The sequence below is a fragment of the Gossypium hirsutum genome, chromosome A07 (genome assembly GCF_007990345.1).
Source record: "Gossypium hirsutum isolate 1008001.06 chromosome A07, Gossypium_hirsutum_v2.1, whole genome shotgun sequence".
Classification (NCBI taxonomy): domain Eukaryota; kingdom Viridiplantae; phylum Streptophyta; class Magnoliopsida; order Malvales; family Malvaceae; genus Gossypium; species Gossypium hirsutum.
In genome coordinates, this window is record NC_053430.1 from 9553078 (window position 1) to 9697256 (window position 144179).

The 144179-nt window shown below is 32.2% G+C and overlaps 14 protein-coding genes, 4 long non-coding RNA genes and 1 other non-coding gene across 22 annotated transcripts; 10 read left to right on the forward strand and 9 right to left on the reverse strand.

The window, feature by feature from the left end:
* The first annotated feature begins 1915 nt into the window (after positions 1–1915).
* Positions 1916–3325, forward strand: LOC121232091 (uncharacterized). Its single transcript, XR_005930303.1, has 2 exons — positions 1916–2294; positions 2644–3325. It is a non-coding gene; the product is annotated as an uncharacterized lncRNA (long non-coding RNA).
* An 8895-nt stretch (positions 3326–12220) lies between these two features.
* LOC121232092 (protein LONGIFOLIA 1) lies at positions 12221–18260 on the forward strand. The gene is made up of 5 exons (XM_041117520.1): positions 12221–13345; positions 14107–14177; positions 14485–16551; positions 16629–16779; positions 17198–18260. The coding sequence occupies exons 1-5, from the start codon at positions 13201–13203 to the stop codon at positions 18043–18045; spliced, it is 3282 nt and encodes a 1093-aa protein (XP_040973454.1). The 5' UTR covers positions 12221–13200; the 3' UTR covers positions 18046–18260.
* A 1418-nt stretch (positions 18261–19678) lies between these two features.
* Positions 19679–19750, forward strand: TRNAT-CGU (transfer RNA threonine (anticodon CGU)). The gene has a single exon. It is a non-coding gene; the product is annotated as a tRNA-Thr (tRNA).
* Positions 19751–22494: 2744 nt separating this feature from the next.
* LOC121232093 (uncharacterized) lies at positions 22495–24096 on the forward strand. The gene is made up of 2 exons (XR_005930304.1): positions 22495–22597; positions 22679–24096. It is a non-coding gene; the product is annotated as an uncharacterized lncRNA (long non-coding RNA).
* A 1567-nt stretch (positions 24097–25663) lies between these two features.
* On the forward strand, positions 25664–26697 carry LOC121232094 (uncharacterized). The gene is made up of 5 exons (XM_041117521.1): positions 25664–25730; positions 25821–26065; positions 26145–26345; positions 26426–26518; positions 26596–26697. The coding sequence occupies exons 1-4, from the start codon at positions 25694–25696 to the stop codon at positions 26462–26464; spliced, it is 522 nt and encodes a 173-aa protein (XP_040973455.1). The 5' UTR covers positions 25664–25693; the 3' UTR covers positions 26465–26518; positions 26596–26697.
* A 6849-nt stretch (positions 26698–33546) lies between these two features.
* Positions 33547–35368, reverse strand: LOC121232095 (transcription factor TCP5). Its single transcript, XM_041117522.1, has 3 exons — positions 34953–35368; positions 33980–34759; positions 33547–33907 (listed from the first exon to the last, which is right to left on the reverse strand). Exons 2-3 carry the CDS (start codon positions 34731–34733, stop codon positions 33861–33863), a joined length of 801 nt encoding a protein of 266 aa, XP_040973456.1. The 5' UTR covers positions 34734–34759; positions 34953–35368; the 3' UTR covers positions 33547–33860.
* Positions 35369–49380: 14012 nt separating this feature from the next.
* Positions 49381–50931, reverse strand: LOC121232096 (uncharacterized). Its single transcript, XM_041117523.1, has 2 exons — positions 50331–50931; positions 49381–49971 (listed from the first exon to the last, which is right to left on the reverse strand). Exons 1-2 carry the CDS (start codon positions 50508–50510, stop codon positions 49543–49545), a joined length of 609 nt encoding a protein of 202 aa, XP_040973457.1. The 5' UTR covers positions 50511–50931; the 3' UTR covers positions 49381–49542.
* A 3506-nt stretch (positions 50932–54437) lies between these two features.
* LOC107941440 (uncharacterized) lies at positions 54438–56884 on the forward strand. Of its 2 annotated transcripts, none has more exons than XR_001695627.2 (2): positions 54438–54859; positions 55793–56884. It is a non-coding gene; the product is annotated as an uncharacterized lncRNA (long non-coding RNA). The 2 variants fall into 2 exon arrangements; XR_001695626.2 differs by having other exon boundaries at positions 56003–56829.
* A 1807-nt stretch (positions 56885–58691) lies between these two features.
* Positions 58692–62827, forward strand: LOC107941453 (glycerophosphodiester phosphodiesterase GDPD6). The gene is made up of 8 exons (XM_016875019.2): positions 58692–59072; positions 59947–60125; positions 60441–60624; positions 60835–60909; positions 61229–61338; positions 61664–61882; positions 62125–62280; positions 62353–62827. The coding sequence occupies exons 1-8, from the start codon at positions 59060–59062 to the stop codon at positions 62593–62595; spliced, it is 1179 nt and encodes a 392-aa protein (XP_016730508.1). The 5' UTR covers positions 58692–59059; the 3' UTR covers positions 62596–62827.
* A 1901-nt stretch (positions 62828–64728) lies between these two features.
* Positions 64729–68047, forward strand: LOC107941451 (glycine-rich RNA-binding protein 2, mitochondrial). Its single transcript, XM_016875017.2, has 5 exons — positions 64729–64860; positions 65625–65778; positions 65868–65936; positions 66248–66354; positions 67319–68047. Exons 2-5 carry the CDS (start codon positions 65634–65636, stop codon positions 67841–67843), a joined length of 846 nt encoding a protein of 281 aa, XP_016730506.2. The 5' UTR covers positions 64729–64860; positions 65625–65633; the 3' UTR covers positions 67844–68047.
* Positions 68048–73450: 5403 nt separating this feature from the next.
* Positions 73451–74903, forward strand: LOC107941447 (presenilin-like protein At2g29900). The gene has a single exon (XM_016875010.2). The coding sequence runs from the start codon at positions 73630–73632 to the stop codon at positions 74875–74877; it is 1248 nt and encodes a 415-aa protein (XP_016730499.1). The 5' UTR covers positions 73451–73629; the 3' UTR covers positions 74878–74903.
* Positions 74904–75304: 401 nt separating this feature from the next.
* Positions 75305–84138, reverse strand: LOC107941445 (uncharacterized). 2 transcript variants are annotated; one of them, XM_016875008.2, is made up of 4 exons: positions 83897–84138; positions 82343–83474; positions 77009–77439; positions 75305–76056 (listed from the first exon to the last, which is right to left on the reverse strand). In XM_016875008.2, exons 2-4 carry the CDS (start codon positions 83193–83195, stop codon positions 75361–75363), a joined length of 1980 nt encoding a protein of 659 aa, XP_016730497.1. In that variant the 5' UTR covers positions 83196–83474; positions 83897–84138; the 3' UTR covers positions 75305–75360. The 2 variants fall into 2 exon arrangements, with proteins under 2 accessions (XP_016730497.1, XP_016730498.1); XM_016875009.2 differs by having other exon boundaries at positions 82343–83363; positions 83897–84133.
* Positions 84139–92567: 8429 nt separating this feature from the next.
* On the reverse strand, positions 92568–96923 carry LOC107941439 (phosphoserine phosphatase, chloroplastic). Of its 2 annotated transcripts, none has more exons than XM_016875003.2 (8): positions 96862–96923; positions 96137–96380; positions 95772–95904; positions 95581–95688; positions 94605–94698; positions 94037–94186; positions 93909–93962; positions 92568–93052 (listed from the first exon to the last, which is right to left on the reverse strand). In XM_016875003.2, exons 2-8 carry the CDS (start codon positions 96360–96362, stop codon positions 92927–92929), a joined length of 891 nt encoding a protein of 296 aa, XP_016730492.1. In that variant the 5' UTR covers positions 96363–96380; positions 96862–96923; the 3' UTR covers positions 92568–92926. The 2 variants fall into 2 exon arrangements, with proteins under 2 accessions (XP_016730492.1, XP_016730491.2); XM_016875002.2 differs by lacking the exon at positions 96862–96923 and adding an exon at positions 96710–96859.
* Positions 96924–97837: 914 nt separating this feature from the next.
* Positions 97838–104831, reverse strand: LOC107941452 (ATP synthase subunit gamma, mitochondrial). The gene is made up of 9 exons (XM_016875018.2): positions 104442–104831; positions 103949–103992; positions 103674–103826; positions 102832–102945; positions 102613–102740; positions 101786–101908; positions 101567–101686; positions 98325–98446; positions 97838–98204 (listed from the first exon to the last, which is right to left on the reverse strand). Exons 1-9 carry the CDS (start codon positions 104543–104545, stop codon positions 98135–98137), a joined length of 978 nt encoding a protein of 325 aa, XP_016730507.1. The 5' UTR covers positions 104546–104831; the 3' UTR covers positions 97838–98134.
* A 9837-nt stretch (positions 104832–114668) lies between these two features.
* Positions 114669–117953, reverse strand: LOC107941449 (protein CANDIDATE G-PROTEIN COUPLED RECEPTOR 2). Its single transcript, XM_016875014.2, has 7 exons — positions 117851–117953; positions 117422–117726; positions 116666–116857; positions 115795–115957; positions 115594–115696; positions 114955–115036; positions 114669–114864 (listed from the first exon to the last, which is right to left on the reverse strand). The coding sequence occupies exons 2-7, from the start codon at positions 117698–117700 to the stop codon at positions 114787–114789; spliced, it is 897 nt and encodes a 298-aa protein (XP_016730503.1). The 5' UTR covers positions 117701–117726; positions 117851–117953; the 3' UTR covers positions 114669–114786.
* A 1608-nt stretch (positions 117954–119561) lies between these two features.
* Positions 119562–122670, reverse strand: LOC107941450 (renalase). Its single transcript, XM_016875016.2, has 4 exons — positions 122165–122670; positions 121317–121586; positions 120979–121105; positions 119562–120442 (listed from the first exon to the last, which is right to left on the reverse strand). Exons 1-4 carry the CDS (start codon positions 122507–122509, stop codon positions 120420–120422), a joined length of 765 nt encoding a protein of 254 aa, XP_016730505.1. The 5' UTR covers positions 122510–122670; the 3' UTR covers positions 119562–120419.
* Positions 122671–127049: 4379 nt separating this feature from the next.
* On the reverse strand, positions 127050–130897 carry LOC107941442 (chaperone protein ClpB1). The gene is made up of 5 exons (XM_016875006.2): positions 130564–130897; positions 128250–130245; positions 127874–128153; positions 127576–127773; positions 127050–127491 (listed from the first exon to the last, which is right to left on the reverse strand). Exons 2-5 carry the CDS (start codon positions 130202–130204, stop codon positions 127186–127188), a joined length of 2739 nt encoding a protein of 912 aa, XP_016730495.2. The 5' UTR covers positions 130205–130245; positions 130564–130897; the 3' UTR covers positions 127050–127185.
* A 1509-nt stretch (positions 130898–132406) lies between these two features.
* On the forward strand, positions 132407–134041 carry LOC107941443 (18.1 kDa class I heat shock protein). The gene is made up of 2 exons (XM_016875007.2): positions 132407–132886; positions 133500–134041. The coding sequence occupies exon 1, from the start codon at positions 132407–132409 to the stop codon at positions 132881–132883; it is 477 nt and encodes a 158-aa protein (XP_016730496.1). The 3' UTR covers positions 132884–132886; positions 133500–134041.
* On the reverse strand, positions 133232–134267 carry LOC107941444 (uncharacterized). The gene is made up of 2 exons (XR_001695628.2): positions 134035–134267; positions 133232–133457 (listed from the first exon to the last, which is right to left on the reverse strand). It is a non-coding gene; the product is annotated as an uncharacterized lncRNA (long non-coding RNA).
* Positions 134268–144179: the final 9912 nt, after the last annotated feature.

Here is a 144179-nt window from a genome sequence, read left to right on the forward strand (position 1 = left end):
CCCTTTTTAGAAAGGTTTTTGAATAATAACAAAATACGATATTTAAACGGTGCATATTTGATTTTAAAGTATAATAAAGCCGCTAATTATATGTGAGTACGTTGAAACATAATTCACGATGTGATTTGAATGAAATAAAATGTATATAACATGTGACAATACTACGTGAACAACATGTTATGTTAATGAATGTCAACAACATGAATATAATAACAAATGATTTATGGGGCACGCAATGAAAATATTCATATAATACACTATTTTAAAATTGACATCAACAATAAAAAAAACAAAACAAAGTAACATATACAACAATTCGAAATAGATAACATATATAGAGTTAAATTAAATAATGCATGAGAGAAAAAGCAAATAAATAATACGGAAAGGATTCAAAATGCACAAATATATATAAAAATAAATAACTTAGATCTATTTAACATAAATAGTGTATAAAAAACAAGATATCAAAATCGAAAGTAAATAATGTATGTGAAACAATTTAAAACAAAATAAGACATATGAAGGTAAAAAAAAGGGTAAATAAATAATATATGAAGCCATCTAGAATAATTGATATTTAAAACACTTTAAAAAAAACATAAAACAATTTCATAGTAGTAAAAATAAATAAATAAATCAAATAGTTTAAAATAAATAATATATAAAAGGGGTTTAAGATAAAACATGTAAAAGAGAAATTTGAAATATATAATGTATACATAAGTAACTATAAGATAAAGAATTTGAAAGAAAAATCTTAAAATGGATAATAAATGGAATATTTTAAAATAAATAAATAGACTTTTAAAAAAAATATATAAAATAATTTAAAATAAATAGTTTAAAATACATAATATATAAAAAGAAATTCGGAGTAAAACAATGTATATATAAAAAGAGTCTACATACAAATATTATATATATAAAACATTTAAAATAGATAATATAAATATATACATATAAAAGTTTAAAATAATAATATACAAAACAAATTAAAATAAATAATAGAAGATAATTTAAAGTAAATAAAAAGATAATTTTAGATAAATAATATATATATAGAAAAACAGTTTAAAATAGATACTAAAAAAAGCAATTTAAAATAATAGTATAAAACAATTTAGAATTATCAATGTGCAAAACAATGAAATAATACATAGAACAACTAAGATAAATAATTTATAAAGCAATTTAAAACAACATATAAAAAGTTTGGGATAAATAGCACGTGAAAATTAAATTTGAAACAAAAAATATATAAGAAGTTTAATATAAGCAATATAAGAAATCTCAAAATAAATGATAAAAGATTTACAATAAACGATAAAAGGAACTTAAAATAATTAACCTATAAAACAATAAATAACATATAAAATTTAAAATAGACAATATATATGTAATAGTTTAAAATATAATACATATATATATAAATTCAAAATATACATAATGTAAAAGTTTAAAATAAATATTGTATACAAAAACCTAAATTAAATGATATGTAAGATAATTTAAAATAATATATAACAAAACGGTTTAAAGTAAGAGGTCGAGGACTGAATTAAAATCAAAGTAAATCTGCGGGGTGAAAATCGTAAATAATAGAAGCTGCTAGGGACTGAAATAGAGTGCGCGCAAAGATACAGGGACTAAATGAGCAATAGTCCTGTTTCCGCAAAACGACACCGTCCCCATGTCCAATTTTCAGATAGTCAGAGGACCAAATTGAAACAAACAGAAAATTATACGGCAAGATTTAAGAAAAATAAAAGAAACAAGCAAGGGCCAGATCGCACTACGTCACAAAAGCGGAGGGGCCTCGCGCGCAAATAGCCCAATTAGCAGAAACATCCGGATCCTCCCCGGGTCGGGTCAGGTTGACACGCGGACTTTGGGGAAACGACGCCGTTTCAGGCCTTTATAAAAGTCTAAATTTTTTTTAAAACTTCATTTCAACCTTTCTCTTCAAAAAAAAACCCAAAATAAAACTCTCAACTCTCTTCAATGTTCGGCCACCAGACCGACCATCGGCCACCGTATTGGCCGTTGGTCGCCGGTGCCGGCGCTGCCGTACGCGGTGGCCAGAGAGCTCAAAAATCCCTCCTTCGAACCCCCTTTTCGCATAGAAGAAGATTTAAGATTTAAAAATCCGTAAACTAATCCCAAAGCCCTTAAAAACAATAAAAACATCTCGACTTTTGGCTTCCTCTGTCGAAGTTTTAACCAGATCTTTAGGGATCCGTCGGCTTTCAGACCAGAAGAGTGTGTGCCGAGGGTATCAACGCCAAATATAGGTAAAAATTTTCCTTTTTTTATATATTTGTGCGATAGATTCAAAATAAATAAATAAATAAATAATAAAGATAGGAAATGAACAAAAAAATGAAACCTTTGAAAACGTTTCTTTGATTAATCTCTGTATTGATAACCCTTTTCTTTTTCTTTTTTTTTTTGATTTTTCTCTCCTTAAAAGTCCCCCCTCTTACAATTGGTTCTTTGTTGGCTTTATATAGCCGAGGCATTACATGTGATTTTTGTCCTTGCTACTGTTCAATCCCTGCTTTGTATTGTTTCTGCCTCTGTTCTGTATGGTTTTGCTTCTGTTTCGCCTCTGTCTTTTTGCTATTTTGGTCTTCTATGCAGGTTCGTGAGGCGCAGGCGATGGGACGGGGCTAGGGAGTAGTTGAGCCTAGAGCATTGAACGCGCTGACTAGGCACGTGGGGAGCGGCGCATACTGTTGCTGGAGAAGGGAACCCTAGGGTTCTTGAAAATGTTAAGTTTTTGGGATGGGGTTTTGGTTCGGGCCATGTATGGGTTTGGTTTGGTTTAATTGGGTTGATAATTGGACTATTTAATTATTTTTGGGCTTTTATTTGTGGGCCCGGACAAATTTGGGCATTTACACCCCCTCTTTATATCGGTTTGGAAATGGCTCTTATAGCCGAAAGATACAACATTTTTTTATTATTGTTTGCTTCCCCTTTTGCTGCTGTTGCGTGTTCTCTTCCATTTTGCAGGTAGAGTCGGAGCTGGTGGTACAAGCGATAGGACAGGGCGCCTGTCTCGAGCGTTAAACGCGCTGACACCACGTGAGGAGTGGCGTGGCACTGGAGAGGGGAGCCCTAGGGTTCCTCTGAAAGTGTTAAACATTTTGGGCTAGGCTTAGGGTTTTAGTTTTTCTTTTAAAATGGGTTTGGGTTTGATTTTTTCTTGGGCTGTAGATTTTTTTTAATTTGAACTATAATGGACTGTTTATTTATTTTGGATTTTGGTTTTTATTGACTTGGGCTCGGGCCGGGCAAAATAGGTCTGTTACACCTGTCACATGCATATGTCTGTGGAAACCATAATTTTTTAACACAAATACGTGTTTGAAAGTAACACACAATAAATAACGAAATATGATATTTGAAACTAATTAATAATAATACATTAAATATGTACATTATTAAAATGAAAAAAAATAGATTAAATTGTTTATCATTGTGTTCTCATAAATCTTAAGTCGGTGTCGAGTTAATTTCTGATGCCAACTCAATCAAATACATTATTTAGTATATAGAACTAGTGGAGGTTTTATAGTGTGAATAATAAAATTGAAATATATCAAAATATCAAAATATCAAAATAAAATTTTAATTGAGTGATAATTTAAAGGTTTTTTAAATATAATTAGCGTGGGTTTAAATATCACTATATGCATTTTTTTTGGTTTTTTAAGTGAAAAGACTAAAATTCATTCAAATAATATTACTTTTTTTAATTATATAAAGACATTCTAGTAATTTATTAATCGAGCTAGTGTCTGGTTGACTCGCGACACCAACTCAGTCAGATGTTTTATTAATAGTATAGATACAACTGGTGGAGATAATAAATTTTACATATTAAAAAATGTATAAAAAATATCAAAATAAAAATTTGATTGAGTGGTAAATATAAAGTTTTTCTACTTCAATTTTCTTGGGTTCAAATCCCACCATATCCATATTTTTCTTGGTTTTTTGTTAAAATAAAAAGACTAAAATACCCTCGAATAATATAATTTATTTTAATTACAAAAAAGACATTTTCATAATTTCCCTATTTGAATTAGTGTCTACTTAACTCGTGACACCAACTCAGACAGGATTTTTATTAATAATACAGATATATACTATTGATGGAAGTAATAAAGTGTGGATAATAATTTTTAAAATGTATAAAATTACAAAAACAAAGTTTTAGTTGAGAGGTAAATAAATGTTTTGCTTGTGCAATTGGTTTAGGTTTAAATTTTACCGTATGCATATTTTTATTACTTTTTTTAAAGATAAACTCACCAACTCAGTTAGGAGCTTAAATAATAGAAATATAGATATGCAATTGATGAAAGTAATAAAATGTGCATAATAAAATTAAAATTTATAAAATTATCAAAATAAAACTTTAGATAAGTGGTAAATTAAAAATTTTGCTTGTGCAATTAGTTTTTATTAGTTTTTTTAAAAAATGAAAATGCTAAAGTATACTCGAATAATATTAATTTTTTAATTATGAAAATGTATTTTCATAATTCTTGTAATTGAGTTGGTGACCTAGCTTTAGCTGAACAATAAATTAAAGGTCTTACTTATGCAATTGATTTAGGTTATGCATTTTTATTGGTTTTTTTGAAAATGAAAAGACTAAATCTCATCATACACATATTTTTATTAGTTTTTTTGAAAATGAGAAGACTAAAATACCCTCAAATAATATAACTTATTTTAATTACAAAAATGCATTTTCGTAATTTCCATAACCAAGTTGATTACCGATTGAAAGTGACATTAACTCAATTAGGAGCTTACATAATAACTAGGAATCCTGTCACACATGTATGAATGTGGAAACTACAAACTCAGAACACAAATGTGTGTTTAAAAATAACATACAATAAAAAATGAAATATATGATTTAAAACTAATTAACCATAATAACACATGAAATTTGTACCATATTAAAATTAAAAACTAGATTAATTTGTGAGTAAAACGAAATTTAAACACATAAATACATTAGATTAAAAATACTAAACACACTACAATTATTTATCATAGTTTTGTCGACAATTGTGAGTTAGAGTCTAATTGACTTGTGACACAAACTCGATTAACAACATTATTAATAAATAAAACTAATGGAGATAATAGTTCGTGCATATTAAAATAAAAGTGCATAAAATATATTAAAATGAAGTTTTGGTTAAGTTATCAATTGAATGTTTTATGAATCTAATTGATGTGGGTTCAAATCCCACCATATATGTATATTGTTGTGCGGAAGCGTGTAAAAGAGTAAAATTATTGTACTAAAAAATCACACTAAGTTCAATTCCCAGGAAAGAGAGGTGGATCGCAAGGATCGCTTAAGTACCAGGTCTTTCCTAGCCAGAATATCCCTCAATCGTAATTTAATAGCACAATAAATCACTACAATCATACACACAATTCATGCAGAATAATACAATAAAGAACACAAGAATTTAACGAGGTTCAGCAAATTTTGCCTACGTCCTCGGGCACTACCAAATATATTTCACTCCAAAATACAAGTGAGAATTTACAAAGAGAGAGAGAGAAAACAATGCCTTAAGTAGAGAATGGCAAGTTTTGAGATACAGAATGAGAGATGGTTATGCCTATTTATAGTTGAGGTTCAGGGATCAACTTGCAAAGTCACTTTACAATTTAGGGACCATATATTGCAAATATCTCAGATTTTATTATGCCAATATCTCGATACCCATATCTTTGACTTTCCAATATTTGATACCCATATCTTTGACTTTCCATTATTTGATACCCATATCTTTGATTTTTCATAAATATGGATAATTCCCAATAATCTCCACCTTGAAGATTTGATTCGAGTAATCTTATCTTCACACAATTCTCTCTGCCTTTGTCAACAACACTTGATAGTGCCTTCTTCAACTGTTAAACATGCAGAATATTGATCAAGTTCAAACAATGTTCGAACTTGATTGTTGTTACCACCTTGGTCATCATATCTGCGGGATTATCTGCAGTCTTAATCTTCTGAATGTGAATTTTCCCCTCATCAATAATTTCCCGCACAAAGTGGAAACGTACATCGATATGCTTTGTACGTGCATGATAGACTTGATTCTTTGCTAAATGAATAGCACTTTGACTATCACAATACACATTAATATGCTCCTGGACCAATCCCAAGGTTTTAACCATACCTTGTAACCAAATAGCTTCCTTTACAGCCTCTGTTACAGCCATGTATTCAGCTTCTGTGGTTGACAACGCAACTGTAGACTGCAGTGTAGACTTCCAACTTATTGGTCCTCCAACAAGAGTAAACACATAACCAGTGGTTGATCTTCGTTTGTCCAAATCACCGGCATAATCAGAATCAACGTACCCAACAACACCTTTACCAAGTGTAGTATCTTGCTTGAACAGTAATTCAATATCCATGGTCTTATGAATATACCGTAGAATCCATTTCACAGCTTACCAATGTCCTTTTCCAGGATTATGCATATACCTGCTACTATACTAACTGCCTGTGAAATGTCGGGTCTTGTACACACCATTGCATACATCAAGCTACCTACTGCATTAGAATACAGAACTTGCAACATGTATTCTCGTTCCGTATTCGTCGAAGGAGATAGTTGTGCAGAAAGCTTGAAATGAGAAGCCAACGGGGTACTTACAGGTTTTGTCTGCTCGTTCATGCCAAACTGCTGTAGTACCTTTTTCAAATACTGCTTCTGAGACAAGCTAACTCTATCATGAGCTCTATCTCTCCATATTTCCATGCCAAGAATCTTTTTAGCTTCTCCTAGATCTTTCATCTCAAACTTGAGATTGAGTTGAGTCTTCAATCTTTCAATCTCAACTTTGCTCTTAGATGCTATTAGCATATCATCAACATATAATAGCAAGTATATGAAAGTTCCTTCTTGTAGCTTCTGAAAATACACGCAATGATCAAATTTACTTCTTGTGTACCTTTGCCCTTTCATGAACTGATCAAATCGCTTGTACCACTGCCTCGGAGATTGCTTCAATCCATAAAGCGACTTTGTCAGTTTGCAAACCCAATTTTCTTTTCCAGCAACCTTGAATCCATCTGGCTGAGTCATATAGATTTCCTCTTCCAAATCACCGTGTAAAAACGCGGTCTTCACATCAAGCTGAACTAGTTCAAGATCATATTACGCAACCAAGGCTAGTAAAATCCGAATAGACGAATGCTTCACAACTGGAGAAAACACTTCATTGTAGTCTATTCCTTCTTTCTGAGCGTAACCCTTTGCTACTAATCTAGCCTTGTATCGAATTTCATTTTTATCAGGAAATCATTCCTTCTTTGCATATACCCATTTGCATCCAATTGCCTTCTTTCCCTTGGGTAGTGTCACCAACTCCCAAGTCTTATTTTTATGAAGAGACTGTATTTCTTCATTCATTTCTTGCTTCCACTTTACACCATCAGGGTTACTTATTACTTCTGTGTAAGTAGAAGGAACATCATCATCTGTAATTGGAAGTGCATAGGCCACTATATCATCAAAGCGAGCAGGCTTACGAATCTCTCTTCTTGGCCTTCTATATGCAATTGAATCTTGTTGCTGTAGAGATTCTTGGGTAGGAACCTCTTCATCATTTGTCCCTTCAATATTAGCTGGATCATCGTTAACCTTTTCAAGCTCCATCTGCTGCAAAGTACTACTGGTTTTGTCATCCTTTTGTGAATCCTTGTACTTCAACATGGTTGATTCATCAAAAGTCACATCTCTACTGAAAACAATCTTCCTTGTATCAGGACACCAGAGACGATATCCTTTTACTCCATCAGTTATACCCAAGAATAATGCTTTATTTGCTCTTGGGTCTAACTTAGATTCTTTTACATGATAATATGCAGTGGAACCAAATATATGCAAAGAATCATAATCAGTAGCAGATTTACCAGTCCACATCTCCATAGGAGTTTTTCCATTTATTGCAGCTGATGGCAAACGGTTAATTAGATGGTACGTATATGTAACTGCCTCAGCCCAAAATTCTTTGCCCAATCCAGCATTGGACAACATACATCGAACTTTCTCCAGTATAGTTCGATTCATTCGTTCTGCCACCCCATTTTGCTGTGGTGTATCCCGAACAGTGAAGTGTCGCACAATGCCCTCATCTTGGCATACTTGTAGAAATGGATCGTTTTTGTACTCAGTACCATTATCTGATCGAAGTCGTTTGACCTTTCGACCAGTCTGAGTCTCCACCATCTTCTTCCATTTCAGAAATGCATCCAAAACTTCACTTTTTCTTTTCATTAGATACACCCATACTTTTCTTGAATAATCATCAACAAAAGTAACAAAATAGTACATACCTCCCAAAGAAGCTACTTTGGTAGGTCCCCACACATCACTGTGAACGTAGTCCAGAATTCTTTTCGTATTGTGAATTGCTGGACCAAATTTTACCCTCTTCTGCTTGCCCAGAACACAATGTTCACAGAATTCCATTTTGCAAGAATTTGCACCTTTCAATAAGCCTTGCTTCACCAATGTCTGCAAAGCTTTTTCACCAGCATGTTTCAATCGCATATGCCATAACCTGGTAGCCTCTGAATCTGCATCTTTCGTAAAAGCTGTTGATGTTGATCCAATAACTGTACTTCCATTTAAATAGTACAGATTATTCCTTCTTGTGCCTTTCATCACCGTCAATACCCCAGCTACTACTTTTAGTAATCCATCTCTCAAAGTGATTGTGAGCCCTTTAGATTCTAGGGCACCTAATGAGATGAGATTTTTCTTCAGGCTAGGTACGTAGCGAACATCTGTCAAGACTTGGATTGAGCCGTCGTGATTCTTCAATTGGACTGTACCCACTCCCATTATCTTACAAGCACTATCATTTCCCATAAGAACAATTCCACCTTCTAGCTCTTTAAGACTAGAAAACCAGTCCTTATTAGGACACATATGGTAAGTACATCCTGAATCCAAAATCCACTCATCCGTTTGACATGCCATTGCCATGCCAACCAAGCTAAAGTCTGACTCCTCATCATGCTCCGCTACACATGCATTAGAAATAGCCTTGCCCTTTTGTAGCTTAGGACAATTCTTTTTCCAATGCCCTTTTTCACGGCAAAAGGCACATTCATCTTTGGCGGGTCTCCCTTTGGACTTTCCCCTTCTACCAGATTTGCTGCTGTGTGAACGACCTCTTACTGTTAAGACTTCTGCGGTTGTATCTCTGTGATCTCTTTTATCTTTCTTTCGAGTCTCAGATCTATACAACGCACTACAGACTGCATCAAATGTGATCGTGTCCTTCCCATGAAGCAATGTGGTGGTAAGATGATCATATTCATCAGGAAGAGAATTCAACAACAATAATGCCTTATCTTCATCTTCAAATTTCTCATCCAAATTTAGCAAGTCTGCTAAAATTTTATTGAATGAGTTCACATGGTCATTCATCGACATACCGGGTGCATACGTGAATCGATAAAGTTTCTTTTTCATATAAAGCCTATTTTCAAGACTTTTTGTTAGAAACTTTTCTTCCAGTGTATCCCACAACTTCTTCGCTGATGTCTCCCTTATGACAGAGTACTTCTGATATTTGGCCAAACATAGGCGAATTGTTCCACATGCCTGTCTATTGATCTTGGCCCACTCCTTATCATCCATCTTGTCAGGTTTTTCTTCAAGGGTTATATCCAGCTCTTGCTGACATAAGACATCCAGGATCTCACATTGCCACATACCAAAATTATTGGTACCATCAAATTTCTCTACTTCAAATTTCGCATTGGTCACAGTAGTCTTTGACGATGACTTTTCCATTTTTTCTCCTCAATCCCAACTACAGTACGTGAACAGTGCCGTGAACGATCGTATTCCCCAAGTACGAATCTAGCTCTGATACCAATTGTTGTGCGGAAGCGTGTAAAAGAGTAAAATTATTGTACTAAAAAATCACACTAAGTTCAATTCCCAGGAAAGAGAGGTGGATCGCAAAGGTCGCTTAAGTACCATGTCTTTCCTAGCCAGAATATCCCTCAATCGTAATTTAATAGCACAATAAATCACTACAATCACACACACAATTCATGCAGAATAATACAATAAAGAACACAAGAATTTAACGAGGTTCAGCAAATTTTGCCTACGTCCTCGGGCACTACCAAATATATTTCACTCCAAAATACAAGTGAGAATTTACAAAGAGAGAGAGAGAAAACAATGCCTTAAGTAGAGAATGGCAAGTTTTGAGATACAGAATGAGAGATGGTTATGCCTATTTATAGTTGAGGTTCAGGGATCAACTTGCAAAGTCACTTTACAATTTAGGGACCATATATTGCAAATATCTCAGATTTTATTATGCCAATATCTCGATACCCATATCTTTGACTTTCCAATATTTGATACCCATATCTTTGACTTTCCATTATTTGATACCCATATCTTTGATTTTCCATAAATATGGATAATTCCCAATATATATTAAATTTTTTTTTGTTAAAATGAAAAGTTTAAAATACCCTCAAATAGTATAACTTATTTTAATTACGGAAATGTATTTTCATAATTTTTTAACTAAGTTGGTGACTCGGTTGAGGGTGACACCAACTAAGTAAAACACTTAATAAATAGTAAGTATAAATATACAACTAATGAAGATAATAACTTGCGTATATTAAGATAAAAATATATTAAAATGAAACTTTGGTTGGATGATAAGTTTAAGATTATACTAATTTAATTGATGCGGGTTCAAATATCACCGTATACATACTTTAATTTATTAAAATATCTTCAAGTAGTATAACTTATTTTAATTTCCTAACTGAGTTAGTGACTCGAAAGTGAAACCAACTCATTAAATAATATAAATATAGATTAAAAATAATTTAATATTATTATTTTAAAAAAGATAGAATAAAATTTCTCTTAAAAAGCAATCCAACTTCCAAAAATATATTTGGGGTCGAAGTTTTAGGTACCAATACTAATAATGCATCCATTATTGATTAATTTTTCTTTATAAGGTTGTAACTTTTTTGCGATCTTTTGGTAAAAGAAATGTTAACCCACATCTAATAACTAAACATGTCCAAAAGCCAAGCTACGATCAAGCTTTCTAGACTAGGTGATTTTTAATTTAGATTAAATATTAAAGGTATTGTATTTAGAGTGTTTATGCTTGATTTTAGCTTTGAGATTTTGTTTCTTAACTCTAAGAAAAGCTTAAAAGAGTTTACGAAATGTATCTGTATCGAGAGCATGTAGAATTTATCACAACAATGTTTTATCATTTTGGTCTTAGTAAGATTTGAACTCAAACTTTTAAAGGATCATTATATAAAAATATTATTTTATTTAAATGTTTTACAAGTATAATCAAAATATAAATACAAATATATGTCTGAATAATTACAAATATTAAGTAATTACAATTCAGATTGTTCGAGAAATTACGAATTAGAATTAAACCATTCAACACAATTAGACTAAAAACTGATATAATCTAAATTAACTCAGGTATATAATTTCGAATGATGAATTTCAAACATGGATAATTCAACTTCCAGAACCTCTTTTTTTTTTTTAGTTGTAACCTAATTTTTAGATATCTCTGTTAATAACAATGGTAATTGGACCCAGCTGTGGACTAGGTTGAAGTGAGTCTCCACTTGAAAATTTTTTAATTGTCTTCATCCGGTCTGACCTACTGATCTAATTTCATTATTAGTTTAATAATGAATATTAATATATATTATTATAATTAAATTTAAATAAAAATAATTAAATAAATAATAATTGGGGATATCAAATTTTGGTTGTCTAAAAAAACCGCATGAGGCCTACCAACTGCGCAAAAGTCTTTAAAATTTATTTTTTTAAAATTTAAAAATCGTAATTCAATTATTATCATTTTAAATAAATTTTATTAAAATTTATCAATATAAAATATTTATTTTTTGTGAATTATATAAATACATCATAATAAATAGGCCAAAAAAATTAACAAAGTCTATGATTTAAATTAAAAAAATAAAAAATAAAATCTTAAATTTTATCAAAATACAAGGACTAACAACACAATTTAACCCTAGTAGAAAAAAAAGAGTAAAACAAATTCCCGAAATTAAATAATTAAACAATCTTAAGGTAATGAAGAAGAAAGCCACTTGTAGAGTAGTTGATAGGAAAGAGAAAAGGAATGCTTGTTTTGATTGTTTTGTCTGACTCCTGAAAGAATCACATGGCATTGGCATGCAAAGACAGCTATTATCTATACACTCCCCCCTCCTTCATCCATTATCCCACATGGATTTCTCAGATAAGATGAACATCTCTCTTTGAAAAAACACCTCTCACTTCACTATTTTTCTTTTAATTCCCTGTCAGTTCATTGCCCATCACATTAATGCTCTTTATTTACATGTCATTGTAACTTACTTTCTCTTTTCTCTTCTGGGTTTTTTGTCTCTGAGGATGAACACCACCCTCACATTTCTCTTTTTCTTGTTGGATCTTAACAGTTCTGTTTCTTTTTGACAGATGGGTCTTTTAGTTTTGTGAAATGGGGGTATTGGGTCCCTTCCCCTTTTTCCTTTCTTTTTGTTTGTATTATTATTATTATTATGAGATTCAACACTAGGCATTGTTTGCTTTGCCTGTCAGAGTCTCAATAAGAATCCTTTTTTTTTTAAGTAGTGTTCGGGTAAGTTCTTTTTGCCTCTTGTAATTTTGAGCTTTGGAGGGTTTCATTAAATTGTGGGGGGTTTGAAGTTTGATTGTGAAAGACAGACAATTTTGATATTTGTTGGTAGCCAAAGTCACTGAATTTTATGAGGAGTTTTAGAACATGCACAAGGAAGAAATCTGAAAAAAATTGGATGATTCTGTTTAAATCAAGCAGTGTTTGAAGTTAATGTTGGAGCAAGGTGAAACAAGAGACCTAATATTTGTTCTCATTGGTTCTTGAATTAATAGAGTTGATTCTCAATTGAATCCTTGTAGTCCATATTAGCAAAGAAATTGGTTCTGGTATTTATGGTGAAAGAAGAGAAATAGTGGTTGCAATTCAATTGTTTGAAGGAAAAGGTGGACCAAGAAGGGAGGAATTATTAGCCTTTTTAGGTTCAATTATTTGAAGAAAATTATGGCTGCAAAGCTTCTAAATTCATTGGCAGATGAAAATCCAGATTTGCAGAAGCAAATAGGATGCATGGTTGGCGTTTTCCAAATCTTTGATAATCATCATTTGCTTACCACTAAGCGCCTCAGCCATAGGAATCTTCCATCAGGTAGCTCTTTTAGGGATGTTGGCATTTTTTTTTTGATGAAATCTATTTACTTTTTTTTCACAGTTTGATGCAATATTCATATAAAATTTGTGTCAATGTTCTTTTAGTTCATTTTCACTAGCATTGGCCATGTTCTATAGCATTATTATCTATTGGCATCTGTATTTTCACGTTTCCTTTTTTTTTTTTTGTCCAACTTTAATGTTTTGCTGAATGTAATGTCAATACTTTTCAATGATTGATGGCGCAATATTCATATGAAAAATGAGTCAATGTTCTTTAATTTCAGTTTCATAATTCATTGTCACCAACATTGCCCATGTCCTACACCATTCTTATCTATTGGAATCTGTATTGTGTATATGTATGAATATGATTCATGTTGCTCTGCTGTCTGACTCAAAATAAGTGGAAAAACTTGGAAAAATTACACATACCCGTGCTGGACATATGCCTGTGTTCGACATTCATTCTACTCGTAGTTTATGATTAATGTATGTTGAGTATTACTATTACAGTGTGGCCTATGCTCCAACTAATTGTCATGATTTCAACTGCTTTCTATCTGTTTATTGATGTATGGAAGTTGGATTCTTAAATGTTTTGAAGTAATGCTGTTGTATGAATGAATCTAATGGAAGAGTTTAGATTATTTAAGCTGAGTTTTATCGAAGCTGAGTTTCTATTTAGAGCTTGTTTCATTTTCGTTTTCCTTTTTTTAGTATTTTGTGAACTCAAACATTTCTTTCGTGCATTTGCAGGTAATTCCCACTTGAACAATGGGATCCATGAAGGGGATTCAAACAATGGATTCCATCGACAAACAGCAACAGTAAGTCCCCAGAAATTCACTCCACGTTTTCTCGTCCCCTCCCTAATGTCACCACTGTTTTTATGTTGTGCAAGATTGGATGGTTTGTGGTTCATTTCTTCACTAAGTAGTTGCTTCCCTAACATATAAACGATTCTCGCTATTGTGTTGCGATTTTATCTTGATGCCTCAGATTATGTTCATATGAAACTTTCTGATATCTGATTGTGCATGCTGATTACTGAGATTGCTTCTTTAATTCTTGAAAGTTAGTAAGGTGATGCCAGTTTTGTACCAAAATCTGTCCTTACGGTCATTTGGTTTCCAGGAAACGAATATAAACAGAAGTGGGAATGAGAAACAAAGAATTTCGATGGAATCTCCAAGAGCATCTTTTTCATCATCACGCTCATCTTCCTTTTCTTCATTGGATTATAACAAAACAGCTCAGCAAGAGGTCCCTTTCCCTGAAAATCCTGATAGGGACACAGCAATGAATCGACCATGTACTTCTCCACATTTGGGGCCTCAATGTGTTGAACTCCGAGATGTGGTTAAGGATTCAATGTATAGAGACGCAAGAGGACTGTTGGTCAAAACAGCAACTAGAGAGGAAGTATTGGGCAATACGGTGAAGCATAGAGATTCGCCGAGGCCATTTCATGTTCCTAAATCAGTTGATGGGTCTTATGGTGTCAGGATCAATGGAAAGAAAAATGTGCCTGATGATTTAAAGGAGTCTCTTAGAGTTCTTGCAAAACTTCGGGAAGCACCTTGGTACTATAACAATGAAGCTCGGGAACTTCAGAGATCATCACAGGAAGCAAATGGTTCTTGGAAGTCAATTTCACGGGACACCCATGCGCCTCGGTTTTCTTATGATGGAAGAGAGGGCAATCATTCATCTTTTGAATCACGAGACACCTTCAAATCGGCACCAAAGCTTAAAGAGCTGCCGAGACTTTCTTTGGATAGTTGCGAAAGGTCAATGAGGAGTTCAAGTTATCTTACGGAAAGTTTTCGTAATAGTGGCAACTTGGACAGTGGAGTTGCTAATCCACCACAATCACCAGGCGCCCCGAAGCGCCCTCCTAATGTTATAGCCAAGCTGATGGGCTTGGAATCATTGCCGAGTTCTTCCTCAGCTGATGATGGGCAGTTGGGTGTGATTAAAACCTGCTTGACTGAAGATAACAATCCCTTCTCATGGCCGCTAAGAGGAAACGATCCGAACAGGCCAACCGGAACTAGCTCTACGAGAAGCTCATCGAAAGACCCGACATCTACGCGGTGGAAAAATCCTGACTTGATCATGAAACCTATTTCTAGTTCAAGGTTCCCGATTGAGCCAGCACCATGGAGACATGTTGATGGAACTCGAGGTTCTCGGAAACAACCTCTCAAACATGTAAAATTTCCGGCCAAGAATCCAAACACTTTCCCTTCCGTTTATGGTGAGATTGAGAACAGACTGAAAGATCTAGAGTTTAAACAATCCGGAAAGGATCTCAGAGCTCTTAAACAGATAATAGAAGCGATGCAAGCAAAGGGACTCCTTGACACCTGGAAAGAACAAGCTGCAAACTTGGTGAATCAAAGAGGCAATGAACCAAAATGTGCAAGCCTCGATCAGAATCCAAGAGGCCAGCAAAGTCTGCAGAACACTCGCATCAACACTTCCACAGCTAGGGGTTTGGATTCTAATAGAACATATGAATCTCCTATTGTTATCATGAAACCACCAAAACTTGTTGAGAAAGGTGGTATTAAAGCTTCAAAAGTAATTCCAATAGATGACTTTTCCAGCCTTCCCAAGATTCAAAGTGGGGGATCTGTAGATAACAAGAAAGGTTTGACAAATACTCGAGTAGCTCGAGATCATACTGCCAGAAATAGTCATAGCGGTTCTGCTTCCAGCTCTACTGATAAGAAAGCTAGTAGCAGGAGTATTAGGTCCATACAGCCTTCGATGAAAGGTCCAAAAGAAGGTACTGCAACTACAGTAAAGAGTTCGGGATCGGTGAGCCCAAGACCGCAGCAGAAAAAGCTTGAATTGGACGGGCGATCTCGTCCACCTACTCCACCGTCTGATCCAAGCAAACCCAGAAAGCATTCCAACCGGCATTCATCTGAGTTTGGTTCCTCCGGTGATAAACATAGACCAAAATCTCCAGAAATGCAGCAATGTGATGACCAACTGAGTCAGATAAGTACTGAATCACGGGCTTCTAGTCACCAAGGTGATGACATTTCTCCGCAATCAGACAGTAGTATCATCCTGCAGTCCAAGTTAGATGTGGAAGTCACCAGTCATGAACAAACTATTGGGATCATTGATAGTCAAAGCCCATCCATGGCGGCAGTGCCGTGTTCAATTTCCAACTTAATGCCAAAGGTGACGTTTTATTTTGAGTCTACAATTCATTCAATTCTTCTTTTTGGTTACCTTATCTTACCTTACCTTACATGCAGAAATCAACATCAAGAATGGTTGAGGACGAATCAATGGAAGAACCTGCTGTGGTTGCTCCGGAGCATCCAAGTCCAGTTTCTGTTCTTGATACCTTGGTTTATAGAGATGATGAACTATCTCCAGTAAAGCAGATATTGAACGCCTCTGGAGGTAATAGTTCTGTTTTTGGGGATACTTGATTCGGACCTATAAACTGTTATGAATTAGATTAAAATGCAAATGTTTCTTAGTTTACGCATTCAATGCATATTTTATTCTTTGTCAAACATTTTGTTGCATGTCTGTATAAAGTTTTAATGCAATGAATCCTAGCAATGCATACTAGTTATAATCATACTCGACTAATAAGTACGATAGCAAAAGGCAAAGGAAAAATTAAGAAGGAAATCATATCATCATTTCATTGTGCTTGCCACAATTGCTGTTTTTGTAAATATAGTATAAGTCCTAATACTTTTTGAGTATTTGTATGCCCTCCTGACCGCATCATCACGACTGACTGAGAGAAACCAATTGTCTCAAATGGATCTGTGAACTAAAGATCTCACTCAAATATGCATTGTATCAGGTAATGGTGCAGAAGGTTTGAGCGAAGATCACAAGGAAGAGCAATGGAACCCTGCAGACAAGTGCTTGGCTAACAATGTGGGGTCTGGTCTTACATCCGAGATTAATCGCAAGAAACTACAGAACATCGAGCATTTGGTTCAAAAACTGAGAAGACTTAACTCCGGACATGATGAAGCCAGTACGGATTACATTGCATCCCTTTGTGGGAATACAAATCCTGATCACAGATACGTTTCTGAGGTATTATTAGCCTCAGGCCTTCTACTGAAAGATCTTGGTTCTGGCTTGACAACACTTCAGCTCCATCCATCAGGCCATCCCATCAACCCGGAGCTGTTTTTTGTTTTGGAGCAAACCAAAGCAAGCTCTTTGTTATCAAAGGAAGAGAATAACACCTTAAACACCGGATACATTTCCCATTCAAAGTTGAACCATCAGAAATTCCATCGAAAGCTTATATTTGATTCTGTTAATGAGATTCTAGTTGGAAAGTTGGCTCTATTTGGAGCATTTCCGGAGCCTAGGATAAATTCTGGCAAGTTGGCAAAGAAGACCCTCACTGCACAACAGTTTCTAAAAGAATTATGTCTCGAGATTGAGCAGCTTCAAGCAAAGAAACCGAATTGTGACCCGGAGGAAGATGAGGATGGTCTGAAAAACATATTTTGGGAAGATGTAATGAGTCGATCAGAGAGTTGGACGGATTTTAACAGTGAGATTTCGGGGATGGTGCTGGATGTTGAACGGTTGGTCTTTAAGGATTTAGTTAATGAGATTGTGATTGGCGAAGAAGGTAGCTTACGGGCCAAGCAAAGCAGGCGGAGGCGGCAGCTGTTTTCCAAGTAAACTATTTGCAAAATGCCTTCTAAATGTATTTTTATTTTTTATTTTTGGTTTTCATGAAAGTATAATAATTGATGGATAAGAATTAAGAACTGCATGCAATGTTTTGTATCATACTTTCTCAGGTTATGACAGCATTCATATTTTGTATTAAAACTCATTGTATATGAACTCATGTTTTGTTTTATGCTGATCAGCTAATGGTCTATGATGTTTCATGCCTTGTCTTGTGAACCGAAGTACAGTTCAAGTTCATTACAATCAAGTTTGCATGTAATCTCATAATTCGTGTATATGGTGCAGTTGAATCTGTTTATTAACTTTTATCTGCAGTAGTAAAATAGATTTGGATAATGAATTTTTAATGGTTTATATTCATATCTGGATAATAATTGAAATTTTATTGGAAGCTATATATACATATATTCCTAGACAGGATGAGTCATGTAGCTTTATTGACAGATATGTTCAAGTATATCATATGAGCCACGTGTCTCTTTATCGAGCATTTAGAGTTTGTGTGATGTGGCATGGTTTTTATTCTTGATTAAGGCAATGAGCCTTGATAAGATGAACACTTAAATGAGGTTTCTTTCTTTTTTTGTTTTGGCTTGGAATGCACCTATAGCTGTGGAGTGAAGGGATAATGCGCATGCTACAGACAAGTGATGTCTTTTGACTTATTCATAGCACCCTTTGAATTTATGGCTGCGGATGCATGTAGAGTTTTAATTCATCAACAGTAGATATCAAAAATTAATTTAATGAAATCTTATGTATGATTCAACTTAATTTTTAAAATTTGATGAAATCGATATATATATATTTCAATTTTTAATTAAATCCAAGGAAAAAAAATGAAATGTATGTTAAAAAGCTGAAAAAACATAAAAAAAAAAATTTAAGATAGTTATTTGGTAATGAAATTAATTAAAGTAGATGTATGATCAAATCCATAGTGAAAATTTTTAATTTCACTTGATATTTTGTCATGTATTATTAAATTGTATTTAAAAACATTAAAAAAAATAAACAAGACATGTGATAAAATCTTAACTACTTGTGGAATAAAAATTTTTCACAACCTGCATACTAAATTATTACCCCCATATATTATTTATGAATAATTATTTGGTATACTGTGATGAAAAATTTGAACTCCATAAGTGATGTTGAGATTTTACCATGTGTTTTTAAATTATATTTAAAAAATAAAAAATAAACAAATAAAACACTCGTTTTTCCACAACTTGTAATTAAATAATTACTTATTATTTATTTATTTTTAAATTTTTTAAAATACAACTTAAGTACACCTATTAAATTCCCAACTTAACTTCTTGAATTAGAAATTTTCACCTCCAATTTATTAAATAATTATCCTATATATATTTTTTTGTTTAAGTTCTGATCATATCTGTTGTTTTTGATATGCCAATCGAGCTAAGACACAATCCTATATATCCTATATTTTAACTCATAACAAACATGTGAGAAGTAATAAACGTGGCCGAAAGTTTTCAAACCCAACAGTTTGTTATTATTATTATTTTTCTTCGAAAAAGAAACTAGGCTCATCAAAAGTAGAAATATTTAGTGTTAATATATATCTATTTTACTACATAATTAGGCAACTGCCTTCGTAGCATAGTGGTAGTGCGTTCGCTTCGTAAGCGAAAGGTCGCGAGTTCGATCCTCGCCGAGGGCTGCTTTCTCTTTATTATTATTATTATTATTTTCAACATTTTTTTGTTATATGGGCCTTTGTTTTTTGGAAATCTTAACGTGCAGATTCAGCCCATAAGAATATTTTTCATAATCATAAAAAGAATATTTTCCATAAAAATAAAATACGCTTACTTTTCATAATGATAAAAATTATTTTCCATAAAAAAAAAGTAAAATAGGTTCCTTTATATGTGTGAAAAAATCTAAGTATTTTTTTTATTGAAGATATATATATATTATATACATATATATTATTTTATTTTATCTATGCTACCATTTAAATTTTTTGCATAATAACTTATTTGGTCCTCCAAATTTATAGAAAAAATTATTTTAGCCCTCTATTTAATTTTCTCTTTTTTAGCCATTGAGCTTGCATTTTTTTTAAAAACGCCGCTAAAACATTAAGCAGATCCACGTTGTTTTGTTTGAACTTCGATGGCATTAGCGGCGTTTCTCGAAAAACGCCGCTAAAGTTTATAGGGCGGACACATTTTCTTTCTTTAAACAAAGTAAAAAACAACAAAATCATTACATTTTTGAGTTCTTTATTACTTAATATTAGGTGTTTATAGATGCTAAATATAATATTTGTTTAAATATAATATAATATCATATATTTTATATTTGTTTGAATTTATTTTTAGTAGGGTTTAAAATATAAGTTTAACATTTTGTTAAAGCCCACTAATACTTGCAAATGATTAACCTAAGTCTATTTTAAGTCCAATCATATTATATTTTTAATTTTTGTAATAATTATGTCATTTTAATTTAATATTTTAATTTATTTAATTTTTTTATATAGTTATCTTAATATTATTTTAATGTTTATATTAGACTACTATTATACATTTAGTATAAATTTATTTTTTTATAAATTATAAAATTACATAGTATATATATAAAATATTATGAAGTTGGAAACGGATTAGACCAAACTCAGGTATTAAATGTTTCAGTCTAACTTATTTTTTAATGAATTTAAAATTTTCTATTTAAACTGATTTTTAAATTTAATATTTTTATAGGTTTAGGGGTTATGGGTTTAAGGGTTATGATTTAGGGTTGATGATTTATGTTTTATGATTTAGGGTTTAAGGTTTATAATTTAAAAGGTTAGGGGTTTAGGGTTTAAGGGTTAGTGTTTAGTGGTTAGTGGTTAGGATTAAGGGATATATATGGGTTTAAGGTTCATGGGTTAGGTGTTAGGGGTTTATATGGGTTAAGAGGATAGATGATAGGGGTTTAGTGTTTTAAAGTTTATTATTTGGGGTTTAGTGTTTAGGGTCTAAAATCTTAGTGTTTAGCGATATTAAGGTTTAAAAGTTATTTGGATAGGGGTTAGAAGTTTAGGGGTTAAGGGTAAATGGTTTATGAATTATGTTTTGTGGTTTAGGGTTTAAGGGATATAGGTTAGGGTTAGGGTTTATGGTTCATGATTTATACTTTAGGGGTTAATTAGGGTTTATGGTTTAGTGTTTGGGGTTTATGGTTTAGGGTCAGGGTCTTAGCATTGTTTAAGGATTTAGGGGTTTGCTATCATGGTTTAAGGTTAGGGTTTAAGCTAGTAAGCAATAAGATTTTATTTTTAACATTTTAGGGTGTTAGGGTTTAGAGTTTAGGGTTGTTTTTAGTGTTTAAGGGTTTAGGGTTTAGGAGTATACATGTTTAATATTTAAGGGTTATAATGGTTAGGGAGATTTAGGGTTTTAGGGTTTAGACTTTGTGGATTGGGTTTTGTGGTTTATGGTTTGGGGCTTAGGGTTTGGTGTTTGGGATGTGAGGTTTGGGGTTTAGAGTTTGGAGTTTAGGGTTTAGGGTTTAGGGTTTAATTTTGGAATTAAAAACTTAAAAAGTTAAAATTTAATATTTTAGTTACAAAGTTAAATAAAAAAATTTAAAAAAATGATAATCTCAGCAAGAAAATTTGAAATAAAAAAGCATAGAAAAATATATGTTAAAAATGAAAAAAATATTAAAATTGTGCATTAGTGGCGTTTTTGAAAAAATGCCACAAAAATGAGCTATAGTGGCGTTTGTAATAAAAAACGCCACAAAAAGTTGACCTATACCGGCGTTTTAAATGAAAATGCCGCAAATATTTGAGTTTTAATAGGTTAAACGGTGTCGTTTTTTTTCATACTCTTTATCCCCAAGGTAAGCCCCGATACTTAGTATTTTTTCCCAAAACAAAGTTTCCCCTATACCCTCAGTTTCCCCAAATCAAACCCTAAGTTGCTTTCCTCCATATTTCACCGATTCAAGGCCTGAGCTTGGTGTTTCTTCTCAATCAATCTTCCTTTCTTTTTTTAACTCTCTTTCTCTCTTAAATCCTCGATTCCACTTCACTCTCCAGATCTCCACAGGTATTATTCAAACCTTTCTTATGTTTTTTTTTCTATTATTCTTTAAATTTATCATCTTTTCAGTTTGCACTTCTTTCTTGTTTGTATTTCATCTTAAAATTTGAAATTGTTGTAGAAATTCATTATCAATAATATGTCAAAATTTATGACTATTTTAACACAGACCAATCTGATGAGCCTTCATTGTTTATTCCCAAAAAGGGAATAATGAACTTTTAAAATTGTTTCTCCTTATAATGAACTTTTAAATTTGGAAATAATATTTGACTTAATCTGCTAAAATAATGAACTTTTAAAATTGTTTTTCCTTATAAGTACATTACAACCACTTCCTCCTCAACCTTTGCATGATCATTTTCCAAGTTGTCATTCTAATGTCATGCTTGGCTTCTCTTTAGGTGGAAAAGACAACATTGTGAAACTTTGGGATGCTAAGACAGGAGAGAGCTTTGCTCGCTGTGAGTAAATATCTTGGTGAAACTCATAGAAATGCTAACGATTTTAATTATTTTGAGAAGTATAATGTAAGTCTTTTGCAGTCATGACCATAAAAATACAATACTTTGCGTGTCAGTTGGAACCAGAATGGGAATTGGGTGTTGACTGCTGCAAAGGATCAAACCATTAAGGTCACTATCCTTTTTCTCCCTGCATTATTTAATTGATGGTAGTCTATATATATATATATATGGATTATTAAGTTGGTGTGTGACAATTCTAATTATCAGAGGCATTCAAACATTTGAAACATTCGGTCTATAGACCTTAATGAGGTTAAACTCGAAGTTATAATCATTACGGCTGATAATACTATAAATGAACAAGACTTTTTACCCAAGAAAAATTATTATTTTATTGTATATTAATTTTTTTTTCATATTGAAATTCTTTTTATGATGTTCATCTATGAACATGGTCATCCGTTTTAATATATATAATACATGTGCAAGGTTCATTACGCCCTTCCATATCCAAAGCTAATTTATTTCTCTTTTATTTCAAATATTAGTTTTATATTTATTGTTGTTCTTTGGAAGACTAAAGTAACAAAAAGAGTCTTGAACTTTATCACTTTTTTTACTTTAGCCCTTACACATTTATTTGGGTACTATAAAGCATAGAGTCTTGCTTAGAAAAAGTGATGAATTCCATGTAAGGTTTGTGTTTCATTTAATTTCTTCTCTCTTTCCCTTTGTAATTTCTTTTTTCTGTGAATTACTTTTTGGGTATTTTAACACACATTTATTTGGGTACTATAAGGTTTTTGGAATTAATTATGGAATGTTTATTCCTTTGTAGTAGTTATGCTGAATTTATGCCTAATTTAATCTGGATTTCATGTTTTTGCCCAATTATTTTCTCTTTGAGCTGTAATATGCAAGGAGATATTTTTTGCTAGTTTGAACTTGGGAAAAGCAGCAGAAGCTACCATACCTGAATTATTAGTATTTTAAATGATCGCCAACAATTGTTTTATTTGATAAATGTAATTTTGATCCGAATAGGCATTGCTGGTACCTTGCATTTATACATGCAAAGAACGATTCCTGTCATGTTTGATCTCAAATGCGTATAATCGCGTGTCAGATACTAATTTGTGTTCAATATTTTCAAAGCTTTTCCGTATGTTTGAAGGATTTTATCTCAATCCTTTGAATATGTGCAGGGCATATGTGCTACTTTTCAGAAAACGAGAACAGTCCGTGTAACATAGCATTAAGTAGGATTGAAGTACATATTCGGTTGAACTTACAAACATGTAGGAAGTTAGTCTTAAACAAGTAGCATTAAACATTAATCTTACAAGAATAATTCAAATGAACAATTCATGTGTCTGCAACTATTGGTTCAACTGAAGCTGCCATTTAATCTTCGAAGTAATATTTGGTATTGATATTGATCAAGTTTTTATATTTGCTTGAACTGAAATATATTTGGTGCTACTCTTATTATCTTACATCTTTTGTAGGTACTATCGAGCACCTAAATTAATTTATTTCAATTGAAAGGTGCTAATTTATTTCAAAGGCATTCACCTTTATACCTATAGTTACCAGTTTTGATAATGTTGTATATGGTGTTTAGGTTCCTAAGCAAATTGAAGTCTTATTGCCGTAACAAGCGTTATCCGGAAGGATCAATTGCTGAAAGCTACTTGGCAGAGGAGTGTATGACATTCTGTTCTAGATATTTAAAAGATGTTGAAACAAGATTGAATAGACCAAGTAGAAATGCCGGACTCAATGATCCTAGCTTGGCCGAAACTTATGTATTTCAAAGTTATGGAGAACCAATCGGCAAAGTTGAAATTGCAGAATTAGATGACCGATCTTGGATACAAGCACATAGATATGTTCTTTTCCAACACGATGCACTTGAACAATTACGCAAGTAAGTTCTAGAATATGATAAATATTCATCTTTTTTTGATTTGTTTATTTTTTAACGAATTAAACATGTTTTTAACATAGTGAGTACAAACAAATCTTAAGATCTCGTTCACGCTCATGAAGATTACAACATCGCGAGATTAATAAGTTATTCGCAGAATCTTTTCATGAATGGTTAAGCCAAATGGTATGCAACTCAACATTTTATTACAAATAATAATGTTTTCTCATAACATTTACAATTACTCAATTTACTTTTGATTCAATAGGTTTGGAGTGGGAATGTCGTTAATGACGAAGTTAAATGGCTTTCCCAAGGTCCGAATCGAGTAGTAAAAAGATATAATGGCTACATAATGAATGGATTCAGATTTCATACCAAATATCGTGAGAGATTGAGGAGAGCTCAAAATTGTGGAGTAGTTGTTAATTCTTTAATTACAAGTTACGCTAGTGCTAGGGACAGTAATCCTGTCGAGGGAAATGTGGAGTATTTCGGACTTCTAACCGACATTATTGAGTTGGATTACTATGGAAAATGGAAAGTTGTCTTATTTCGATGTGATTGGGCTGATGCTAATACTACTCGTGGAATTAAAAATGATCAGTTTGGTTTTACAATGGTGAATTTCTCTCGATTAATTCACACTGGAGAACATTTGATAGACGAGCCGTATGTATTTTCTTCTCAAGTTAAACAAGTTTTTTACTCGAAAGATCCAATTGATGAGGGTTGGTACGTTGTACTCCGAAACACCCCTAGAGACTTGTTTGACATGGGGAATGGAAGTAGAGATGACATCGTTGAAAGATCAGAAACTTTGCCTTTTCCAGAACAAAACTTAAATGAAAATATCCCTAGTACTAGTACACAATTTCAATGGGTTCATCAGGATGTAGACGAAGATATTTACGATTTATGATGTAGTAAGATTTTATGATTTTTTATTTATATGTAATGTTATAATTTTAACATTGGTCTTGTTATATAATTTAACTATTTTATATTTACTATTGTTGTTATTTCTTACTAAAATTTTAACTATTTTATGTGTTGCAGGAAAAATGCCTAGAAGAAGATTAAGAGATTTTAGTATTGTACAGAATACTACAAATTCGGAAGAAGTAAGTACTGAACAGCAGACAGTTGTTGGATCTTCAAGCATGCCGGAGACACTTGACGAGTCTGTGGAATTTCAAAGTAATGTTAAGTTTATTTTACAAATTGTATTAAATTTTATTACTGATTTATTTTTAAATTTCAATATAGTAATAATATATTATTTTTCAGTTGAAAATGGTGCGACGCGCAGAGGTCGAGGACGTACGCTCCTAACAGATTTATATAACTTAAATTCTGTCGAGCGTGTCAAAGTAACTAGAAACAGCCATGGTCAACCTGTTGGACAAGAAGCTCGACTTTTAGCAGGCTATTTGGGCATTATAGCACGAAATGCCAATATGTTGCCCGTCAACTACGAATCATGGCATAACATGCCTGATAGCAATAAAAATCAAGCTCTCTCTAATATTAAGGTAACAAAACGTTAATGTAATTTATAATACTTTGGTTTAAGTTTCATTTATATTTACTTCCTAAACTTGTGTTTTTTAGGAGAGGTTTGCTTTAGAGGTCTCTGATGCCTATATCAAGAAGGCATTGGGTAAAAAATGGAGAGACCATAAAAGCATTTTGAAAAAAGAATATTTTAAAAAACCCATAAGCCTTGAAGAAAAATTGCAAAGTGTCCCACCGGGAATGCTGATGTACCAATGGGAAGATGCGGTTCGATTTTGGAATTCGAAGAAAGGAGAGGTATTATGTACTTGCAAACTCTTATAAATTTTTCGGTTTATAGTATTTACTATATACGTAATAATAATTTCATTATGTAGGACCGTGAGCGAGTTGGAACAAGCAGCAGGCAAAAATAAAAACTTACGCACACGACAGGGTCGAGAAGTTTTGCTTGTGTAGCTCAGGCCGCGGTACTACGGATTTATTAATTCTATCAAGTATTAATGACTTTTTACTATTAAATAATATTTTTACTACTATATTGTAGGAAGCCTCGTTTGGTCAAAAAGTTGGACGCCTTCAGCTTTTTGACATTACGCACAGGAAAAAAGATGGAACTCCGATGACATCTGAGTCTGTAGAAATTATGGTATATTTACTTAATAAAATTTGATTCATTATAAATATTTATAATATTTAATTATAATGTTTTAATTCGTCGTTTTTATTAGTTTAATTTAAATAATGTTATGTTGTATTCCTTTTTATTGTATATTTCGTTTCTAACTCTTTGACTGATTTATTAGGAGAAACTAAAAGATAAGAAGGCAGAGTATGAAGCAACTACTTCGACTGATAGTTCTGTTAATTTTGAGGATATTGATAACAGAATTATTAATGAAGTTTTGGGTCCTGAAAGGTATGGTCGGGTTAGATTTCAAGGATCTGTTGTTAACCCGATCCAATATTTTGGATCCACCTCGCACCAATACATGCCTTTCGGGAGTCAAAGTCAAGCTGAAGTTCAGAGGCTAAAAGATCAGATAGTTCAGATACAAGCTAGCACAGATGAGAAAATTTCTCAACTATGAGCGGAGGCAGCAGCGAGGGAGGCCGAGGTAGCAGCGAGGGAGGCGGAGGCAACAGCGAGGGAGGCGGAGCAGAACAGAAAATACAATGAACTCTAGCTACAGCTTCAGTTTATGATGACTATGTTCCAGCAATTTCAAAATCCGCCATCTTAGACATTTGTTTTCTTGTAACTTTTAACATTATTATAAGAATATTTTGAATATTCATTTACAATTTATATAATATATTTTTCGTATAATTTTGTATTATTTAAATTTGCGAGTTTTGGTTGGATTTCATGGTATATTTGTTGTTTTTGGTTAAATTTCTTTCAGGAGGGTTGGATATAGGTGCAAAAATACGTATTGCAAAACTGGGCAAACTAGCGGTGTTTTTTAAAAAAGCGTCGCTAAAAGTCCTGGTCTTTAGCGGCGTTTTTTAAAATGGCGCTGCTAAAAATCCTGATCTTTAGTGGCATTTTTTAAAATAGCGCCGCTAAAAGTCCTGATCTTTAGCGGCGTTTTTTAAAAAAGCAACGCTAAAAGTCCTGGTCTTTAGCGGGATTACATATAGCGACGTTTTTTGCGGCGCTTTAAAACACTGCTAAAGGAAAAAAAAACGCCGCTAAAAGTCTGTTTTCCTGTAGAGAGCTAAAATAACTTTTTTTTATAAAATTTGAGGCCAAATAAGTCATTATGCTTAACTTTTTTTTGCTAAATTAGTGTCACCTTCAACTGAGCCTAATTCAATTATGAATTTACTAAAAACCCCTTATTTGTTACAAAGGGATAAATATTATTTTGAGGATTTTTTTTATGTTTTTATATAAAATCTAAAAAATACATACACATAATAAGATTCAAACTCAACATCATGAACTCTATTTTTTCAATTCTTTCATTTCAAGTAAAGACATATATAGTATTTATATCAAAATTTTAAAATTTATTAAATAATTAATTTCACCCATAGGTTACGATAATTATTTTCACCTATCATCCCAACACACGGAGATAACCCTACATTGATTGGATTTGAGGTATTTAAGAAAATGGCAACTGTTGGAGTTGAGAAACTCAACACCCAAATTTCATCTTTGATGCATTTGGATGGAATATAATGAAATAGAGCCACTTGGAGGTTAGGTTTCTTATGAAATGAGGTATGGAACAGAGCCATTATGAAGAAGTTCCGAGGGTTATAAAGGAAACTTCGAGTTTATATTGGTTATGGGTTGAGAACGGGAATTGAACTCTATGAGATCTAATCTCTCGTTGTTCCTTACTAGCTCAGCGGTAGAGCGATCGATTGTTAACTGACTGGTCGTAGGTTTGAATCCTTTTGATAAAAAAAGTTTAAATTCTTAAGTGAGAAAAGTTCTATAGTTTAAGAGTTAAATTTTCATTTAAGTCTTTATTATTATTTTGATATAATGCATATTTCTATTTATAACACTTCAAATCATTAAATTAGAGAAAAAATAAGCATGCACTCAAACTCACGCTCTTTTTTATTAGTTTTGATTTTCAAATGCTTTAATATAAAAAAATAACTAAAAATTTCTCCTTAATCAAATTTGTAAAACTTTTGACAAAAACTTAGAAAATTATTTTCAAGTATTTCCAAACTCATAAACTTGATTAAAATGATTTACAACATATTTTTTTTAGTATACAATCCACTTTAAAAAGTCCTTGAAAATACTTCTAGACATTTTTAACCAAGTCTGAGGCATAATATTGGTACCTTGACCTAGTTGTATTGACTCGACTAAGGCAATAAGCAAAATTGTGAAACCTTGGAGAGTAGTGCTACAACCAACCCAAAAGTATTGGTACTTCTAGGGTTGTATCGGTACGAAGCCTAAGGCTATATTGCAATAACCTTGATAGTCTACTGCTCTCTTTAAGAGTTGCATCGGTACTAGCTACAGTGGCAGAGCTAGGGGGCTGACAGGGGCTCTGGCCTCCCTAAAATAGAAAATTTTCATTTAAGCCCTTTATAATTTATAAAATTTTAAATTAGTAATGGTAAAATTGGACTTTGGCCTCTCAAAAATAATAATATTTTGATTTAATCCTTTAAAAATTATAAATATATAAACTATTAAACTAATGAAATTACATATTTACTATCGTAAAAATATACAATTTAATTCCGCCCCCTTCCCCAAAATTTGTATCAGTACTATGTAATTGCAGACTAAAATTGATACATGAATTCAATGCTGCAATGGCTCCAATCATCTTCAAACTTATTAGAAGGTATAAATATCGATTAAAGACACCCAAATGAAGACAAGAAACAAGCCTTCAAATGATCAAAAAGCAAAAATCCAATATCTTACTTGATTATTCTCATTTTCACTTATAAATACTTGTGAGTACAACTCTTATTCATTATTTTGGATGTTGATTTGTATCTACCTTTTAGAGGTAATCATTGATCCACACTTGTATTTCTTTATTTGTAAGGGTTGCTTAAGGTTTTGAGGTAAAAAATTTTAAGGAAAAATGATTTTATCTTGTTTAATTGAAAAGATGGTGTTGTAAAAATGAAACATTACTCTTAAAAGATTTTGAATTAATGAATTTGAAAAACCCTTAATAGTAATAAATTAAAGATAGTAGAAGTAAGTAATTGGGATTAATCACTCTGAATCACTTGTACAGCTTCATGTTTTAATTTTTTAAAAGCACCAAGCTACCGTTCTTGGTGCACATTGATCATAACATTTTTGTTGTTGCAATACAATCGATATGGATTAAAAAAATTAACAAAAGAAAGTTTTTTTACTCCTTAAAGTACAATATATATTCATTCAGCCTCATCTAAATTATTATTTAATAATAAAATTTAATTTAATTATTTAAAAAAAAACAAAGGCATTTTGTTTCAATTACAAGAGTAGGGTTAGTACCACGATAAAAAGGGATCTCATTAAAAAAAAATTTGTTTATTTTTTGAGTTTATATTATTTCAATTTTCTGACGAGCTTACTCGACCTAGCTCATGATTATTGATTCATCTGACAATTTTCAAACTTGGTCCTTGTATAAACGTGTCGATATTTTAATAAGCAAAAGAAGAGAGATCCCAAGGGGGCAACTGGCAACAGTCCTTTTAGTAAGGCTTTTCTTGGATCTTGTGTCACACTGTTCCTTTCCAGTCTTTCTCATCTGCAACCATTTAGAACTGTAGCCATTTATATCTTTTGTTCTACACTCCACTTTTTTTCCTTTTTTTTAAATAATGCATGGAAATAAAATTATTGTTGAGAAAATGACATTAGATGAAAATGGCAGGTTGTTGATGTTAACATAACATAATAAGTTAAGCTCATGCCCCAGCCGCTCCGCCTCCGCGTGCATTCCTGCATCCATCCGCATGCTCCCTTTTATAGAATAGTGAAATTGCTTTCCAACTGCCTCCATTATAGGGACTAAGTCAAATTAGTCCTTTTACTATTACATGCTTCAATTTAATTCCTGTAAAAAGAATAAAATAAGCTCAAATTTTGACGGAAGTAACATTTATTGTTAAAAATAAAATAATATATATTTTTAATTTACAAATTAACTTTAAAAATAAATATTTTATTTGCAAAATCACAAAAAAAATTTCAAAATATTAATTGTGTTAATGGTGAATAGTATTTTTTTAAAAAAAATTGTAAATACTAAATCTATTGAAATTTGAATTTATTTGATTCTTTTTAATGGTGAAATGATTATATTGATACCTGAATCCATTTATTTTTCTTCCACTAAATCAATTTGTCCTAGTTTATGAAAATGTAGCATTAAGATGAATAAGATATCATAATATTAAGACGATGAAGGTCGGGTAATAATAAGAGTTTTTGTGTGATTTAAAAATTAAAGTCTAATTGATAATATATTTTTGTGACAGGGTAATTGATGACATTATTAGTTCCCATTAAATTTGAATATGTGAAATTAAATTGTAATTGAATTTTAATTTTAAAAAAAAATAAATAGAGAAATTAAGAATGCGTTGGATTTCAGAAAATAAGGGTTGTTTTCATTTTCATTTATTTTGAAAAATATAAAATAGTGAAGAAAATATATTTGGTTAAAAATTTTAAAAATAATTTTGGAGTGAAAATTAGAGAATAAAAAAACACACCCTGTTTTCATTGTTTTCCATAAAAATGTTTTACAAAAATAGAAAAAGTTGAAAAAAAGTTTTTTTTTGGTTAAATTTCATTCTATGTATTAATTATTTAACTTCATTCGAATATTTTTAGAAACAACCTTTTATTTTTAAGTTTTTTTTATGCATTAAAATTTACCTTGGTTATAGTGAAGCACACTTGATTTTTTAAAAATGAATATTTGACTTTTCTTTATTTGATTTTACTATTGTAATACAATTTTAATAAATTATATTTTAATTTAATTATTTTTTCATTTCTATTTTGAAAAATAGATATCAAATGATTATTTTCATTTTTGAAAACAAATTTCTGTATTTTATAATTTTCAAAAATAAAAAATGAAAATTGTTTTTAAAAAATAAAATGAAAAACGAAAAAAATTCAAAAGTTCGAAGGTAAAAACAACAAACATATGTTGAGATATAAACTAGAATAAATATGGATTGAGAATCCACAAATGTTTTACCTAAGACTAAAATTTGGGATCTTAAAGTTTCCAAGGTTTTAAGCTCACCATTAAGCCGAAGTTTCACTAGTTGCAAGTTTTATTGCCATTTGTGTCCTTAGTGCAATGATTTTGTCACTGTCTACTTGTAATTTTTTTTATTGATTGCATAAATAAAAAATTACCACATTATTATTCAAAATTGTCTTCAATAGTTTTTGCAAGTAAAACAAAATGAATAAATAAAAATTGGCTCATTAATTACTTAAGGTGTAATTAATATTAAGTTGCATTATATAGTTGAATTATATCGCAAGAAGATAACATATATTAGTAGGGAATCAAATTGAGCAAATGATTCATGTTAGAGGTCATTATGTTGCCTATAAGTCCAATTGTGGAGATAATTTATCTTAGCTACCGAACTGGATAGACCCCCAAAAATAGATCATAGATGTGTTGGTTTGGACTAAGAACACATCAAAAATGACCCAAGTTGAATTTATCATAAATCACTTTATGGATTTATTCAATTTTGACATCCACGGTGTGATTTAACTAAATGTTGAGTAAGATAAATGACCATGTGTGTATCCATCGATTTTGATTCATAAAAAATACTCTTTAATCTATAATGGATGGAAAAAAATAATATCTATTTTATCCAACCAAAGACATACTCATAGCTTGACATGAAACTTGTGAATAAGAAATTTAAAACTTCTTACTCAAATGAGGTGTATATATATGACATTTAAGATTTGAACATATTAATTGATAAAAAATCACTTGACTTATAACAAATGGAACTTTAAGTTCACTTAAAAAGATTGATCTTCCACAATGTGAACATTGCTTGGAAAGTAAAACGACTAAAAGACCTTTTAATACTAAAGGTACAAGTTTAAACATAAATCTTTTGTCACTTTGACGGATGATTCAGTTAATTATATATAGACATATATACACACATGGAAGTATGTATATACACACTAATCCTTCGATGACTCACTTTTTCAAGTGAAATTATTGAATAACTAATTATTTATATATTTATAAAAGAATAAAATGAAATAATTAGAATAGGAAAAAGTTGAGTCAGTACTGAATGTACTAATGATGTATGATTCTATGGAGAGGCCGCACCAAAAGGTTAAGTAAGGATCATAAAATATATATATATATATTATGCACATTTTTCCTCCAAATGATAAAATTATGATTTAATAGAAAAAAATTATAAATTTATAAATTTATGAGGATAAAATTGTATTTTAATTCTCATAAAAAATTAAAATTAAATTCATGAATATTAATATAAAAATTAGTGGAGAAAAACTAAAATAATTACTTATAGTTTGTCATAATGAGAATCAAATTATCAACAGAAACTTATAAACATATTGTATTTATTTTATAATTTGATTTTTTACTTAAATATTTTTTAATTGAATTGGTATCGTTGAATTAAGTGACATTAAATATAGTGAGAATTATTATAATAATATCTATTTATATAATCATAAGGGAAATGGATTTTGTATATGAGAAATGATTCATTTACATCGGTGTAAAACTGTTTTCTATATATTTTTTGTATGATTAATATTTTAACGATTTAACCGTTGAATTTATTGATATAATGGTAATTGTAATGTATATAAAATTTTTTATATCTGTATCGTATTGATCTAAAATACTGTATATATCAATATTTCATTCATATACGTAGAATTTAAAAGACTTAATTAGACTTTTTAAGATATAAAAAAATTAAAATTATCAAGAAATGAACCATAACAAATACCAACTCATATGGAGCTTTGCTAATTTTCATGGTCATCAGAGTATACAGTTACATGAACATGTCATTCAGGCAAAACAAAACTATGTAAATGAAACTATATATCGATTCTATCTTAAATATATATAGCAAACAATATTAATATAAAATGTTGATTAAAACACAAAATTCATTAACATAACAGTGGAGAAAAAAAAAAGAACAGTACAAATAAACTCACCTACACCTACTTAAAAAACCCTTGTGTCTATGAAGAAAAATATGCATTTAGAAGCTACACATGCATCATCTTACCTGCTATATTGCAGTTAATTATGTAAAAAACTGAAGCTTTGAATTATCCTGATCACCTGCAGCATCTGCATCAAATTTTACGTTTTAATGAGAAATTTTTCACTTTTTGAGTTCAATAATGAGAAATGATTCATTACCTTGATTTGTGTTTGTCCCATACCAAGGAAACGTCGGCAAATGTGAAGGTGTTGTTGATGGTGGAGGGCACGACGGCAATGGAGGATAAGTGTTGGCAATGGCGCCATGGAAGTAATTTTCAGGTTGGTGATGATGATGAAATCCATGGTTTGTAAACTGAGAAGGGTTCCAATGATGGTTATAAATATTTAAAGGCATGGAATTAGTCCCAGTGTTGAACATGAATCCTCCTGGTAAGGATGAACCATGATTGGTTACTGGGAAAATTAACTTTTCTTGCTCTTTGATCCATTTTCCCTTCATATCTGTGATTTCTCTTTCAACTTGCATACTTGTTTCTCCTTCATAATCTTTCATAAACATCAAATTTGGATCCATTAAAGGAGTAAAGGGAGAAGATTGACAAGGGTTTGGCATCAATGAATGATGAAACTCAAGTGGTGGGAGTTTATCCACATCATCTTTAGTTGCTTCAAGTAACCAATCGATTACTTTACTAGGTTGATTAAGGCCGAGCCGATCTTGTAGATCGTATAATTGAATCGCGGTTGGCACGGATAGCCGAATCCGACGGTCCCTTAATCCCCTTATCGTACAAACTTTGCTGTGCCGATCTTTCCCACCAAAAGATCGTGACACTCGGACGATCCTCGGATTCCTAAACCCCGGCCACTGCCTCGAACTCGAGACCTTGCCCCCATCGCCTTCTTGCTTTGCTTCAAAACAACCCTTTTCTCTTGAACTTGAAATCATCTTACTCCTCTCATCATTTGTATCAACTGAAATAAGCAATGAATTAACCTGTGACTAGACAGTAATATAGCTTCAAGGTTCAAATAAGGGTTTATGAAAATACCCTTAGGTCACATATATACAAAATTTCAAGATATTAGGTTTTTCTCTAAGCATACATACATACATACATACATGCATACATATATCATATTCTAAAAACCCGATTGATGAGCTTACATAATTGATGCAGATCTTGAAGAAGATGAGTGATCAAATTGGTATTTGATTGACAAAGCTTCGTTTAGGTGTTTTCATGAAGGGTTATAATTAAACTATATGGAAAGGGCTTAAAGGTTTGGTAAGAATATTATACAAACCTAGCTAGCAAAAGAAAATTCAAAGCTGTAGGAAAGAAACAAAAGATGCTGGAATTTTTTCTTTCACTGCAAAACGTTGTTGCTTGGTAATGGAGAAAGGGAAAGATAAGGGGAATCGGCGGCCCAAGTGGCGACCCACACGCGTCGGCATGTCGATTTTTTCGGAAGAATATATAATCAATATTTAAATCTTCATCAACTTGTTCATATACACCACACACTGAACAATCACCAGTTTAATTATTGGTAATTCATGCTTTGAATAGCAAACAAAGTAGAAGGTTAAAAGTTCATAAACATACATATTGGGGACCATTTAATGTCTACTAGAAAAAAAAAAAAAGGAAGGCTTATGCTTTATTGGCACCTACAAATAGCTTTATTATACAATGCATGCCTAGCTTGATAGATGAGTTGAAACTGAAAATCAATCAATAAATAAATATCAATATAAAAAGTTTTTCACTTTAATTCAACAAGAAAAGTGAAAACAAGAGGTTTAATGTCGGTAAAAGTATCATGGAGAACCTGTATTGAGAGTTGGATTGTATTTTGACCTCTTTACTCAAAGAATGAGCAAATTAGTCTTTGTATATATTAGATTAAAGAGCAAACTAGTCATCTTGTTAAAGATTTCATCCATTTTTATTGTTAAAAATTGGTTCTAGTACGTTGACATGAGGTACACATGTCATTATCTGGTTTTTCTGTCAGTCATATCAGTTCTTAATAATATAAAAGGATGAAATTTATAACAGAAAGAATCGATTTGCTCTTTAATCTAATGTACAGTGACTAATTTATTTATTTATTTAATAAAAGGGCCAAAATACAATCTAATTTCTAATATAAAAACTTCCGTGATACTTCTACTATTTAAATGTCTTTAACTTGAAACCCTTTTTATTAACTCCTTTAAAATGAGCTACTTACGTACGAAGGGAATTAGGGTTGATATGTAAGGGGAAATTTATCTTTGGTGAGTGTGATGTATTTGGTTACATTTAGAGATAAGTATAGAGCTAGGGTTTTGAATAGGAGGGACCAAACATAGTTAGGGTTCTTTAAAGCATCTAAATCTGAGTAGAATCGAAGGACCGCTGACATCTATGGCTGCACTGAGACTCTTACACCAGACAAGTTGGAGTTTTATTATATTGTTACTTATAGTACTTTATAATATAAATTTGTATATCTATGTTCCAATACAAAAAAATATACTTCTTCACCCTTCAACTTCAGTTTCCAAATCATTTCATGATTTTCTTTTTCTCATTACAATATGTACATATCTTAAAATTCCATCTGATACAAATATATATATATCCCAATTTTAGCATAAAGACATATTTACAAATATACACAGATATTTTTGTGAAATCAAAATTGGGTTATTTAGGAAGAAGGATAGGTTTATTGTATAAAATTGCACATTAAATCAAAGTTATGTATAATTTTAATATTAAATACTATAGTGTGAGGTAAAAGATTTCACCGCACTACAGTTACTGCATACCTATCCAAAGGAGGCCTTATTCACCACACACATATATATTATATGCCAATTTCAGCATATAGACATATTTACACATATATATGTCGGTAAAAGTACCATGAAGGCCTTTGTACTAAGAGTTAAATTACATTTTACTCCCTCTACTCAAAAAATGAGAAAATTAGTCCTTTATATGTTAGATTAAAGAATAAAATTATCATTTTGTTAAAATTTTCATCTATTTCTACTGTTAAAAATTGGTCATTGTATGTTAGAATGATGTACATGTGGCATGCCAGGGGTACTTGCCTAATTATTCTGTCATCCACACTTGTTTTTAATAGTAAAATGGATAAAATTTTTAGCAGAAAAGACCAATTTACTATTTGATCGAATATACAAAAACTAATTTATTTATTTTTTAAGTAAATGGGCCAAAATGCAATATGAGCATCTAGTTTACTTATATTTGTGAAATAAAAATTGGGTTATTTAGGAAGAAGGATGGTTTATTGCATGTTTATATATACACGCATGTACCTGCAATATTTACATGCAGGCTCTAAAACAAGGAAGAGTTAAAGTGTATGTATGTGTGTGTTAGTGAAAAAGCTGGGGGGTGGGTTCAGCAAAAAACCTAGAGCTGAAGCTGATGTAATAGATTCGCAGTCATCAGTTGAAGGCGTGCGCAAGCAGTTTCAAAAGCTGAACTCAACTTTATATCCTTATCGAGGAACCCTATGAAATCTGTAGAAACATATCTTACAGTATATATACATATAAACCAAGATTCTGTTGTATTCTATTTGTGAAGTGAATTAGCAAAAATTTAATGAGGCAAAGCCATTGCTTCCCTTTTTAAGGCTTTTAAGGCATCAACAGTTTGGTGATGAGACAAAGTGGGGGCAAAAACAATGAACCCTAATTGGACAATTACTTCTTTATTATTTCACAAGACGTAAACGTGTTGTTGGAAGTACTTAATAATTTCTTTGAATTTGTTTTATGATTTATCTTTTTCTTTGAAGACCAAAAAAAGGGGTGTTCTCTGATTTTACTTCAAAGATACTCTATGGCTATCAGATTAAAATGGTCCCAATTTTGAGACAGACATGCAGGCAGCCATTAATCTCCTCAGTATCATCACTTCAAAGTTTAGTTTAGTGTGTAATATATATATATATATATATATGATGCAATGGCCTCAATCTTTAATGGACTGATTGAAAAACATTTTTTTGTTTCTTAAATTTTCTCGTATATATTATAATCTTCATCAACTTAATATCATGATACAAATACAATTGAGAGAAGACTGGATTTTTTTTAAATAACCATATTTATATTTTAACATAATATTAATTTAACTCTCAATGTTTATATTTTTTATTAATATTTTTACTAAAATTTGCTTTTAAAAAAGAATTAAATAATTGAAGTAAATGTAAAAATACTAACTCATAGAGGTAAACTAATCTAGTAAATGTAATTCTTTTAGAATCGTATATATACTTTCTCTCTTATATATTCTTTTTGGATTTTATAATTAGTAAGCCCCCACATGCGAATGTGTGATAAATGCACTATAAATGTAAAAACTTATTTTTTAAAAATTTTATATAAAAATAATAAGAAAAAAATTGTTTCTACAAAAATTTTACATTTTTACTTCAAAAATTATACCATTACTTAAAGCGGGTTAATATACAATATTGTGAACTTTTTTTAGATAATGAAATAATGGATATTTTTGAACCCATGTGATGGCCATATAAGAAAAGGTGTTCACCGTCTCAGATGTGGCTTGAATTCAAGTTATGTTAGTCATGTTTGCTGTTTGGGTTTTGTCTTGTTACTATATAAATCACCAAAAAAGAATAGATGTTTTCTTTTTGGTATTTTTAATCATATAAAATTATTATTTACTTTTTTAAATTATTTTAATAATTTCATTGACTGAGTTGATATTATTTTACTTATTATGATATATATACATTTCTCTCTTATATATGGAGAAGGCAGAAATCAAAGTGAAAGTCGTTTTATTAAAAAGAAAATAATTTATATTTATCTTTAAAATTTTTAATAAATGAATCATCAAATTCATTAAATATAAACCCTAATTAAAAATTTTGGTCAAATAATAGGCAATATATATGGTAGGTTAGCTTTAACTTGCTACATATATACAGTCTAATTTTAAAATATTACCTAATCGACAGAAGCAGGGGCGAAGCCAGAAAAAAAATTTTGGGGGGGCCGAAGGAAATTTTAATTTTTTATAGTCTATATATTTATAATTTTTAAGGGATTAAATTGAATTTTTATAATTTTAGGGGGGCCAAAGTGCAATTTTACCTTTACTAATTTAAAATTTTAAAAAAAATCTAAAGGGCCTAAATGAAAATTTCCCATTTTAGGGGGGGCCGGGGCCCATGCCTGCCCCCCCTGGTTTCGCCCCTGGGCAGAAGTATCTTGTACTTACAATTAAATTCATCTAAGATGGATAAATAGAGAGAAGGAAATGTGATGTTTTTGGTAGTGTAGAGAGTGAAATGAAATGCTTAAAAAGCAAACTGGATGTAATTGAAGAGAATGGAGAGTTGAGGGACCTCCAGCCTACAGAGTTATAGAAGAAAGGAAGAGAGTGCAGTAAACTTTGTGGTCCAAATTAAGATGTCGTGAATTTTTATGGAGACTAAAATCGAGAATAGCATGGATCAAAGGAGACAAGAACAGTGTAGAGAGTTTTAGATGGAGACAGGGCTTTCTTGGCCAAATGGTCAAATTCCTCTCCAGGCCTTATTCAAAATTAAACGATTTAGTTTTGGTCTCTTTAACCTTTGATTAAACAGAAAATTTAATTTTAGTCCTTTTGAAAGATTAACAATTCAATTTAACTTTTTCTAATACAAATTTTTTAGCTTTGCCTCCCTTAAATTTGATATTCTTATGTTGGCCCCCCATATGAAATTTCTGACATTGCCTTTAGGTGGAGAAAGAAAGCGTTGCAAATAAGTGAATGAAATCAACCCTAGTTCTACCATGCATGTATGTCCTTATCGAAGTTATGATTTTTTGAGTGTTAAAGTATTCTTTTATGTAAATTGGTGTTTTACAGTCTTGTGCTTCAAGTCTTCATTATTTTACTATTTTTTTTGATGTTTGTTTTGGTTGCATTGATGTTGTCAATGGGCTTTTTCTTTTTTTGTTACTAACCTTTTGGTTAGTTTGGAAAATTCTTATGAATAACATTTATTTTAGTTGAAGAAAAAAGAACTAGATGGAAAGAAGGCGAATAGGAAGATTGATGTAGATTTGATAACATTGAGTGCAACGACAAGTGGTGATTTGTAAGGTGGAGGAAGGTTGTGTATGGTTGCGGAAAAGGTTGAGCAATGAAATAAGTTAAGAGGGCTTAAAGAAAATTTTGGCAATCCAAATGCCAAGAGTGTCAAAAAATGAGAGTTACAAAGCTAAGTAATTAATAGGAGTAATAAATGATATTGTAAGTTACAAAGGCATTAATATTCATTTTATAGGTGAAGGGTGTTGTTGATGATTGTGATGGTGAATAGTGAATAAGAGCTCACCATGTTCCGGAAAGAATGGAGAAAATTTTAATGTTACAATAAAAGGTTAAGAGGAAACCTCTTAATTACCTCCATATTTGATCGACCAAGCCAAGATCTCCACATCCCAAGAGTGAACACAACCTAAAAACCCTACCATATACTAGGGTTATTATTGTGAAACATCTTCTGTGGAACATCTCTTAGAATGTAAGACGAGGATTATTCCTAAGTAAAGGATTTTTAGACTTGCTCCAAATGTGAATTGTGCTCAATATAGTTGTTCCCAACGTAGAGGTTATTTCGAGCAAGAGTTGTTTAGCGATGATGCTTTTCTTTGAAGAGCTTGTTATGAATAATGACTCTTTAAAAAACACAGTTGTTCTAAATAGAAGTTGTTTTGAACAAAAACTAATTTTGAAACATAATTATTCTAAATAAGAGTTGTCTTGAATGTTAGTTGTTCTCAACATGAGCTATTTTCAAATGACAACTACAATAGATAACAATTGTTCTAAACTAAAGCTCTGTTTTGAACATAGTTGTTTTGAAAGTAGTTATACAAAAAAAATAAACAACAAATAGAATTGTTCTTTTAGAAGGGATATTAAGTAAAAAATAAGAATGCTACTTGTTCTGAGCTTGGTAGCATAATTTCTTGAAACAATAGTCAAAACTAAGTTTCTACAAACACAAAGTCCTTTCACACAATGGCCAAGGTTTGGGCACATAAAAATGCATTTGTGGTTTGATGGTAGGAAATACATAGATTTAGAAGCCCTTTGAGATTAAAAAGAATAGGATTTGATTTTTTCAAGTCCCAATTTCAAAGTATGGGTGATGGAAGAAAGTTAAATGTAAGAATGAATTTTAACAAATTAGAGGCCGAACAGGTGGTAGATCTTGAAAAACCATTTACAACAAAAGAGTGTCAAATTGTTATATAGAATTGTGATAGTTTCAAATGTCTATGTTAGGTTTGAGCATCCATAATGGACACTCATTTGTAATAATTTTTTTATCATTACATGATGCCTCTAATGGTAGCTATTTTTATTTTGAATTCAAATAACTAAATGCCAAAGGTAGTTGGTTCAATAGAAAAAAAAAATAATGTTTCCTTGTTCAAACACTCGACAAGAAAGTGTTAAGTATAATAATTATCAAATTTTATCTCTTTTATTTGGGAAGATAGTGTTGTGGACAAGTGAACAATTTTTGTTTGTGACTTCATTCTAGATCAATATATCAAACTGTAACTCCTTACAGATTCAGTATGTTTCAATTTTTTTTATTTGATTTCGCAATAATCACATATTAATTTAGTGCTGATATGGTAAATATTTGCTTGAACGTATGGAATATGTTGTAAAAACAATTTCATTGGTCTATAATTATTTACACCACTAAATGTGGTTGTATATATATGTTTGTTTTACACAATGAAGATATATATTTTATTTGAGAAAGGTGTAGAGCATGATGGCGTCTATTCCCCCTATTGCCTACCTAAGGATGAGTTCTATGTTGACCTTCATAACTGAACGAAAGGGATGAGTTGCTTAGAGGACGGAGGTCCTGCTGTCTGGTACAGGGGATCTAGCATTTCTCTATTGAATTTTGTCACTTTTCGCAAACCTGTAAGCGATCTCATACAAGGTGGAGAGCTTGTCCGGGGAGTTGCTCACAAGGTTTTACTTTAAGAAATGATGGGTAGTACATGCAATAAAGGCCGTAATGACTAGATCATGGTGGCTACATTAAATCTTTGAATTAAATCATGGAGGGATTCTCCTTCCTTCTGGTGAATGGATATCAGATAAGTCGAGCATTGCCATAAAGTCTTGTTAAAATTGGCCAATTAATTAAAATTGTGGATGAAACTTTTGGGTAGCAACAAGTACCATGCTCGGGCAGTATAGGTGAGCGTTATAGAAAATGCTCTATACTTAATCTCATCATATGTACCTAAAATATTCGTGTTATTATTTTAGTGGGCCAGATGATCTTCAAGGTCTCCTAGACCACCATAAGAGACCTTTGGGAACTTGAAGGATAAGGGGAGGTTGTAAACCAATACCTTTGTAACATGTGGTTCATTAGCATAACTCTAAAAAGCTTCATCGTCCTTAGCCTATTGGAATTCTTGCAGTAGTTTCTTAATGATTGCATTTACTCATCCAAGGGAACACCATCACGGGGACCTCTGCCCTAGGAACTAGCCAAGCTAACATTCTCAATCAGAGGGTTATTTGGTTGCCTTTGACCCTGCTGTTTGTGGAATATGGATGGGTGGTTTTCCTTCTTCTAAGGTTGGTTATCTCTCTTGGAAGGTTCCTTACCTACCTTGAGTTCTTTTATAAGTTGCTCATTGTAGGCATTTTGCTAGTTAAATAGACATTGTCTCTCCTTCTACTCTTAGTAAAGACGTTGCTGCTTTGAGAGCTAAGCCTCAAGATGTCTCATTTTCTCTTGTATCTAGGTGAACTATTGTTGAGAGCTAGAGTTGGGATGCTAGGAGGCTTGATTCAAGGAAGAAGTAGTGACGTTACCCTAAAGAGGCGGGACACAGTACTAAGGTGGAGGTGGAAACTGGTAGTAGGTGGATATGTGTGAGTATCTCTAAGGAGAGTAGGGGAAGTGCCTAGTAGAGGCTGAGTTTGGCGTTAGGCAGTTTGGTCAATGTTAAAAGGTGGTTGTTGGGTGATTTGTACAGGTGGTTGAGTTTGCACTTAGGATAAAAAGAACTCCGTGTTAGGGTTTGTTGTTGGGTCAGTAAAGGTATCTGTAACACATTTGGCTCAGTCCGGTTGCCAAACCCTAGCCACAGAAGGTTACTACGTGAACTCACAAAGTATTTCCTACTTTAAACATTTATGGCGGATTATTTCGTGGATATTATTTCACGAGTAAGGAAGATATAAAATTTAAAACATTTCCTGCGAATACCCCAAAAGAATGGTCTGCGGATACTCCAAATTGTGGAAGATCCCACAGAATCTAAAACACGGAACATTACATAACTGAACTTCATATTTATTATCATACATCACAAAACTCAAAATAACCTCCTTCAAGGTCTAACAAGTTTGTTTACAACTATTCAATGATTATATACATGCCATTTGAATTGACCCAAATAAATCGAGAGTCTACCACAATTCCTGATGGATAGTGTGAACTTTTTGCTTATCCGATCTGTGAGTTCTGAATGTTCCAATAATCTATAAGGTAAAAATAATCTAGATGTAAGTATTTAAAATACTTAGTAAGCTTATACAAATTCGACAGTTTACTTACATTACAAAATAATTATATGATAACTTAATACGCAAATATAATTTACCTATCTGCCAACACAGTACGCCAACAAGATGGATTCATATATTCTTTTATACATAATGTATCGAATAATGTCATGATACAATGACACTCCTCCTGTTAACTCCATTTTAACCCTTTCGTTAATGCAGACTTCAATTATAATAATTAATTCTTTCATTTCCCCTCATTTCTTAACTTTCAAATTTATGTTTCACATGCTTTGCATTACCCGATGAACGTCATAAAAGAGTTCAAAACACAGGCACTCTTCACAGCAAAGGCTCATTCAAGCTAATCACATACAGAGGTGTCAAGTTACCTGTCCGGGCTAAACCTTTACCGACACAATGAAAACCTACTTAGGGCTGTATACATATATGGTTATCAGTCTAGGCTAAACCTTTAAAACGACATCATATTATTAGTTAGACTAAATCTTTGCTACATGTATCTTCGAGTCCACAACAAATACTGAATCTCGGAATCATTGGAAATAACATGTAACCATGTGTATGAATCTTTTGCTAAGTTCATCGGGACACTATCATTTTGTATTTCTATTTGCATTCTTTCATAACATGTTTCAGTATTCTCACTTATATATCCTATCACTTGAAATTCTAAATTCCGTGCATTAACTTACAATGCGTTTAAACTAGTTTGGATATTTATACTTCACTACGAGAAGCCTTTTTCATATCTAAACTTCTCAGCAAAACACTTTTCAAAACCTCAAGCATTCAAAAATGGTAATCTTATGAAATCTTTAACCCTTTTAGAAATAAACACCATGGGTAGCTAAATTGAAATGTGACAATCTAAAAAAAAATTCATGCAAAACAGGCTCAAATTAGCTTACCATGCAAAGCTAAAAGCTGAATAAATTCTTAGATCTTTTCCTTCTCCCAACTACAATGAGACTTCGGTGGAGAAGATGAGAATGAAGATCATTCTCTTTCTTTCCACCTAAATACCCACTAACACAATTATCAAAATATTACATAATTAACATTTTATCAGGTGTTTATCTAAACTTACAAGTGTTTCTTCTAAACTTAGGCATGAACCGTCCACAATATCTAAAGTGGGCAAATTTCGATAGAAGACCTTTTTAGCTTCTAAAGGTCAAGGATAACTAATTTTTACCTTCTTTACTATTTAGTCCCGGTACTAAAATCAACTACATACTAACCAAATTACTAATCAGAATTTCATATAATCAATATAATAGACCAATATATATCAAATTTTAAAACTTACTAACTCAATTATCAGTAAACGAAGTTTCGAAACCACCGTTTCTGATATCACTAAAAATAAGTTGTTACAATATCAGCTAAAGAATGAGCCATGGTTTTCGATCCACTCTCATCACACCAATTGTTGATATAAGGAATCGACAAGGAGGAGACAAGGAGAAGAATGTGGTGGAGAAGAGATGATGATGGTGACTATGAGATCGGTTCATCTATGATAAGCATAGAACCAAAGATAGGAATTAAGAATGAAGGATTAGGAGGACTTAAGAAAATCTAGAGAGGAGAGTGCTTTGTGAGTGCTTGAGGGAGAAGGGGTCTTTTGCTCTTCGTGTGTTGGGTATATATAAGGTAGATCCCTTTGTCTAGTATTGTCATGTCACTGACAATAAGGATGCGGTAGGCTGCTTGTGTGGTCGACTAGGCGTTACGTGTTAGTTGTCGTCAATCATAGTACTATTTGGTACTGCTATTGACATTCTCCTTGTTTAGGGAGTACGAGGTTGTTATGCCCCAATGGTCCCTAAGCGGTCCCTATAGGGAATCCATAGCGGATGGCCAAAAGTGGTGTGAAGTACGCAGGTAGATGGTCATGAATGACCAGCCAGATTTCATGACCAAACAGATGGTTGTCACTAAAGGTACAAGGCAAATGACTATCCGTGAGTGCTCACTAAGTCATTCATCGTGCTACCACATGTCCAAGCTAAAGTACGGATATTTTAATTTTGGTTCGATATTTTGATTCAAGTAATAATAAAATGAATTTAGTTTATTTTTTTATTAGTAAGTTAAAATTAGTGTCTGTAAAATGAAATTAAATACATTAAATCAAGTCCAACTAAGTTTATTGTGGAAAGTAAGACTCAACTATACTAAAAAGAATTTAAAATTAAATATTAAAACCATGATTCAACCTAATTTAACTATTGAATAAATAATCTAACTTTAAACAAATTCATATACAAATCAAATTAAATTTGAAAAATAAAGAGGATACTTGTCCTTTTATATTGTCTACGGCTCTTCGCATGTTACACACTATGTGAATCATCGCTTAAGCTTCCACCCTCTTCTCCTCCTCAACAAATCTAGTAATTAAGCAATAAAATATAAGAAATTAATTATCAAACACATAAAAACCTAGCTTTGAATTAGTTGTCAAATTTGTAGAAATATATAGCATTAGTAATTTAGTAGAATAGGACGGCTATTTTGCATGTAGTATTAGGTGCAGTTGTTGGATGACATTAGTTGGTTAGATATTTAAATTTTTTTCAATGAATAATTATAAAGAAAATTACGTTTTTAGTTATCATATTTCTTTAAATTTTAACATGGCATTTTATTTGAAATATTGTTAATGAAAATTTTTAATTTTACAAATAAAATTTAAAAATTAAATTATGACTTATTAGTCTAATAGTTATTTATTCCAAAAATAATTCAAATTTGAATCATCACCTTACAAGTAAGATTTAAAAAGTGAAACATAACACATCATTTTAAAGTAAAATATATAAAAAAATATAAAAGAGTTTTAGAGAAAAACAAATGTTTTTAAGATAAAATATATGTATGGTAGAACTCGAATTTAAATATAAGTGTTTAAAGTATTAATTTTATTAATTTTACCAAAATCTCGGCTACGTTTAACATAAATTTTCTATAAATATATTTATTATACAATTTTTTTCACTCACATTATTGATTTGCTATCATCTAATAGAGACAACTAGTTTGGTAACCATGCGATTCATGGGCTAGTTTCAAATATTTACATGTAATAATTACTTTTTAAAAAAATATTATAATTATTTTAATAATTTAAAGTAATGTTTGATAATTATTTTTAAGGTAAAAGACACTTTTACCTCTTATGGTTAATTTTAAGAATATGCCCACTTACCTCTCTCATATTTAAAAATTAAAAGTTTATAAATCTCGGAAACAAATTTTAAATAGGAAAACATTTCTATTTTTATTCCAAATTTTCAATTTTAATTACAAAATAATGAGAATTTTATTATATATTGAAGTGTTATGAAATTAAATTATATTTTACTTTAATTTTAAATTTATATTTAATTCAGTTATATATTAACTTTGAGATTATTCAATAAATTTTTTTTATGTGAAATTAATTAGTTACCATTATTTACAAGAATCTAATAAAAAATTATTAAAATATTAAAAAGCTCAAAGTTAATATATATAATTAAATTAAATTTTAAATAGTTAACATTTATTTAGATAAAAATTAAAAAGAAACAAAAAGAAAATAAAAGAAATATAATTTAATTATCATTCATAACAATTTAAAAAAAATAAATTTACATGACGCCTTAGCTTAGTGGTAAAATTATGGTCCTGAGAAATTTAAGATATAAGATTTAAGTTACAGGAAGTCATGTGTGAGTTCTCAATTTATATTTATTTTGGCTTACGCCCCACCATATTTGTTCTTGTATGGATTTATATTGGTCTAAGTTTAGATATATTCTGATTATTTGTTTAGTCTTGTTTTATAGTGATTATTTCTAGTTATAGTTATTTGGATGGATTATTTGTAATTTCAATGTGACTATACTTATAACTTCAAAAAAGAAAAAAACTTACATATACTAAATGAAAAATACATTATATCTATCATATGATTATATTAGAATATGCTAAAATTTTAAATTAATTTAGTAGTGATAAAAATATTTTTAATTGATTATATTTTATTATTTTTAATTCAAAATTATTGAATGAATATTGAAGATAACAAAAATAAATAGGTTTTTGGTTTTTTTTTTTTTGTCTTCTTGTTTCTGCTTATGTTCATTATTTGTTTTATGTATCTTATCGTTATGTTGCAACACTAGCTACAATAAACTATCTTAACAACTTAACAATATGTTTTTATGTTTGTTAGAGTCTAATTGCAACTTACGTGATAACAACTCGACAACCTTAACACTTTCATATTTCATTCATAGTTAATAATATATATAAATATATATAATTCTTACCAATATGAATTTAAAATAGTAAGAAGTTGAAATTTTTGACCACCAAAGTTAAAATATGACAAGTTTATTTTGGACAAAAAGACAAGTAATTAAGAAAAATCATTAAGAATTAAAATAAAGTTTTAGTTAAAGTGGTAAAAGAAAGATTTTATAGATGTTGGTAGTATGGATCCAAATTTTAACATTTATAACTTTTTTATTGTTTTTAAATAATATTAAAAAGATAAAAGCAGGCTCGTAATAATATAATTTAATGAAAAATTATTTTAATAATTTCATTAATTGAATTAATGTCGAGTTGACTTGTGACATTAATTTAATCACACATTTAAATCATAATATAAATAAAAAAATTAGGGAAGGTTATATTTAAAAAAAACTAAGGATGAAAATGACAAATCCAATTTATTAAAAAAAATTGTTTTTTTTTCTTCTAATTTTTAACATATCTTTTTAGTTCTCAATCTTTAGTTTTTTTACCCATTTTCTGGTATTGGAGGAACCCTTATCTACATAACAAGGAAAAAGTAAAAATATCTCCTATTTAATTTGTTTAGATGATGCCACTTGTTTTAAATTGTAGTAAAATAATTAACCAAATAATTACCCCCAATTTATTTGCGTAATTTTACTATATAATTATCTTCAAAATTATACATTTTCAAACGTTTAAATAAATGTTCTAATTGAATAAATTTTTTTTACTATTCTTAAGTTTACATTTATCGAGTGTAAATTCGTTTCGGATAAGAATTTTTTTTATAAAATTATTAGTGAAGTATTAAATTAAATTTAATATTAAAATAATTATTTTAATATTAAATTAAGAAAATAATTAAAAATATATTTGGTATTATTCTAAATTCGCTTGTGGAGTATAGTAGACTGAAAATTACCCTCAATTTATTTGAGTAATTTTGCTTATAATCTTTCTGCTTTTTTACTAATTTAGTTTTTCGTATCACTTTGTTAAACCCCGAACCTCTTGAATAAAATGATGATTTAGTTTTCCATCAACCATCCTATCTCTATATTTGGTTCAACAATTGAACCATTATACCCGTCCGTTTTTGATTTAATAGGTTGAACCAACAAGTATTTGAAAGGTGAGCATTAGAATAACGACTTGAAAAACGGTAAAAAGTATTATGGAGATTTCTATATGGAGAGTTAGATTACAGTTTAACTTTTTTATTCAAAAATGGGTAAATTAATTCCCATACGTTAGATCAAAGAATAAACTAGTCATTATATAAAAAATTTTATCTATTGTTATTAATAAAAATTGATCTCTATACGTTAGCATGAAGTAAAAGTGACATGTCACATTTTTCTATTTGGTTATTTTGTCAGTTACTCCAATTTTTAACAGTCTAAATAGATAAAACTTTTAACAGAAAAGATCAATTTAATCTTTAATCTAACATTCAAAAATTAATTTACTTATTTTTTAATAGAGTAGGCAAAATACAATCAACTCTTACTACATTATATCTACTACATTATATCTATATGATACTTTTTACACTTGAAAAACTGCTAATTGTAGTAATCCATCGTCGTATGCCTACTTTTTTTTTTATTACCATAATATATATAATGTCTGCTAATTGCATTAATCGTGTGAATAAAATGTTCATTATATTGCTCTAGATTTAATTCAGTGAGTCCAAAACATGGAATTTACACTGATATTATCACAGAAAATGTTACTAGTATAAAACCAGATAGTTTGAATACCAAATATAGCTTGATGCAAGATTTTGTTACTTGAAATGCCAAATTTTCAGCTTGATTTCTGCAAATTTGAAACAAGATTTGAAGCAGCAAAAGCTGCTGATCCACCAGCAACACATACAAGTGCCACCACAACCTGCAACACAATTTCACCCAAGTTATCTTCAGGAACAAGGTAAACACATGATGGACCCAATAGCAGTAATCCCAAGCTTAGTGTCAATAGTGCTCCTGGAGTTCCAGGGTCTGTCGCCGCCGACAACACCCCAAACTCTTCGGCCTTGGATAGGACCCCGAGTTTCTCTATGGACGATAACGATAACCCGAACTTCTCTGCCGCGGATAGTAGCCCTGCTTTCTCTGCTTTGGTTAGCAGTTTCAGTTTCTCTACATTTGTCAGTAGCTTCACTGGTTGTGTCACCACTGTGCTGTTCCTTGGCCCTGGCTCGCCGAGCGGAAAAACGGTCGAGTTCGAGCCCTGCATCATTTTCATGGCATGCCATCAAGTTAGAAGCTTTTTTTCTTTTCCTTTTTATAGTTTTTGTTGATCATATACATATCAAATTCTGATGAATTTTCATGCATTAGTCCTTCTAAGAAGTTCTATTTCTAACATTTAAGTCTTTACCAACAAGCAATCAATAAACAAGTATGGTCATGTTGGTATTGGTGTTCATACAAGTATCAAAATTTGATGAATTTCCAGGTTTATTTCAATATCAAACCTTGTCATTTAACCAAACAAACAGAGCAAAAACATCAACATATTATAACTCAAACAGCCATTGATACAAGAAGAGAAAATCCAGATGAAATTGAATTGAGAAAGAAACTGACCTTTCTAGAACCAACAGTTTTGGCAACTGAAGGCAATGGTTTCTGAGTAGCCATGGATTGAATGAGAAAAGGTGAGAAAGTTGCAGCATTTTGTGATGGTTTAAATGATTTTCTGGTTGTAATCCTAGAGGAAAAAAGAAATGGACTTCCTTTGCTGCTATAAACAGCAGTGGCTTCCATGTCTGGTTTTTGTTTTTTTTTTTTTTTCAAATTTTCTTACAGCTATGGATGATGTTGGGATTTTTGCTTTGAAAGAACCTAGCCTGAAATGAATGGATATGCTGTGAGGATCGTGGATTGATTTTCAGTGGTTGAGTATCTACGTGGCATACAATGATTGGCTTTGCATGTACGGATTTTGGGATATACGGTAAAAGTGAAGGGAGCTACTTTGCAGGCTTTGTTCTGGGCTTTCTGTTTGATAGAAATCTAGTCGAGGGTAGTGTCTTCCTATGTGGGTTAAGAAATTTCTCATTTTTTTCTAAATATTATCTAAAATTTGAACTTTAGAAGGTTTGAGGAAAGCAAGGCGAAAGGGGAAAATTTTGGGGACAAATTGGAATTTTAAATTTTACGAGGTTAAAATATAATTTTATTATTATATTATTTTATAATTTTTAAAGAGATTTAAACATAATTTTACTTCGAGACAATCTTTCTGTTTGTCCCTTTGGATTCGCTCCTGTCAAGCTTGTTAGATTGTTTCCTTGTACTTGTTAGATTGTTTCCTTGTAGGAAAGTTGATTTATATGGCTATTTTGAGGTTTTTTACTATTGCAATATTCTGTTGGTGCAATTTTTTTTAGTGAAAGTTGCAAGTAGTTCATACCATGGAGATGACAAGAGTCATTAGCAGTGAATTTAAACGTCTCGTAAGGTTTGATTAGGGTTTTAGTAGTAATAGAATAGGTCTTTTATAGACGTTTTGTGGGCTTGTTGTGGTCCCACCAAGTACTAGCCTTGTTGCATGGGCTTCAAAAATAAATGGTCAAAGGATTTCGAGTTAACTTAATGTGACTTATTAAGGCAATGCTTTGCTCTAGGATGTTGGTATTAAAAAGCGAAGGGTGATTGGTTTACCTTCCCAAAGATTCTCGTAGGATTTGGTAGGTCCTCTCCCAACAAGTTTGTCTGGTAAAAAAAATGGCTATGTGAAGTGAGGTTTACTGTCAAAGCCTTTTAAGGATTTTATGTAAGTATAACAATTGCCCTAGCAACAAGTGGCTTGCCTTGAGGTTAATGATAGTGAGATTGTTGTGGAAAAGTGTACTTGGTAATTGAGTGAATTGCAATGATGCTTGAGTTTTAATTTGATAATTTTTTATGATTGTTTCCTTGCTTCTTGCTTCTACATGCACTTTCACATGTCATTATTTATTGGAGATATTTATTACAATTGTTCATTATACGCTTGCTTCATTGATTGGTGGGTTGATTTTCATAGTTTGATTTTCCTGTCCTAATTATATATAGGGATTTTGAATCATATATGTTCTTATTTGTTTTCTTCTATGTTTCCATTAGGTTTTCTTAGCTTGCCATTCATAGTTTTTTTTTCGGTTATTTCTCAAACAAATGCTTTCAACAATTCCTATCATGTCGAATAGAGTGCACCAGGAATAAAGGCAAGATAGGGTTAGTCCTCTACCCAAAGTCAATTTTCCTCAAAGGATTCCTACTATAGAGAGTTGGATGCTCACATAGAAAATGGCATCTGAGACTGTTCCACTAGAATGGAAGAAGTGGAAGTCATATTGGCATTGAGAGGGATTAGGCTGCCTCACTATAAATATCATTTTGTTACTTCTTTCCGGACTCGTAGGATGAGCGATGTTCTTGGAGATGGGAGGGAATTTTTTTTCCTTCCCATTTATTTGTTTGAAGCAGATTTCATTTGCGCATTGTATACATGGTTTGTGGCTATATTGTCAGAGTGCAGAATCACTCTTGCTAAGTTGGCAAGGTGTGTATGGCACCTTTTTATATGGCTTTTTTTAAGCGTAAGAAGTGTGAATTTCTTCATATTAATAACTTTAAGAATTTATTCATCCTTTGAGTTCTCAAACGATGAAGGAAATTTGGGAATGTACCATTTTATAACGCGAGGCAATGTGGATTCCCCCTTAAACTCTAGTCAAGGTGGTCTACTCTTTGGTAAATATAAGTATGTGTACATAAAGGATAAGTTCAGGGTGGGTTTCCATTTCCTACTAAATGGATGCGCCCTTTTTCATGATGTTGTGCTTATGCTCTTACTATAGGTGTTGGTGATGCTCATGCATAATTTGAGCACAATAAGTATGGGCTAACTTTATGGATTAGTGAGCTACTAACTTAAGTCATTTTTAAAGGTTCTAATTTATGAGAAGAGTTTAAGTCATTTTTAAAGGTTCTACTTCATGAGAAGAGTTTAAATGACGACATTAAATGATCTCCCCTACTTTAAGGATCATTTTGACATTGACTTGTCATGTAACAACTCTTACTTGAATTGTCAACAATCCAAACCTATATAGAGAAGTATACAACATTCAACCACAATTTTCACCTTTAAACATCAAAATCATCAAAGTAGGGAAGTTGGTGTCGATACCACAATGCCTAGTATCAATACCTAAGTGGTAGTCTCGATGCCATAGTGTAAGGTATCGATACAAGACCCCATCTATACTTGTCCATTAGATATTGACTTTGAGAGTATTGATACCCTTGTTTCAAAGGCGAAAGCAAGGGGCATAGAATGAATTTTTAAATTTTAGGAGGTTAAAATATAATTTTATTATTATATTAATTTATAATTTTTTAAGAGACTTAAACACAATTTCACATTGTGATGAGGGAGGGGTTAAGGCTTTTATTTGATCCACTGAATTCACCCTAGTTATGCTGGAAAATCAAGTTTGAAAAATGTAACGGAAAATAAATTTAAAAAAAATAGATTTTTAAATTTTTTTCTAAAATTAAAATTTAGTTGTGATATCTAAAGTAATAAACATTTAATCAAAATTGTACTTTTTGGATTCGTCTAAGATGAGTGATTCTACCAAGTAAGTTTATCTACTATCCTTAAACTCACGTTTACTGAGTGAGGTTTGCTTCGAATAAGAAAATCTTCTACAAAATTATCAATTGGGTAATTTCACAATTTTTCTAAACTTATAGGTGAAGTTGTAAATAAGAAAAATGTCTCTAAAAATATTCTGAAATAATTCCTTCAGAGAATTTTTTCTCTATAATCTCTTGAATTCATGAGCTTGAAAAATAATGATTCATGACTTTATATAGAAAGAGTTTAGAGAGTTTAATTATAGTTAAACTAAATTTAAAATTAAATCTATTAAATTAAATTAATATAATATTTATATATAAGATAAATATTAAATTAAATTTAATATTAAGATAATCATTTTAATATTAAATTAATAAATTACTATCAAAATATAAGTATTAAATGAAATTTAATATTAAATCTATTAAAATATTATTTTGGAATAGTTAATCTAAAATCAAATTATCTAGTAGAGTTCTAGTAGGAGTGTAATTCCTCCATTGCTCAACCGTCGAAGGACCACCCGTCGACCACCAGAATGTCGCCATCGTCGTCGCCGGCACCATCGTATCTGGTGGTGCCATCGTAGGTGCGACACCCTCACAGCACCCTGAGTCGATTTGGTCCAGGCCAGTGACTACCCGGTCGGTCAAGTCTAGCCACTAATTGGACCATTGGCTCGGTTTCATATATCAGACCCAATTTGATCAATTTTTGGGTATCAACCTCAGTTTTGGGTTCTCGACCTCAATTTTTGATTTCAGATCCAATTTTCAAGTTTAATTACCAATTGAGTCAATTGTTTGACTTAAAAATTAATTTTCTAAAAATATCATATTAATTTTTTCAAAAATCACTAACGTTTTTCAAATTAATTTTTCAGGAAAATTATTTAATCAAATTATTTAATCAAATTCTTTAGTTGAACAATTCTTATAGCTGTCTAATTTAATTCAACATTAAATAAATCAACTCAATTAAATTATTTTCAAAGTCGTAGAATTTTCTTTTAATTCAAATATAGTCCGACTGACTAGCAAAGGATCAATTTGACATATTATGATTGGAAACTCCTTATTGTATACTCTTTTCAATTATTTAATGATATTTTAATAATTTTTTCGATATTATTAATATATAGTTTTAATAACTTTTTAACCTGATCCCCAAATCTGGAACATTAAATCTGAACTTAAACTCTGAAGATAAAATTATAAATCCTAAACCTACGAACTTAAATCTTAAATCATAAATCCCATCAACCAAAAGGGTTTGAAATTGAAGGTTTATGTTAAAAATTTCAAAATAAAACCCTAAACCCCGAACAGCCGTGTCTGAAAAACCCTCTAATTTCGTGTTCAATTTTGTTTTTTTTTTCGTCTTCGAAGCAGTAATGGCAAACTCCATGGTCTCTCTCGATACGCTCAAAGCCTTCTGGCATTCTCAAGTCCACGACGAGGAAAACTGGGCTCGAAACATGGTATTTCATTTTTCTTTATTTATCTTTTATGCTCTTCCTTCGATAGTTTTCACTTTTTTTGGGTCTTTCCTTTCATTAAGTCGTGATTTAATTCTATTTTGATCATGCATTTGTTTTGCTGACATTTGGGTTTATGGGAATTTGTTTAGAGAATATGTTTTTACTCCACTGATTTAGGAAATGAAAGAAGAAAACCAATGATTTGATTTGGAAGAATTGAACATGTTAGCAACCAGGATAAAGATAACATATCCAGAACTTATAGTTGGAACAAGGCATTTTGAAAGTTGTTCAATGTCTGGAATTTCTCATCATTGGGACCTTGAAATATATATGTCATGAATCTCCATATGATTGAATTGATATGGTGTAATTCAATTGTGGTTAGTTGACTATATGAAACTACCTGTTAATATGGTGCCTTAATTCTTAACTGAAATCATGGGTCGAAGAGTGTTCCTCGAAGGTGCGAATAGTTAGAAAAAGACCCACATATACATAACAGCAACACACAACAACTGGAGAAACTAATGCAGCCTTCTAGAGTCAGTAGAAATCTTTTTCCGTGACCAATATGAAAGAAGTTTATCCGAGGATAACTAATGCCTTGATTTGTTTGGTTTGTTGTTTACATAATTTACTCTAGTTTCTTTTCTTGGGACTAGTAATGGTTTTCGTGGCCAACTTATATATCAGTTTCTTATGATTTCTGGCTCCATTGGTTAAGTAAGATAGCTTTCTAGAGTCATAGAAGTCTATGTGCATGATCGGTATGAAGGGAGAAATTTTTGGACAATAACTAATGCCTTCTGCCTTCATTAGGTTGATTTGTTTTTTCACTTAATTTTACTCTGTTTTCCATTTTTGGGACAAGTAATGGTTTCAATGGCCAACTTATATATATCCTTTTATTATGATTTTTGGCTCCATTAGTTTTGGTGGATACTTTACTGGAAAGTAAGACAACCTTCTAGAGTCAGTAGAAGTCTATGTAATGTACGTGACTGACATGAAGAGAGAAGCTTTTTTGGATAACTAATGCCTTCGTTGGTTCGATTTGTTGTTTACTTAACTGTTTTCCATTCTTTGGGGCAAATAATGGTCGTTGTGGCAAACTGATATATTGATTGATTATGATATCAGGCTCCATTGGTTTTGATGGATGCTTTGTTCAGAACTGAAAACTTTGTGGAAGAGTAGTGGTTAAAAGCTTTTACATATCTTTTCTTTTACCCCAAAAGTGACTACATAAATAGAAGCTTGGAAGTCATTCGGTTTTTTTTCTTTTATCTTCTCTGAATTATGTTATGAGGTTTAAAGAACAGCATGAAGCAGAAGAAAAGTCCTATGAAAGGCTTGAGGAATATATGTAGACATGTAAGGAACGTAGGTTGCAAAAGGGTGTGTCAATTGCATTATCTTTGGGAAAATGAGCAGCCTATTGGCTGTAGCATTTCTATATCTGTTTCAAGCTTATGGGCAGTATCAAAGTCATAGCTTACTTATACCACCATGTTAAACAGTGCATTTCAAGTAGTAGTGGAATTTGAAGTTCGAACATCTTTAAACGTTCACAAGAAATGTTCTTACATCTTGGTACAATCATGTTTCCGAGGCTGCTGTTTGGTTTCATTATTTATATGTTAATCAACAAATTTTATTTGTAAACCCGAGAAATCTTTTTTTGGCTGAAACTGCTGCGAGCTGCTGGGTTATTTGGCGGATAGATTCTTCTAATGTGCAACTATGGCGATGTTATGGCCATATAAGGAATAAAGGATGGATTAAAAGCTTCTGAGTAATCCCATGTTATGCGAGTTGTCGTTTTCTCTGCCACAATGATGTGGAAATGCTTGCATTTGGTATATGTTTTCAGTTTGTGTATGAAATTTAGGAATCTAATTGATGATGATGAATGGAAACAATGAATTCGTATAAGCAGGCTAATAACATACAGTTGGAAATGTTTTGGAATTGAATGAAATGCACACTTTCTGATGATTGTTGTAATTGTTTAGGATTAAAGCTCTGACTCATTTTCCTCCTTCAAGCCTTGTTCAATGCTCAAATTTAACTCAATTGATATTCAAAATGCAGGTGATCATGATTAAGTTAAATTTGAGTCATTTCTAAGTAAAAGATGTCTTGTTTAATATCAATTTGCTTTGGCTAATATACTAAACAAATCTTTAAACTAATAGGTTAAATTGTTGATTTTTTTTTTAAATTTGTTGATGTAACATTTTGAGGAAAAAAATCCTCACTTGATGTTCAATTAGCCATGTAACTAGAAAATAATGTCATAATGAATTTGAATTTAATAAAAAAAATAATGTTTACAGTTGGATTTAAATTTTAAAATTTGAAAATAGAAATATTAAAATTTTGAGAATAAAGGTATAGAGATTAAATTTCAAAATTTTAAATCGTATATAGATTTATGGCATATTTTGTCACTTAGATACTTAAAAGTGCTTTAGGGGTTAAAAGTGATACTTAAATTATCAATTGTCTTATTTTATTCTCAAGATTTTGATATCAAATAAAAACATAGTGTCAGGTTTTTTTATTGGCCAGTATTGTGATTTGGGTAAAATGAGATAAAATTGATAATTTAAGTGCTATTTTAAAAAAAATTATACTTAAATGGGAAAGAAGTTATAATTTGAGGGGAATTTTGATTTAAATCTTTTTAAAGCTAGTGGGTTTCATGCTAAACAGCTAATGTACAAATTAAAAAATTATCTTCTTCCTTTCAGGTTAAAGCATCACTATTTGTGACTAAATTTTGCTAATTTTTTTTAAACTTTCTTTTGGTCTAAATTAAATTTTGAATTGGACAATTATTCCCACGTTAAGTTTGAACTTGGCACTACATTGAGACTTAATTTTTTTTACCAAGTTAGACCCTAAACTTGATAATTGTTCCCACATTAAGCTTGAACTTACAGTTGTTCTCACATTGAGGCTTGCATTTGAGGGTTTTCAAGGGCTAACTCGGATAAAAAAAAGTTTATGTCTCAATGTGAGAACATTTGTCAAGTTTAGTGCCTAACTTGGACAAAAAAAGTCTCAAGTCCCAATGTAGAAACAATTGCCAAGTTCAGAACCTTACTTAGAAAAAAAATTTAGACCCCAATATGAAAATAATTTTCAAAGTTTAGGCCCTAAAATATTATTTAACCCTTTTCTTTCTCAATTTGACACGTTACTTTCATTACCTCAAAAAGAGAAAACCATAAATTTCTAGGAATGCGACTAAATTATTTTAATTAATAAAGATGAAGAAAAATACTGAAATTGAAATGTGACAAAGACTTTCATCAAAAGAATAGGATTTATTAACAAAACCTTTAGTACATTAGCTTCTTCTTTTTTCTACTTTCCTTCAACAAAATTAATAATAATAAAAGACAATTGATGAATCCAATGCCCTTTGAAAAATATAAATTGATTAGATAAGAATTAAATTGTACAAATTTGACCAAATTTAAACATCGAAATAAATAATTCTTTTTTTTCTTTTTTCTTTTGCATATTGAAAAAAAAAATCGAAATCAATTATAAAATTAAATAAATAATTCTCTGATTAGAAAGAGAAAATAATGCTTATTTGTATAACACGTGGTAGCTTTTAATTGGTTATCTGTTTTAATAGACCTAATAGTTGACATTAAAAAGGTATCGAAAAACAGCGCTTTAAGTTCCAAACGACAAAAAAAAAAGGAAGCTTAGGTACAAATTTGAAAAAGTGATATAATTGAAGTATCAAATCGTAAATAAACCAAAAATATTGTTATATCTGACTAATCATCGTTTTTCAGTCAAAGAAGAACCGGTTGTTGAGCTTTATTTTAGTTTGCCAATGTTTTGTGCCAACCAAATTATCCAGGAATATATAAATTTAAAAAGAATTTTTGTCACAATGGGATTCTTTCATAATCCAATAATCAAAGAGTTTTAGAAGGAATATTCTGAGAGATTATCGGTAGATCCACCGTCCACGGCATATGATGTTATCAAACAACACAATATAATGTATAATGTACCCAGAAACACTCCCCACTTTCATCTCATAATTTTTTTTTGAAGATTTGTTTCAACTGATAGATAACCCATAATTTTGGGACGCATAAAGTTGAAAAAAAGTTGAAACAAGGGGATCTAGAGAAGTGGATTTATTGTTTGAGGGCAAAAGCAATGAGCTTAACATGTAAGTTTTAAGCTTTTCATTGTTCTTTTTCACTATGTTTGTATTATTGTCGTTGACCTTCTCTGGGTTATGGTTTTTTTTAGTAGTCTGATTGTGTATTTCTGGGTTTTGTTCATATGTTTTCTTGTGCTGCTAAGATTGTTTGTTTTTAGCCCCTTTTTTTCTGGGATTTTCAGTTCATTGTTTAATATGGTCACAGATTAATCACTATCCTTTGCATTTATTCATTTGAATCAATAGTTTTGTGTTGTATTTTTTTTCATTAATGTACTGTTAGACTGGTTTTCTTGATTCATTGACTTTTCATTTTTCCCCTTGTTATAGTGTTATAGGTTATAAGTTATAACCTATTATTATGCATAAATATGGTGAAAAAAACCCTTTATAAGTACATATCAATTTTATTGCTAAAAGCCTTCTGGTTGTAAATAAAGCATAATATATTGATGCCTGCATGTGCATTCTCCTCTGCTTCTATTGGTTTTATGATATTGCTATTGGTTGCCCCAAATCTCTATGGAGAAGTGATTACTCAGATATACATGTGCGTGTATGTAGCCATCAACTGAAAGATAATGGTCGTCCACTATTATAGTTGTATGATAGATTCAAAACTAGCTTGCAGATTTTGCTTGTTCAGATTATGGCACTCTTTCTCCAAAATCTAATGAACTATAAGTGAATCACTGGTGTTAAATCTTGGGGACAGATTCGACGACCGTTATATCTAGTTTTATCTTAGAAAGACTTTTCTGCTGCATAGTTTCTTTCATGTGTGTGCAGTTGTATGACTATTATGTTAAGAATGGCATTTGGTATTTCATTCTTAAGTAAACAATATGAGTGACTCATTTGATGCTATGAAACACTGCAGGCTTTGCCCCTTTCTTGTTTCTTTCATTCATTCTTGGGTGTGCTGCGAGGCCTTTCTATCCACTTCCTAGTAAAATGTCCAATCAAAATAGACAGCCTATGCAAACCTCACGTCCGTATAATATAGCACATAGAGGTTCAAATGGAGAGATCCCTGAAGAAACGGCTCCTGCATACATGGTACGTTTGATTATACACCTTCTGCCTACTCTATATGCTTTCCCCTTTCTATAGTTTCTATAGTTTGACCCTTATTTTGACTTTTCTTTTCTTTCTTTTTAATGTGTTATCTCTTCAAACACGAGAGTGTATAGCTTAGATTCGATGTTTATCCTTTTCCACGATTTAAAATTATTTTGGCTTTTCTTTTCTTTCTTTTTAATCTTTTATCTCTTCAAACACGAGAGTGTATAGCTTAGATTCGATGTTTATCCGTTTCCACGATTTAAAATCACTGATTTTATATGTACATTGAGCATATACTGCTTCTTGCAGAGAGCAATTGAAGAGGGTGCAGACTTTATAGAAACAGATATCCTATCATCTAAAGATGGTGTCCTTATATGTTTTCATGATGTTATCCTCGACCTGACAACTGATGTTGCTAATCACAAAGAGTTTGCAAATCGTAAAAGGACATACAATGTTCAAGGGTTCAACATCACAGGCTTTTTTACTGGTATAGAAGCATACAATTTTTAGTCCGCTATTGTGCCATAAAGATAAAAAATCCCGTAGATGGGCACTGTATTTTGTTTAACACCTTAAGTTCACCGCAAATTCTGGATTTGTACTCTTAACTTGCAAATTCTGGATTTGTACTCTTAACTTACAAATAGTATGTTTCTTATCTTAGCTAAGACTGACAAAATTTTCTTCATACATGCAGTTGACTTCACGCTGAAAGAATTAAAGAAGTTACGGGTGAAGCAACGGTACAATTTCCGGGATGAGCAGTATAATGGTTAGTTCCTTATTTATTTTATCAGTTTAGTTTTTTAAACTCTGTGTTCTAACATATAAAAAGGTCGGGGAACCATTTTTAATGTGAAATGGAACTAGCTACTCATTGCATCTTGCTGGTTGTTATTGCATGTTTACGTGATTTACACTATTTCATATCTCAACTCCATATTATCAAGTTATGCTGTTAAGAAATTTTCTGATTTCGTTGATCTACATTGTTCATTACCAACTTTATGGCACTTGATTTTGTTGATCTACTATGAAAGAAGGTATTTAATTGTCGAGGCTGATTATAGTTGTTGTTTTGTATTCAACAGGAAAGTTTTCCATTATTACTTTTGAGGAGTTCATTTCAATTGCACTGGATGCACCAAGAGTTGTTGGAATTTATCCCGAGATTAAAAATCCTGTGTTAATCAACCAGCATGTAAGTGCTTTTTTTTTTTTGCTTTGCCTCCAGAGAAGAATATGATTGACCAATGATCGTTTGTTTTCAGACTGAACCGATTGCTCCTTCATATTTTTTCTTAAAAGCATGTGTTTCCTAGGATTCATATAATACCTCTTACGGCCCTTGAACCATGGGTTTAACAATGTCAGTGAAAAGCTAAGAACTTATCTATCATTTTCCATTAGCAAACCACATGAAAGTGTGAAACTAGGGTCGGTTTGAAATCTGGTGAACTGTGTCGATTGACTAATATTTCCTATAAACTTTGATTCCCATGATTTTGAATCCATGCATTCAACAGGTAAAATGGCCGAATGGAAAGAGATTTGAGGACAAGTTTGTGGAGACACTTAGGAAGTATGGATATAAAGGTTCATACATGTCGAAAGATTGGTTAGAAAAGCCGATATTTATACAGTCCTTTGCACCAACTTCACTTGTGTACATATCAAATCTTACCAACTCACCCAAGATCTTCTTGATCGATGATGTCACAATGCCAACTCAGGACACTAATCAGGTTTGTCCTGAATTCACTCTTTGAATCCCTCGAAAGTAGATTTCATAAAAAGGCTTAAATGGAAAGATGTTTTCCAGCATTGATCAGATGGTTTGCCCAATATATTATTGATTTCTTTACCATATGTAGTTGATTGGAAGAAATTTTCCATCCGATTGAACATGAACCAAAGCAACTTGCTTTCACTATTAACTCTTCGGATTTTGGTATTCTAATGGAAGAAAATGCAATTCATATTGCAGTCATATTGGGAAATTACATCAGATCCTTATCTTGACTACATTAAGGAATATGTCGTCGGCATTGGACCTTGGAAAGATACGGTTGTTCCTGTAAAAAACAATTACTTACAACCACCAACAGATCTTGTTGCTCGAGCACATGCCCGGGATCTACAGGTACTTCCCCATCTATATAACTTTTGATTGTCGGCATTGGTCTGTGATAACTAATACAGGCTAATAATACAGGTTCATCCGTACACATACCGCAATGAAAACATGTTTTTACACTTGGATTTCCATCAAGACCCGTACGTGGAATATGATTATTGGTTAAACAAGATCGGAGTTGATGGTCTATTTACGGATTTCACAGAGAGCCTCCATAATTTCCAGGAATGGACGTCGCCTCTCTCACAAAAGGATAGTGACAGTGCATCTAAATTGGTGGATAAAATTGCCTTGTTGATCTCTTCTTATAGAAAAGGATAGATTGTATCATATATTTATATCATCCTAAGAACATATCCATTGAGCTTTATTCACTCCAAGGCATAATAAGCACATCTTAATTCAGGTTGAGTTTATGCACCGAAGTGTGTAAGTTTTAAGGAGTCCTCCTTTCGAATTTTCAATTTTTTTTTTCTGGAAAATGTATGTGATGACACTACTGAACATAGATATTAATCTCTAGGTTCATAAATAAAAAAATAAATATTAAACACGTATTTGTATTCATAACTCACATGAGTCCTAGTTGAGCTGTGGACAGACTATTCTTTTCTGCAGGTCTAGAGAGAATGAAATCAGTCTAAACTAATTATATTTTCTAACCAATTGACAAAAAAGCATTCTTTTTTTTTTTTTATGAATGATATAGAGAAAATAATTAGTAAAATAGAGGTTGTCAATTATTTTACAAAATACATCCTTTCTATATTTTGTGGGAAGAAGTTGGAATAGAAAGGAGGACTTTAGCTTCAACATATAATTTTTAAATAAAAGAATTTCATTCAATTTTTTTTTGCAATTTTATAAATTTCATTATTTGGTATAATAACTTATTTAACTCTCTAATTTTATAAAAAAAAATCATTTGATTTTTCCTCTCCTTTAACTATTGAATTTTTATTATTTACCAAATCACCCCAAAATGAATGTAAAAATTAACATTTATTAACTTTGTTGATGTGACATTCACGTATTCAACAATTAAGTAATTTTTTAAAATTTTATATATATATTTTTATACTTTCTTTAAATAATGTTAATATTTTTTAAAATATTAAAAAATTAATTAATTGTTAATGTAATATCCACATGATAATCCACGTGTGTCACATTAGCAAAGTGTAGCAAATCGTTAACTGTCATTTATTTTGGGATGATTTGACAAACAATGCAAGCTTAAGAGCTAAAAGAAACTAAAAATTAAATGGAGGGTTAAAATAACTTTTTTTGTAAAATTGGAGGGCGTAATAAGTCATTATGCATAGTATAAAAGATCCTTGAATAATTTAGAAAGAAAAAATACAATTTAGTTTCTCAATTTTTTTTGCATGCAATTGAATCCAAAACTTAAAAATTGATCAAATCGCCATTTTAATTAATGTTGACTATTACACCATCTTTGGTTGGGGGCAATGGAATAGCATTCATGGTAAACTATTTTTTTATTTGGTTAAACGTAATACTTATTCAATGGTCGCCATTACTTTCTTATTATTTGTCTTCCCGTAATAGCTATTCTTTGATTTACCAAAGAATGGTTATTCCATGCAACCTTAAATAATAAAACAAAATTAATTTCTAGATTAGTCATTTAAAACTTGAACTCAAAAAATATAAAAAATAAAATATTTGAAATATTTTAATATAAAAAAATTATATTAAAATTATTATTAAATTTTAATTATAATTTTTATTAAATTACATTTAATAATAATCCTATTAAAATTTAATAATAATAACAATAATCATTTACCTAAAACAATTTCTGCTAAGAGTACTCTAGTCATTCGAATTTTTCCCCTTATGCTATAACAACATCTATTTCATTCACCAAACACAAGAATACTATTACAGTTCTATTCCATTTCATTCAGCCAAACAATTGAATTACTAAATACAGTTCTATTCCATTACAATTTTATTCAATTCCAGTGAACCAAATCTGCATTTCTAACGAAATTGCTTAAACTAAGTAACATATGTTAATGTGATAATCCATATTTGCACCGATTATTGACGTGACAATTTACCGATTGATATACATAGCTTGATGTTTGAGGAAAAAAGATTATATTATTTAGTTCATTATAATGCTTAACTTTTTAAAATATAATTTATTCTAAATTTTGTGTATAATCAATATGACTAAAGCATTAAAATTTATGTTTAGATGTAAAATTAAATTATTTTTAATGATTTATTATAATAATGAATATTTATAATGCTTACAAATTTTTATGATTTTTTATAATGTTATAATGAAATTTTTTTATGATTTTATAATCAATAATCAATAATGAATTTTATAAAATTTATGATTTTTTATGATAAAGAAAAGGTCATGTTACCGACATGAAAAAGCACAGACCAATGAAAAACTGACAAGTGTAGTAAAAAATATTTTTCTGCCAAAAGAAAAAATATCTGAACGCCGCACCGTCTACATAAACCCCGAGGGTTTTACTCTTGAGAAACAAGTACAAGCGTCTCCCACTCTCTCTCACTTACATCCCATACAACAGTAGGGTAAGCTTCCAAAAAGACATGAAACCCTCTTTTTTTATGGCTTTCACTATTGTTCATGTTTGATTTTGATCTATTGGTTCGATTGTTCTTTTGTTTATTTGAATAGGATTTCTGTTGAATCTTGATTACTGTGTCCTTGAAAAGATGTTCCTTTTTTTTTTTTAATTTCTTATAGTATCGATTTATGGTTTAATGTTTCGTATTATTATGTAATGATCTGCCTGGGTTGTTCTTGTTTGGTTCTTAAGATCATGAACGATTAGGTTTTTAGGGAGTTGATTGAAAATGTATGTTCTACTGTTTTTGGGTTGTAAGAGTTATAAAGATAGAAATCAATACTAATAAAAAGTTTAAATCTTGTAAAAGTAGGTTCCTCTGTTGGAATGTTTTTAGAATTTACCCTATTATATTTGTCCGACCCGATACTGGTATGCTTAACCTTTTTCTATGTTTTATGATATATTTGGAGGATTATACCTTTGTACTTGTGTTCTAATATGTGTCAGATAAAAGCGTTTTAGGAAAAATAGTGTGTATAGCATAGGGTTTTAGATTATTTTTTATCTTATATGCGTGGCACCTTAAAATTTGTTGATGGCTCTTCCTTTTGCATGTGTTCACTGTTTAGAAGCAATCTTGTTAAAACATTCAGGTTTTATTATAGTTTGTTAAGTTGTTTCTTGGGTATTTTTTCCCCCTCATTTTACTTTATCAGTTTCATTTTCTGAAAGTGAAATTTAATTTAATTTTTTTGGTTTTCCTAGGTTGAAACAATGGCTTTCCTAAGTAAAATTGGGAATATGCTTAGGCAGACCTCGACAACACAGATCAATGCTCAGTTGTCTGCATCAAGTCCAAGCCTCTTTCAAGTGTTCCGGTGCATGTCGAACATGCCGAGCTCAAAACTATTTGTGGGAGGTGCATCCGAATTTTGTTTACATGTTGAAGCAAGCAATTTTTTATTATGTGTTTTTCTTAGGGTTCTTGTTAATCTTCTTTAATTGCAGGTATTTCATACCAAACAGATGACCAAGGTCTGAGAGAAGCTTTCAGCAAATATGGTGAAGTTGTTGAAGGTATGCTGCAATGAATACATTTGCGTAATTCAATTTGCATTTGTCATGAAGGGGGGTCAAAAAGTCTCTTGAGATGCTTAAATCATACACTCGTGTCGGTTTAAGTTTCTGAGTTTAAAGATATGAACTGTTAACATTAGATGCCCTTTATGAAATGTTCTGGAAATGAATGATTGTTTTTAACTTTGAGTTGTGTTTGTCTGGATGCTTGTACATATGGTGTATTAACTTTGAATTTGCAGTTTGAGTTCAATTTTGGTTCACTGGTTTTGACTTTGTAAAAGAGTTGATTAATTTTGATCATTTTGTAGCAAGAATAATCGTGGATCGAGAGACGGGTAGGTCTAGAGGATTTGGCTTTGTCACCTACACAAGTTCTGAGGATGCTTCAAGTGCACTTCAGGCCTTGGATGGACAGGTAATATAACGCTTCTAAGTATTTAGTTACTGAGGAATCACATTTTCCTTTGATCTTGGTAGTCTCCAAGTCTCCACTGGTTGCTGCTTTGCAGTAAACCTTTAGGATTCTGATATGTTTTACGGTAAGCATAGATGCATATAACCTTGTACAAAGAGATCAAAATTAGAATATGATATGCAAGTACTCCCCATTAGGTAATCCTATGGGGCCTTTTGTTCTTCTCATGGTGCTCAAACTATGGTGAAGGCCTTTGCATTGTGTTGCCAAATTGCTTCTAGGCCCCATCCAGAAAATCTGAAGCAGAAATATATGATTTTATGTTGCTTCAGCTTTTTGATTTTCTTGAAGTACACGTGTCTAATATCCATGTTTGAGTTTGACTTACATTCGGATATGGGTAGGCGGATATGACCCTCAAAGTACCCTCCAAATGCATGGTAATATTGAACATGCTTGTGTTGAACTTGTATCAATATCCAACACTCGTATCCAAGCCGAGTACAATAGTATGACTCGGTCAATGAGTCTCTTGTTGCAGAGTTGTAGATTTGAATTTATTGCTTCTCAATATTTATATGTTAATATATACTGTCAGATTCACTCAGTATATCATAAAATATCTTCTCTGTCATGGCCTTAGAGTTCATGATATAACTTGTGTTGCCTTTACGTCTATCAGGATAATTTTCATGGTATTGTTGAACATACTTGTGTTAAATGCATACTGATATCCAACACTCGCACCTGTGCCGAATAGCATAATATAACTTGGTCAATGTGCATCTTGTTGCAGAGTTGTCTCTCATAACATAGTTTCTTCTCTGTGGTGACCTTAGTGTTCATGATATAACCTGTGTTCCGTTGCCATCTATCAGGATAATTGTCATATTCGTAACTTACGACTAATTATATATTAGAAAACTTTTAATGATCTCAACTTATGAAATAATTTTCATGTCAGACTCTCCATGGCCGTCAAGTAAGAGTAAACTATGCAACTGAGAGAGCTCCTCGTAACTTTGGAGGTGGCGGCTACGGTGGTGGTGGCTACGGTGGTGGTGGCTACGGTGGTGGTGGCTACGGCGGTGGAGGCTATGGAAGTGGTGGCGGTGGATATGAAGGCGGTGGCTATGGCAGAAATGCTGCCCCCCCTTCTGGAAATTATGGAGGTAATGTTGGATACGGTGGCAGTGGTAACTACGGAGGCCAGGGAAGCCATGGTGGTTTTGGTCAATCTGATGCAACCAATTACGAAAGTGGGAGTTTCAGTGTTGCTGGTGGTGGTGGCGGCATTGATGGTGTTGGTACTGGTGGTTCAGCTGGATTTGGAAGTCCTAATATGGGAATTGACAGTGGTGATCAATTTGGTAGTACCGAAGATGGCTTCAAGGAGGAAGGAGAAGCATTCGACTCAAATGAGCCAATGAACGAAAACTTCCGAGATGAAGATGATGAGAATGGCAGTGATTTTGCCAAAAGGGCATGAACTAAATCTGTCTGTAGTAGTAAAATTGTTTTGGTTTTTAGTTATATTGTCATCGCTTTTGAAACAAATTTTTATTTGATCAAATGACGTGAGTTATGGTCTTTGTAAAACTTCTAATACTTTCTTATGTCTCCTTCCATGGAGAACTGAAAATTCCTTATGGAAAAAAATTAAATTTACGTTCAGTTCCAAGTTGGAGCTCAATTGGAAACCTGCTGCTTGAAGCTTTCACGCCAAATTTGATTTTTGTACTTTCAAAGTTGAAATTAGATTTGAGATACAAATTGAATTTTTTTAGTACACTGCAGAAACAGATGAAGAGTCGTTTCCGTTAACCTTGCCCACCATCTCAAATACCAATGGAGTCTCCTTTCTGGGACCAACCTGGCTACAAGCATTGGACGACCTTTAGAAACCCACTCTGCCCGTTTTCTTCCTCTGAATTATTTCTACTACCCAAGAACCCATCCCTCTGGATCACACTCCATGCGACGGCCATCATCACCATTGGGAAGAAAAGAGAAAAGGGTCTCACAATGTTGTGTGGTTATTTGTTTCTTTTCCTTGCAAGGCAAGGCAACCTTTGATGGGCAGATTTCGGCAATCCTGTGTTTAAACATCATCAGTAGCAGAGATATGAATCCCCCCAACATCAACTCGGTTTCCCATTCTTTTTCTTCAGAGAAATGGTGGATTCGTTCAGCAGCAAAGGAAATGAAGACAATGACAGTGCAACAATAATTTTAAAAACAAAAGGACATTGAACTTTTCCAGGTTATGTGAAGGTTGCTTTGCTGACCACATTTTTTGTCTAATCGAGGACACCTTGAAATCTGTAATGTGAGCTTGGCATGAGTTCCATAGAAGGCAGATGCATGAGATCATAACATGACTCGGTGGCCAACTCTTCAAGGGATAGATCGGGCAGCCACAGGCAAGGCTTCTAATCTTGAATGGAGAGTGAGAGGTGTTTAACACAAGGGAATTCCTCCAGTTCTTCCCAGAAACCACCCATCTTTAATGTCGTCAAGCAACTCAGGTTCGCGAGGCTGTCTTCCAGAATACTCCTCAAGTTTCGACACCAGCTTATGTTTAAATAAACAAGGGAATGTAGCTTCCCCAAATGTTCTGGAAAGGATATCAGATTACCGGAACCGATACTGTCAATCTCCTAACACAACAAGCGTTGGATTGCAGTGAACTTGATAGTACACTACTTAAACCTTCTTCACCTGATGCTGTCAAGTTCAATTCCTTGAGAGATGAGAGTTCATTGTTAACGGAAACCAAACTCAGATTCGGACAAAACCATATGCTTAAGCTTTGGAGTTGCACACAAGTGGACAATCCATTTCCAGTCCACTGCAGTTCGCTGCAACTATCAAAACTGAGCAGCTCAAGGGATGAAATGTCACCCGTTATAGCAACATATTTCAACTTGGCACACCGGTGAACCATCAACTCTTTAAGGCAAGCGAATCCATCCAGTCTAGGAATTTCACTCAGATGATCACAATCCTGTAGGATTAGATGTTTCAGACAAATAGAAGTTGGCAATCAATCTCCTATGCTGCTCAACTTTTTGCACCCCGCAATTCATAAACTTTGAAGTGATGTACATTTTCCCATGATCAGAAACCTTACCAGCTCATTGCAGCCTAAAATTTGTACAATTTCGAGGAGGGTAATCCCCTAAACTTGGAATGAAGCTTAATGCCCAGAGGAACCGGCATAGCATTGAAAGCTTTTTCTTTGGTTATCGACCAACAGTTGTCGTGTTCAAGTCTTTGGAGTTGAAGCCCTTGCTGAGGAAGTACCTGAACTTTCAATGCCACAACTTCACTACGGGTTGTCGCAATGATTTGGTTTCCCTTACTTTTATTAACATCTACCAGGCAAGGCTTTAGATCTTCCCATTTTTCTACACACATCATCAACAACAGCAAGATAACTATTTCCCTTTCAACTTCTTCTCAAGCATTTTAAGCATGGAGTTCTTATTACTTTGATTTATTGGAGTTTTTTCATCTACAAAATGTTCCAACATCTGTCTCAAAATCCTTTTAACAAAATCATCCGGCACACAAATCCAAAATTTAACATCAAACTGTCTTCTTAGTTGAACATGATTGTACACTAGTTTTGCCACAGTGGTTTTCCCAATACCTGCTATACCTACTATAAGTACAATTGAAACAAACAGATTATATCATCGAAGGGTATGTTGGATAGGTAACTTGCACATGTATCGTTAATGTCCTGCAAGTTTTCCAATATTTCACGAAAATATTGTTGGACGAATTCGTACCCTGTCGAGGGAAACAAATAAGTTATCCACTAATCACAACATCAGCTGACCAGTTAAATATCAAACAGTTGATATAGTGATGAATATATACCCATATTGACCACTTGTACGCGCTGAGCTGTAGAATTGTACTGTCCATGATAGTTCGCCGCAACATGTCTTAGACAATACTTATGATGCGTGCGGTCCTAAAGGCTTCCCTATCATTCAATTGTGGCCAGTATTCTAGTTTCCTATCGAAAATGACGCATATATCGGGTTGAGGGCAAACATGCCTCCTCAACTTAGATAGAAAGAAATCTCAATCGTCTGTTGACTCTCCCAACATTATTGTGAATGCAATCAGAAGGATTTTCCTATTGTTATTTTGTGCCACAGCCAACAACAACCGATGGGCGTATCTCCCGTACATAAAGGTATTGTCGATTTGTACCAGTGACTTACAGTACTGGAATGTCTGTCGACATTGCTTGAAAGTTTAGAAAAAATGTTGGAACACTTGGCATCCACGAAGTAACCGACCGTTGTAGTACACATGCATCGTTTCGAGATCTATTATGCAACCTGGAACGTACCTCTCCAAGACCCGACACTACTTCCATAAATTGTTGTATGGCGTGTCCCACCCATTATGCATCTTCTCCAATTCCTTCTGTTTTGTGATTTACGCCTTACGGTACGATGGCGTGTAATTGAATTGACTACGGATATTTGCAATTAAAACAGGCACAACCACCTTGGGATTCGCTTTGGCTATAGGTAGTATTATGTTCGCGATCATCTCCAAATCCAATATCAGATGATCTTGTGAAATACCTACAACATGAATACGTTAAAATAAGCAATTCATTGATCGTTATAATACAAAATAGTCATGATACAGTATCCATGGCAACACACGTATGTGAAGCAGTATATTTCTTTATGGTCCGACGTCTTCTTCTTAATAGAAGTCATGATTTTCCATACACATCTACTGTCTCACATTGCGCACTTCGCTTCGAACTTGTTAGATCAAGACTTAAGAACGTGGAAGTTTACCTTGTTCTTGATCTTGTATCGCTTCACTGCAGTGACAAAATCATCTTTAGAAGAAAACTCATTTCCCACTTCTAAATCACCCGAATCCAATGAAGAACTCACATATCCAGTCTTTTATGTTGTAGTTATGCAAACTCCAACACATATTCTATTGATAGGTCCATATTATGCATGTGGGCTAGAAGCGAGTACGCCTGAGCTGTAGATCTTATTCGGCATCTTTGCCTAGACCTTCACTGTCTAAACCTCAATCTTCTGGTTCAGTTGGAACTAGCTTCGATTACAAAAATAATGTAATTTTTTATCCATCGGCACTAGGTTCCTGGATTGGATCGACATCAGATTTAGTGCCCTTTACATTCTCAACCCTACCAAAATCTCCAAGGTTAGATGTCCTCTTATCGCTGGACGTCGTAGGGAATACATTATCTCTTCTTGTATAATAGTCAAAACAACCAAAATCAGCTGTTGATTGCCAATCGTTGGAACTTGATGTCATTCCCTTGTGAGTGTTTCTAGATTTGAACATCGACTAATCGAAGTTCAAATCAAAACCACCAACTGAGTTTCGTGTAGGGGTCTAATATTCCATGTTACCACCAAACCTTGACTGTTCGGTGTTCCCCTTACTACAGTTGACATCTAGGGCCGAAACAGATGAGTGCCTTCTCGTTGATGATTTTGGTATATCATAATGAGAACTTTCTAACAAAGCGGTGAACTCACCACACAATTGTGTCGCTGGACTCTCGGCTTGTTTTTTTGTTCTGGCCTCTCAAACATGAACATATGTCAACCTCCGAGGGCCTTCATTTGTCCTTGCAAACTCCATATATAACTTAAGAAATGGTGATCCATTGTCAATATGCATCTGCACCATCGCCTCTAACCCCTTTACACTTCTGGTATCGAAAGCGTCATATCTGACAGGGTCGATCGAAGTATAAAATCGATATTTAAAGGACGATACTTTCATTTGGTTGAATCCAACGATTTTTCGCCTTGAAGTTTTGACAATTGTATGTTCTGGTAAAAACTCAATCACGCAGTGTTCTCTAATAAAAAAACGACCCCACTCTCGATGTCACACACTTCACTGTCGTAATAAACAATAGCATTAATTTGTCCACTCATTTTCAATGAAGTAACCTGTTCCACATGTTCGAAACAAAAAAATCATGTAGAAAAATAGTGTTGTAATTAAATATGAACAACAAAAAATGATCCTTACTTTATGCAAACTGCGTGGTAGCTCCAAATTATATTTTATGTGCGATTCTCTTCTCCTGATCTTCTTTCAATTTTCTTTGCTCATAACTGCCTTATGTCATTCAATGCTGAAATAGATTACTTTTATAGACCTGGAGGTGAGTGCCAATTGATTCAGAAATTTTTTCTGAGCTAGTAAGAGTTGAAATTTAGAGAGAGAGAGAGCTCTCCAAGTAGGATGCTTTCTCAGTGCATGTAAAAAAAAAAGCACTGAAAGCACCTCCAAATTAAAACTTGTCCAGCAGGAAGTGCTTTCAATACTTTCTTCTAACATGCATTGAAAAAGCATTCTATATGGAACGCTTTCTCTCTAGGAATTTTAACTCCTAACTTTTAGCCATTCAACCATTATATATCTTGAGATTCTTGGGATATATTTTCTGAACAAATCTCAATGTTCAAAAATAATGCACTGAAATATTTAATCAAATCAAGTAGTTTGAGGTTTGATTATGATGTGAATAGAATTTTGCAATTCGAATAATTAGAATATACGATTGGTATAAATACAATGCTTCTAAACATCGAATTAAATAATTATTCACTTTACATCTCAAAAATTATAAAAAATTAATATATATAATTAAAAAATATTAAAAAACATAAAAATAATTAAATATATATTAAAATTTATTAAAAAGATATATAATAAAAACAAACCCTAAACCTTAAAAAAATAAACCCTAACCCTACCTTAAAAACTCTAAACTCTGACATTAATTTTTAAAAAACAAAACTTTAACCTAAGAAAACGGAGGAAAACACTTCTAACTAAAAATATTTTTCTATAAATCACCTAGAGACGCTTCTTTCCGTACAATAAGCCTAATCTCATCATTTTCACAAAAAATACTTAATTTGATAAAAAAAATTTTATTTTCGGCATTTTTTGAAAATTCTGTCGTATTTATCTTTCAGAAATATATTTTCACTCACCTAAAATTTTAGGTAATAAAAATAATAAAGACAAATCATAAATTATTTAGCCATCTGAAAAGTCATAATAATCGACGGTTGATAATGGTTTGAATCCAGTTCCCCATCGACTGTTTCCTGCAAAATTTTAGCAAGCTTTACTAACAAAAAAAAAACCCAAATCAAAATTAACCTGGAAATTCGAGAAAAGCTCCACCAAGATTCAAACTTTTTCCCAAATTTGACCATCCAAATGGCCCAAAACCAACGACCCAAATCCCTCCTTGATTCTTTGGGTGAAGAAATCATCAGAATCCTCACCCCCGTTTCAATCTGCATGCTTTTAGTCGTCCTTTTGGTCTCAATTCTTAACTCAAGTTCTTCACTTTACGTAACTTCCTCAATTGCAACCATAGCTTACTCAGAAACCGGCTCAGATTCATCCTGGGACAAGTTCATTGGTGCCCTTTTGAATTCCTTAGTTTTTGTAGCTGTTGTCACTGTTGCTACCTTCATTTTGGTGCTCTTTTTTTACCTTAAATGCTCTAAGTTCTTGAAAATCTATATGGGTTTTTCTTCTTTTGTGGTTTTGGGATTCATGGGTGGTGAAATTGCCTTGTTTTTGATTGAAGAATTCAGTGTTCCTGTTGATTGTATTACCTTTTTGGTGCTTCTCTTTAATTTTGCTGTTATTGGTGTTTTGGCTGTTTTTATGTCAAAAATGCCAATTATTGTGACTCAAGGCTACTTGGTTTTAATTGGAATGTTGGTTGCTTATTGGTTTACTCTTTTGCCTGAATGGACTACTTGGGTGTTATTGGTTGCAATGGCATTGTATGATCTTGCTGCTGTTTTATTGCCTGTTGGTCCTTTAAGGCTCCTTGTTGAGCTTGCTATGTCTAGGGATGAAGATATCCCAGCTTTGGTTTATGAGGCTAGGCCAGTTACACATCATGATTCTGCTTCAAGGCCGGTTCAAACGCGGATTTGGAGAGAAAGGCAAAATGCTAGGCTAGATTCAGAGGACAGTTCAAGTTTGAATTCTGATTTGAATTCTACAGTCAGTATTGTTCAAAGTAGTCACAATGGCGCAAGAATTGCTAGAGTGGAAGAGGGACAGGTTTCACAAAGGGATGCTGAACTTTCAGCACCGTTGATTGATCACAGAATGGATGCTCAAGACGGTCTGTCAACTGAAAGTTTGATGCTAGAAGGTATGGGGTTAGGTTCGTCTGGTGCTATCAAGCTTGGATTAGGGGACTTCATCTTCTACAGCGTGTTAGTTGGTAGGGCAGCAATGTACGATTTTATGACAGTGTATGCATGTTATCTTGCAATTGTAGCTGGTTTGGGCATTACATTGATGCTATTGGCACTGTATCAGAAAGCTCTACCGGCTCTTCCCGTGTCGATAGCTCTCGGTGTGTTGTTTTATTTCTTAACAAGGTTCTTACTTGAAGTTTTCATTGTACAATGTTCTTTGAACCTTCTGATGTTTTAAATTATAAATGATCTCATGCTTTTAAATCATAGAATATAGGTACACTAAGGTCTTATGATTCATTTCCTTGATCATGATCTTTTCCCTTATATGATTATAATATTTCCATTAAAGTTGGTGTCAAATGTTATGTTAAACTCTGTTTATCTATGATTTGGAGATGGTGATCTTTGTTTTATTTTTGCAAAAGAGATGAAATGAATGCCATTTTATTTTTGCAAAAGAGATGAAATGAATGCCATCTTTTTTAAGTACCTGTTTTCGATACATTTCAACATAAATATAGAGATATGATCCTCCCAAGGAAAAAAGAAACTCAGAAAAAGAACTGAAACATATACTTGAATCCAAGTAACACCCAAATCACTGTAAATAGATTGCATCAAACTATAGTTGGAAACCAAGAACCAAAATGATGCACTGGAAATTGCTGTAGTTAAGAATGCAAGTCTTATATGTATTAACTGCAAAATTTTCAGTTTCTCAAATTTCATCCATGGAAAACAATAATCTTTGTGCATTTAGCAGTACAGGAGATCCTTTCTTGGTTTTCTCCACAATTTGTTGTATCAATAGCTTCTCCATTTCATCATCATTATCAGTACATTCATCTTCTCTAACATCAACATCAAGCAATTCTTGGACCCTCAAAGATTGATCTTCCAATATTCTTACCTGATCATAAAATGTTTCATCTGATTTATTTGCGTCATATTGATCACCCCAACCCAGCTTTTCTTGATAAATACGTAATGGTGTCCCCTCTTCTTTTGCCTCTTCAAAAGCCTCGTTGTATGCATGATCTGGAGTTTCCCATGATAATTTTGGAACTTGAGGCTTTGATGTCCAATGGAGATCTTCATTTACCGGTGGACTCTCTGTTGTCGAATATGTCCATTTGTTGTTAGGATTCTTATGCTCTGATTCCATCAGTTTCACCTTCCTGTGACTGTTCTCTAGAGCTGTCTCGAGTTCTTGTACTCGTTCTTCAAGTCTTGATCGAATAACTTCATGCAAACGCAAGGTTAACTCTCGGGGTGAGACTGCATAATTTCCAGAATGAGTAGTCGAGGTGCCGCTTCTATTTTCATTAGACATAGATTGGCCATGAGCTTGTCCTGTAACCATATCAGATCTCAGCTCACCTTCAGCAAAATCTGCTACAAAATCTGGGTCAATCTGCATGAATTTTAGCTGCATTATTAGGATATCAAACAAACTTGCAGGGAAGGAAAAATAAATAAATGCCAAAGCAAACAGCTAAGTAGAGTCCTCTTCGTACTCAGTATCCATCACATGTTTGAACATGGGTACGGGGTGTGATTCTCCAAATATATGAGAAACTTAAATATACCCGAATGTTTGGTCATCTGATTCTCCAACATATTAGATAGTAGTCGAACATGGCCAATATATGAAACTTAAAAATATTCGAACATGGTAGATATGGGTCGTTTTTCCAAATATATGGAAAATATTCAAAAAGTTAAGCATACCTATATCTAACACCCACTCCCGAATCCGAGTTAACTTCCTAGTTTAGTTGCTAGCTTCAAACAAGCAAATCAAATGACCAAATATTGAAGTTTACAATATTTGAAATTGAACCAATGTTTTAAAAACAAAACCATAGGTCAAACCTGGTCAACCAGTTAGACCAATTGAACAAGTTGTATTAAAAATGATTTATATTAAATACTTAATTTTAATACTAAATAAGAATTAAATATAACGGATATTTAATTAATGTATTTTACTAAAAAATAAAAATTTAAATTTAAATTAAAGGGGTTAAATATCTTAATCCCATCACATACCATAACTTTTTTCTTAAGAAAAGTTTAAAACCAGTTTTTCCCTCTTTTTATTGGTTCAATCGGTTCTTAATTCATTCAAAGGATTAGCGGTTGGCTGGTATATTCAGATCTGATGAACTACCGCTTCCCAGTTTAAGAGGTTCAACCGGCCACTCTGATACGGTTTTTACAACACTGGATTCAACATATTAGATAGCGATCTCCAGTAAACAGGAGGATTTCTATTGAATGAACTGAGAAAATGCAATGAATAAAAAGAATTCATTAAACATCTATAAAGCTCCATAGGAATGCTATGATAAACTCAAGCTTACCTCACCAAGATCGGGCAGTCTTTGCTCAAGATTCAATACATTCATGTTTAGACCCAACCTCTCAAGTTCAGCTTCAAGTTCGGCTTCAATTTTACTCATAGACTCTGGACTTTCCTCTACCTTTTGATGATGTGATTCTTTACCATCAAATCTTGTTAAATTATCTGTATTCTGTTCAAGGGAAGACGAATTCATTGCCCTGTCAGGAAAGGAATTGTCACATGCCTCTTGTGATTCATAATTCTCATTAGCTAGCTCCTTTACTGTCAATGAATCTTTCATCTCGAGTTCCTCTTGAAGATCTTGAACCAAGTTCTCAGTTTGCTTTAGCAACCCTCTCAGTTTCTCGACTTCCCTTCCATTTCCTATGTAAGAACATATTATTCCAATAGATATCCCAAGACAAAACAGAACAGCTCGATCATGACGACCTGTTTCATATAAAAAGATTAGTGATGCAATTTGTTAGCCTACAAGAGAAGAATCACGAGTATAAGGAATGGAATAGTGTTAAAACGAATGCATCGAATATAACAAGCGACTGATATGCTATTGTTTCCGGTGCAATGGAGAAATCGAGACATATTTATATGCAGAGTTGAGAACATGACAAAACAAATAAATTAAATTAACATCAAGCTTAAGCTTGTATCATGAATAATGGATTTCTGAAAAGAATTTACAAGATGCATAAAAACAAATAAATCGTTCAAGAGGCTTAAACATCCTATTGACTCTTCATGTTTCTCAAATAACCAATGTGTAGGAATATTCTGTAAATATTTTAGGAATATTTTGTAGATATTTTTTTTATTAAAATCCCTTATTTTAAGGGATCATATCTCCTATTTAGTATCTTTCCTAACTTAGAGTTTCCTAAAGTAGTGTCATAGGTTGTATATAAAAACTCTGATTTATGTTCTATTTAGTATCAAATACTCTGATTTCTACATAGTATCAGCTTAGGTTACGATTTCTTTTTCAACCTAGATCATGTCCGAAACTCCTTCTCCTACTTCGGAGATTACTTCAAATCCAGAAAATTTTTCTGGTTCCGATGCTCCTTCAGATTCGTCTGGTCTGACTATCACCTGCCATCGATTGAATGGCAACAATTTTCTTAAAGGGTCTTGTGAAGGTAATCTGGTCATAAAAGATCCAGAAGGTAACCTTTCTTCTACTGCATTTTTCTCCTCCCAGTTGACTCCTAATTGGATCCTCGATTCTGGTGCTACGGATCATATGACTGGTAACAAGGCATTGTTTCACAATTTTTTCCATACCTTTGGTAAAGCTGTCAAAACGGCTGATAGTACCTTGTGCAAAATAGAGGGACATGGCACTGTTATTCTCAATGAACAGATTGCACTTAAAAATGTTCTCTTTGTACCAAATCTGGCGTGCAATCTCATCTCTGTTAGTAAATTGTCCACAGACTTGCACTGCTCTGTAATTTTTAATGATCGTGATTGTACTTTGCAGGCACTGAACTCGAAGAAGATGATTGGTAAGGCCAGCTTGCATAATGGTCTCTACATCCTCCCTACCTCTCCTAAAATCGAGATCTCCAAGTCATTTACCGCTTTAGGAAAAGTTGATACTGTTATGTTATTGCACTTTCGTTTAGGCCATCCTAGTTTCCAATACCTTGCAAAATTGTTTCCTGCTCTATTCATTAATAAAAGGCCTAATTCTTTTTCTTGCAAAGTTTGCTCTCTTGCCAAACATACTAAATCATCTTATTTTCCTTCTACATACAAGCCTTCTTACCCTTTTGCTTTGATCCATAGTGATATTTGGGGCCCGTCTCGGGTGAAGAATGCTGATAATTGTAAGTGGTTTATCACTTTTATTGATGATCACAGTAGGATAACTTGGACTTATTTGCTGAAAGATAAATCTGAAACTGCTAGTGTTTTTGTGCAATTTTATAACATGGTTCTCACTCAATTTGGGTCTAAAATTCAGCTCTTTAAATCTGATAATGGCAGTGAATTTTTTGCTAGGTCTTTAGGTGATTTTTTAAGGAAAAGGGCATAGTTCAGATTAGTTCTTGTGTTGGAACCCCACAGCAAAACGGCGTTGCCGAAAGAAAAAATAGGCACCTTCTTGAAGTTACTCGTTCTCTTCTATTTACCACTAATGTTCCTAAATATTTGTGGGGGAAGCCTTATTAACTGCCACATATTTAATCAACCGGATGCCTAGTAAGGTTTTAAAATTTCAAACGCCTCAATCTATATTTTTGCAGCACTTTCCTCATTTTAAGCCTATCTCCTCCATTCTGCCACTTAAAATTTTTGGCTGCACTGTTTTTATCCAAAATATTGCTCCTAATAAGTCCAAGTTAGATCCTAAGTCTTTAAAATGTGTATTGGTTGGGTATTCTTCACTTAAGAAGGGTTATAAATGCTATCATCCTCCTTCTAAACGATTTTTCACCACTATGGATATAACATTTTATGAGCAGGATTCCTATTTCACTCAGGCTGAAATTCAGGGGGAAACATGGAGTGATTTTCAGCCACAACAGGTATCTCCTAATCTTCATTCTCAACCTTCAGAATTGCCATCTTGTTCGCCATTACCTGCAGATCTGTCACCTGTGAATGCTCCCATTGATTCTCCTGTAGTACCTATGACTAATTCACCTACACCCACTTTAAACACTCTTCCTGAAAATACACCTACTCAAATTGACAGTCTTCAAAAAACACCATCACCCAAACAGCTTCGTGTCTACACAAGAAAAAGAAGACATATCCCTGAGACTGTTTTGCAATCTGATTCTTGCCGAGAATTGGATTTGGGTCCAGCTGCCGAAATGGAAGAAGAAATCAGTAAGTCCACTACTCTAGATGACTTTCCTATTGCTATTAGAAAAGGGGTTAGACAATGCACCAAGCATCCTATTGAAAAATTTACTGGTTATAATTCATTGATGCCGTCTTTTCAAGCATTTACAGCAACTTTGGATAAAGAACAGGTTCCCACAAGCATAGCTGAAGCTCTAAAGGATCCAAAATGGAGAAGGGCTGTTGAAGAGGAAATTTGTGCACTAGAGAAAAATGCTACTTGGACCATTACAGACCTTCCTCAAGGAAAAAAGGCTGTCAGCTATAAATGGATCTTTGCTGTAAAGTATAACTCCAATGGCAGTATCCAACGATACAAAGCTAGACTAGTGGCCAGAGGTTTCACGCAAACATATGGGATAGACTTCACAGAAACTTTTGCACCTGTGGCAAAGCTTAACACTATTCGAGTACTCCTAAGTTTGGCTGTAAATTGCGATTGGAAATTACACCAACTTGATGTAAAAAACGCATTTCTTAATGGCAAGCTTGAGGAAGAAGTCTATATGCAATTGCCACCTGGCTCAAAGTCTATTGAAGGTAGCAACAAGGTTTGCAAGCTCAACAAGTCTCTATACGGGTTAAAACAATCACCCAGAGCTTGGTTCGAGAGGTTCACTAAAGTCATTCTTCAAAATGGCTACAAGCAGTCCCTTGCCGATCATACGCTTTTCATCAAGGTAACTTCTACAAATAAGAAAGCTATCCTAATTGTGTATGTGGATGACATCATTCTTACTGGAGATGATGAGGAAGAGATTAGCAATTTGAAGAAGTTGTTAAACAGGGAATTCGAAACCAAGGACTTGGGAAAGCTAAGGTATTTCCTAGGAATGGAGGTGGCAAGATCAAAAGAAGGACTTGTGATCAACCAGAGAAAGTATGTACTTGATTTACTCAAAGAAACTGGTTTTCTTGGCTGTAAGCCGGCTGATACACCAATGGAGGCAAACTTGAGATTCAATAAAGAAGATGAGTCCTTAGTAGACAGAGAGAAATTTCAAAGGTTAGTTGGGAAACTAATCTACTTATCCTTGACAAGGCCAGATATAGCTTTTCTCGTAAATGTGATAAGTCAACACATGACTAATCCTACTGAAGAGCATATGGCAGCAGCAAATAGAATTCTCAAGTACTTGAAGAAAACTCCAGGACACGGCTTAATGTTTAAGAAGACACAAGACAGAACTGTTAAGATTTTTACAGACTCTAGTTGGGCTGGAGATCTCACTGAAAGAAGATCCACTAGTGGGTACTGCACTTTTGTTTGGGGTAACCTTACAACTTGGAGAAGTAAGAAACAATCTGTTGTTTCAAGAAGTAGTGCTGAAGCTGAATTTAGAGCACTAGCTTTGGGGATATGCGAAGGAATTTGGCTACTTAAATTACTAAAAGAACTTGGCACAAATCAGGAGGATCACTTTGATGTTTTGTGTGATAATCAATCTGCCATTCAGATTGCCAAGAACCCAATTCAACATGACCGAACAAAGCATGTTGAAATTGATAGGCATTTTATTGCTGATCAAGTCAACAAAAAGATAGCCACTCTTTCTTACATTCCTTCAGAAGGACAGATTGCAGACATTCTTACCAAGGCTTTGCCAAAACCTGTGTTCAATAAATTCCTATTCAAGCTGGGATTATACAATGTATATTCTCCAGCTTGAGGGGGAGTGTAGGTATATTCTGTAAATATTTTAGGAATATTTTGTAGATATTTTTTTATTAAAATCCCTTATTTTAAGGGATCATATCTCCTATTTAGTATCTTTCCTAACTTAGAGTTTCCTAAAGTAGTGTCATAGGTTGTATATAAAAACTCTGATTTATGTTCTATTTAGTATCAAATACTCTGATTTCTACACAATGTCCTAGAGATTTCCGATGAACAAAACACATACCTGTATCTAATACTTGCTCCCAAGTCCAAGTAAACATACAAGTATAAGAAACCGTTTCTAAGGCAGTTTAACTCATTATAAAGATGGAGGAAAAGGTAATCAATTCAATATCTATTCTCTTTCTATGTAAATATACAAGTATAAGAAACCGTTTCTAAGGCAGTTTAACTCATTATAAAGATGGAGGAAAAGGTAATCAATTCAACATCTTATTCTCTTTCTATGTTGAACTCTGAGAGGTCCAACTAATCGCTAAAATATTTTACCACCCCAATATGCCTTCACCGACCTCCCCTACCGGAAAATAATGACAATCAAAAAGAAAAGAACGGTGATGCTCCTGGGATTTCGCTGTAATCATATTCATATCTGAAAATATGATGCTAGATTGCTTGTACTCTATTTACCCTATGGTGAATATGTATTTTTTGTTTACTGTTTTTTACGGTTTCTGGCACATTTAGTAAGAAAACAAATTTGGAAACGGAAAAGTAGCATTCAGTAATAAGAACAGATTCTTATAGTATCAATATAATAGGTAAAGCAAAATTGGAAAAACAATGTAAGACCAGTACCCCATTGTGCATGAAACTGCTTTTCAGTATTGATTTTGCAAGGAATGCTTGGTCTTCCATCGCACTCATTTCCGCTCTTAAATTTCAACTTCTCGGGGAGATCTGAGGAATCAATTTTTGGCAGAGGAGGAACCGCATGTACGTATCTGTTCTTTTCAAAAGTGGCTAGATTATGCAGCTTACTGTCCCCGGTTCCATTTGATCCAATAGAAAAACCACCACTTGCTCTGTTGATTATTCGGCTTCCGTCAGTTATCAGCAATGGTCTCAAGATCGGTGTTGTTGGTGATGGAAGGAAGCTAAGTACATATTCCTCCATTTTAACATGTTGCATATGTAGTTGTGCCATGAGGCAACTATCTAAGGAACTTAGTGGTTTAAGTGAATGTCCATGCGAATATTTAGCTTTAAGAGAGCATCTTTTGTGCATAGGCTCGTTAAAAGAGTCGACTCTAGCAATAGATGCTTTAGCAGAATCACTACCACAATCAGCACTCAGCTCCTTTCCACATTGATTTTCTCTTAGGTTTTCATTTGTCAACAATCCCGGTGATAAACTTCCCGAGCTTCCAATCTTTTCACTATTGAATCCACTAGCAGAATCAATTTCTGCAGCTGAAGCCACATTTAGTCCATAAACATCTGATATTTTCCTATCAGAAACATCTTCCCGGAGTTTCCTTATCATAGCAAATTTGTGGACCAGATCCTTTCCTGTTAAAGCCTTCCCAATCCCAGAATCCACAGAAGAAACCTTGGGAAAACCATTCCTATCTGTTGTAAGATTTTGCCAATATTTAGCAAAATATGCAGCAGCTGCTGCTGCAGCTACTGCAACAAACCACGAATCCATTTCTGCTCGTTCACGTAAATTTCAGAAACCACCCGAGCTCATCGCCGCAAAGATTTAACTTCATTTCAATCCTCAACATCCAAAGCCTCAAAGCAACAATTCCCATGAACCCCAACTTGGAAAAACTTAAGGTCTCACAACTTAAACAGCTTCTAGCACTTTAACATACTTGAACACAAAAAAATAAACTAACTAGGGATCAAAACATTGAAACCATCTCAAATTACAAACCCGACGCCTAAATTAACCACGACAGATATCTCCTTCGTCTCCCTGAATCTAAGTTCTCATAAAACACAAAGCAATATGCAAAAAGCTAAGATAAAAAATTCCAGAAATTTAACAAAGCAAATTGATACCAAATCAACCAAATAGAAAACTGAAACTATAAGCAATCAATCACTAAATCATAAACAAGAGCAACCTAAATAACTGTCAACCCCCTCACCCCCCCCCCAAAAAATATATATATTCAACTGGAAGCAAATAAATGAACAAAAAATCCAATTTATTAACAGAAACAGCTTGGACGTCACAAACAAGAACAACCTCAAAAGAAACACCCAGTTCTGAAAACGATGTGAAAATCCTAAGTTTACCCATTTGAAATCAATCTAAGAACTGCACAAACCAGTCAACAAAGAACCCATTTAAACCCAAAATGAAGCTGATAACATGGAGTAAAAAGAAAGGGTCTTTACCTCTTTTCTTCAATGTTTCGTGAGAATCAGATTGAGTTTTAAAGCAAAATCTAGCAGACCCAAGTTTCAAAAGGAGAAGTATCTCTTATTGTTGAATCTTTAAGATTGAATTCCTTTGAAGAATAAGACCCTTTGCACTGTTATCTCTAAACAAAGCTACATTCACCTGTATACGTTGCTGTATCAAATTCTCTATTTTCTAGTTTTTCTTTTTTCACAATAAAAACAACGGGGTTTTCAACAAATGAATAAATAAATATTACTGTTGTTTTTTATTAAAAAAAATTATCTTTTTTAAAAGAGAAAATAAAATTTCGACTCCAACTTTATTTTTTGTGGACTTCACTGACCCGAGCAAGGTCACTTTCATATAATTTCCAATTATGTCTAAAAAGTGGATCAATTTTATTTATTTTTCCTTTTTTAGGGTTTTTGAATAATTTTTAAGTTTTAGGGTTTTTGTATTTTTAATGGTCCGGGAATTTTATTCATAGCCTCGTACTAGAGATCGAACAGTGTTTACATTGGTTATATTGTATATTTATATAATTTTTAACAAATTAATAGTTTCTTATATATAAATTTATTAAAATTTATTTACTTATCTCATATTTTTACTTTTTTTTATGTTATATCATATATTTTGATTATTATTTTTATTTTATATCCCACCTTGCAGAATCTAAGAAGCTGGAAAACTAGAAGACGGCGGCCAGAAAAGGCCGGCAAAGCTATATATTTAAATATAATATTGTTATAATAATATTTTTTAAAATTTCACTTGAAATATTTGTTGACCAGAAAATAAGAACATATTTATCACGATATATTAAAAATAATTTATTTATAAATTATATTAAAAAATTATCATATATCTTTTTTTATTAATTTTTTAAAATTCAAAGATATATTTCATTACTCTATTAAATTTAAACATATTATGGGATTTATCTCGTATTTATTGAATATTCTGCGGGCACTTAGGAGGACGTTCGACAATTTACCGAAGAAGAAGTAAAACAAAGACAACATCGCGGCGCGAGGACAAGCGACGTTGTAACGATGTGACGAAACTCCAAACGTTCGTGGCATCGACGTCATGACAAGCATGATGGGACGTCACAATATTTCTCCAAGTTATGCAGTCACGTTTTAGACTTCAAGTAGGACTATTTCTCCTAGTTGGACTCTGATTACTCTAGGGATATTTTAGTATAATTAGACCTCTAATCTTAGTTTATTTAGAGGGGTTTTGTATCATATTTTGATATGTCAATCAGTAAAGGCTTTTCTTTAAGGGCGGCAAGATGTAATCACATATGAGTTTTTGTGAGAGTTTTGTAATAACTATGGAGAGAATTTTGTTCTCGAGTTAAGATTTTGTTCTTGGGGTTTGAGTAATGTACGTTTAGTGTATTTAGATTTATTTTCTCTATATTATACTATCTTTTTGTTTATCATGTAGTGAAAAGTTGAAGCCTCATATGTTCGTAGTTTTTTTTCTCTCTTTAAGGATTTTGACGTAAATATTTATGTGTTTGATCTTCTCTATTTTACTTGTTCATTACTTATACAAGTTGATTTCGGACACATAATTCATTCTCAAAACTATAATATTATAATATCATACTAACAAGAAAAACACTTAAGTCTCTTAAAAACACTTTTTCCCTTTTAACAAATTATAAATTATAAAAAAATAGAAAATTATCAAATGCATTTATAAAAAAAATAAAAAATAAAAATTTCACAACTTCTAAAATATTTAACCCTAACATTATTAACAATTGAGTTCTATGTAAAATAGTAAAATGCTTATAAATAAATAAATTTTAAGTTTAAGTTGAATCTTAAAAAAAAAAGATGAAAACACGATTATATTAATATTCAGTTTTTTATTTAAAAAATTAAAAGTAATTTTTTCTTAATTAGAAGTTAATTAGAAAAGAATTTTTTAAGTAATTTTTTAATCAATTTACTATAATACCAACTTAATCATACCCAATAATATAAATTAGAAAAAGCATTCCCTCTTATTTGATTCAAATAATTTGGTGGGAGACTATGTCAACTATCTAACCTAACCCAAGGCCAAAGGGTCCCCAAATTCTATTATTAAATATCTTTCTTTTATTTAAAAAAAAAAGAAAAAATAAAAATTGGCATGTGAAATATTGAGGTGGGGGCAATGATTTTTATTTTTTATTTATAGAATTTTAAACTAAATTTCATTTTCCCATTGGCCTTTGTTTTTATCTTTTATTGCAAATTGCAAAAGGGCAAGTGCATGTGGTGTGGATTTGAAAAAAAAAATTCCAAAATTCTAAAAAATATATCTAAAATTCAATTTGATGCATAAAAAATATACCATTAATTCAGAAAGCTTTGCTCTTTAATATGATGCTTCTATACAATAAAGGATAATAAAATGTTTGTTTGTTGGATGGGAATGTAGAAAATCTAATTCCACCAACCAATTTTTCCTCTAACCTTTCCATTTGGACAATTAAAATAAAATAATCAATGAAATTGATTTTAAATAAATTTCTCTATTTTGGAAAAAGATTTAAATAAAATAGTCATGAAAATTAATATTATATTATTTTTTAAAGTTTATAATTACAATCAAAATATAAATATATGGTATAGTACTCTCAAAGTGTACAATTAATCTATTAGTACAAACAAACTAAAAATTGGAATAAACTGTAGAACTAAACAATTATTGCAAATTAAGAACTGAAACAAATTTGGTAAAAAGACTTTTTTGGTCTCTTTCAATTTTGATATTAAGTAAATTAGTCTATTTTAGATAAATTAAAGTGATTTAATTCCTATCAATTTCGAAAGTGAGTAATTAAGAAAAATTAATCACATCATTAATATTTTTCATCATAATTTTGATTGGTATAATAACAAAGTTTACACATTCTGACAATTTGACTTGATTTAACAAATTTATCCTACAACATTTGTGTAAATGCGTAAATATAGACGCTAATTTGCTTCTTTTCTTTTTATAATTAAGACCAAATTGACAAAATATGCAAACATTAAAGGCTAAATTTGTTGTTATACTAATAAAAATTATATACAATTGACGGATTATATTAACATCGTGATTAATTGTTATTAGTTGCTCACTTTTGAAATTTGAAGAAATTAAATTGTTCAGGTTTTTTAGAGGGACCAATTTGCTCAATTTCGAATTTGAGAGAGACTAGTAAAGAATTTTTACCAACATACTAATCAATCAAACTAAAACCCGCATAAGATAGTACTTTGAAAACCCACACCTATAATCGCACATTGTGCATCTTGAATCTGAATGCCGGAAATCGAAGGCCTCTACTTTTTTTTCAACTATACCAAAACTCATTGACTAGGTATATTATTTAATTGTAGTTTAATTTTATTTAAGTTTAAATGCAAAGTGTCGGTAATTATGTTTGGATTTGGACTAGATGAAAATATATTATGTTATCCCAGGTTTATTTTGGTTGTCTTTAAAAAGAATATAATTAAATATATTGTATGAAAAGTAATTTATTAATTAAAATTAAGTTAAAGCAAGATAAAGTTCTACTTATAAAATTTTTATTTAATACATTATATAAATCATAAATCATAAATAATATATATGATCAATTAGAACTAGATCAACTTAATAGAAAGCATTACGGATTAAAAATCGAAATATATCCAAACTTAGTTTAAAATAAATCTAAATGGAAAACTCATCTAACTTAGATACTCACAGTTAAAGGTCTCAATTTTTACAAACAATGTCAAGGCTTCATTGACATTTACATATGGTGAGACTTAAACCTAAAATAATTATAGATGATGTTTGACTCACCCTTCTCTCTAAGAAGATATATCATTCCTCATTTTCACCTAGATGAAGCTTCTTCGTTGCCACCTTTATTAACTTCAGATTCCTTTGTTGAACCTTCCTTTTAAGATTGAAAGGGTGGACTATCCGTCTTTCATGCATTATATCATGTTAATTATGCCTCACACTACTATTTAGCTATTGCCTCATCCATCAAGATTTCTGTTTTTGGCATGATTGGTTAATGAATTGTTTGAGATCTCCACTTCTTACAGCTCCATTAATAGCACCTTTAAGATAGACATTTTTTTTTATGGTTTTATGTACCCTTTTATTGTGGAATTGACATTTGTTCGTTGATTAGTCCTTATGGGCATTTGGTGGCATTGGTAGAGGGGTTTCAATATCCCCTCTTACCATTAATTCCTTTCTTTTGTAAATTACATTTTAATCCCTTAACTCATCTTAAAAGAATTATTACAGTTTAATAGATAATTCTCTAATGTCCCACTTTATTTTTGATTATTAGTTAATCAAAATTTATTTTTCAAGAATTTTTTCATACACTTCTTAAAATAGTACGACATTAAGACATCATAAATTTTAGAGTGTTACATAAACTGCTTCATTAAAGCAACGTATGAATTTCCTTAAGGGTTCATTAAATATTGCTTGACAATAATGAGGCTTATAGGACTCTTATAAGTCGTATTGTTGGCAAGATATTGGCCAAGGAACAATTAGGAAATTGTTTGGAATTGCCAATGGTTCTTGTTTACAGATTTGTTGCCATGTCCTAGCATGTTCCCTTAGTGTTGTGGCGAAGACCCGACATTTAAGTGCTTAACACTCTCTAGATGTTCATGTGGTTGATAAATGTTAAAAGTAACATGTTTTAACTTCATTCTTAATGTATTTTTGGGTGATTATCTTATGTTAATTGTGAATTTTATGCTCCTAATGTTTTAAATTCATGTTTTAATGCTTAATAGAGCGTCAAAGCAAGCCATGTAACCCACACGAGCTGAACCATTCCACACATCAGTGGAACAATATTTAGTCCTTGTTTCAATCAATCACTCCAATTATTCGGTTAAATAATAGAAAGACGGTAATTACTAGTACTTTTAGTCCTCGTTGAAACGATATTTTTGCTCACCATAGCTATAATATTAATTGATAGATACAATTGTCTTAGTAAAATTTTTAATTAGTTTCACGACACATCAGTGGTTATAATATTGGGTTAGGTGGTTGATGGGGTCTTTGTTGTTGTCATATGTCTACCTAAGGGCCTAAAGGCATTGGTTTTGCAATGATTCGAGATGCTAAGGGTTTGTTCACATAAGGGGCCCATTCAACGTCATATAACTTTTCTTTCGTAGGAGAGTTGATCTCTTTCCTTATAAACTTCACTTGTTCTTTCAAGGGTATATTTTACTATTGAAAAAGCATCATCTGAGTTCAATGCTCTCCTTCTATCACTTTACTTCTCTTACTATTGGCTTTACTTTCTTGTCGAGCTAGTTTCGCTAAGGATGCTCTATTTTCCTATTCGATGGTTGAGTCTCGTTGATTCATGTTCCTTTCTTGCTCTAGATCTTCTCTTCGAGATAGATTATTTCAACATGTTTGGAGTTCTTGTATTACCTTAGTGTTTTGCCTTATCATCTCTGTTGCTATTTTTCTTGATCTTTCAAGGTTTGAGTTCAGCTTGTAGTTCAAAATATCATAGAGAGTCCAATGTCCATAGTGAGTTTTTTCATCATAGTGGGGGCAGATTGTGATGCCCAAAGTACTATTATTCTTGGTACATGTGAGTTTGTAGAGGGTATTGAAAATAAGCAACACAATATGTGTTGTTTTGGCCCACATAATAGGGGTCATTATGAGTGGCATAATAGTGGGGGCAGATTGTGATGCCCAAAGTACTATTATTCTTGGTACATGTGAGTTTGTAGAGGGTATTGAAAATAAGCAACACAATATGTGTTGTTTTGGCCCACATAATAGGGGTCATTATGAGTGGCATAATAGTGGCTTTACTAGTTGCTTTCGAACCTAGACTAATAGTTTTGGCTAGCTTGTTTTTGTTAATACTCTTCTACCACATGCTGGTGATCTATAGGTTGTTTTGTTGTTATGTAGCCTATTGGTGGTTTGTCGTTCTCCATTGTTCTTGTTGGCAGGGAATGCCACCATTTGGTTGAGCTATCACTTTTTGTCTTGGTTCCAATAAACGATGCCAATTCTAGATACAAGATTTGACGGGTTAGTAGCTAAGGGTAGTTCACACACATCAATGTGCCAAGAGTGGTAGAAGGGTGTTTAGGAGAGAGTAAGTGATTGGAAAGGGAACATAAATGGAGCTATTGCAGGGTGATGGCTTGTAGTATCCTTTTGTGTTTGGGGGCCCTTTTATAAGAGAAGGAAAGTCTAACATGAGCATTCTCGAGAATGGTATTTTATCTTATAAAAAGGATGGCTTTATGGGATAGGACAACATATGATTAGATCGTGTTAGGAGGTAGGGTATTGGATTATGGAATGTCTTATGGCGCAATTGTCAGAGGTGTCATGTATGATATGTACATTTAATGTAACATGATGAGTAGTTAGGAAAGTCCCCTTAATAGAGGCCATTCTGACAAAAGAACAAACTCGTATCGATGAAGATTGTTTTGATGGAAGAGTTATATATAACAAAAATAATTGTAATAATCCTTAAAAGTTGTCCCCTAAATTGATCTTATACTTAAATTAGAAAAATTGAACCCATAGTTTAAGAACATTTTAACAATATTGTTCTTTATTCTTTTAAACTCATTTTGGATTTTTACTTTCTTGATCAATCATTCTTAAAGCATGTCATGACAAGAAATTGGGGTGTATTTTTTGAGTAAAAAAAATGTAATTTTTAGTTTCTAAATCTGGGTTCACTTTAGTATTTATATTTTTTTATTCATTTCGATACTTAAACTTGAAAAATGTAAAAGTTTAATAAAGTGACAATCTGAATTTGAATTTGGCAATTAAATCCATTTTGATACTTATATTTTTTTAGCTGCTTTGGAGCATGAATTTGGTAACTAAATCAAACTTAATCTCTAAACTTGACACATGTAAACATTTGATGAGATGAAACTTTAAGATTACATCACGTCATCACCTAAACATTTAAAAATATATATTACTTAAAAAATTAAATAATAACATGAAACAATTTCAAAATATTATTTAAAAAATAAAACAGAGAATGTTTTATTAAGATATTTAAAAGTTACATCACATCCATATGATGATACTTTATATATAAATTTAAATTTAAGAATAGACTCCCACATTAAATTGAAGTATTCAAGAGCCCACCATGGTATTGTTTTTAACAAAGAAAATGAAAATGAAAAGAATGAAAATGACCCAGCAATTCAAATCAGATAACTGGCAGTTGGAGCCCAGATCTTGATGCAAATAATTTCTCTTAAAAGATTTAGAAAAATAATTATAAATTATAAAATCCAATTCTAACCCTAAATGTAATTTATTTTTTTAATTTAAATTAAATGACTAATCTTGACTCGTGAATCAATTAATTTTTATCTCTTTCAAAAACAACATTTCAATTAATTCTCAATTCAATTAATTTGATTCACCAATTTAATATAATTCTAACATTAGTTAAAATCAACGCGTTGAATTGAAAATCAATACTTACTTGTTCTAGATATTAGATAAGCTCTCACACTAAACTCAATAAAATTCTATTTTATTTCGTTTTTAATTTTTAAAAACTTAGTATCTTTGGGCCCTTTTATAAACTTTCATATTATTTATTAAAACATTAAATCAAATAATTATTTATATTATTAAAATTTATTTAATGTTAAGATTCATTTAGTAATTAAATTTTGTTATGTGTGATATGTTTAGATAATTAGTAGATCTTATTAAATTGTGTGTAATTAAAACATTCCAATTCTTAAGGATTAAGAAAAAGTGAGCACCTCAACTACACTCCCTAATTCTTATGAAGGATAAAATTGAAATAATTACATTAGTAATTACAAATAATTAGACTCAAATCTAATTATCATATAACTTTTTAAACACAAACTACATTATTTAAGTTTAAAAAGTATCAAAACGGAGAGAAAGAGCATAACAAGGTTTACCTTTGTATTATCTAAGTGCCAAACCGAAACTCTAGTCATTGCTTCAATTAAACCCTAACAATTATATAATTTTTACTAGTCACAATTACATAATTTAAAAAGTTTATTGATGAAAAATAATTTTTCATACATGACTAAATTAAATAATATTAGTTATAAATTATTTATACTAATTTTAATTAAATTACAAAGTGTTATTATTAATTAGTTATACTTCACTAAAAACCAATCGATAATAACAAGAGTTTATGTTTAATGTTAGAAGGAGAATAGCACAACAAATAAAGAATATTAAATTAATTAGATAAAAATATATAAAATATTTATTTTTTATTATTTATTTTTTTAGTAATCACATGATTTGATTTTGAGTCTTATTACCTGTTAGAGATACTTTTATAAAAATTAACATTCTTTTTGTAAAATTTAAAATTTAAAATTATATTACCGAACAAAAAATTATATTCAACCAAAGTAGTCAACACTTCCTTAAACTCATTTAAATGAATTAAATAAATTAATCCCAATGTTTTCAATAAATTACCAAGTTCCTTACCATACAAATCACTGAAATTCTTATAAAATTATCTAACCTTCTTAACATAATAAAATTCATTAATACAAAAATCTCATACCATTCATGTCCATAAACTAAGTTAATGTATGCTGTTGACTTATGTTACTCCAACTCTTATTTTGAATTATTCATGTTCAACATTTATGTCTAACACATATTTTGACCAAGTATGAAAATATGATCCTCTAAACACCTTCTAAATACATAGAAAAACTTACAAACAATTAAACATATCAACGTCGAACACACTCATATTCAACGCTCATACCCGAGTCTCTGACATAGCTGTTGGCTTCTTTTGAGCCTAAATATCTCATCAAATCCATATACCAGCCATAGATGTTATAAGAACAACAAGAATGAATGCCTAATTAGTATTTGCAGGAAACTTATAACAGAACATAGAAAACCCCAAAAAATGGCATAAAAATCAGAATGAAAGCAAGTTACTCCAAGGCAGTTATAAGATCCGTGAAGCTAAACACCAGCCAATTAGCTTTTGCTGCAACGGACTCCCGATGTTGAACACCAGCATAACAAATAAACAAATTGGCACCTCCTGGTTTACGGGCCTAAATTTCAAGACGAAAATAAAATAAAATGTCAAAAATCACATTGGATAAGCAAAATGTTGCTGAATACAATGAAGGGATATAGTAAAAAGAAACCCAGAAATTGCCCTTATCCATCAGACAGCTCAATAGCCTATAGGTGCTCAACATTATAAGTCAGCTAATAGATAATGAACTCAGGATACGTTTGACACAACCTCACCATCACTCCCTCAAACAAGCAACAAGATCGCTTGACACAATTAATAAAGTTGTTTTAACTTCAAAGCATGTTGAAACATGAAATGATCTTCCTCTAAAAACATGCACGGCGCTCTTTGGACACTCTTTTAAGTGTTGTTAACATTCTATTTATAGCAATATTCTTGGCAAAAGAACCATGGAGACCCTGTACTAGAGTTGGATTGCATTTTTCCCCCTCTACTTAAAAATGGGTAAATTAGTCCTTGTATATTAGATCAAAGAATAAACTGGTCCTTCTATTAAAAGTTTCATTCATTTCTACTGTTAAAAACTGGTCTATGTATGTCAGTATGAGTTACATGTGGTACGCCACAGGTCACTGTCTGGTAATTCCGTTTTCCACGCTAGCTTTTAATAGCACAGATGGATGAAATTTTAACAGAAGGAACCAATTTACTCCTTTATATAATGTACATGGATAAATTTGCCCATTTTTTTAGTAGAGGGCAAAATGCAATTTAGCTCTTAATACAAAAGCCTCCATGATACTTTTACCCAATATTCTTATATTAAATGCAATCATTAACCGTTAATGTATTGAAGGAAAATTTACTTTATATGGTAACCTTAAAGATTAACCATATCTAAAGAAAGTTAAGATGAATTTACTAACCTCAAGATCAGTAGCACCATCACCAATCATGACTAATGCCTTGTATCCCTTAACCTGGAAATTTTTTTTGGTTAGACTTGGAAAATGAACTTTTAGCCGGCCAATACAAAAAAAGCCACAAGACTCACCTTTCTTATTTGTTGAACAGCAGTAGCTTTTCCTCCACTCCTCGAAGTGGGCTCATTAGCATCGAATCCCAAAAACTCCCCAGAACTTCCAAAGAGCAGCTGATTGGCAAAAATGTTTTCTTGCGGAATTCCAAGGATTGATGCAACAGGCTACAAAAAGGCTTCTTAATTAACTATTTTCTGGCAGTAGTTGGCCAATGGTTAACCATTGGAAGATTATATTAATATACAATAACATGGCTCTCTCAATAGTAAGGAACCTACATGCTGTACAATGAATCTTACTGATGACAACATTACCCATATCACACTTTCATAATTTTATATCTAATTGGTTTTTCAGAAGTCACCATTTGCTGCATGTGTAATATCTAATGTCAAGTAAGGATTGCCATTTCGTGTTTTCCAGTTTCCTACATTCAAGTTTCTATTTTCAATATCATCAAAATATTGCAAGTGATTTCAGATCTGCATTTATCAGAAGGGCAAATGAAACCACATGAATGCCTTAACAGAACAAAGTAAAACAGAGATGGTCTTTCAAGCATTTAGTAGCATAGTTGCATACATTGATCATTTGGCGGAAGCCCCCGGAAATTAGATAAACATCGGTATTCCTTGCCTTCAGCTTCTTGACTAATTCTTCAATGCCGGGCGAAATCCTAGAGATCAGTAAGAAGAATAATGAACTAGGCTATCAAACATCAGGTCAAAGAGAAGATTAAAAAGAAAGGCAAACAAGAATAAAAAATCATTAATTCATTGAGGAGTTGATGCCCTTCAGTAGTCATTTTTATGTAGCGATTTCTTAGAAAACCTCATAATTTAGTTTAACTGTATTGGTAAATATGATATACAACATTTAGAAAGCCCTAATCCAAGGGGAAACTAACAATTTTATAAATTTAAATTGCATACTACCATTATACAATTTAATAATAATGACCACTATGTTGCAAGCATTATTAAAATCACAAACCGAGAAGTACTGAGGGTGGTGTTTCATAAGATTGCAATTCTTGATTGTGTGTATTACCTAAACTTAGATTTTTATTCTAAATAATTAATTATCTCAACAATAAATAAATAAAAAGGCACTAATACAAAAGAGATGAAAAAGACTAGAATTTAACTTCACTAACCTTGGTTAGGCAGTTGGCTATAAAACATTGGGTTTTAGGCTCTGAAATGTAAGATGTTGGTCAAAAGTTAAGATGGATATTTTAGAGACAATGGTCCTTGCAAAATTAGGAGTTGGTGAATTTTGTTCATTATAACATAGCAACACAAAATAATGGAGCTACATGAAACTCTTGTATCTTTTTTCCATCAAGTAACAAGGAAAGCACTAGAACTAAAACATAATATAACAAGATTTCACGGTGTTTAAAGCAAATATTGTACACATTGCGAGGTTCGATTAAATCATGGCTTAGAAAAATCCACCAATCAAATTCTGCAAACTATCCATAATTCAGAAGCATTTTAGTTATATGAAGAACATATCAAGGTATATTCGAGACAGTGAAATATGAGCCTCATACCTTGGGGGCCTTTTGTTGAGAAAATTCTGGACTTGAGCTAGGGAAGGCTTGAATAAAGACAATCGGGCAGATAAGGCCTCCTCAAAAGGAACAGAACCGCCCATGGCTCTATCAAACAAAACCAAAATCAACTATTCATGCTCCACAATATCAAAGGAATTTAAGAAATTAAAATGAATGTGGAGAACAACCTAGCAGTCCATTCTGCAACAGCCTTTCCAGCCCCACAAAATTCTGCAAGTTCATCAATTCCCTCATCTACGCACACCGTGCTATCCACATCAAAGCACACTGCATCAGCACTTCTCCACAGCTCAAGAACCTCTGAAATGTTAAAAGATGAATATCACACAATTACTATTACAAAACACAGAAAAGTTAACCTAGGTTACTCAGACTTGATTGTGAGTTTTGGGTACAACTATGTATCTAACACGGTACAATCAGATTTTTCAAAGTTTTCATATAAACCAATTAATTGTTTTTCATCCAAAATTGAGGGAACTTAATTAAAGAAATATATGAACCACTTGAAATATAAATAAGAAGAAAAAACCTTTGGAAGGCTGCCTGTTATCAATGTTGCCTGTAGTCGAGGCTTCTAATGGTTGAATCGAAGCAGCAATCGAATCCAATGACTTGGGACGTCTCATCATCCAAACTTGACCCTTATTCAAGTTTTTATTCCTTAACTGCAAGGAAAATGTAGGGAGAAAAACAGAGTAATGCCGTCTACAAGAAGCTCGAATAGGAATGATCCGTGAATTCATCAGTCCTTCCATCAAAAAGTATATATATATCTGTTTCCAACAATCCAAAACAGTAATGAGGATCTTCCACTACCATAAGAAAACCAATTAACTAGCCCATATACAGAAGAAACAAAAAAAAAATCAAAAGAGAAAATATATATAAACAACAACCCAGATTGAGAAAATGTCCAAGTAGACCATTAACAAAGCATAATTCTCGCATTTTCTCAATAAACGAAAACATTAAAGGATTCATCACTACCATAGATGAAAGGGAAGAGAAAGAAAGAATCATAAACAAAAAAAAAACATGCAGAAGGTAGGAAATGAAGAACCCAAACAAGGAAAACATAAAAGTAAGGAGGCAAATGACAAACCCAGATTGAGAAAATGTATAAGTGCAACATTAAACAAAGCAAAATTCTCGTATTTTCTCAGAAACCAAATAACAAAAACAAAACAAAGAAACATTAAAAAGTGAAAAAAATGAAGAACCCAAATAAAAGTCTAAGGCAAAAAAGAAGCTTACAGTTGAGGGTTTAGAGATGTAGGAGATTACTAACTTTTCTAAAAGGCTTGGTTTGGAGATTTGTGGTCACTGTTTTGTATTGGGTTCTGTGTATTCAGATCTCTCTGTGTCAGTCTGTATGTATGTTCTCAAGTTGTTGGAGGTCTTTCTTTTCTTTTCATTTTTTAATGAAAGCTGTTGGAGGTTTTTTTTTTTTTTCTTTTCATAGTGCGTTTAAATTTACCAAAATGCTTCCTTTTTAGGGTAATTTACTTATCCGAACACTTGGTAGGTGAAGATTGAAGAGGGAACAAAAATCCAACCAAAAAAATTGGATTTAGACTCGGACTGACCCGAAACCTATTTAAAAAAAATATATACCGACAATATATTTTCCTTTTTTTAATTTGATCATGGCTGACTAAACTTTTATAATTTTTCATTTTTAGCATTAAAAAGAGTTTGTAATACCAACATTATCGTTAACAAATATTTTCATTTTGATCGCAAGCTATTAATTTGGAGGTTAGACAATGTTATTCATCTATATTTCCTGTTTTACGAGAAAAAATACAATTAAAAGTAAAATAAATAAATTGGTTTTTCTACAAAAATCAAGTTTTCCTATAAACTTATATTCTGGTGTCTAAAAATTATCACTTAAATATATTTTTCGATGCTAAAAATGGAAATTTACAAAAGTTTGATGATTAACTGTATAATTTATCTTAAATTTAAAATTATTGTACAAATAAGGTAAGATATTAATAAGTTATCATTTTATTTAAGTTACAAAATTTGAATGTAATTTTAAGCGTTTAATAATTTTTAAATAATTTATTTTTAATTTCTGCAATTAATTTTTAATTCATTATTTGAATGGTTAATAATTCAGAAACAATAAAATAATATATAAATTTGTCATATCCCTTTTATAAGAATCGTAATTATCTATCCCAACAATATCACCTCGACAAAATTCAAACTTACATCCTCCTATTGTAACTTTATATTATTAGATTTGGCTGCTGTTTTAGAGTATAATTTAGAAAGAAAAAAAAGGACAATCTTATTCGTCCAATCTCTAAATGCTTACCAACTTATGCTGATGTCAATGAATGATCAAAAATAAAATCACATTTACATTGCACTTGACAATGGATAGGTCATTATTCGCACTAGCTCCACCAAAATGTTTCACAAAGTAGCACCATGAACAAGTCCGAACATAGCAGTTGTTCACTCGGATTTTATTTCGTCACTGTCCCGAAAACATAGCACTTGTTCTTTTTGTTCAACCTTCCAATGCCGATGCTCCGGATATAATCTCAATCAGTTCAGTGGTAATTGATGCTTGACGGGTTCTGTAACACGAAATAGCAACTAAATGAGGCTCCACAAAAGTGACTGTGAAAACTAGTTAAAATATGAAAACCGATTCATATGAAAGTGTGTTTATAGGAGAAAGAGGGTGAGAGGGAGACCTGTTATATGTAAGAGTTAAGCGATCAAGCATGTCGCCTGCGTTTCTGCTTGAACTATCCATAGCGGACATTCTTGCTCCTTGCTCGCTACAAGCATTCTCCAACACTGCATTGAACATTACCTGCAAGAAACATGAGAATGCTTTAATGGTAAATTTTCGAAACGATATAGCGCAGATAGATGGAAAGAGAAAAAAAAAACTGAGTATCTTATACTGGTAAGAAGATAAGATGACATCCATTCTCAAGATTAAGGGAGAATTTGGTAGAGTGGAAAAATGGAGGGATGGAAAGAGTGAAAAAAAAAATTAAGCATACTTAGTAGGAGAGAAAAGTGAGATAATAGAAAAGATGAGCAATTTTCATTTCAATGCATAAAAATAAATTCATTCTAAATTGGAATGAAAGGATGATAAAATATCAGAGAAATCAGAAATGTAAGTTAACTGTGCACACTGACAAGATTATGCATTTTTTCTTTTTTAATTTTAATTTTAATTTTCCTTCTTTCATTATTCAACTCGACCAAATAACGGATGGAAAGAAAATTACTTTTTTTTTTTTAATCTTTCCAACCAAGACACCAATGGAAGGAATATATAGATGTATATATATTTTCTATCTTTTCATCTTTCTCCTCCTCCAGTTTTCCATCATTACAATTTTCTTTCACCTTAAACAATCAAAGTCTAAAGGCACCTGAGTGCTCAAAATTCTCTTATGGCTATTCGTTCTTGGTCATCCAAATACATTGTACAAAGAGATACTAAATGATTTACCCTGGCAAATGACTCACGGTACCTCAAAACCCAACAACAAAGTCAAAAAATAAGTAAATCAAACCAAGATTCAATCAAAGATAATATGTGAGAATGAATCTTTTCGAGGAAACATGGAATATGCACGGTACCTCGGAACACACTTCAAATCACTAGATTTCGAGTTTGGGAGCTCATGTTATGACCATTTTAGTGAAGATTGCGCGAGCAGAATTACTCGATGGAATTATGACAAAAACTACGAATTTTAGACTTTTAATTCGAGTTTAAATCAAATTGAGTTTGGTTTTTAGGCTTAATTTTTATTTATATATGAGCCCAATATTGTATTTATTAAGTTTTATTATTTTATTATTTATTTATTCTTAATTTTAGATATTGTTTAAGTATTTTAAGTTGTTTAGGAATTTTTGTTTCTTAGTCAAACAAGAAAATTTAGTTGAAAACTACTTATTGTTTAGATTAATTAGAGCTTTAGTATACTTTAAAGCTCTATTTGTATGTACTTAGCTAGCCTAGCTTTTTCATTGTTCATTAAGATACAATTGTTTTCATTAATAAGGTTCAATTAGACATTTATCCATCTATCCATCAAATCTATCGGTTTATTTTTTCTTTTTTAATTTTAATTTTAATTTTCCTCCTTTCATTATTCAACTTGACCAAATAACGGATGGAAAGAAAATTACTTCTTCTTTTTTTTAATCTTTCCAACCAAGACACCAATGGAAGGAATATATAGATGTATATATATTTTCTATCTTTTCATCTTTCTCCTCCTCCAGTTTTCCATCATTACAATTTTCTTTCACCTTAAACAATCAAAGTCTAAAGGCACCTGAGTGCTCAAAATTCTCTTATGGCTATCCGTTCTTGGTCATCCAAATACATTGTACAAAGAGATACTAAATGATTTACCCTGGCAAATGACTCACGGTACCTCAAAACCCAACAACAAAGTCAAAAACTAAGTAAATCAAACCAAGATTCAATCCAAGATAATATGTGAGAATGAATCTTTTCGAGGAAACATGGAATATGCACGGTACCTCGAAACACACTTCAAATCACTAGATTTCGAGTTTGGGAGCTCATGTTATGACCATTTTAGTGAAGATTGCGCGAGCAAAATTACTCGATGGAATTATGACAAAAACTACGAATTTTAGACTTTTAATTCGAGTTTAAATCAAATTGAGTTTGGTTTTTAGGCTTAATTTTTATTTATATATGAGCCCAATATTGTATTTATTAAGTTTTATTATTTTATTATTTATTTATTCTTAATTTTAGATATTGTTTAAGTATTTTAAGTTGTTTAGGAATTTTTGTTTCTTAGTCAAACAAGAAAATTTAGTTGAAAACTACTTATTGTTTAGATTAATTAGAGCTTTAGTATACTTTAAAGCTCTATTTGTATGTACTTAGCTAGCCTAGCTTTTTCATTGTTCATTAAGATACAATTATTTTCATTAATAAGGTTCAATTAGACATTTATCCATCTATCCATCAAATCTATCGGTTTATTCGATCCATCTTCCACGTTTAAATTTCGTTTATTTATTTAGTTAATTATTATTTTGAATATTTATTCTTAATTCTTAAATTTCTTCTTTTCAGTGTTTTCATTTTCTTTAATTTCTAAATTTGTTTATTTATTCTTTACAAATCAAATCTGAATTCTTTTTGAGTCGAACAACTTGAATACGATCCTTCTTCCGCACTTTACCGTATCAATGTGTACTCGTATCAAGGTGTACTTGATTGAGTGGAAAAGTGAAAGGATAAAAAGAGAGTTGAAAAGTGCAATAAAATAAGATTTGAGTATGCTTGGTAAAAAAGAAAAATGAGAGGAAAGAAAATATAATAGATGATCATTTTCCATCCTAATGTATCAAAACCAACCAATCATTCTAAATTGGGATGATGAGAGGAGAGAAAATGGAAGAGGGGTTTATGTTAGTTTAAAATTATTCAGTTTTCAAAGTTCCATTTTCTTTCCTCTCATTGTTCTACTCTACCAAGCAATGAAGGAAACGATAATTACTTTTCCTTTCAAATTTTCCATCCTTCCTACCAAGCGAACCTACTTAAAGACAAATTATATTTTCTTTCTATTTTTCTACCACTTCAATTTTCCATATTTTCAATTTTCTTTCTACTCTACCAAGCAAAACCTTAGAGCCCTATCACAATCTTTGGAACTTAACTGATAAAGAATTTACTTTATCTTTGAAATCATAGGAATTGCTTCCATTAACGATCATTACATAGAAGAGGTTCTTCTGATCTTAATACAGCTCTCTAAGACCTAGGTGTCAAGTAAATTTCACAAAATTTGAAAGATTGGTTTTCATTAATCAAATGTTTATATTCAATTATTCATAGTTCATGCCTTCATGGTATAACTTCCATGCAGAATGTGAAGAAATAAGGATTTTTGTATCAAACAGTGGGACTTACACAAGAGAACTGGAACTCTGCAAGATTTTGAAGTATTTCGCCCTTTGTCTCACCACCCTCAACTTCATACGAGTCTAGATCACCAAGCTTTCCCCCAGATTCAGCTTCCCTTTCAACAATCTATTCAAACAAACCAGCAAATACAAGCAGAGACTAAAATAAAGCAACATTTGAACAAGAAACAAGAAAAACTATGAAGCTGAATGATTTTAGTCATACTTCAGGTGATAAAACAGTTGACACTGTTGGCACAAATGAAACTACTGAGTGAAACTTGTTGAAGACAATCCTCAAAGCATCATACTCGACATTCTTTAAGATCTCATCTGCAAGAACAGAGACCTGAAAGGGCACATATATTTGTAAGCATGGAAAAAAAAAAGAGTAGAAAAAGTCCATAAAAAGAGAGATCCAACTATATTGGAAAAATCCAGTTCATCCAAAGAGATAAGCAAAAGACAGTACATGTTCACATTAGCTCATTCAACGAATAGAGAAGAATCATGGGAGAATTTGCACATGTACGCTCTTTAGGTTTGGGTGAAGAATTCCTAACCCTATATGAAGCCTTTTAAGGCTTTTAAGTGAAGACTGAGGAGATCTACATGTGAAGTGCAGATATTATTATTTACCAACATCATGACAGATTATAGCCAAACATAAAGCATTAGCACTCTCCCTAGAATCATTATCCATTAAACTCTAATTAGATCTGCAACAAAAAAACCTCCAAGATTCAACCCTACCTTAAATTACTGTTATGACTACTATTCACGTTCCAGGTCAGTAGGTAGGTTGAATCATTTGTCACATTACTTCCCTGAAAATGGAGTCTTTCCTTTCTAAACCAACTGATAAATTTACCATCTATTATCAAATTAAGTCCTATAATTACTGTTTCTTGCCTATTATATAACCAGATTTTTCTTAATGTGAAATATCCCACTCCTGCATGATAAAAAAGACGACAATAAAGAAAGAATCAAGCATCGAATATAGCAATCAGAGGTTCTTTCATTATTGCACATAAAAGCACAATGACAGACCTGAGTGTAGTTCAAAGGGTTCTTCTGTAGCTCAGTTATGATTAACTCAATGTCCTTCTTAGAGTCACGAATCAATTGAGCCTTTGCTTTCTCTCCCAAAATAACGTATTTTGTTTCTTTTTCAGGACCTTCCAAAATAAAGATATTTAACTCATAAGAAGCATCCAATTTGGATACCACCAGAGAGAAAACAAACAAGCAGTTGCTTGGGAGATATACCAGAGTTCAACTTGTGGAGCCCCTTGCTTATCTTGACTGATGTAGAATTAATTCCACCACAGAGACCTTTGTCTGAAGAGATGGTCACAACAACGTTCTTCTTGACATCAGCACCTAGCATTGTGGCAAGACATTAGTAAAATGAGGCTGAAGAGAAATATAAATTTGATACAAGTAAAACATAACAATAAAAAAAAAATTATAGAAGGACAAAACAAGGGAGTGAATAGGAAAAGACCCTATAACCCTAACTAAGCAAGTTCATTCACCATTCTCTTTCAACCTGAACCACGTAATATTAGTTATCAACTGAGTCAAACTAGGTATTATTGATACAGAACCAGTTCTGTAAATAATCAAAACCTATCTAAAGCTTAAATTCTTTCAGAGCCAGCCCAAATAGGCACTCACATAACATCCATAAGGCATGATTATATGAGAATCACAAACCTGATTACACCCCAATAAACAAAATCAATGAGAAAAATCCATCTTCTCCAAATCATCAGCTTATATTAACCTAGGACATATAAGGATATACTCACAAAATTATCAAACAAATAAACACAAAGAAGCATTAAAAGTGCAGCTAATCTGCTCAAGTTGTTCTATTATCAACCAAATATCAAAGTCATTTGCGTAACCTTCTGGGTATAGGGAGTGGGGGAAGAAAAACTATGCCAAAGCCTGACAAGATTCACAACATGAGCACCAATTCAATATAAAGGTAAAAAACACAACTTGATAGCAACCATTAAGCAAAATGCAATGAGAACACAAACAAATTCAATTGAGCTTGCTCAGCAAAAGGGTATATATCAAGGCTTCTTGGTGGGACATACTAGGTAGATCGCCAAGAAGAGCAGTAAATGGTTGCCAGAGGCCACGGGAATTCTCAGCTTTAGTTTGAATTGCTCTCAACTTTGAGGCTGCAACCATCTTCATAGCCTTTGTGATTTTCTGAATATTCTTGACACTCTTCATACGGTTTCTAACTGCACAAGGAATTGACCATAAACCAAGTTATAACCTTCACCAGGAACCGTAACTCTAGAAGAGAACATGAAAAGCATACGCATATAACATCGTACTAAAAAGAAACAGGAAACAGTCTTACCAACTTGGGTCGAAATATAACGAACTCCAATAGGACCCTCATCCCTGCCATCCAAGTTAACTTATTTATTAGCTCAAATTGCATCAAAGAAAATTGCTAAAATATAAATTTCATTATAAATTTTACAAGGTACATTCAAATTTTGATCTTTTCCTTCCTTCTGAAAACTTAAGTGATTGACCACACCAGTACAAACTGTTTAGCACAAGTTTAGATATGTATTTAACCATAAAAATTATATAATCCATTCTTCTCTATTAGCAGGAAAATGATCTAAGCTTATTTCAAAAGTGTCCATTTTATATATAGAAAAAATATCAGGAAAATATACAAAAAAGAAAAAAAGAAAAGAAAGTCCAAACTTAATGTCCACAAACTTAATGTCCCCAAAACCAGTTCAAAATCCAATCAGTCCGGTAAAAGTCCAAGTAAATAGAGGAAATGCGATGAGAATATGTGTATAGAGAGAGATCGGAGAAAACGAGATCCGTACTCCAGAGAGGGAGCGAGAGGAGAGGATCGGAGGGCGGTAATAGGGCGGGGAGAGATCATAGGGGCGAAACGCCTCCCTTCGCGTCTGAGAGCAGCCAACGCCATCGCTTACCGATACGGACAAACCCTAGAAATTCTTTGCTGTTGTTCGTGTATCAATGACAAAGTTCTTTGTTTATTTTTCTCTTTTTCTTTTTTTTAAGCATAAACTGCCTAAGTGGCTAAAACTTTCATTAATCAACTAGCATAAAAAAATTTCATGGATCTCATGAGAATAATCAACTAGCATCAAATGTCACAAGCCCTAGCCAGATCAGACTATCGGCAACCCTATTGCCGAAACGGGCTACATGAGAAAAATCCAAAGACAAGAATAAACGTTTATACTATCAGGCCTCATGTAAAAAAGAACCCAAAATAGAAATATCCATCAAACTAGTACAAAGCTTAGAAATTAAAAGATCATTATTGGGCTTTATTATAACATATATCAAATCCATAGAATGTGCAACTTGAAGACCAAGTAGGATCACTCAGTGCCTCAGCCCAGCACGGTCCCATTGCCTCAAGTAGTCGAACCACTCGACCCCATGCTCAAAGCTATCATCGTCATGCACCACAACACCTAATCTGACTCTATCTCGATCCCGATGTAAGGTTGTGTCGACATTAACCTTGAAGGCCTCTTGCCATAACGGAACCCAACAAGCCTCTCCCGAACGGGCTAGCAACATCGGCTTATGCCCCTTAGCTCGATCAAGTATCAAGTAGGCTGTTGAATGCTTCCCCTTTGGCACTACATTGTCACGCTCATTCCTCATATTGTATATAAGAACTACAAAGTCTGCAAATGCCCCTTTGTCCATCGCCGTCATAGCTTTTTCTAGCCAATCAATGCTACAATTCACATCTCCATTTAGTAACTCATCGTGAATGCCTTGTATAGTGATTCCCCTTCCAATTGCCGAAAATTTGTAATATGGATACAAAACTCCATTGTCATACTCAGGCAAAAGTATCTCGCCAAGAATTTGCTCGCTAGCTCGTCCCAAGTATTGATGGAATCTACCGACTGTGAATCTAACCAAATAAACTCATCATCAGTAAGAGAGAATGGAAATAATCGAAGACAGATAGCGTCATTGGATTGCCCATTATATTTAATGGTATCACAAATGTTTAGAAATCTCTTAAGATATTGGTTCGGATCATCATTCATTGACCCTCGAAATTTAAGGTTCACTTGTATCATTTGGGTCATGGTTGGTTTGATTTCAAAGTTATTAGCATTAATCATCGGGCTATTAATGCTACCTCAAACAACATCCAAATTTGGCATCGCGTAGTCGCGCAAAGTACATTGCTCCATGGGTGGGTTAGTGGTGGTTGAAACTCTACTCGTGAATATTCGATGGGTTGACCTCTTTGTGGAGGTGGGGTGTCTCTAGGATGTTACACCCTTCTTGCATGTGTAATGATACGTTCTAGTTTCGACTTAAATGGTAAGACACCGTTACTGGTCTAAGTCATATAACGCCTCCTACAAGTACAAAAGAGTGTAGAAAATTAACTAAAAATTGCAAATGAGATAAAGACAAATAAAAGCAAAGTTGTATCTATAAACCTTACTTTTGCTACTTATCTCTACATAAAATGTGCACAACTAAAAATTATTCAATCTTGCACTGTCTTCCCGGCAACGGCGTCAACAACTTTGACCACATTCGTACGTACGTATAAAATAAACAATTTTATAAAACAATTTTAGAGCGCGATTTTACTACAAGCGTAAAGGTCAGTTGTAATATTTGTAGTGCTGCAATGTAACACATGAGTATTCTAAGGATCAAACCTAAAGAAGATGACAATTGAATGATAAATAGTGTACACTATAGAGTCTAAGCGGCTACTGATATGATTTTATAATATAGAAAATCATAACAAGAAAATTTTGTAAGAAAATTAAATATGTTAAACTAATGACCAATTTGTAAAGAGTACAAAACTAAGAGATTAATCAATTAATGACTAATGGTGGTTGGTTGATTTCGATGTGGTTTGCCGGTTCTTGAATGAGGGACTTAAATCACTTAAATTACTAAGTGGCTCCATTTTATCTTTCAATCTCAATTTTACTAACTTAGACGAATCAATCTGATTTATCTTTCAATCTCACCGATTAATCCGAGACTAATGAATTGGTGCACAACAAGATTACCTCTCGATTTCACTTGTCTAGAAATTCCCTTAGGGGTGTTATTTTTAAAGTTTTTAGGTTTATTCGATTTAGTCCAATTTATTACAATTTAGTCTCTTTTCCAAAAAAAATCAACTTACCTATATCTCCCAACCAACCTCGTTTTTAGGTTTAGCTACTCATACTAAAAATAAAGAGAAGACATAGAAATGAAAAGTAAAGAAGCCATGAAAGTAAAACTTAAGAAAAATCTAAAAGTTTGGATTTTTATGTAAGAAAACTTAAAGAACATGAAATTAAAGGCATTTAATAAGAAAGTCTAAAGCAATAAATATAAAATTAACAAAGTTTAGCTGATTTAAAGTAAAAAAAAATACATTAAACTAAAGTTAGAAATGTCTTACAACCAAGGTACAGGAACTCAAAGTGTAAATAAACCTAAGCTACAGTGATAACTAACCTAACTAACACTAAGAACACCAATAACAAGAAGTAGATGCAGAAAATAAACTTTAAAACTAAGAAAAAATAAGAGAAAATAAAAACCCTAGAAAAGTTGTAGAAAAAACTAAAAGAAAACCTAGAGAAACTAAAGCTAAAAACTAAACTAATTTATGTTTCTTCCCTCCTCAGTCAAAATTGGTTGTTTTATACTAAATGTGTAACACCTCCTACCCGTATTCCGGGCCTAGAATAGGGTACGAGGCATTACCGAACTTAATATGATCAATCATGTAAAAATCAGCCATAAAATTTCTTCTAAATTAAAAACTTTCATACACATGTTTAACGTCCCTTATATGGGCCTACGAGGCCCAAAACATACATTCAGGGTGGTCCGGGATCAAACCGTAAACATATGAAACTTTTGCAACACTTAGAAAATTTTCACACTTTGGAGAGTCACACGCCCTTAGAAAATTTTCACACTTTAGAGAGTCACACGGCCGTGTTTTCAACCCGTGTAACTCTCTATTTATAACTTCATCACCCTTGTCAGTCGTACACTTCATATAAATAACAAGAAATATGTATGGGCTTAATTCTTATTAAATTTCTCATATATATACACAATTTCACATTACGTAATCATACAACATATATCAGCCATATCTCTGTAATCTAAATATATTTTCATAACAACTTATCTTGATTTCATACTATTTCATACTATTTCATATTTAAGCTTAAATAACCAAAGTATTTGAAATATCATCTTTATGCAAATAGTACACATGAGGTATATAATTCCATAATTATGAATAAACACATTTATCAAACATTTTCCATATTCATATATCAATGTCTCATTCTCCATATATCAATAACCGTCATTTCCATGAATTTTGAGTTCAATTTCATAATTATTTGTCTCGTGTTCAATTTATTCCATGTCGGAACTTTTTCATTAAAACATTTGAATTATCAATACATATGGACAGTACATTCAAGATGAACAATTATATAATCACAAATGAATTCATTTATCAACCAAGTTCTATACTCATATCTTATCAACTCATACTTCCTTGTATCACATAATTCCATGTAACACTTACCAAACTTTGTCAAATTAGTAAACGTCCTACGGAATTGAGTACTTCGTTTTCTCGATGCCATAGTTCAACTATGGTCTTACACATCTTTACATAATGATGCCATAGCCCAGCTATGGTCTTACACATATTCATATATCGATGCCATAGCCCAGCTATGGTCTTACATGAATCACATATCTCACTGATGCCATATCCTAGATATGGTCTTATACAGTAGCATATATCACACCGATGCCATATCCCAGATATGGTCTTATACGAAAATCACTTGTCACTTGTAGCCGAAGCTACCACTATTCACTGATCAGGTAGCCGGAGCTACCATTTTTCACTGATCAGGTAGCCGGAGCTACCACTTTTCACTAATCAGGTAGCCGAAGCTACCACTTTTCACTTGTCATTTGTCCTTGATCAGATAAGTGTAGCCGAAGCTATCACTTATCACTTTCACTTGTCCTTGATCAGATAAGTGTAGCCAAAGCTATTACTTATCACTTTCATTTGTCCTTGATCAGATAAGTGTAGCCGAAGCTATCACTTATCACTTGTTGCCATGGTCCAACCATGGTCTTTTCCTTCAATTTATCTTGTCACTGAACTAAAATGCTCAATTTGATCATTTATTCAATTTTCATGCTTTTACATTATTCACGATTTTATCATCAATACATATGAAATAACATATCATAAAATTCATAAAATTAACAAATAATCACTAAAATTTAGCCATATAAACTCACAAGTTCAATTTTTGTATTATAACAATAATCATAATTTCATAATAAATATTCCAAATAAAACATTATATCATTTCTAATCCAACACTTATCGATTATAATCGGGCATGTGATCAATTTATACACGAGTCATTCATATATTTTTTTCCTCCTCCTCCTCTCCATCCACATCCTTGGTATAAATAACACACTTATAAGTAACCTTATCCATAATTTTCACTAATTACTTATGTGAATATTCAAGCTATCCACCCGTGTCATAGCCACTAAATTATTTATATCTGGAGCTACAGAAATCCAAATTAAGATCCGCTAATTTTTCTTAAAACTAGACTCACATATCTTCTTACCATAAAAATTTCATAATTTTTGGTTGGTCCAATTAATACAGTTTATTCATTGAAATCTCCTCTGTTCTGCTGTCTGATAGTTCCAACCCTTCTTCACTAAAAATTAATTATCTCCTCGTACAGGATTTGAATGATATTTCCGTTTGTTTTTCTTGAAAATAGACTCATTCAGGATCCGAAAAATATAAATTTAGGCCCTTAATTATTTTTATCCATTTTTTATGATTTTACAAAGTTAGAACAGGGGAACCCGAAATCATTCTGACCTTGTCTCACAAAATTTATCATATCTCATGATTTACAATTCCATTGCTTACATCATTTCTTCTGTAAGAAACTAGACTCAATAAGCTTTAATTTCATGTTTTATTCATCCTCTAATTCCATTTCTAAAATTTTTGGTGATTTTTCAAAGTTAGACTACTGCTGCTGTCCAAAACAGTTTTAGTGCAAAATGTTGATTTCCATTTTGCCCTAAATTTCACAATTCATACAATTCAGTCCTTGCTCAATTAACCCGTCAATTAAGATAATTTTCTCAATTAATACTTTTACTAGACATTATAAGTTATTTCATAACTATATTGAAATTCAAAATTTCAACATAAAAATCTAAATTCAAACTCTTTTACAATTAGGTCCCAAACATTCACTTTCTATTCAATTCTTTCAATAAAATCAGCATATAAACAATTTAAAGCTCTAATTTCATGCCAAATCATCATATACTTCCAGCACATATTCATAGCAACTTTCAATTTCTTTCATAGAATAAAAAACTAATGAATTCAACAAGTGGACCTAGTTGTAAAAGTCACAAAAACACAAAAAATTTAAGAAATAATCAAGAATTGAACTTACTTGAAGTAAAAATATGAAACACAAGCTTAAGGGAACTCTTCAATGGCGTTTTTGCTGATGAGAATGCAGAAAAATAAAGAGAAATCTAGATAATTCCACTTTAGTCCTAGCTTTATTAAGTAAATTTTGCAATTTTGCAATTTTTCCCTTAATTCTCCTTACTTTCTTGCTGATTTCATGCCCTTGCCGTCCAGCCCAAAGAGACCTTGGGTCAATTCTCCTTTTAAACCCTCTTTCTTTTATCATTTAAGCTATTTAATCATTTCCCATAATTTTGCATTTGATACAATTTAGTCCTTTTTGTTCAATTAACTATCAGAACTTTAAAATTTCTTGACAAAAATTTCATACTAACTTATTAACACTCCATAAATATTTATAAAAATATTTATGGCTCCATTTAAAATTCCCGAGTTCTCGATACCTCGTTTTCGATTCTAATTATTTTAATATTTATTTTTAGTACACTATTCACTATTTCAAAATTTTTTCTAACTTCACATTTAACTTATACTCACTAAATTAATAATATTTCCTACTCATTTGTCAGATTTAGTGATCTCGAATCACTGTTCCGACACCACTGAAAATTAGGCTGTTACAAAATGCTGATGATTTTTCGTTGCTAAAACTACCTCTACACGGGCCTTGGGTGATTGGTGGACCGGGTGGACAAAGACTACCTTTTTTTCCAATTTTGTCTCCCTCACGATGTTAGTGTCGCGATACCCAAAAGAGGATATCGCGATACCTTAGGTAGTTTTGAACCTTAGGGTATTATTTAAAGGGTGGATATCAAGATTACCAAAGTGGGTATCGTGATACAACTGAAGAGTGGCCTCCAATCTTCCATCCTATTGGAGGTATCGTGATTCCAAGAAAACGGATCACAAGAAAACGGATTGGGGAGTCTGTTACGCGCGAGGATGGATTAACACCCTCACAACGCCCAAAATTGGTACCGTATTGATAAATTAATGTCCTAATGTTGAAAATTTGGAAAAAGATTTTAAAACGCAATTCCTTTAAAAACGTTTAGATATCTTGAATTGGACATTGAGATTCTCCCGCTCAGAAGGAATAAAATATTATATCCAGCACGGTAGGATACAACATTTCGAACCCTCAATACAAGATCATTTCATGATTTCCAAAACTCATGCATTTGAAATTTCAAAAGGATATTTGGCTATTTGGTTAAACGGTAAATCAAAACCCAGCACGATTGGGCACGATTTCTCGGATTTCCAAACATAGAACATTGCCTTTATTTTTTAGAAATCCTTATTTCGGGATACAAAATGTCGCATCCAGTGAGTTAGGACACAACACCTCGAATTCCTGAGAATAAGCTTTTATTTGAAACTTATACGTTTTGATTGAAAAAGGGTACCCGGTTACTTAGATTCAACGAGGAAAATTGGAACCCAGTAAGTTAGGGCACAATCTTCTCTAAGATGCCAAATACCGAGTATTGCCTTATTTTGAAAACTTTTGAATAAAATGATTTTAAAACTTAAATGATATTAAAACACGACCTTTTAAGCGAATAAAATACGATGGAATAATAATGTACAATGCAAAATAATAATTCATAAACAAAATGTTATAATAATAAATCACAAATAACAAATAAATACAAAGTAAGAAAATCTAAAATAAAATATAAAACAATTCTAAGCAAAGAATACATAAAAAGGATTCAAAATGGATGTTATAAAAGCGATCTAAAGTATATAAAATAATTTTAAAAAAAAAATAGTATCCATTCAAGATAAAATAATATATAAAACTTCTTTAAAAATAATATATAAACAATTCAAAATATATAATGTGTACAAAAAAGTTTAAAATGCATAATATATGAAAATATTAAAGTAAATAATGTATAAAATTAAAATGAGCGTTACATAAAAAGTTAAAATAGATAATAACAAAAAATGTAAAATAAATAAATAAATAAATAGAATGTTAATAACAAGAGTAAAAAACATATATAAGGGAAAAAGTAATAATGAAAATAATATTAGTATATAAATAGAAATAAAAATATAATAAATAGAAATATAATAATAGTAGAAATATAAATAGATAAATAATAATAGTATTAGAATAACAAAATAAATATAAGTAGAAACATAAAAATAATAGTAATAATATATTAAATTAGTTAATTTGATAATAAAATAACGAAAATAAAAAAGGATTAAATCGAACCTTAAAGTAAAATTTTGGGGCAAATTAAAAATAAATAAAAGAAAATAGACCAATTTGAACGTGTGAATAACAAGGAGAGACCAAAAGGGAAATAATCCCCACACTCCAAAACACAAAGCTTCAAGGAAGACCAAAATGTAGTCAAAACAAATTTTAGGGCCAAAATTAATATTAATGAAAACTTAATTGCAAAACAAATAAAAACAGAAGGGCTAAAAGCAATCAGACAAATTTAGAAAAACAAAGAAATTGAAATGAAATGGACAAAATTTCCACGTAAAGATAAATGAAAATAATTCAATTCCAATGGAAATAGGAAAAGAGAGAATAATCCAATTTCAAATTGAAGTAGGAATACCAAAAGTCCTCCAAAAGTAATTCATCCCCTTTCAAAGAACAAAATACCTCTATTTATATACACGAGGTTTACTAAAAATAGTCCAACTAATTTAATAATAAAATAAAATATAAATAATATCTTTCTATTTTTACCCTTTTACCAAATCAACAAAATTGATAACCCTTTGGTTTTCTCCATCTTTTTGATTTGGCCACAATTTAATGATTGTCTTTCAATTTGGCCCTTTTTAACTTGTTTTCGACCGATTGCATCATTTGGCTTCGGTTATTATTTTTTCAAGCCCAGGCCAAAATTGGCCTATTACATAATTCTTTTTAAAATTATTTCATGTTTTACGAATTACTTAATTTCTTAAAAATCTTTTCATGTTTTAAATAACTATTTTGTGTATTACATAATTCTTTCATATATTATAAATTACTGAAGTTCTTAGAATCCATTTATTGTTTTAAGTAATTCTTTCATATTTTACGAATTACTTTATTTCTTGAAAAAATTATTGTTTTATATCTTTTTCATGTATTAAGTAATTCTTTCATGTCCCGTAAATAAATTTCTTGGACTTCTTTCATATTTTATGAATTACTTAATTTTCTAGAAAAAAAATTCATGTTTTAAGTAACACTTTTACAGATTGCTTAATTTTTTTAAAAACATTTTCATGTTTCATGTTTTAAAAGCTATTTATGTATTAATTAATTTTTTCATATATTACGAATTATTAAATTTCTTAGAGTCCATTTCATATTTTAAGAAAACATTTGAGCTTTTAAGGCAACTAAGTAACCAAAAGTTTAACTCGAGAATGAAGTCATCACTTCTTTTTACATTTAATAATAGGACAAAACTCAAACAATCGATGTGACTCAAACACAAGCTACACTTAAGGCAATGAACACCCTTAATCATCAAGTCATCACATGAAATTTTATATATACATATTTAAGGACCTATATTTCAATGCATTTTTATATTAATTTATTTAAGTATTTCATTTATAATTATATTAATTGTTTCATTTAATTATTTTCTTTTGTATCCTTCCTTTTCTTTTATACATGCACCTTATGCTTTGTCCTCTCACTTTCATGTTCTCTTTGTTTATTTCTCTTTGTATAAGTTAAATAATTTTATTAATTTAAATTTTAATAAACTAATATATATCTATAATTTAATATAATAAATAATTTAAAATGATTATGAAATAATTAATTAAAATATTTATAACAAATATAAAGATACATTTTATTAAATAAAATTACAATTTCTCATATTTTAATAATTTTATAAAAATAAAATAATTTACATTTATTATATATCATTTTTAATAAACGATAACAAATATTTATAAATTTAATATAATATCCTTAGTCATTTTTATTCTCATCCTACCACACTCTTACGTTGATTTTAATGAAACCGAAGCCAATCATACAGGTGATTCAAAGGAAGCCTTAAGCTACCTTAGAACTTTAATAGTAAAAAAAAAAAAACCCCTAAAGTATGCCCCAATTTCCAGTTCGGCTTTGAAAATTTTGACACAATCAGTAACACCGTTAGAAAAACAAGTGTGGCATTAGCGACAAACTAAAACGTGATATGTGGCACAGTTTAACATGTCATTTATATCATTGAAATGGGAATTAAAGAATAGATATATTTTTAAATCGAACAAAATAACAATTAGTTAACTTGAATAGGAGTAAATTCTTTTTTTTAGGGGGGGGGGTGGGGTGAGGGGGGGGATGAGTATTGAAAAATTTAATACAGCTCAAGCTCAAGCTCTTCTTAAAATTTTAAACTCAACTCAATTACACCCCTAAACCGTCCTAAGATTGAGGGGCATAGCCAATTAGTTCATAAAGTCACTCTTACTAGTTGAGAGATCAAACAAGTTTAAAGTTCGAATGTCAACCATGAGCAACCCTATACGAAAATAATTCAAATTGCCCTCATAAGTATATCAGTAAATTTACTATTAACCCTTTTGAATTTATTTACAAAGTATGTAATCAATGTTCTTACCCAGTGTTACATACATTTCGATGCAAAAAGGTTTACTTACTAATCCCAATCTGCATCAAAGAACCCTGCATCTCTCATCTCTGAGTAATATGCATCATCCAACAGAAAATCTTCTTCCTGCTCATCAATACAACTTTGTTATTATTACTGAACAATTGGGGTGGAAACCATAAGAGATTGCTACTACATGTCGCAGGGAAAGATTACCCGGAAAAAGTCAGCTAGGAAAGTTACATACAGGAAAGGTAGATAAAGCGAATGATAGCAGATGATGGTCAAATTGTACAACCTGCAGAAAATACGTAGCATGTTAATATGCAAACCCTGATTCATGGTCTCTTTCTGATGATATGGAACATTGATTGACAGTCTAGGCTATTTGGACTCGGTTACAAATGTTGGATACATGGATATTAGAGAGTCTTTTTAAGGTAATCCTGTCAATTGGGTAGGGTAGACAGGTTTTGGATCGGGTCAATTCATGCTTTAATTTTACTGATCAGTTCATGTTGTTTCAGAATGAAGTCATTTGGGATTCTGTCATTTCGTTTTTGGTTCATTTCGGGTTCAAGTCATTTGGGTTTAAGATCTGGTTTTTCGAGTCAGGGGTTCAGGTTTGACAGATTCAAGCAGTTGACTTTTTAAGATCAAATCGAGTTTAGGCTTAGGTAGATCGGATTGTGTTTTTGCCTTCAGATTAAAATTAACAGGTTTATCTAAAGGTCATATCCCCATGCCCATACCTGAATATACTGGTGCTTCAAGAAACATAAAGTCACAGCAACATAATTGACAATTACTAGGCATCAAATGCTTCAATCACAAGAGGAAAAAAGCAGAACCTACCAAATGCTAAAGCCTATTCCAATAGCAGCAAGACCAGAAGCAAACAGTGTAATACCATTAACAGCAAACATGATAACTACATAGTTGTAGAACGCGGGTCGAGCTGCAAAATTTTGAAATGAATGTCGATAAGTTAATAGATTAGCATGTCGATGCGGTCAAGAAAAGAATGTCTCACTTTAAAATAAAAAATGTACTCACGGGGCAGTTTCTGTTTCCATTTTGAGAAATGCACAAACAAGATGAAGCCATAAACTGCAGTAAGCAGTAATTTTTGGATGGTCCATAATCCCCACATCATCTGATGAATGCTTCCAACATCATTGAAGAAGAGTGGGACCCCAAATCCAAAAATGTAGATTGCCTGAAAAAGAGTCATACAAGGAAGATGGCTGAAAATAGCAGCACAAAATAAATTCATTAAGATGATTTATTGAACAATTACCAAAATGGTGTGTGTACTTGTGTGAACTATCAGTATAACTTAAGAATACAAGTCAGGGAAACTAATAAATTAAGATACCATGAATCCACTTGTTGACAAAGAAAAATAATCTCATAAACGCACAGTTTAGGTTTGTTTTGGAAGTTGCCAATGGTTCACAATAACGCCTCAAAGGCCAAGTTCTACTTCTTTCAAAAATAAAGTAAAAGGTCATCCAAATAGCTCCCCTGCCCCTTACTTCCTCAAGTTGACCCAAAAAGGTAAAATCACTTGTCCTTGATGATACTACAAAGAACAACTACAGCAACATCAAAGATGATGAGGTTCTCCACTTTCTAGAAGCAAGTTGCATTTCACCAGTAATGAAGTTATCAAAAGTGGTAATAACGGATACCCAGCTAACCAGCAAGATAAGTAGATTATGTTCAAAAGTAATAGCATAAACAACCATTATGTCCTAGGAGATCCTTTATTCACAATATCTAATGCATGAAAACATCAATATTGCAATAACGGGAGGCTGTTTGATATCTTAAATATCCCAACAATGATTTACTGCTCCTTCAATTCCCAAGCCATGAATGATATTCAACAATTTAACATTGTCAACTGATGTTGAAAAGTTACCTTCAGAAGCATATCAACACCAGCAATGATCCCTGAGATGGTGAAAATACGTGCTAAAGCTTCCCGCCCACTTGTGTAACTCTCCTGAAGTAAAAAGCCCACTAAACTGATCTCTAAACATAACAACCCAGAGGTGGTAAACAGCGACAGAAGATTCCAAGCAACCTCCTTTCCATTAGCACATTGCCATGACTGTTCATAAACCAAGGTCAACAATCAGAAACTCTTAAAAATCCGATGCAAGCAATGTTTGAAAGTGTCAATTCTGAGTGAAAGAATAAGTAATTTTAGCTTCTTTCCACTGTCATATCTTAAATCTTACAAACAAAAAGTAGGAAAAATTAAATATATGTTAACCGGGCTCAGGTTATCATCAATATTTTCAGGTTTTTCATGTACTTGGAGGGATTTCCATGTCTAGAAATATGTTTCACAAGGTTGTATTAAATAACGGTTCATTTGGTTTAAAATTATTAAATCAGAAAGCTAAACAAAATCATACTTCATCAAAACTGCATAAACGTAAGATGTAATTCATAATCACAAATTTCTCTTCTTTTTTTCATTATCCTTAGATAAAGTATCAACATTCTCCCCAACAACATCAAATTTTTTTTTTCAAAATTTACTCACCAGATTCAAAGTAACAGAAGGGCAAAGAGCACAGAGAACTTTCTATTAAGTTCACAATTAAATTCAAGTAAGATAGACTCTTTTTTTAATGAAAAACAAAGGCAGAGGAAATCGGAGATATACCTGAAAAGAACACCAAGCGAGGTTAAGTCCACTAGCAAGCCAGAGAAGGGCATAATATGAAATCACAACATACGACCTTCCATTTCTCAGCTTCTCAACGTTCTTCTTAGCGTTCACCGCCAGGTACACCAAGAACAGAAACGCGGGAACCACCAGAACGGCGTCGTACCAGAACCCATGGCATTGCCGATCGTTTTGACCGTCTTGGCCGTTGATTTCAGAGGTGGAAGGCTGAGGAATTGAAGCGTTTGTGATTATTTGGTGGATGTAGTTGTGCATCTCGGGAGAATTGGGGGAAAGGAACTCTAGAAGTAACGGCAGGGATCGAAAATTGGAGATTTGATCATTATTTTCGATGGGCCGATTGGTTAATAATTAAAATATAAAACAGGGAAAAAAATTATGGAAATTGAGGATTAACGTAAATACCTGAAATCACAATTTGAGGAATCAAAAAAGAGTAAAAAACCTTGTCAACGATTTGAAAATGGAGTTTAAGCTTCCAGCAAACTTTAATCTTTGATTTATACCTTACTCCGCTTTTTGGATAACATCAATTATATTATTTAATAATAAAATATTTTATTTTAATTTTAAATTAATTATAATATATTAAATTTTAAAATTGTGGTTTAGGATCCATTACTCTTCAACCATTTGGAACTCATCTCCCTATTTTTATTTTTAAAAATATAATGAGATATAATTGTTCTATTTTTTAAATTTAAAAATATAGATCTAATTATTAATATTATTTAAATTGTCAGTTAAATTCTATTTTTTATCGCATGACCACCAAAGTGAGTGTTTATTTATTTTTAAATTGTTAAACCTGTAAATTTAACAAAAACAAATTTAATGAGGTTAACCATTAGATTATAATTTTAAAATTTGAAAAGTAAAAAAATTAAATTTCAAATCTATAAAGGGTATAAAACTTGTAGTACATTTTTATTGAAAAATTAACCCGAAATGAACATAAAAAGAAACAATCAAGGAAAGGGAAATGAAAACAAAGAATATATTGAAATGAGCAAAAAGATATTGAGATAAAACTCCATCCCTATCAACAAATGAGTTTTACACTAGCATATATATATATATATATAATTGTACTTTAAACTCAAAAATGATAAAAAATTAATTTAATCTTTTAAAAATTTTAAAGATATAGACTACTAAAATAATAAAATTATATTTTTACTATTATAAAAATATACAATTTAATTTCGATCCCTTTAAAATAAATTTTAGGCTCACTGTAACCAGCTAACAAACGTAACAGCCTATAACAACTAACAGCTAACAGTTAGTCAAGTTGACTGATACATATTTAACATGTGCTTTATTATACTCTAACATTTCCTCTACTTTCTTTTCATTTAAAACTTGATCTGCTTCTATAGGACAAACTCCAAGAGTGCGTTTGGTTCGCTGTATTGGATTAGAGATGTATTGGATTAGAAGTGTATTGGATTAGAGGTGTATTGGATTAGAGGTGTAATAGCAAATCAACTGTTTGGTTGAATGTAATGGAATAGATGTGTAATAGTAATCTTGTGTTTGGTTGAATGGAATAGAGGTGTAATAGCATAGTGGAAAAAACTAAAATGACTAGAATACCCTTAGCATAAATTTATTTTGGTAAATGATTATTGTTATTGTTATTTAAATTTTAATAAGATTATTATTATCAATAATAAATATTTTAATCATATTTAAACATAATTATTATTAAACATATTTTAATTAAAATATATAATTTAATAAAATTCTTAATAAAAACATAATTTGATTTTGGAAATAAACAAAATACTCAATTTAATTTTATTATATTTTTTAAAATTTACTCACATTATAACATTAAGAACAACAAATGAGAGCGTATCCAGTAATTTTGGCAACAATCTCTTTAATTTTCGTAATGCTAAAATATTACCTTATTTTTTTTAAATTAAATCGATGAAAAGAAATTCATAGGTGCATTTTCATATAAATAATTGAATTATTCAAAATTACATGCATTTAGAGATAAATATTTTACCCAGCACTACGCTTGTTCGACTCGTAAAAGGCAAAAATTAGGATTCAAAATTAAATTATAATTTTTATGATAATAAAAATTACTTAGGACATCATGTTCTCAAAAACTCAAACCTTTATCAACATAGAATTGAATCGAATATCGTTTTCATCTTCCCAAGTTTCTATACATAAACTATGAACACGGAATTAAACAATACAAAAATGGTATTCTTCTTCCATTGACATTTGATATCAGCTTCAGAAAAGGCAAAAGACAAGAATAAAGAGATAAAACAAAAGATTAAATCAATCCTATATCCTTGACTGACATAATTTACCTTAAAAACTCTATACTTTAACCAATCCCACCTATATGATTTTTCTGTTTTCCTATACATAACTTAAAGCTTACTTGGAACCAAGTCATTGTATTGTATTTCATGTAATTTTTTGAAGCAGATCCTCATCTCCTCCATCTGCATTGAAGGAATAGATGTCGACCGGGGCCACCGTGCAACCCATGGCATTCTGCTTGGTTCTTTTATTACAAAAGGAGCCTCGGTGTTTGTCTAGATAGATTACAATCACGGTGATTGGAGCTTGGCGAACCTTGATATTCGATTTATAGCTGACGGATTGCATCAGAGCCATTGGTAAGGAATGTCAGCCGCCAAGAGCAAGAACATGTAGTTCAGTTCACTTGGTTCATATGGTCGTCCAGAAGGTCTAGATTCGAATCTCACTATTTGCAAAATCTTCCTAGGGCAAGAGAAAATCATACTGTGGGACTGTTGCAGGAATCTTTGAAGGTTGAAGATTGAGATTTTAAGTGGCAAGTTGAAATGCTGACATTTCATTGTGTTGTTTTAAGGATGACTCAACCCCTGCAAGTGCAAATTGTCCAATATCATGTCCTTCAATTGCCTCAAATTCCTTCTCTAAGCCAACAGCAAACTCTTCAGGACATGCTCCATCACTTTGTAAATAGTCTGCAATCTACATCATTAAATCCACAACATTTCTTCATTAATCTCTATGTCAAAAGCAAAGGATTCATGAAGGAAACCAAACAGCAAGGAAAATAAATAAATATATATATAGACATACAAATAGATGTTACATTTATATATATGCACTTTTAAGCAAGATCTCGAGTACTGTCCTATAACCTAAATGGTTGGCTTATTTAGCTTTTAAGCCATCCTTTGTATGCATACACTTTTTGTATTCCTACAAAAACAGCTTGTTTCTAACCTCCAAGCATACCTTGATTTGCCCCCAAACAAATACCGAAATATGTCATAACGTGAAATTGTTACCTATTATCTAGAACTTTATCTGCATGGTCAGCCCTATCTAGATCTTGACTGTAACAACAATAGTAAAATGACATTCACAGCTCATTCAGTGCATGCATAAAATTAAATCCTAACCCTATTACCATAAAATCATAAAATAACACTCCTAAGCAAATTTGAATTGAAAAAAATGGGACAGAAGAAAAAAACATAAGTATTGAGGCACAAAATTACCATTATGAGCAATAACAATTGCATCAAATTCCCCACGAGGTTTTCCATTCTCGCTCAAGTGCCACATCCCGTTAAATGGCTCGAGCTTACTTATCCAACAAGGTCTCACTACATTGACCATAGAAGTTTGCACCAAGCATCTAACTTACTCAGATATAACCACTGTTAAAATGTCAACCCAATTAAGCACTTGAGACAATAGGGTCCAATAATGAAAGGCACCACTCTAGACAATTAGTAATTTATTTGTTTCACAAAGTATAACCTTTCCATTCGACTAATAATAAAGCTTTAAAAAGATCAGAATAAGCAGCAAGAACGAAAATGAAGGTGATCACCTCAGAAAGCAAAGAGTCGGCTAAAGGGCGCATCCCATTGACACCTATAAACCTTGGTGGTGATGAAGGAAGAGGAACAAACCGGCCACCTAATTCAAGCTGACCAACTAAACCTTGCCATTCTCGAACCAAGCCTTTCTCCAACCAATAATCAACTAGCTTGGAAAACCGAGAATCACTGACAGTAAAAAACTGAGCAGCATGGTCAAATATAAGTTGTTGAGGATCAATGACTCTAGTTCCCATTCTTCCTCCCAAACCATGCATTCCCTTTTACGGCAAAAGACAACAAGAAACCACATCACTTGCAATTATCCAAACTACATTATGCAATGTTAATGCAAATGGTTGAACTTCTAAACTTGTCCTCCCATAACTAAACTATTGAGCATTAAAAAGAAGAACGGTACCGGAAAATCACATGAAAGGGTTGAATTATATTAGCTTAGGCATGCCAAATTCACAATTTAATTTCATTGAAGACTGGAGTTTCTCTTAACAGAAGAAGAATATTTGAGTGCAATGAATACACAAACAAAAAGAGGCCTTCTCTTCTTCTGTCATATGACAAGAAATTTAGAGACAACTATTCATCACAGAGATTAATGCGCAACTCCAAAGTTAAATTTATGCATGAGTTCTAAAACATACTAACAAAATGAATTTCTTTCTATAAATTAAATGCATTGTTTTTATTCAAAAAAAATCCAATTGTCATATACTCATGTAGGGAAAAGAAAAACATTATTACAAGAAAAGAAACATTTTTTAATTCATTGATCAAAACACCCTAAAGAACAACAATAACCCAAATTAAAGCAGCACGAAAGGTAACCAAAGGAACCAACCGTGTCAAAAACAGTGGACTTAACACCTCTTTTCTCCAAGCTCAAAGCACAAAGAAGACCAGCCATTCCTCCACCAATAATCCCCACGTGAGGGTCAGCTGAAACACCAGCAGTGAACTTGACCTGCTCCTGAGTGAAGGTTATCTTGAGAATTGACCTCCTAGAAGTCCCATATGGTGTTCTTTTCCTGTTCCTTGAAGTGGGTCTTTGTGGGTTTTTGGAGGGTTTTTTGGGTTCTTGTGAACTGCAAATTATAGTTAGAGGTTTTGGGGGTTTAAAGGATTTCTGGGTTTTGAGAGGAAACAGAAATGAAGAAGAAAAACTGGGCAGAGCCGAAGGTGCCATTGTTTCTTTTTCTTTTTGGAGGGAGCGACAACTAGCAACAATCTGGGCAAAGAAATAAGGAAGGAAATCGGATGAAGGAACAGAAGAGAAACAAGGGGATGGGGGGAGGGCAAATCAGGGAGCTGATGCTCAATCAGTAGCTAATCTGGGCAAAGAGGGGGGAATAGAAATCGGTGGTTTTCACCGATTAAGAAGGTAATGGATTAGATGCGTATTACCAATACATCAAACCAAACGACGTCTTAGAGAGGTATTAGGTGGGGCCCACCGATTAGGGGTGTATTGGCTAAGCCAAACACCCAACCAAACAAGCTGCAAGTTTTGATCTTAAACGAACAAACAGACCTTTAGAAAGTGGCTTGGTGAATAGATTAACAACTTGTTCTTGGGCTGGAACATGGTTGATTTGCTATTGTCCTTGCACAACTTTTTTCGACATGCTTAATTTTGGCATGAAAGACGGGGTTGGTTGATATTTGAACTGCGCCCATATTATCACACCAAATGGTGGGCACTACAACTATCTTCTCACCAAGTTCATTCAACAACTACCCAAACCAAGGTAAGTCAGTTGTTGCATTAGCTATACTGCAATATTCTGCCTCAGAGGTAGATACAAAATCAAGAGGTAAATCAATTATCCTCATGAGAATTGCCCCAATCAGAGACAGAGAAATCAGTTAGAGTAAGCTGGTTTGCCAGTGTAAATACCAGTCCATGAGCCATTGTGCCTTGCAAATATCTGAGTATTCATTTGAGAACCTGTCAATGTTTGTTCGAAGGTTATTGCATGTACCGATCGACCTTGTTGACCGAAAAAGCAATGTCAGGTCTAGTTAAGCAGATGTATTGAAATCCTCCACTATGCTTCGATACTTGAGAGCATATTCAGGTGATAAAGGACATCCATCTGTAGCTGACAACATAAGAGATGTGATCATGGGCTTAGGAACTGACTTGGAACTTGACATGTCTGCTTTGAGAAGCACATAATTGACATACTTCCTTTGGGGGAGACGAATCATATCGTTATGCCTGTGAATTTCAAGACCAAGAAAATAGGTTAGCTCTCTAAGATCCTTGAGAGAAAATTCAAGGTTCAGTTGTTGAATAACAGTCAATCTCCTTTTGGTCACTTCCAGTAAAGATAATGTCATCAAAGTAAACCAGACAAGGTAAGTAAGATGAACCCGTCCTTATAAACAAAAAGGGATCAACTATAGAAGTGATGTAATTGAGTTCTTTGACCATAAATATTTTAAGCTTGTGAAACTATGCTCCGGGAGCTTGTTTTAGACCATAAAGGGACTTGTGTAACCTACATACCAAAGGTTCTCCATTAGCACCAACTTGTTCGAATCCTGGTGATTGCATCATATAAACTTCCTCCACCATATTATCATTAAGAAATGTGTTACTGATATCTACTTGTCAAAGTGACCACTTGTGAGTAACAACCAATACAATGATAGTTCAAACTGTGTAAGGTTTGGCTACAGAACTGAAGGTGTCTTGAAAATCAAAACCTGTTTTTGAGCATACACTTGTGCCACTAATCGAACTTTATAACAATCAAGTGTGCCATCTACTTTCTTTTTTATTTTATATAACCACGGACATCCAATAGGTTTGCGATTTTTTGGTAAGGGCACTAAGCTCTATTAAAATAGAACAATCCCATATTAAAAAATACAAGGTTATTGAGTGCTTGTACTATTATAAATAGAGGTGGTCTCTCCACCTTTAAATCATTTCAAAATTTGTCATTTTTTTCGTAATATAATTTTTTCCTCTTTCTATTTATAATTTTTCACTTGTATCGTTTGTAGTGAAATATATTTGGTACTGTCCAATGATGTAGGCGTAATTTGCCAAACCTCGTTAAATTCTCATGTTCTGTATTCTTTCCCTTTCAATATTTTGTAGGGTACATTTGTAATGATATATTGTGCTATTAAATAACTTTGGAGGGAGATTTTGTCTAAGAGGTTGGGTTTTAAGCAAGATCGTCGGTGACCCTTCAAATCTTTATTGGGAATTGAATTTAGTATAGTTTTCTAGTACAATAGTTTACTCTTTTTTACTCTATTCGCATAACAAATGGCATAAGAGCCGAAGGTTATTTGAAGTATGCTTTGTTGTTACGGTTTAAATTGATCTTGCACATCAAAAAATATTTCCTTAGACATATTGAAAGATTATAGCTGAAATGGTGGACAATCCAATTGCTTTAACATCGTCCATGTAGTCGAGACCGACAATAAAAAAATACTAGATTAACAGTGGAGATCTTCAATGGCACGAGCCATTTCAGTATGTGACAAAATGAGGTTCTAAATGCACTCTTTCACTAAGGTCTAGACGTTGTTATTAATGAGAAAAAACTAGGTGATTTCAAGGAGAAAAATTGAAAGACTATCAAATGTTTGACATATGATACAATTCGATCGTGCCTTTCTCGAAAATAAAAGTATACTTTCAACAATTATCATCATCATAATCTTATAGTTCATGTTAAACCTTATACCAGTTTTATTCATATATAAATACACATATACTTATTATTTCAACAATTATTATTATATAAGTCACTAACTTATCTTGACATCAATATAATTCATATCTTAACTTTATATCAAATCATATAACCAAACACAGTAATTTAGCTTTTAATCTCAATTACATCAATTTACATAAGTTTTTGTTGCTTATGTTGTTAATTAATCAAGCTTGAAGGTCACCACTTGATCTTTGCACTATCAATTGAATTTCAGCCGCAACATGAAACAAACCAACTTTGAAATTTAAGGCTACCATCAATTTAAAATATATAATCACCAATTAAAAATATGGATTAAAACATATTATGTTAGCACAAATTGATTTTACTATCCAACATCCATTATAGCCTTAGACACTCTATAATTTAATTTCGCTCCCACTATGTTTGATAATCCATTTACGAAATAGTATCAGTTTCACAACCAAATAAAATATAATCAAAACCAAGCATAATTGCATACTTTACAAATATATATGAAATGCTCGTATCTCATTATTTACTCAATCAAATTAAAATTTAACTTCATATTTATTCTCTAAGAATCTCAAAGTATCCATCCATAGCATTTATATCCAACATCTTTCACTCTTTAAAATTGAGACCCTAAATACTCAATAATGACCTTATTCCAACATTATCCATTTAACTACCAACATGTTTTCACTTAAACCAAGCTTACTTATAACAATTTCATAGTTTCATGCATCAATTCTTCCAAGTGTTCCAACTTAAACAACCAAAATTACAAGAACTAACTTATGGGTTGGTTCCATTAAATTTTTCTACTTGAAGAATTCATGAAAATTGCTAAAAGTCGAGCTAACTTACCGTGGAATTTATGGCCGGTCATGGAAGCTTAATTTCATTCTTCTTGTTTTGGTTGAAGGACGAAGATGGATGAAAATAATGGAAAATGCTTCCATTAAAAGCTATATATACATATAATTATCATTTAAATTAAATTACTAACTAAGATCTAATAACTAAACCTTGTAATCATTAGTGGGATTGAATGACTAACATAAATTTATGCCACTAACCTTATTTAAGCTATGGCTAAATTGCATCTAAGCCCTTTCTGTAATTGCCACATTAAGTACTTGTCTATTCCCTAACCAGTTTCTACTAACTTGATCACTATAAAATTTTGGTCCCTATACTATTTTTAATATTCTTTTTGATTACTAATATTTTTATTTTTTAAATCTGTACTCAGCCCATGACTTTTTTCTTTTCAATTTTTCGGTCAGTTAAACTAATAAATTCAGTCTCGAAATTAATTTTTTTTGACATCAATAGAAATTAAGTCATTACAGTCTTTACTTCAAGGGATTTAAAAGAGGTGTTATGCTTCTTCCTTTTACTTAGAAAATCATAAATTTAGGACTCCAACTATCATATATTACAATACATAATATAGGAATTTGATCTCACTATAAAACTTTGGAATTACAGAATCTCCTTTCATTTAAACTTAAGAGTTAGTTTTAGAAAATTATATGTACATCCACTTAAAATTAAAAAAATTAAAAAATTTATTTTTTGAACAGATTAATCAATATAAAAAGAAGATTCATCTGATACTGACAAGTGGAATGATCTTGCATTTTTCTTTTTCTTTTTAGATTATATAGAGAATAATAAATTTTTAATTTTATTTTTTATACTAGGATTCTTACTTGAATTTTTTTATATAATTTGATTTCTATTCTAATTAAAATGTTAAATTACGAGCACCATTAAAATTTGTTTATTCGTTATAAATTTCAATAATTAAACTTGAAATATATTATATCATTCAAATAATTAATCCACTCCAATGCAATTTTGGTTTCCTTTTTGAAGATTACTCATTGCATAATTAATCTTCAATATTTTTATATCTAAAATATTTTCAATTATTAAATTCCGTTATATATAAAAACATATAACACATTTAAAATGAAATTGTGTTTAAAAAAGCACATACATTTTAAGTTATTTTGAAAATGCATTAGTTGATACCATAGAAGAAATTAGAACATTTGCAAACTCAACAACAAGGGCTTCTACAGAAACCCTTTCACCATTCAACATCCTACAAAACCAAAATTACAGAGAACACACATAACATTTACATATCCATCTCCTCATCCTCATCCTCATCCATCTCTTCAATCTTCATCTTCTTCACTGCCTGCGCAGCATCGCTTCTTGGCTGCCCGTTTGGGATTTGGACCAATACCTCTGATTTTTGGCCGGTGGCAGCGTTAACTAAGCCTCCATTTTTCTCCACCCGATACACCAACTCGTTTCTTTTGGGACTCGCATCAACATACACTGTGGAGTTCTCATCGATTTCTTCTTTCACTAACATTCTCGACAGCTCCGTTACAACCCTTTTCTCCAGCCATCTCCTTATAGGCCTCGCACCGTAAACCTACAACAGCAAAGTAAAAAGAACATTATACCTGACACTCATACCCAAAAGCAAAACGACATAGAAGATGGATGATGTACTTACTGGATCATAACTCTCTGCTAATATGTAGTCCAGAGCTGCATCCGTTACAGCCAATGCAATTCCCCTCTCAGCAAGTCGGACTGCCACATCCTTCATTTGCAACCTAGCAACTTTCCTCAATTGGTCGTGTGAGAGCGGATCAAAAACAACAATCTCATCAAGTCTGTTAAGCAACTCCGGCCTAAAGTGTCGCCGTACCTGTCAAGCAACCCGAATTGGTATCATGTTAATACCATAAATGCTTCAAAAATGAACTTCAGTAGGGTCCCTAATCACAAGAAACAGATCATTTAACTACCTCTTGCAATACGCGATCACGTGCAACTTGCATAGAAGATTTTCCACTAAGCCCACACAGAAGATGTTCGGCTCCAAGGTTTGATGTCATGATGATCACCGTGTTTCTGAAGTCGACAGTGCGGCCTTGGCCATCGGTTAATCGACCATCATCCAGCACTTGAAGCAGTGTGTTGAAGACAGAGATATGTGCTTTCTCGACTTCATCGAATAATACAACACTGTATGGCCTTCGCCTTACAGCCTCGGTTAGTTGCCCACCTTCCTCGTGTCCGACATATCTGATATACAAAAATAAAAAAAGGAAGTTAAGCTACTACCATATAATGATAATCCCAACACTTGGATGCATAGCATGTACAAGATGCAGCGCATACCCTGGTGGTGCACCAATAAGTCGAGCAACTGAGTGTTGCTCCATGTACTCGGACATGTCAATCCTGATAAGCTGGTTCTCGTCATCGAAGAGTTGTTCTGCCAGTGCCTTAGCAAGTTCTGTTTTTCCAACACCAGTTGGACCCAAGAAAAGGAACGAGCCAGTCGGTTGTTGAGGTCTTCCTAATCCAGCTCTCGACCTCAAAACAGCCTCTGAAACAGCCTCAACCGCTTGATTTTGTCCCACCACTCTTTGATGCAGCCTCTCAGCAAGCCCAATCAACCTCTCTTTCTCATTCTGTCCGAGCCTCGTGACAGGAATGCCAGTCCAGCGGCTTACAACCTCTGCAATGTGTTCCGGTCCAACCGTTTCTGTTAACATTATATTTTCATCTGTGGTTCCTTCAAGCTGCGCTATCGCAGATTCCACTTCCTGAATTGCTCCATATCTCAAATCCGCAGCTCTTGCCAAATCATATCTTCTTTCAGCCTCCTGTAAGGCGAACATGAGCTCTTCTCTCTTTTGTTTCAATCGTCGGATCTCATCAACCCTTTGCTTCTCCTTCCTATATTTCATCATCAGCGGCTGAAGCTTGTCTCGCAAGTCATCAAGCTCCTTCCGTACTTCAACCAGTCGAGCTTTGCTAGCTTTATCCTTCTCCTTTTCCAAAGCGTGCAGCTCGACTTCTAATTGCATTCGTTTTCGTTCGAGATTATCAATCTCTTCAGGCTGACTGTCAAGCTGAACTCTCACATTCGCACAAGCTTCGTCGACCAAGTCAATCGCCTTGTCAGGAAGATGACGTCCTGTAATGTAGCGACTCGATAACTGTGATGCCACCACCAAAGCGCGGTCTTGTATCCGAACACCATGGTGACCTTCGTATTTTTCTTTCAACCCTCGAAGGATGCTGATTGTATCAGCAACGCTCGGCTCAGCGACATAAACCTGTTGGAACCTTCTTTCGAATGCAGCATCCTTCTCAACATACTTCCTATATTCCTCCAGTGTCGTTGCACCAATACATCGAAGTTGACCTCGAGCAAGCATAGGCTTAAAGAGGTTGGCTGCATCCATGGAGCCCTCGGTTCGACCGGCCCCAAGTACCAAATGTATTTCATCGATGAAGAGAATCACTTTCCCTTCGGCTTCCTCAACTTCTTTCAATACAGCCTTCAATCTTTCCTCGAATTCACCTCGATATTTTGCTCCAGCAACTAACGCCCCCATGTCCAACGCGATAACTCTCACATCAGCAAGATTACTAGGAACATCCCCTCTAACAATCCTTTGAGCCAAGCCCTCTACGACTGCAGTTTTACCGACACCCGGTTCTCCTATGAGAACCGGATTGTTCTTCGTTCTCCTTGATAGAATCCGAATAACCCTTCGGATTTCTTCATCTCGGCCTATCACCGGATCAAGTTTTCCCGCTTGCTCAACAAGATCACGGCCATAAGTCTTTAGAGCTTGAAATGTAGTATCCCCTGAAGCACTTTCTACCTTCTTCCCTTCCTTTCCTCGAAGCTTTTCTACTTCGGATTTCACTTTTACCGGAGCAACACCAGCTTCCTTTATCAAATCAGCGATCTGGGAATCCTCGAGAAGGCCGAGAATCAATTGATCGACGGCCAAATGGGTGTCGCCGCGTGCCTTTTGCGCAGCTTGGGCACGACGTAGTACCTTAATAAGGGAAGTGCTAGCGGGGATTTCATCCGGCGGAGGCGACTGTGATGGGAGTTTCTTTAAGGCCTGATTAAAGATCCTCTCGGCAGATTGAGCAGCGTTTTCACCACCGGCATTGGAGATAGATTGAGGGAAAATGCCAGTGGGATCGGAGATTAAAGAAACAGCAAGGTGAAGAGGGGTGAATTGGGCATGGCCGTTGCTCATCGCTAGCTCGTGAGAGGCGGCCAGAGCTTCATTTGTCTTGTGAGTGAATTTATCGGGATTCATCGTAGTTTTACTTTTGATATTACAAAAATAAAAAAATAAACCTGCAAAAAAAACCTGGAACTCATGCATCCATTTCCTTCACTTAAAATCCCAAGAACAAAAACGAGAAATCTTAAATGAAGAAAAATATATATTCATCGCATAGAAGTAGATTGCAATACCCAATCTTCATAAACAAGTCATTAATAAATTTTAAAAAAAAAGTTTACATACAGTTTCTAGTACCCTCACGCACAAACAAATGAACCCAGATAGTTATTATTTTCTTAGCTAAGAACAAGATGAGAAGGAAAAACAGAAACTACTATGATACAATTCAAACACATATATAGAGTGGAAAACGAAGGGTTTTAACTTACCAAGTGATCAAAGTTGAGAACAAGATTTGATAGGATGAGTCGAAAAACAGAGTTCCTTTGAGTCTGCTTGTTGTTGGTGGTGTGTTTTTTCCGAGAGAATAAAATAGTATATGTGGCGATTTAATGTTTTCCTTTGAGAGAAGTGGGAAAGGAGAAGAGTGGGGTTTTGTAGGAGTGAAAGAGGGTAGCTTATCTGGAAGATAATAGAAGAAGTTGCCGCTAGAAATTACTAGATACTACTCTTCTAGTTCATGAACCGAACATCCTCGAATTTTCTGTAACTGAAACTACTATTTATCATATAATATTGGCTCCACTCGCTGCTTATGAGATTGTCATCTCACGCGTCCATTTTTAGATATATGCATTAATTAAAAATTTATTATAAAAACCAATCCTAGTAAAATAGATGGAGAATAAAAAATTTTATTATAGAATTTTTAATATAATTGATAAAGTAAAAATACAATTATTTAATTAAAAATAAATTTTCAACTATTAATAAAATAAATTTTTAATTTTAATTTATTATTGCAATTTATGCATCATTATTTTTAGAAAGGAATTGGAAAGACTACTAATAAAAAGTTATTACCAATCCGTGTAGGATGTAATGGTAATACACATTATACTTTTAATGAGACAATTCAGGATTGAGTATTAGAAAATAATATTATTGTGCTAGAAAGAATTAGTAAAAAACCAATTAATTAATATTTTAGTTTATAATATTTTAAATATATAATTATTTATTTGACCCTCAACCTTAAAAAAAATCATTTTAACCATACGTTCAGTTTTTCATTTTTTTTAATCTTTGAACTTACATTTTTATCAAATCATCCAAAAATAGGTGAAAAAATGAATATCTATTAACTTCACTAACATAATATCTATGTGATAGTTCATGTGTATGTCATGTCAATAATTAATTAATTTTTTAAAAAATATATTTTTAACAATTTTTATACTTTTTAAATAATCTGTATATTTTTTAAATTTTTTATTTTAAAATATTAATTAATTGATGACATGACATTAATAACTCTCAAAGATCTCTGATTCACCAATGATCTTAACAGCATGTGTAGTTGAAAATCGTATAAACAATGTATGTTAATTTTTTTATATTGTTTTAATCAAGAATAATTTTTTAATATTATTTTTAATATTTTTATATTTGGGAAGGTTACAGTATATAAATAAAAAAATTAAAAAATCTTATAGCTTATGGAATCCTTTTAATGGCTCCCCCACCGAATCTCCCCTAGTTGATTATATTAAAACCGAAAATTAAAATGTAAAATTCGAAAATCAAAATTAAATATAACAAGAAAAAAAGTAATTAGAACTAAACTCCATATCATAATGTTTAAAAAAATTCCATATTCTGTATTGCGGAGAAAATGAAAGTTTAAAAATAATTTTAACTAACCGAAACCACCCTATCATCAGTTCCGTTAAATTTTAATTATCAATATTGATAAGATCTATTATAGCATTAAATCAAATAAAAAATTTATAAAAAAGTTGAGTATCGATTTGAAAAAATATCAACAAGCTTTAAAAAAATCTGACGAAAAAGAATCAAAACAGTTCTCCTTTCAAAAAAGTTTGAAGAAAATTAGAGCATTCGCGAAAATTCTAGAAAGTACTAGATTCCTCTTCAACTTCTTATATAAACAGGACATGTTCTTCCCCAGCAAAGCAACCACATTTAAAAGATCTCGTAAGCAATCAAATTCGCTGCTATTTCGTCACTATTGGCACTAAATACCTTCTTCTTCTTTTTTCCTTTTTTTATCTGGTCAGAACATCAAAACATTTGTCCTTAGGAAGAAAAATGGCCATGATTCCAAGTTTCTTTGGCAACCGAAGGAACAGCATCTTCGATAATCCCTTCTCCTTTGACGTATTCGATCCTTTTAGAGGCTTCCCTTTGTCTTCTTCATCACTCGCCACCACGCGTATCCCAGAAACCGCTGCTTTTGCCAGCACCAGAATCGACTGGAAGGAAACTCCGGAAGCGCACGTCTTCAAAGCCGACCTCCCAGGGCTTAAAAAAGAGGAAGTGAAAGTGGAGATTGAAGATGACAGGATGCTTCAAATCAGCGGAGAAAGGAAAATAAAGAAGGAAGACAAGGACGATGCTTGGCATCGGATTGAACGTAGCAGTGGGAAGTTCATGAGGAGGTTTCGGTTGCCAGAAAATGTGAAGATGGAGCAGGTGAAAGCTTCCATGGAAAATGGGGTCCTTACTGTTACTGTTCCCAAGGAGGAAGTGATGAAACCTGATCTCAAATCCATTGAAGTTTCGTGAAACGTATGCAACTATACATATATAATATTATACTGCCCATTTACAGCTTTGAGTTTTACACAATAGTTAACGGAAATAAAATACAAAACAATTTTTTTTTTTTAATCTTATAAAATCTTGGTGCAACCCATATATTGTATTCATTTCTTCAATCATTAGCCTCGAAAATTTCTAAATAAAATTAAATGGGGCACTATACTTAAAAGTATGGTATGATCCTTTTGTCACTTGTGGTTATGTCCATTCATTACAAAATTTTCTTTTCTAGCAAATTATTTATTAAAAAATATCAGAAGGCTTTATACAAAATTGGGAAAAAAAATGCACGTTCTAGTGTAGAAACTACAATTTCACAAAGTTTTAGTACTTTATTTATTAACTATTGTGGTACTTGACTCTAATATATCGGATATAATTTGATAACGTGACGTGTTGATTAATTAAACAATGTTAATTAAGGTTAATTAATTTAGCAACGAGGCTCTGGAGAACTTGCACCATCGATTATGGTTCTGTAGAGTGTTACGCCATCTTTGGTCGGCTCTTTGTCTCCCTTTGGTCACCAGAATAGACTCTTCAGATGGAAGATAACAATTTGTTAGTTTCTTTCTTGCAGGTAATGGGAATACTAAAAAGCTTATATCTATCTCCTTATGGGTTCTTTGGCACAGGAGGAATAGACTGGTGAATGAAGGTCTTAATTTCGCTTTACATGAAGTTGTGGGACTTGTTCAAAGCTTTGCCCAAGTTTTAAATTTAGTCAAGTTTTCAGTTCTCCATCTGTTACGCATAGGACTCTTCTATGGCAGCCTCCTATTTCTGGTTTTATTAAACTGAATTTTGACGCATCGTTCCTAGAAAATTCTAAGACTTCTATTTCAGCAGTTTTAGCTAGAGATGAGGAAGGGCAGATTTTAGGTGCTTGTACGTAACCGATAGCGGATGTGGCAGATGCTTTTGTAGCTGAGGCGAGAGCATGTGAACGGGCTTTTTGTTTTGCGCTAGATATGGGTTTTAGAAATCTCATCCTGGAAGGTGACTCTCTTACTGTCATCAAGAAACTGACATCAAACAAAATGGATAGATCTATTCTCAGCCCAATTTCACAGAATATTCGTTCTCTTGAGAGGTTTTTTGAGAAAGTGTCTTACCAGTTTGTCTCCAGAGAAATAAATAGAGCGGCGCATGCTTTAGCGATGGAGGGACGACATCGGGTATCTCCCTATTTTTGGGTTGAGGAGGCTCCTTCCTCTGTTGCAGATTTAGCTGAGATGGACCGCTCTACTTTCTTCCTTTAGGTTTGAGATGTGAGTAGACTTTGAAGATTTGATAAGGTTCGCGGAATCTCCTTTGCTGGGTTTCAAAGTCAATTTTCCTAATCTCTGTTTTGTGCTTCTAATGGGGTTTTTTCTCTGAAAAGCTTTTGGCTGTTATTCCTCTTGTTTTCTGCTGGTGGTTTTCTCCTTCTGTGGCTGGTTTTGTGTTGGTTTGCTTTGTTGGTTTTTGCTTTCTGTTTGGATTTGATTAGTTAGCTTCTGTAGTGGTTTATTTTTGTCGTTTCTGCTTCTTTTTAAACTTTCTTTACTGTTATGTCAGGTTTTTTCTACCACTTTATTAATGGAATATCAGCTTTACTTAAAAAAAATTAATGTTTTTTCAAAATAAATTTTGCCTCAAAGGTACTTTTAAAAATCTCAAAAACATATTATTTAGTAATACTTTATTTCAAAAATATTTTTTATCCAAAAGTGTTTCTGAAAATCAATGTTAAACTGGTCATTGACATTTGATCATTTAGGTCAGCTTATTTTTTTATTTTATTTTTCATAGTAGATCAAATGTTTAAAAATGATTTGTTTCAAAAATAAAAGTATTTATAATACATGGAAACAGGAATTAAATTGAAAATTGTAAAAAAGTTTTAGTGTTTAATATGTGAATAAGGAAATTATGATAATATTTTAATGAATGTGTTATGAGATGATGAAATATGTATAAAGAGTTGTAAAAGTGAAATTATGAAAAAAATTTGAAATTTTTATGATAACAATGACTAAATTGTTGAACTTGAGAAAATATGTGGGTGAAATATTAAAAGTGAAATACATAGAAATTTGATTTCTATGTAAAGTAAAATATTGAGATAAAATTTCTATGTAAAGTAAAATATTGAGATAAATTATGTGATTAAAGTGTAACAAAAAAAATTAATTTAATATGATTATTATTGAATGTTAAACTTTTATGACAAAATAGAACTAAATTGAAAAATTATGGAAGTTCATATGAAAATATTTGATAAGTGAATAATGTAGTAGAGAATGTAACATCCCAATGTTTTAACCTGATATTCAAGTCAGGTATGAGAGTGTTACAATGAATAGAGTCTTATCAATTTGAAAAAAGTCTTACGAAAAAAACACTTGGTAAGACATTTTACGTGAATAAGGGGTAATTTTACGTTGATTGGAAAACCTCTTACATTGATCATCCTATTTTACATGAAACAAATATCAAAAAAGGTTGAAAATATTTTTCGTAAAAACTTTTACGTTGAAACAAACAGGACATACATATGTTTCTAGTCTTCCATGCTCATTTTAACTTATCTTCAAGAGAAGTTGTTAAAAAAGGTAAATTGTGGTTGGATAGTTTGTAGGTAAGTTCATGTTTTTTACTTTCTTTTTTGAGTAGTTTTATATCATTAAGAAGGTATATTTGATGATGTGTAGTTGTTGAAAAAGGTTGAATGTATTGTGAGCTCATGATTGTATAAACAGGGATTGACGTCATGGCTTGCTACTGTTGGACATTGCGATATGAAGGATAATGTAACACCCCCTATCCGTATCCGTCGTCGGAATAGAGTACGAGGCATTATCGAGAAGCACGAAACACTTACAGATAATTTAAATACATTTTCATAACAATTTGTTTCGATTTCATACTATTTCATATTTAAGCTTTATTCACCAAAGTATTTGAAATATCATCTTTATGCAAATAGCACACATGAGGTACATAATTTCATAATTATGAATGAACACATTTATCAAACATATTCCATGTTTTTATATATATCATAGTTTCATATTTTCATGTATCAATTACCATCACTTCCTCGTATTTCAGATAAATACGTGTAACAATTCATAAATATGCAATTCATTAACTCTTCCTACCAATCATGATTTAAATTGCCAAATCACTTATTAAGCCCAATTTCAATGTTCACTAAAATCTATCATATAAATTTGGATGTACGTATTCATCAATAAATTCCATGTACAGATATCATCATCTCATATTTCCACATACATTTACTTTCTACATTTATGAATTCAAATAGCATATACAAGACATACCAATGTATTTCAAGTACATTTTCATGATATTTCATTTCGAACTCAGATTATTTCATACTAAAAGTTTTCTCATTAACTCATTTGGAATACCAATTCATACGGATAATACACTCAAGGCGTAGAAATATATAATCACAAATGAACTCATTCATCAACCAAGTTTTATGCTCATGTCTCATCAACTCGTATTTCCTTATGTCGCATAATTCCATGTAATACTTACCAAACTTTTTCAAATTAGTGAACATCTTACGGAATTGAGTACTTCGTTTTCTCAATACCATAGTTTAACTATGGTCTTACACATCTTCACATAATGATGCCATAGCCCAGCTATGGTCTTATACATATTCATATATCGATGCCATAGCCCAGCTATGGTCTTACACGTAATCACATATCACATATCGATGCCATAGCCCAGCTATGGTCTTACACGAATCACATATCTCACTGATGCCATATCCCAGATATGGTCTTATACAGTAGCATATATCACACCGATGCCATATCTCAGATATGGTCTTGTACGGAAATCACTTGCCACTTGTAGCCGAAGCTACCACTATTCACTGATCAGGTAGCCGGTACTACCACTTTTCACTGATCAGGTAGCCGGAGCTACCACTTTTCACTGATCAGGTAGCCGGAGCTACCACTTTTCACTGATCAGGTAGCTGAAGCTACCACTTTTCACTTGTCATTTGTCATTGATTAGATAAGTGTAGCCGAAGCTATCACTTATCACTTTCACTTTTCCTTGATCAGATAAGTGTAGCCGGAGCTATCACTTATCACTTGTTGCCATGGTCCAACCATGGTATTTTCCTTCAATTCATCTTGTCACTGAACTGAAATGCTCAATTTGATCATTTATTCAATTTTCATGCTTTTACATTATTCACGATTTATCATCAATACACATGAAATAACACATCATCAAATTCATAAAATTAACAAATAATCACTAAAATTTTAGCCATATAAACTCACAAGTTCAATTTTTGTATCATAATGATAATCATAATTTCATAATAAATATTCCAAATAAATCATTATATCATTTCTAATTCAACACTTATCGATTATAATCGGGCATGTGATCAATTTATACACGAGTCATTCATATATATATGTATATTTTTCCTCCTCCTCCTCTCCATCCACATCCTTAGTATAAACAACACACTTGTAGGTAACATTATCCATAATTTTCACTATCTACTTATGTGAATATTCAAGCTGCCCATCTGTGTCATAGTCACTAAATTATTTTTATTTTGAGCTACAGAACTCCAAATTAAGATCCATAAATTTTTCCAGAAACTAGACTCATATGTCTTCTTACCATAAAAATTTCATAATTTTTGGTTGGGCCAATTAATACAGTTTATTAATTAAAGTCTCCCATGTTCTGCTGTCTGACAGTTCTAACCCTTCTTTACTAAAAATTAATTATCTTCTCGAACAGGATTCGAATGATATCCTCGCTTGTTTCTCTTGAAAATAGACTCATTCAGGATTCTAAACATATAAATTTAATCCCATAATTATTTTTATCCATTTTTTTATGATTTTACAAAGTCAGAACAGGGGAACCCGAAATCATTCTGACCTTGTCTCACAAAATTCATCATATCTCATGATTTACAATTCCATTGCTTACATCATTTCTTCTATAAGAAACTAGACTCAATAAGCTTTAATTTCATATTTTATTCATCCTCTAATTCCATTTCTAAATTTTTGGTGATTTTTCAAAGTTAGACTACTGCTACTATCCAAAACAGTTTTAGTGCAAAATGTTGATTTCCATTTTGCCCCAAATTTCACAATTCATACAATTCAGTCCTTGCTCAATTAACCCCTCAATTAAGATATTTTTCTCAATTAATACTTTTCCTAGACATTATAAGTTATTTCATAACTATTAAAATTCATAATTTCCACATAAAACTCTAACTTCAAACTCTTTTACAATTAAGTCCCAAACATTCACTTTCTATTCAATTCTTTCAAAAAAATCAGCATATAAACAATTTGAAACTCTAATTCCATGCCAAATCATCATATACTTCCAGCACATATTCATATCAACTTTCAATTTCTTTCCTAGAATCAAAAACTAATGAATTCAACAAGTGGACCTAGTTGTAAAAGTCATAAAAACACAAAAATTTCAAGAAATAATCAAGAATTGAACTTACTTGAAGTAAAAATATGAAAAAACAGCTTAAGGGAATTCTACCATGGCGTTTTTGCTGATGAGAATGCAGAAAAATAAAGAGAAATCTAGATAATTCCACTTTAGTCCTAGCTTTATTAAGTAAATTTTGCAATTTTGCAATTTTGCCCTTAATTCTCCTTATTTTCTTGCTGATTTCATGCTCTTGCCATCAAGCCCAAATAGCCCTTGGGTCTATTTTCCTTTTTAAACCCTTTTTCTTCTATCATTTAAGCTATTTAATCATTTCCCATAATTTTGCATTTGATACAATTTAGTCCTTTTTGTTCAATTAACTATCAGAACTTTAAAATTTCTTGACGAAAATTTAATACTAACTTATTAACACTCCATAAATATTTATAAAAATATTTATGGCTCGATTTAAAATTCCCGAGGTCTCGATACCTCGTTTTCGATTCTAATTATTTTAGTATTTATTTTTAGTACACTATTCACTATTTCAAAACTTTTCCTAACTTCACATTTAACTTATACTCACTAAATTAATAATATTTCCTACTCATTTTTCGGATTTAGTGATCTCGAATCACTGTTCCGACACCACTAAAAATTAGGCTGTTACAGATAAAGCTGCTAAGAATTGGCCACAGTTAGAGGTCACAACATCAATAAGTTGTTTTAGGTTGAGCAACTAAAGGAGTCATATGACTCGCAATATTGAGAGATTGAGGGCATGGCATGGAATAATTGAGCATTGAAAGGAATCCAAGTCGAGGAGTGACGCAGTGACATGGAGTCACTAGAAGGCACAACATTGGCATCTCAAGACACAATATGGGATTTATAGTGCTTCAACATCGAGGCCCTACACTTAGTTCGAAGGGAAGACCATTCCCAACGTTACAAGGCTTGCTACCGCAATATCCAAGTCCATATCCAAAATTGTTGATAGTTACTCAAGGCCATGTTGTGGAAACTTGGCTCTTCAGTCTTCATCAAGTCAAGTTTTAAGTAAGGACAATTTTGTCATTTATCTACTCAGTATATGTAACAATTCAGTTTCTAGTGGCGTTGAAAAATGCAATTTTGAAACCTTATTTTTGTAAACCGAGTTTGTAAATATAAACTAGAAATGTTTATGTAGTTAATATAAAATATATTAAACTTCAATTAAATAATTTAACCGAGAAATTAGTTCATTAAAATTTAGGGACTAAATTGTAAAAGTCCAATCGCTATAAAGTTTTAATAAATAAAATATTTGGGAATCTATATAACAATTATCAAAAGGACCAAAATGGATATTTAACCAAGTATAAATAGATCTTAGTGGAGTGTGATGATTAGTTTCACCTAAATTAATTTAGTGATTAATAATAAATTAATTAAAGACTAATTATAATTAATTAAGGTTAATTAACCATTAATCATACAATATATGCTAATAGATAGTAGAAAGATGAAAGAATCATCATCTTCCCAAGGTCACCACAGTTCACCATTTCTAAAAGAAAGAAGAATCCTTCGAATTCCCTTAAATAATCGGTCAAAAATTCAAGTAAGTTTTTAAGCTATTTTTCTTTGATTTTTATAGAAATTGAAGCATGGGATCTTGATTTAGTTAACCCATATATCAATTTGTTCAATTGTTGACTTTATAGATAGTTTTCATTGTTGAGATATTGATGAATTAAGCTTGAAATTGATAGAAATTAAGTTTAAATTATGATAAGGACTAAATTGTAAAGCTTAATAAGCTTGATAGATAACTTTGTAAAATTAGGGACCAAATTGCATAAATCTTTCATGAAACTATGCTAGGAATAAAAAGTATAGGTGTAACACCTTCTAATCCTAAACTGTCACCGGAATAGGGTTACGAGGCATTACTAGACTTACACACTATCATTTATACAAAACCGAGTCATAAATTTTACATTCCAGATCAATTCTTTTCAAATTTCATCATTAAGTCCCTAATATGGGCCTATGGGGCCCAATACATGTTTTAGAAGTAGTTCAGGACTAAACTGGCAACTTTGGAAATTTTTCCTTGAAGATAGAGGCACACACCCGTGTAGCTTGGAACATGGCCGTGTGGCCTACCCGTGGGGTTCCCATGGCTGTGGGGCCAGGCCGTGGGCAGATCTGACTTGCACACACGACCGTGGGAACAGCCCGTGTGACATAAACAGAGAGCCACACGGCCTGAGCACACGCCTATGTGACTTGGCCATGTGAAAACATGATTTTTGACCATTTTTAAGCTATTTTCACATGCTAAACACATCTAATTCATGCCCAAACATTTACTAATAGTTCTTAAATCAAATATCATTCGTTATGCCATTCAAACTTAACAAATATTCATTCATTCACTATCATGTACAAAATAACACCTTAACAACCTAGATACATGCCATTTTACCAAAAGAAAAGTATTCACCACTTTGAGTCCGGGATTGGCTTGGATGCTGAGTCCTTAACTTTCTTTTGTACCTAATCCTGCGCACGGAAAATAAACTGTACGCTGAGTATACACTCAGTGGTATTTCTATAAACTAATACTTAGAACAATAATAAGTCGTATATTTGTATTGTAACTCAAAACGTTTATTTTCATAATCTTAATAGCTTAATGTCTGGTCTTCATCTTATAGCTCTTAAATGTAATTAAACAATTCTTTATATATATTTCATATCATTCGATACCTTTTAATGATCATAGAACAGTCACAGTCACATAATCAATAGCAGTCAGTATTTGTCTTCAGTACTTTCATTTACCCCTATTAACATAACTCGGACCTGAACAGATACACGGATCCAACCCACACACCGGGATATCATACAGTGTTTCATCGGTCGAAGCCAGAATACACCATAAGGGTAACATTAACAGTAATAGTCGAGTACAGAGTACCTCTTCGGAACGAATCCAGAATAGTAACAGTAGTTGACACATATAGTGTCTCATCGACACACAGTCGGAATATCCCTGAACACTTCCAATCCTATGGCATGCCAAGTATATCCATCTAGCCCGACACTGTTAATAGGGTATTCAAATCATTTCATTTTTATACAGAAATAGTAACAATTTTTTATCACAGTATTTATCATACATACTAATCAATTAAAAAGAAATAACAGTTACATTTATTAAATTATTAAGCATAGTTTATAAAAATAAAAACCGAAATTCTCGGGTTTATTCGATATCCTCGTTCACTTTCTCCTTTCCCTTTTTCAATGATGTTTCCGGTGTTACGTTGGCAACATAAAATTTAACATTTAAAATTATCAATATTTATTATTTAATAACACACTCTTTAATTTCCATGTAACTTTTACTATATTTCCAATTAGGTCCTACCACCATAACCATTCTTTTTCTTCAAATAACCTTATAAATTTCATTTTATACCTACTTTTAACAAGTTTCAACTCTTAATATTCAATATAAAACATCAATTCTACAATTTAAACAATTTAATCCCTACTATAACAAAACTTTTATCTATCTTTACAAATCAATCATTTTTCCACTTTTAACTTGAATTTCTATCGATTAAACCAATAATTATCAATTTATACAACTTAATTAACATCTAAAAATTCATTAACTTTCTAAATTTCAACATAACTCAAGTAGTATTTCTTCCTAGGATTCCATAGACACCAAAATTACAAGAAAATGGATCAAATTGACTTACCAATTAAACTTGAAACTCCAAAACCCTAAATTTTCATTTTCATTTTCTTTCCCTTTTTTTCTTCTTTCTTTCCCTGCTATTCGTGCCCTTCTTTTTTCCTTTTTCTTTATATTTTTATTTCTTTTATTTATTATAACTATTATATTATTATATTTTAAATTATAATTATTATTTCTTAAATAATAAGTAAATACTTATTTATACATACATTTGTACCAATCAAAGTAATGCAAAGTACTTATACATACCACACACTTGTCACATAAGGCTTATTTGCTAATTTAGTCCCTTGACTTTTCTATAGTTTATAATTAAACTTTTACCCTATATTCAATCTAGTCCTTTCACTAACTTAGCCTTAATTCAAGCTAATTCACTTGTCCAAAATCTAATTAACCACACTACTAACTTCATAAATATTTCTAGTAAATATTTATGAATTCATTTTGTGGAAATTATGACCCAAAAATTTAAATTTTCGATATCCGTAAATTTTGGGTTGTTACAATAGGGTTCCTAATGAAAGAATGTGAAATTGGATTTTGATCCGATGCTAAATATCGAAAGATATGTTTATACTGAGTATAGAGACTAAATTGAATAAAATATAAAATAAGTTTGGCTTTTTATTTGAAAATGAATTGGATAAAAATTGATATTGTATATTTTTTTGTATTATCATATGTAGCTAAAACTGATATCGAGTTGTTGAGAGGGAAAGAAAAAGCGAGAGTCGTAAATGAGTGATACGAGGATTCGGTTTGTACTTTTATGATTCAAGATTTGCATATTCATGTTAATTGCATGATTTAGTATCGTGGTGAGTATATAGTGGTTGTATGAACTAATTTGTTGTGATTGATATTGAATATCGAAACAGTGGACTGAATTGAATAAGATAGAAAGTAGCAAGACTTGATTGATGTATGATATGTGATATGAAATTTTTTTGAACTATGTTATGTGGTATTGGCTATATATTTATATGTGTGTGTGAATTGATACTGAAATAAATTGATAATGATGACATGCAAACTGGCTATATAATATAATCGAAACATTGATCACCACTATAACTTAACAAAAATTCTACTTTCTCCTCCTATAAATAGATGGCATCGATAGAGCTATTTACACAACATTTGAGAGATTGTTATTCTGCTAAAAAGTAAAGAGAATTTATTCTCAACTTATAAATATATTTTACAGAATAACAATTTTACCGGTTTCTGTTATAGAAGAGAGAATTTTGGTTTTCACCCCAAAAGAAAAACTTTTTCTAGTTTTGTGTTTTGATTCAATTGGTTCAAGCCTACACTCGAAGCAATCCGTGATATGAGAATAGCGAAGAAGATCGTTTGGCTAAAAGCCGGAAAACATCAAGGATTCGCTTATCCAAAAATAAAACTATGATTTTGGTCTAAGGTTTATTGCTATAAATATCACAAATTGGGTCAATTTTCAAAATTTTCATTTTCCGCTGTGCAAGAAAACCGTTTTTCAAACTGGATTTTTTTCCAATATAGAGTGCCCCTAATTAACTTTAGGATGAATGCTCTGGCATATTGTTCTTTGACGATGTTGGGGCGTCTTTAGGAAGTTCTTTGAAATTGTTCTCCAACCATTTCATATCTATTCGGGCACCTTAAAACTTGTTCGACACATTCCCCAAAAATACCTTGCAAAGGTCCTCTTTATCGAGAACGACGTTGATCCTGTAACGACTTACTCATCCACAGGTAATCCGAGTTGTAAAGCTACATCCTCGAGCGTGATTGTACATTCACCGCATAGAAGATGAAAAGTGTGTGTCTCAAGCCTCTATGTTTCCACCAACACGCTGATGAGTGTAGGATCGAGTTTGCAACCCCCGAGCATACAAGACGCGTGCAAGAATCCCGCGTCTTGCAAGTAACCAAGAATTTCGATGTCTAGGCTCTTTAACAAATTATGTATGAACCCCTCCAAAACAAAATTATCCGCCTATTTATATCAACAAAATAAAATAATTATTTTTTTAAAATATT

Coding starts and splice junctions, on each gene's coding strand:
- LOC121232092 (XM_041117520.1), top strand. CDS start 13,201: ATGGCTGCAAAGCTTCTAAATTCATTGGCAGATGAAAATCCAGATTTG. Junction 14,178..14,484: donor TCCATCGACAAACAGCAACA/GTAAGTCCCCAG, acceptor TTTGGTTTCCAG/GAAACGAATATAAACAGAAG. Junction 16,552..16,628: donor TTTCCAACTTAATGCCAAAG/GTGACGTTTTAT, acceptor CCTTACATGCAG/AAATCAACATCAAGAATGGT.
- LOC121232094 (XM_041117521.1), top strand. CDS start 25,694: ATGCCGGAGACACTTGACGAGTCTGTGGAATTTCAAA. Junction 26,066..26,144: donor AAGCTCTCTCTAATATTAAG/GTAACAAAACGT, acceptor TGTGTTTTTTAG/GAGAGGTTTGCTTTAGAGGT. Junction 26,346..26,425: donor GGAATTCGAAGAAAGGAGAG/GTATTATGTACT, acceptor TTCATTATGTAG/GACCGTGAGCGAGTTGGAAC.
- LOC121232095 (XM_041117522.1), bottom strand. CDS start 34,733: ATGATTTCAAGTTCAAGAGAAAAGGGTTGTTTTGAAGCAAAGCAAGAA. Junction 33,908..33,979: donor TGGGACAAACACAAATCAAG/GTAATGAATCAT, acceptor AATTTGATGCAG/ATGCTGCAGGTGATCAGGAT.
- LOC121232096 (XM_041117523.1), bottom strand. CDS start 50,510: ATGGAAGCCACTGCTGTTTATAGCAGCAAAGGAAGTCCATTTCTTTTT. Junction 49,972..50,330: donor AAACTGTTGGTTCTAGAAAG/GTCAGTTTCTTT, acceptor AAAATGATGCAG/GGCTCGAACTCGACCGTTTT.
- LOC107941453 (XM_016875019.2), top strand. Junction 60,910..61,228: donor CCGGGATGAGCAGTATAATG/GTTAGTTCCTTA, acceptor TGTATTCAACAG/GAAAGTTTTCCATTATTACT. Junction 61,339..61,663: donor CTGTGTTAATCAACCAGCAT/GTAAGTGCTTTT, acceptor TGCATTCAACAG/GTAAAATGGCCGAATGGAAA.
- LOC107941451 (XM_016875017.2), top strand. CDS start 65,634: ATGGCTTTCCTAAGTAAAATTGGGAATATGCTTAGGCAGACCTCGACA. Junction 65,937..66,247: donor ATATGGTGAAGTTGTTGAAG/GTATGCTGCAAT, acceptor ATCATTTTGTAG/CAAGAATAATCGTGGATCGA. Junction 66,355..67,318: donor TTCAGGCCTTGGATGGACAG/GTAATATAACGC, acceptor TTTTCATGTCAG/ACTCTCCATGGCCGTCAAGT.
- LOC107941447 (XM_016875010.2), top strand. CDS start 73,630: ATGGCCCAAAACCAACGACCCAAATCCCTCCTTGATTCTTTGGGTGAA.
- LOC107941445 (XM_016875008.2), bottom strand. CDS start 83,195: ATGGATTCGTGGTTTGTTGCAGTAGCTGCAGCAGCAGCTGCTGCATAT. Junction 77,440..82,342: donor GCAGTTTCATGCACAATGGG/GTACTGGTCTTA, acceptor TATATGAAACAG/GTCGTCATGATCGAGCTGTT. Junction 76,057..77,008: donor GACTGCCCGATCTTGGTGAG/GTAAGCTTGAGT, acceptor AAATTCATGCAG/ATTGACCCAGATTTTGTAGC.
- LOC107941439 (XM_016875002.2), bottom strand. CDS start 96,739: ATGTTGCACTTATACATTTTCTCAATCTGG. Junction 95,905..96,136: donor TAACAGGCAGCCTTCCAAAG/GTTTTTTCTTCT, acceptor TTAACATTTCAG/AGGTTCTTGAGCTGTGGAGA. Junction 94,187..94,604: donor GCTTCCGCCAAATGATCAAT/GTATGCAACTAT, acceptor GCCTTTTTGTAG/CCTGTTGCATCAATCCTTGG.
- LOC107941452 (XM_016875018.2), bottom strand. CDS start 104,545: ATGGCGTTGGCTGCTCTCAGACGCGAAGGGAGGCGTTTCGCCCCTATG. Junction 102,741..102,831: donor GCTCCACAAGTTGAACTCTG/GTATATCTCCCA, acceptor TTATTTTGGAAG/GTCCTGAAAAAGAAACAAAA. Junction 98,447..101,566: donor CAGAGTTCCAGTTCTCTTGT/GTAAGTCCCACT, acceptor TGTTTCTTGCAG/GTAATGTTCAATGCAGTGTT.
- LOC107941449 (XM_016875014.2), bottom strand. CDS start 117,700: ATGCACAACTACATCCACCAAATAATCACAAACGCTTCAATTCCTCAG. Junction 116,858..117,421: donor TCGCTTGGTGTTCTTTTCAG/GTATATCTCCGA, acceptor GTTTATGAACAG/TCATGGCAATGTGCTAATGG. Junction 115,958..116,665: donor GTGTTGATATGCTTCTGAAG/GTAACTTTTCAA, acceptor ACTCTTTTTCAG/GCAATCTACATTTTTGGATT.
- LOC107941450 (XM_016875016.2), bottom strand. CDS start 122,509: ATGGCACCTTCGGCTCTGCCCAGTTTTTCTTCTTCATTTCTGTTTCCT. Junction 121,587..122,164: donor AGTCCACTGTTTTTGACACG/GTTGGTTCCTTT, acceptor TTGCCGTAAAAG/GGAATGCATGGTTTGGGAGG. Junction 120,443..120,978: donor AATTGTTATTGCTCATAATG/GTAATTTTGTGC, acceptor TTAATGATGTAG/ATTGCAGACTATTTACAAAG.
- LOC107941442 (XM_016875006.2), bottom strand. CDS start 130,204: ATGAATCCCGATAAATTCACTCACAAGACAAATGAAGCTCTGGCCGCC. Junction 128,154..128,249: donor CTTATTGGTGCACCACCAGG/GTATGCGCTGCA, acceptor TTTGTATATCAG/ATATGTCGGACACGAGGAAG. Junction 127,492..127,575: donor TAGCAGAGAGTTATGATCCA/GTAAGTACATCA, acceptor TTGCTGTTGTAG/GTTTACGGTGCGAGGCCTAT.
- LOC107941443 (XM_016875007.2), top strand. CDS start 132,407: ATGGCCATGATTCCAAGTTTCTTTGGCAACCGAAGGAACAGCATCTTC.